General features: G+C 45.0%; 1 protein-coding gene and 1 long non-coding RNA gene across 5 annotated transcripts; one reads left to right on the top strand and one right to left on the bottom strand.

Moving 5' to 3' along the window:
- Window positions 1-47,939: 47,939 nt before the first annotated feature.
- Window positions 47,940-141,788, bottom strand: WIZ (WIZ zinc finger). Of its 4 annotated transcripts, XM_073588768.1 has the most exons (13): window positions 141,635-141,788; window positions 125,666-126,004; window positions 125,493-125,550; window positions 122,467-123,992; window positions 109,152-109,385; window positions 69,914-70,039; window positions 63,995-64,258; window positions 62,867-63,616; window positions 59,252-59,605; window positions 57,537-58,367; window positions 57,071-57,427; window positions 56,564-56,753; window positions 47,940-52,634 (listed from the first exon to the last, which is right to left on the bottom strand). In XM_073588768.1, the coding sequence occupies exons 2-13, from the start codon at window positions 125,892-125,894 to the stop codon at window positions 52,475-52,477; spliced, it is 5,079 nt and encodes a 1,692-aa protein (XP_073444869.1). In that variant the 5' UTR covers window positions 125,895-126,004; window positions 141,635-141,788; the 3' UTR covers window positions 47,940-52,474. The 4 variants fall into 4 exon arrangements, with proteins under 4 accessions (XP_073444869.1, XP_073444871.1, XP_073444870.1 ...); XM_073588770.1 differs by lacking the exon at window positions 59,252-59,605; XM_073588769.1 differs by lacking the exon at window positions 109,152-109,385.
- LOC141100351 (uncharacterized) lies at window positions 81,180-127,839 on the top strand. The gene is made up of 3 exons (XR_012234680.1): window positions 81,180-81,271; window positions 85,328-85,384; window positions 125,694-127,839. It is a non-coding gene; the product is annotated as an uncharacterized lncRNA (long non-coding RNA).
- Window positions 141,789-144,179: the final 2,391 nt, after the last annotated feature.

The following is a 144,179-nucleotide window of genomic DNA, read 5'->3' as shown; positions in this document are numbered from 1 at the left end:
TAAACATCATAAACCATGACCAGCAATATATAAACGGCATAGCATCCATGACAGAGCTTCACTCTGTTAGCAATGTTCAATATGCAGGCTTTTCAGCCTCCCAGTTATATCTCACCCCGTCAGCGTTCTCTCATGGCTGCTTCTCCATACTGCAGACATTAATTCCCTCCAGGGAACTCTCAGGCACTTGCAGCCATTAAACACAGCGTCCACACATCCTGTCAGGCAGGAAGCCCCATCTCAGCGGGACCTTCCACACTGGACCATCCAGGTCCCAGCATTCACCCCATGTGACCTACCCTGGCCACATTATATGGTCCATAGCCATGCCCACCGGGTCACATGACTATGACCTCATCACAGGTCCTTCACACACACATATACACTTTACAATAGCATTATTAAACACACCCCCTGGGTGGGTTTGTAGGTAACTAGTCCCTGACACATTGAACCAGCACCTCAGCAGTATCACTGCTGATTAACACACACATAAATCTCCATCTCAAGGCCACCCACCTTGAGATACATAACGGTCATTCAGTATCTTGCCATTCATCCACTCTCCTGGGACATCCATCCATACAGCGCCCCCTAGTGGACACAGTGGTCACTACACCACATACTTCCCCCCTCTGTTCAAACTTGTGGGGTTCAACACACAACCTTACATCAGGCTCTCGAGACCAGGCACTCATTACACCTTGCCCCACAGGTCGAGAGAACCGTCTCCTTCTATCATACGGCCTCATCTCTACGTTAGGCCTCCCCCGCCCCCAGCGGTCAGAATATCGGCCCTGATCTTTGGTCCTCCAGTTACAGTCTGTCTGCGTCATCAGACACTGTCTAGTCACCACATTCCTCTCCCTGTTTCTTCCGTTCCCTAACCAGCTCCCCCGGTTGGTATGGTCATCAGTCTTAGTTGGGCCTACTGTCTGGCCTGAGTGTGACCCATTCAGCGTCTCACAGGAACTAATGTCTCTCAGCCTCGTACGGCCCGTTGAACTGCCACTTGCTGACATTCTTTGGCCACCTGCCATGTCATTACTTGGAGGAACCCTTCGGGTCCTTACATCTTGGGTTGGAGGCGGCCGCCACTTGGTGTTCCAAACCTCTTTATTGATTCGTCGACGGTCCAGCCTCAACTGCTCAATCTCTTGCAGGTACCCCACTCGATACTCCAAGAGCATCCGAAAGTTTCTCAGGCTTTCCACGGAGCCAACCACCAGGACGGGAATCCGACCCTCTTCACTGAATACCTGATCTTCATCATCAGGAGGGATCCTCACCCTCACCACACCAGAGCTATTTACAAGGTCTTGCATTACCTTCCCGAATCTTCCAATGATTCTCCCAATCAGACCTTTGGGAACCGGAACTACCTCTTTCCGCAAACCCAACCGATCCATAGCCTCTCTTGCTAACCCTAGGCGTCAAGCAGCTTTCATATTACTCCGCCTAACCAACTGTTTGACATGGAGACACTGCAGATGCATGTTTTTCAGGACAGCCACCCGCTCTGCTGAGTCTTCCGTGGCTGACATTATCAACAACTGCTGAGCCTCAGGCGCCCAGTGCACCTTACACACTTTGACTGCCTCTTTGAAAGCCTCATGCACACCTTCCTCAGCGCAGGCCTCTTGCATGTCTTTTGGTACATCAATCACAAACTTGAAGGTCGTGGCCTTGCTCTCTTTGTGGCCAGGAGGCTCTGGCTTTACCACAGACACTTCCCTCACTACAGTTGACCCGACCGGGTGACTGTCTTCAGTTCTTAGCTCCCCAACTTCACGAGATTTCATCTCTTCATGACCGTCTGCCAAGACGGGCACTAGCAGCTCCGTTCCACCACCAGTCGGACCTGGCCGCTGTTCATCACTGTCAAAGTTCTCCTGCAGAAGACCACTTACAATTTTTTTGAGCTCCAAGACTTCTTTCTCGAGCTCCTCAACCCTGTGCTCGGCTATTTGTCTCAGGACTCTTTCTTGTTCGAGATGTCCTTCTACTGTCTCCTTTATCAGCTTTATCTCACGATCTTGTTCTCTTTTGGCCAGCATGTGTCTCACCACTACCTCGTTAATTATATTGTCAAAGGGTACCACTGGGTCAGTCCCACCAGTCGAGTGAACCGTCCTGTTACCGTTTAACCGTGTTTTCCGCCCAGTTGTCTCATCTCCCAGCCCACCATCCGTCATATCACGAGACGTCAGGTCCGTAAGTTGGGCAGATGTACTTCTTTTTCCAGTCAGTTCTACCTTTGACCTGTCCACGTCAGGAGCCGTCACTGTCTCAGTGTCTGCTGGCTCCACAGTCGAAACGTCTCCATTGTTCGACCATACATCATCAAACAAAACAAAGTCCCGGCCCCTCTCCAAGGCATAGACTAAGTCCCGTGGTATCCCACCCCCTTGGCACTCACCACCTTTGGTCCCCTCAAACATTACTCGGTCTACTGCATAGCTCACCATGACCCCATGTTTACAGCGAACCCTGGCGTTTTTCTCGGTCAGAGATAAAACGAGCGGAGTTCCTGTCAGAGTTACCTGACTCTCTAAGTCCAGTCTACCAGAGACTCCTTTCCGATGCAGCATCACAGTACACACCTGTGGCCCATCATTATCCGGAAAATACATGCCGCACTCCTAAAAACTCATACAGACACACTGCGGCTCCCCAGACATACCCACTGAGGCAACCAGTGCTGTCGTTTCCTGAACCACCCCAATTTGGGTCACTGCCCCCTCCCGGGACTCCACCCCTTTTTGGGTTACCACCCCAATTTTGGTCACCGCCCCCTTCTGGGACTCCACCCCCTTTTGGGTTACCACCCCAATTTTGGTCACCACCCCCTTTTGGGCTACCACCCCGATTTGGGTCACTGCCCCCTTTGGGACTCCACCCCCTTTTGGGTTATCACCCCGATTTGGGCCACCGCCCCTTTTCGGGATTTCCCCATGTCTGTTCTGCAGAACTTCTTATGCCACAGTTCACATAGTACAGTTTATGTTTCTTACGATACCACACAGGTCCTTGCTGGCACCACCACAGCTCCTGTCACCGATCACCACCACCACCGGTTGCTGTTCACACACAGAGGCTGGTGTCCTCTTCGTAACCCCGCCGAGTTACAGGAAGCCGCTTGTCCCCTTCGTAACCCCGACGAGTTACCGGATGCTGCTTGTCCCCTTCGCAACCCCGCCGAGTTACAGGAAGCCGCTTGACTCCCACTGAGCCACCGCAGGTTGAGTTGAGAAAAGAAGAAAGAAAAAAAAACACACCACAAAAAACTCACGTGTCCTGTCTGTGTGCTATTCAGGACGTACCGTCACCGCCTGAGACCGTCCAACACACAGGGTGCACCGGGTGCTATTCAGGGAGCGACCCTCCTCCCAGGGTTTCCCAAGACACCGGCCTCACCAGGTCCAGGGGCTCGGCGGGTGCTATTAAGGACATCCGTCTCCACCCGAGACTGCCTGACACTCACGCCTCACCAGGTCCAAGGTCATACCATGTGCTCCAGGGAGTCGCTTCTTCTCCTAGAATCTCCCAACACTGACCCTCCAGGACCTTGCTCACTGAACCATCCAGGTACACAGTCTTTATCACTGACCCCGGTCAGTACAACACGAACTCCTGTCCGCCACACAGGTTCTCGGATACCTCTTATCCGCAGAGGCACCCTAGCACAATTCACCGTCTCTTTCTCATTGACCCCGGTCAGGACAACACGGTTGTCACGACCGTCACCTGCTGGCCGTGCAGGTTCTTGGACCCCTTTACCGCAGAGGTATCCTATAAGTCTCTTTCTCATGGGGAAACGGCCGCACTGGGCTCACCGATCCGGACAATGCCTTACTCACTAGGCCGCCCCACGGTTCCAGAACCACAGCCGGGCAGTGGCTTCCCAAACCGTCAGCCCTCGTGGCTCAGCATTGCCCTTAGCAACCGACTTTGCAGTCCTTTTCCGTTGCTCCCAGCAACAAGGCTACAATACTGCCCATAGCCTTCTCCACCAAATGTGAGGTAGCGCTGTCATTTAAGTAGGGGATCACTCGCTTGGCAGCCACAAAATGAGATCTGGCATAGGTTTTTCAATAACCATAACAATCCATGCTGTTTATTAAACATCATAAACCATGACCAGCAATATATAAATGGCATAGCGTCCATGACAGAGCTTCACTCTGTTAGCAATGTCCAATACGCAGGCTTTTCAGCCTCCCAGTTATATCTCACCCCGTCAGGATTCTCTCATGGCTGCTTCTCCATACTGCAGACATTCATTCCCTCCAGGAAACGCTCAGGCACTTGCAGCCATTAAACACAGCGTCCACACGTGCTGTCAGGCAGGAAGCCCCATCTCAGCGGGACCTTCCACACTGGACCAACCAGGTCCCAGCATTCACCCCATGTGACCTACCCTGGCCACATTATATGGAGTGGCCTAGCCAGTCTCCAGATCTCAACCCTATAGAAAACCTTTGGAGGGAGTTGAAAGTCCGTGTTGCCAAGCGAAAAGCCAAAAACATCACTGCTCTAGAGGAGATCTGCATGGAGGAATGGGCCAACATACCAACAACAGTGTGTGGCAACCTTGTGAAGACTTACAGAAAACGTTTGACCTCTGTCATTGCTAACAAAGGATATATCACAAAGTATTGAGATTAAATTTTGTTTCTGACCAAATACTTATTTTCCACCATAATATGCAAATAAAATGAAAAAAAAACCAGACAATGTGAATTTCTGGATTTTTTTTTCTCAGTTTGTCTCCCATAGTTGAGGTCTACCTATGATGTAAATTACAGAGGCCTCTCATCTTTTTAAGTGGTGGAACTTGCACTATTGCACTATTGCTGACTGACTAAATACTTTTTTCCCCACTGTATATATATATATATATATACAGTGTGTGTATGTGTTTATATATATATATATATATATATATAATATATTGTAGTGCAGCTGGGTTGGTGCAGTGGTGCAGTGTGATAGACCGGCAGTGATGCAACAAAGTTCAAATCAAAATGTATTTAATGTCCAAACTCATAGAAATAAAAAGCACACAGTAACCTCCGGATCGCAGCCGGGAAACAAGACAGCCCACATCTGAGACTTGTTGCCGTGGGCGACTGCACCACTGTGCTAAGCTGAGGGGTGCCAGGCCTTCTGGCTCCATATTACATCACACAGGCTGAGCTCTGCAGAGCGTCCTGCTCTGCACGCTTGCAAACCAAAAACTTACACACCCAACCCTCTGCTGCAGGGTTATTACAAGGAACCTGTGGCCATAGGCCACTTGGAAGACCTGGCCGGGAGGAAGCGGACCACTACACTACCATCCTGTAGTTCGCTTCAAAATTAAAAGCCCATGACAGGTTTTCTTAAATCTGCATTGGGCAAATAGCTTGCACAAGACCAACACTTACTTTTATTTTTCACTCCAATCACAGCTATGCCTATGACTGGAATGCACTGCCGCAGCCTCAATGCGCTTCTGTGTGCATTCTGGGGAACACATAGCGACCCTCACATATAACACTGGTCACTGCCTCACATATACCCCCCTGTTCAAACTTGTGGGGTTGAACATTTGTCACGATACAGGAGGCCCGTGACAGGGCATCTGCATTTCCCTGTGACTTCCCCGCCCGATGTTCCACTGAAAAACTGAAGTTTTGTAGGGACAGGAACCATCTGGTGATGCCAGCATTCCATTCCTTTGCGTTTCTCATCCAGACGAGGGGTGAATGGTCCGTTCGTTACTAAACGAAACTGAAGCCCGAGCAAATAGTAGCGTAGGGACTTAATCGCCAAGCATTCCTTCTCCACTACGCTATAATTTTTCTCTGCCAGGGTCAGGTTCCTGCTCAAGTAGGTGAATGGATGCTCATCCGCGTTCATCTCTTGTGACAGCACCGCTCCTAGGCCTACTTCTGAGGCATCTGTTTGGACGATGAAGGTTTTCTTGAAGTTGGCTGTGCCAGCAGTGGGCCCCCCGCTCATCATCGCAGGGTCAGCTGTATCGGCATCGGCGAGCGCTCCTTCTCCCATCATCCCCCTCTCAGCATCTGACAGCGGGAGCACTGACGTCACTACTCGGCGCCCGCTGTCAGACGTTGAGCGGGAGCAGTGAGCAGCGCAGGAGCCAGGTGGAAGAGAGATGAGTATTGGATTTATTATTTTTGTAATGGGGGTGCATTATAATACAGAGGCTGCCTATGGGGGTGCATTATAATATACAGGCTGCCTATGGGGGTGCCTTATAATACAGAGGCTGTCTATGGGGGTGCCTTATAATACAGAGGCTGCCTATGGGGATGCATTATAATACAGAGGCTGCCTATGGGGGTGCATTATAATGCAGAGGCTGCCTATGGGGGTGCATTATAATATACAGGCTGCCTATGGGGGTAAATTATAATACAGAGGCTGTCTATGGGGGTGCATTATAATATAGAGGCTGTCTATGGGGGTGCATTATAATATAGAGGCTGCCTATGGGGGTGCATTATAATGCAGAGGCTGCCTATGGGGGTGCATTATAATATACAGGCTGCCTATGGGGGTAAATTATAATACAGAGGCTGTCTATGGGGGTGCATTATAATATAGAGGCTGTCTATGGGGGTGCCTTATAATACAGAGGCTGCCTATGGGGGTGCATTATAATATAGAGGCTGCCTATGGGGGTGCATTATAATACAGAGGCTGTCTATGGGGGTGCATTATAATACAGAGGCTGTCTATGGGGGTGCATTATAATACAGAGGCTGTCTGTGGGGGTGCATTATAATATAGAGGCTGTCTATGGGGGTGCATTATAATATAGAGGCTGCCTATGGGGGTGCATTATAATATAGAGGCTGCCTATGGGGGTGCATTATAATATAGAGGCTGCCTATGGGGGTGCATTATAATACAGAGGCTGCCTATGGGGGTGCATTATAATATACAGGCTGCCTATGGGGGTAAATTATAATACAGAGGCTGTCTATGGGGGTGCATTATAATATAGAGGCTGTCTATGGGGGTGCCTTATAATACAGAGGCTGCCTATGGGGGTGCATTATAATATAGAGGCTGCCTATGGGGGTGCATTATAATACAGAGGCTGTCTATGGGGGTGCATTATAATACAGAGGCTGCCTCTGGGGGTGCATTATAATACAGAGGCTGTCTGTGGGGGTGCATTATAATACAGAGGCTGTCTATGGGGGTGCATTATAATATAGAGGCTGCCTATGGGGGTAAATTATAATACAGAGGCTGTCTATGGGGGTGCATTATAATATAGAGGCTGTCTATGGGGGTGCCTTATAATACAGAGGCTGCCTATGGGGGTGCATTATAATATAGAGGCTGCCTATGGGGGTGCATTATAATACAGAGGCTGTCTATGGGGGTGCATTATAATACAGAGGCTGCCTCTGGGGGTGCATTATAATACAGAGGCTGTCTGTGGGGGTGCATTATAATACAGAGGCTGTCTATGGGGGTGCATTATAATATAGAGGCTGCCTATGGGGGTGCATTATAATATAGAGGCTGTCTATGGGGGTGCATTATAATATAGAGGCTGCCTATGGGGGTGCATTATAATACAGAGGCTGTCTATGGGGGTGCATTATAATACAGAGGCTGCCTCTGGGGGTGCATTATAATACAGAGGCTGTCTGTGGGGGTGCATTATAATACAGAGGCTGTCTATGGGGGTGCATTATAATACAGAGGCTGCCTATGGGGGTGCATTATAATATAGAGGCTGTCTATGGGGGTGCATTATAATATAGAGGCTGCCTATGGGGGCGCATTATAATATAGAGGCTGCCTATGGGGGTGCATTATAATATACAGGCTGCCTATGGGGGAGCATTATAATACAGAGGCTATCTATGGGGGTGCATTATAATACAGAGGCGCCCGCTGTCAGACGTTGAGCGGGAGCAGTGAGCAGCGCAGGAGCCAGGTGGAAGAGAGATGAGTATTGGATTTATTATTTTTGTAATGGGGGTGCATTATAATACAGAGGCTGCCTATGGGGGTGCATTATAATATACAGGCTGCCTATGGGGGTAAATTATAATACAGAGGCTGTCTATGGGGGTGCCTTATAATACAGAGGCTGCCTATGGGGGTGCATTATAATGCAGAGGCTGCCTATGGGGGTGCATTATAATATACAGGCTGCCTATGGGGGTAAATTATAATACAGAGGCTGTCTATGGGGGTGCATTATAATATAGAGGCTGTCTATGGGGGTGCATTATAATATAGAGGCTGTCTATGGGGGTGCCTTATAATACAGAGGCTGCCTATGGGGGTGCATTATAATATAGAGGCTGCCTATGGGGGTGCATTATAATACAGAGGCTGTCTATGGGGGTGCATTATAATACAGAGGCTGTCTATGGGGGTGCATTATAATACAGAGGCTGTCTGTGGGGGTGCATTATAATATAGAGGCTGTCTATGGGGGTGCATTATAATATAGAGGCTGCCTATGGGGGTGCATTATAATATAGAGGCTGCCTATGGGGGTGCATTATAATATAGAGGCTGCCTATGGGGGTGCATTATAATACAGAGGCTGCCTATGGGGGTGCATTATAATATACAGGCTGCCTATGGGGGGTAAATTATAATACAGAGGCTGTCTATGGGGGTGCATTATAATATAGAGGCTGTCTATGGGGGTGCCTTATAATACAGAGGCTGCCTATGGGGGTGCATTATAATATAGAGGCTGCCTATGGGGGTGCATTATAATACAGAGGCTGTCTATGGGGGTGCATTATAATACAGAGGCTGCCTCTGGGGGTGCATTATAATACAGAGGCTGTCTGTGGGGGTGCATTATAATACAGAGGCTGTCTATGGGGGTGCATTATAATATAGAGGCTGTCTATGGGGGTGCATTATAATACAGAGGCTGCCTATGGGGGTGCATTATAATATAGAGGCTGTCTATGGGGGTGCATTATAATATAGAGGCTGCCTATGGGGGTGCATTATAATATAGAGGCTGCCTATGGGGGTGCATTATAATATAGAGGCTGCCTATGGGGGTGCATTATAATATACAGGCTGCCTATGGGGGAGCATTATAATACAGAGGCTATCTATGGGGGTGCATTATAATACAGAGGCTGTCTATGGGGGTGCATTATAATATACAGGCTGCCTATGGGGGAGCATTATAATACAGAGGCTATCTATGGGGGTACATTATAATACAGAGGCTGTCTATGGGGGTGCATTATAATACAGAGGCTGTCTGTGGGGGTGCATTATAATATAGAGGCTGTCTATGGGGGTGCATTTTAATATAGAGGCTGCCTATGGGGGTGCATTATAATATAGAGGCTGCCTATGGGGATGCATTATAATATAGAGGCTGCCTATGGGGGTGCATTATAATACAGAGGCTGCCTATGGGGGTGCATTATAATATAGAGGCTGCCTATGGGGGTGCATTATAATACAGAGGCTGTCTATGGGGGTGCATTATAATACAGAGGCTGCCTATGGGGGTGCATTATAATATAGAGGCTGCCTATGGGGGTGCATTATAATACAGAGGCTGTCTGTCGGGGTGCATTATAATATAGAGGCTGTCTATGGGGGTGCATTATAATATAGAGGCTGCCTATGGGGGTGCATTATAATATAGAGGCTGCCTATGGGGGTGCATTATAATACAGAGGCTGTCTATGGGGGTGCATTATAATACAGAGGCTGCCTCTGGGGGTGCATTATAATACAGAGGCTGTCTGTGGGGGTGCATTATAATACAGAGGCTGTCTATGGGGGTGCATTATAATATAGAGGCTGCCTATGGGGGTGCATTATAATATAGAGGCTGTCTATGGGGGTGCATTATAATATAGAGGCTGCCTATGGGGGTGCATTATAATACAGAGGCTGTCTATGGGGGTGCATTATAATACAGAGGCTGCCTCTGGGGGTGCATTATAATACAGAGGCTGTCTGTGGGGGTGCATTATAATACAGAGGCTGTCTATGGGGGTGCATTATAATACAGAGGCTGCCTATGGGGGTGCATTATAATATAGAGGCTGTCTATGGGGGTGCATTATAATATAGAGGCTGCCTATGGGGGTGCATTATAATATAGAGGCTGCCTATGGGGGTGCATTATAATATACAGGCTGCCTATGGGGGAGCATTATAATACAGAGGCTATCTATGGGGGTGCATTATAATACAGAGGCGCCCGCTGTCAGACGTTGAGCGGGAGCAGTGAGCAGCGCAGGAGCCAGGTGGAAGAGAGATGAGTATTGGATTTATTATTTTTGTAATGGGGGTGCATTATAATACAGAGGCTGCCTATGGGGGTGCATTATAATATACAGGCTGCCTATGGGGGTGCCTTATAATACAGAGGCTGTCTATGGGGGTGCCTTATAATACAGAGGCTGCCTATGGGGATGCATTATAATACAGAGGCTGCCTATGGGGGTGCATTATAATGCAGAGGCTGCCTATGGGGGTGCATTATAATATACAGGCTGCCTATGGGGGTAAATTATAATACAGAGGCTGTCTATGGGGGTGCATTATAATATAGAGGCTGTCTATGGGGGTGCATTATAATATAGAGGCTGCCTATGGGGGTGCATTATAATGCAGAGGCTGCCTATGGGGGTGCATTATAATATACAGGCTGCCTATGGGGGTAAATTATAATACAGAGGCTGTCTATGGGGGTGCATTATAATATAGAGGCTGTCTATGGGGGTGCCTTATAATACAGAGGCTGCCTATGGGGGTGCATTATAATATAGAGGCTGCCTATGGGGGTGCATTATAATACAGAGGCTGTCTATGGGGGTGCATTATAATACAGAGGCTGTCTATGGGGGTGCATTATAATACAGAGGCTGTCTGTGGGGGTGCATTATAATATAGAGGCTGTCTATGGGGGTGCATTATAATATAGAGGCTGCCTATGGGGGTGCATTATAATATAGAGGCTGCCTATGGGGGTGCATTATAATATAGAGGCTGCCTATGGGGGTGCATTATAATACAGAGGCTGCCTATGGGGGTGCATTATAATATACAGGCTGCCTATGGGGGTAAATTATAATACAGAGGCTGTCTATGGGGGTGCATTATAATATAGAGGCTGTCTATGGGGGTGCCTTATAATACAGAGGCTGCCTATGGGGGTGCATTATAATATAGAGGCTGCCTATGGGGGTGCATTATAATACAGAGGCTGTCTATGGGGGTGCATTATAATACAGAGGCTGCCTCTGGGGGTGCATTATAATACAGAGGCTGTCTGTGGGGGTGCATTATAATACAGAGGCTGTCTATGGGGGTGCATTATAATATAGAGGCTGTCTATGGGGGGTGCATTATAATACAGAGGCTGCCTATGGGGGTGCATTATAATATAGAGGCTGTCTATGGGGGTGCATTATAATATAGAGGCTGCCTATGGGGGTGCATTATAATATAGAGGCTGCCTATGGGGGTGCATTATAATATACAGGCTGCCTATGGGGGTAAATTATAATACAGAGGCTGTCTATGGGGGTGCATTATAATATAGAGGCTGTCTATGGGGGTGCCTTATAATACAGAGGCTGCCTATGGGGGTGCATTATAATATAGAGGCTGCCTATGGGGGTGCATTATAATACAGAGGCTGTCTATGGGGGTGCATTATAATACAGAGGCTGCCTCTGGGGGTGCATTATAATACAGAGGCTGTCTGTGGGGGTGCATTATAATACAGAGGCTGTCTATGGGGGTGCATTATAATATAGAGGCTGCCTATGGGGGTGCATTATAATATAGAGGCTGTCTATGGGGGTGCATTATAATATAGAGGCTGCCTATGGGGGTGCATTATAATACAGAGGCTGTCTATGGGGGTGCATTATAATACAGAGGCTGCCTCTGGGGGTGCATTATAATACAGAGGCTGTCTGTGGGGGTGCATTATAATACAGAGGCTGTCTATGGGGGTGCATTATAATACAGAGGCTGCCTATGGGGGTGCATTATAATATAGAGGCTGTCTATGGGGGTGCATTATAATATAGAGGCTGCCTATGGGGGCGCATTATAATATAGAGGCTGCCTATGGGGGTGCATTATAATATACAGGCTGCCTATGGGGGAGCATTATAATACAGAGGCTATCTATGGGGGTGCATTATAATACAGAGGCGCCCGCTGTCAGACGTTGAGCGGGAGCAGTGAGCAGCGCAGGAGCCAGGTGGAAGAGAGATGAGTATTGGATTTATTATTTTTGTAATGGGGGTGCATTATAATACAGAGGCTGCCTATGGGGGTGCATTATAATATACAGGCTGCCTATGGGGGTAAATTATAATACAGAGGCTGTCTATGGGGGTGCCTTATAATACAGAGGCTGCCTATGGGGGTGCATTATAATGCAGAGGCTGCCTATGGGGGTGCATTATAATATACAGGCTGCCTATGGGGGTAAATTATAATACAGAGGCTGTCTATGGGGGTGCATTATAATATAGAGGCTGTCTATGGGGGTGCATTATAATATAGAGGCTGTCTATGGGGGTGCCTTATAATACAGAGGCTGCCTATGGGGGTGCATTATAATATAGAGGCTGCCTATGGGGGTGCATTATAATACAGAGGCTGTCTATGGGGGTGCATTATAATACAGAGGCTGTCTATGGGGGTGCATTATAATACAGAGGCTGTCTGTGGGGGTGCATTATAATATAGAGGCTGTCTATGGGGGTGCATTATAATATAGAGGCTGCCTATGGGGGTGCATTATAATATAGAGGCTGCCTATGGGGGTGCATTATAATATAGAGGCTGCCTATGGGGGTGCATTATAATACAGAGGCTGCCTATGGGGGTGCATTATAATATACAGGCTGCCTATGGGGGGTAAATTATAATACAGAGGCTGTCTATGGGGGTGCATTATAATATAGAGGCTGTCTATGGGGGTGCCTTATAATACAGAGGCTGCCTATGGGGGTGCATTATAATATAGAGGCTGCCTATGGGGGTGCATTATAATACAGAGGCTGTCTATGGGGGTGCATTATAATACAGAGGCTGCCTCTGGGGGTGCATTATAATACAGAGGCTGTCTGTGGGGGTGCATTATAATACAGAGGCTGTCTATGGGGGTGCATTATAATATAGAGGCTGTCTATGGGGGTGCATTATAATACAGAGGCTGCCTATGGGGGTGCATTATAATATAGAGGCTGTCTATGGGGGTGCATTATAATATAGAGGCTGCCTATGGGGGTGCATTATAATATAGAGGCTGCCTATGGGGGTGCATTATAATATAGAGGCTGCCTATGGGGGTGCATTATAATATACAGGCTGCCTATGGGGGAGCATTATAATACAGAGGCTATCTATGGGGGTGCATTATAATACAGAGGCTGTCTATGGGGGTGCATTATAATATACAGGCTGCCTATGGGGGAGCATTATAATACAGAGGCTATCTATGGGGGTACATTATAATACAGAGGCTGTCTATGGGGGTGCATTATAATACAGAGGCTGTCTGTGGGGGTGCATTATAATATAGAGGCTGTCTATGGGGGTGCATTTTAATATAGAGGCTGCCTATGGGGGTGCATTATAATATAGAGGCTGCCTATGGGGATGCATTATAATATAGAGGCTGCCTATGGGGGTGCATTATAATACAGAGGCTGCCTATGGGGGTGCATTATAATATAGAGGCTGCCTATGGGGGTGCATTATAATACAGAGGCTGTCTATGGGGGTGCATTATAATACAGAGGCTGCCTATGGGGGTGCATTATAATATAGAGGCTGCCTATGGGGGTGCATTATAATACAGAGGCTGTCTGTCGGGGTGCATTATAATATAGAGGCTGTCTATGGGGGTGCATTATAATATAGAGGCTGCCTATGGGGGTGCATTATAATATAGAGGCTGCCTATGGGGGTGCATTATAATACAGAGGCTGTCTATGGGGGTGCATTATAATACAGAGGCTGCCTCTGGGGGTGCATTATAATACAGAGGCTGTCTGTGGGGGTGCATTATAATACAGAGGCTGTCTATGGGGGTGCATTATAATATAGAGGCTGCCTATGGGGGTGCATTATAATATAGAGGCTGTCTATGGGGGTGCATTATAATATAGAGGCTGCCTATGGGGGTGCATTATAATACAGAGGCTGTCTATGGGGGTGCATTATAATACAGAGGCTGCCTCTGGGGGTGCATTATAATACAGAGGCTGTCTGTGGGGGTGCATTATAATACAGAGGCTGTCTATGGGGGTGCATTATAATACAGAGGCTGCCTATGGGGGTGCATTATAATATAGAGGCTGTCTATGGGGGTGCATTATAATATAGAGGCTGCCTATGGGGGTGCATTATAATATAGAGGCTGCCTATGGGGGTGCATTATAATATACAGGCTGCCTATGGGGGAGCATTATAATACAGAGGCTATCTATGGGGGTGCATTATAATACAGAGGCGCCCGCTGTCAGACGTTGAGCGGGAGCAGTGAGCAGCGCAGGAGCCAGGTGGAAGAGAGATGAGTATTGGATTTATTATTTTTGTAATGGGGGTGCATTATAATACAGAGGCTGCCTATGGGGGTGCATTATAATATACAGGCTGCCTATGGGGGTAAATTATAATACAGAGGCTGTCTATGGGGGTGCCTTATAATACAGAGGCTGCCTATGGGGGTGCATTATAATGCAGAGGCTGCCTATGGGGGTGCATTATAATATACAGGCTGCCTATGGGGGTAAATTATAATACAGAGGCTGTCTATGGGGGTGCATTATAATATAGAGGCTGTCTATGGGGGTGCATTATAATATAGAGGCTGTCTATGGGGGTGCCTTATAATACAGAGGCTGCCTATGGGGGTGCATTATAATATAGAGGCTGCCTATGGGGGTGCATTATAATACAGAGGCTGTCTATGGGGGTGCATTATAATACAGAGGCTGTCTGTGGGGGTGCATTATAATACAGAGGCTGTCTGTGGGGGTGCATTATAATATAGAGGCTGTCTATGGGGGTGCATTATAATATAGAGGCTGCCTATGGGGGTGCATTATAATATAGAGGCTGCCTATGGGGGTGCATTATAATATAGAGGCTGCCTATGGGGGTGCATTATAATACAGAGGCTGCCTATGGGGGTGCATTATAATATACAGGCTGCCTATGGGGGGTAAATTATAATACAGAGGCTGTCTATGGGGGTGCATTATAATATAGAGGCTGTCTATGGGGGTGCCTTATAATACAGAGGCTGCCTATGGGGGTGCATTATAATATAGAGGCTGCCTATGGGGGTGCATTATAATACAGAGGCTGTCTATGGGGGTGCATTATAATACAGAGGCTGCCTCTGGGGGTGCATTATAATACAGAGGCTGTCTGTGGGGGTGCATTATAATACAGAGGCTGTCTATGGGGGTGCATTATAATATAGAGGCTGTCTATGGGGGTGCATTATAATACAGAGGCTGCCTATGGGGGTGCATTATAATATAGAGGCTGTCTATGGGGGTGCATTATAATATAGAGGCTGCCTATGGGGGTGCATTATAATATAGAGGCTGCCTATGGGGGTGCATTATAATATAGAGGCTGCCTATGGGGGTGCATTATAATATACAGGCTGCCTATGGGGGAGCATTATAATACAGAGGCTATCTATGGGGGTGCATTATAATACAGAGGCTGTCTATGGGGGTGCATTATAATACAGAGGCTGCCTATGGGGGAGCATTATAATACAGAGGCTATCTATGGGGGTACATTATAATACAGAGGCTGTCTATGGGGGTGCATTATAATACAGAGGCTGTCTGTGGGGGTGCATTATAATATAGAGGCTGTCTATGGGGGTGCATTTTAATATAGAGGCTGCCTATGGGGGTGCATTATAATATAGAGGCTGCCTATGGGGATGCATTATAATATAGAGGCTGCCTATGGGGGTGCATTATAATACAGAGGCTGCCTATGGGGGTGCATTATAATATAGAGGCTGCCTATGGGGGTGCATTATAATACAGAGGCTGTCTATGGGGGTGCATTATAATACAGAGGCTGCCTATGGGGGTGCATTATAATATAGAGGCTGCCTATGGGGGTGCATTATAATACAGAGGCTGTCTGTCGGGGTGCATTATAATATAGAGGCTGTCTATGGGGGTGCATTATAATATAGAGGCTGCCTATGGGGGTGCATTATAATATAGAGGCTGCCTATGGGGGTGCATTATAATATAGAGGCTGTCTGTGGGGGTGCATTATAATATAGAGGCTGTCTATGGGGGTGCATTATAATATAGAGGCTGCCTATGGGGGTGCATTATAATAGAGAGGCTGCCTATGGGGGTGCATTATAATATAGAGGCTGCCTATGGGGGTGCATTATAATACAGAGGCTGTCTATGGGGGTGCATTATAATACAGAGGCTGTCTATGGGGGTGCATTATAATACAGAGGCTGTCTGTGGGGGTGCATTATAATATAGAGGCTGTCTATGGGGGTGCATTATAATATAGAGGCTGCCTATGGGGGTGCATTATAATATAGAGGCTGCCTATGGGGGTGCATTATAATACAGAGGCTGTCTATGGGGGTGCATTATAATACAGAGGCTGTCTATGGGGGTGCATTATAATACAGAGGCTGTCTGTGGGGGTGCATTATAATATAGAGGCTGTCTATGGGGGTGCATTATAATATAGAGGCTGCCTATGGGGGTGCATTATAATATAGAGGCTGCCTATGGGGGTGCATTATAATACAGAGGCTGTCTATGGGGGTGCATTATAATACAGAGGCTGTCTGTGGGGGTGCATTATAATATAGAGGCTGTCTATGGGGGTGCATTATAATAGAGAGGCTGCCTATGGGGGTGCATTATAATATAGAGGCTGCCTATGGGGGTGCATTATAATACAGAGGCTGTGTATGGGGGTGCATTATAATACAGAGGCTGTCTATGGGGGTGCATTATAATACAGAGGCTGTCTGTGGGGGTGCATTATAATATAGAGGCTGTCTATGGGGGTGCATTATAATATAGAGGCTGCCTATGGGGGTGCATTATAATATAGAGGCTGCCTATGGGGGTGCATTATAATATAGAGGCTGCCTATGGGGGTGCATTATAATACAGAGGCTGCCTATGGGGGTGCATTATAATATAGAGGCTGCCTATGGGGGTGCATTATAATACAGAGGCTGTCTATGGGGGTGCATTATAATACAGAGGCTGTCTGTGGGAGTGCATTATAATATAGAGGCTGTCTATGGGGGTGCATTATAATATAGAGGCTGTCTATGGGGGTGCATTATAATACAGAGGCTGTCTATGGGGGTGCATTATAATATAGAGGCTGCCTATGGGGGTGCATTATAATACAGAGGCTGCCTATGGGGGGTGCATTATAATACAGAGGCTGTCTGTGGGAGTGCATTATAATATAGAGGCTGCCTATGGGGGTGCATTATAATACAGAGGCTGTCTGTGGGAGTGCATTATAATATAGAGGCTGTCTATGGGGGTGCATTATAATACAGAGGCTGTCTATGGGGGTGCATTATAATATAGAGGCTGCCTATGGGGGTGCATTATAATACAGAGGCTGTCTATGGGGGTGCATTATAATACAGAGGCTGCCTATGGGGGTGCATTATAATACAGAGGCTGTCTGTGGGAGTGCATTATAATATAGAGGCTGCCTATGGGGGTGCATTATAATACAGAGGCTGTCTATGGGGGTGCATTATAATACAGAGGCTGTCTATGGGGGTGCATTATAATACAGAGGCTGTCTGTGGGGGTGCATTATAATACAGAGGCTGTCTATGGGGGTGCATTATAATACAGAGGCTGACTATGGGGGTGCATTATAATACAGAGGCTGTCTATGGGGGTGCATTATAATATAGAGGCTGCCTATGGGGGTGCATTATAATGCAGAGGCTGCCTATGGGGGTGTATTATAATACAGAGGCTGCCTATGGGGGTGCAATATAATATAGAGGCTGCCTATGGGGATGCATTATAATATAGAGGCTGTCTATGGGGGTGCATTATAATACAGAGGCTGTCTATGGGGGTGCATTATAATATAGAGGCTGTCTATGGGGGTGCATTATAATATAGAGGCTGCCTATGGGGGTGCATTATAATGCAGAGGCTGCCTATGGGGGTGCATTATAATATAGAGGCTGCCTATGGGGGTGCATTATAATATAGAGGCTGCCTATGGGGGTGCATTATAATATAGAGGCTGCCTATGGGGGTGCATTATAATACAAAGGCTGCCTAAAGGGGTGCAATATAATATAGAGGCTGCCTATGGGGATGCATTATAATATAGAGGCTGCCTATGGGGGTGCATTATAATACAGAGGCTGCCTATGGGGATGCATTATAATGCAGAGGCTGCCTATGGCGGTGCATTATAATACAGAGGCTGCCTATGGGGATGCATTATAATATAGAGGCTGTCTATGGGGGTGCATTATAATATAGAGGCTGCCTATGGGGGTGCATTATAATATAGAGGCTGCCTATGGGGGTGCATTATACTATATTGAGGACTATCTGGTGTATTATGCTATATCAGGGGTCCCCAGCCTGTAGCTCGGGAGCCACATGTGGCTCATGGTCCCATGAATTGTGGCTCGCGACTGTCAGCCAGCATGGTGCATTAGGTCCAGGTCTACCAAACAGGTATGAAGAGTACATCTCAAAATAGTGACTTTTGTGAGTAGCCCTGCACAGAAGAGCAGATCTGGTTGCACATATACTGGTCTTAGGGGTTTAGAGATGTTTTAGGTATAGTACGCTGGAGGATGGTACTACCTGCTAGAGGAGGTGCTGAAAAGCTCAAAGCTGGATGTGACAGTGTGTTGGGAGTCCTTGATAGGAGAATACTGAATGGGGGATTGTGGGAATCCCTGGATCTCAGTGTACTGCTTTGGAGTGATTTCTGTGGAAAAGCTTGGGTTATCATTATACCTGTAATGGGGGCTTTGGTTGACACGACTTTGAAGGAGATGGGAGCTGAATGTGACTCGCGACCCTCTCTCTAAGCCAAGGGTCTCAAACACGCGGCCCCTGAGGCAGGCATCTGCGGCCCACGGTGCACCACATGTCTCACTCCCTGAGGCAGGGAGAAGGCACGCATTCAGGAGCGGCGATGGCATTGGCTGTTCTGTGTGCACACACTGCACAGGACCTGTGATGAGGTCACAGGAGGGGGAGGAGTCATGGGTCACATGATCAGGGGCCTCAGTGTGTGCAGGACGGACTCTGCTGACAGTGTGCTGGTTGTCATGGTACTGGATGAAGGTAAGTTTCTGTGTGGGGTCAGGAGGGGTTTACAGGGTGGATGGAGCAGAGCCCTGTGTATTCGAGGTGTATGGAGCGGAGCCCTGTGTGTACGAGGTGTGCGGAGCGGAGCCATGTGTGTACGAGGTGTATGAAGTCCTGTGTGCATGAGGTGTACGGAGCGGAGCCCAGTGTGAACGAGGTGTAAGGAGCGGAGCCCTGTGTGTACAAGGTGTATGGAGCGGAGCCATGTGTGTACGAGGTGTACAGAGCCCTGTGTGCATGAGGTGTACGGAGCGGAGCCCTGTATGTACGAGGTGTATGGAGCGGAGCCGAGTGTGTATGAGGTGTAAGGAGCGGAGCCCTGTGTGTACGAGGTGTATGGAGCAGAGCCATGTGTGTACGAGGTGTATGGAGCCCTGTGTGCATGATGTGTACGGAGCGGAGCCCTGTGTGTACGAGGTGTATGGAGCTGAGCCGTGTGTGTACGAGGTGTATGGAGTGGAGCCATGTGTGTACGAGGTGTACAGAGGCCTGTGTGTATGAGGTGTACGGAGCGGAACCCTGTGTGTACGAGGTGTATGGAGCGGAGCCGTGTGTGCACGAGGTGTACGGAGCCCTGTGTGTATGAGGTGTACAGAGTGGAGCCCTGTGTGTTCGAGGTGTACGGAGCGGAGCAAGGTGTGTACAAGGTGTACGGAGCAGAGCCCTGTGTGTACGAGGTGTACGGAGCGGAGCTGCGTGTGTACGAGGTGTACGGGATGTATTAAGTTTGAAAGGAATGCGGCCCCCCAGCTCAAATTTTTTTTATGTGCGGCCCATTTACTCTGCCGAGTTTGAGACCCATGCTCTAAGCTGAATGTGGCTCTCAAGGTCAGAAAGGTTGGAGACCACTGTGCTATATGGATGCTATCTAGGGGGTCATCATACAGTGTGGGGATTATAGTGACGGGGCCATCATACAGTGTTGGAGCCATTAAATAGTTTGGGGATATTAAGGGGTCAGTATATATACAGCGAGGGGGCATTATACTGTGTATAGAGGAGCTGTACAGGGGGGGGAGACTTGGAACATTATTAAATGTAAAGTGGGCACTTATTGTTGTAGGGGAACTTGGATTACTGTGACTGTCAAAGGGGCACACACAGGGCAATATTACATTCTAGGGGACAAAATGTGGGCACTGTTTTCTAGGGCACTTGCACCCGGCATTACTATATTCTAGAGAGTTGCTTTAGAATTTAGAGGTCACACAGAATCCCATAGTAGGTGCAGTAATAGGGACACATACGGCAGCAGCATCTCAGTATTGAGGTATCAGGTGCAGTAATAGGGACACATACGGCAGCAGTGGCTCAGCATTGGGGTATCAGCAGGATGAGCAGTTTGTGCAGGTTAAGAATATCCAATTGGTAACAGTGCTGAAAATATGAGAAGTGAAATGTGTCTTTGTTGTATTCTCTGCAGCCGAGTTCTGAGTGGAGGAGTCGTCATGTCGGTTTGGGCCAGATGGAAAAGACGTGAAAAGTGAACGATTCCATCAGAAAGAACATCAGCGGATAGGCCTGTTTCACACATCCGTCTTTCAGATCAGTTGTTAACCGCCAAAATGGCGGAAAATGGATCCGTCGGCGGACTGACAGGAACGTGTGGCACCGGACCGTTGTTCAGACGGATCCGGCGAAGGATGAATTTTAAATGAAAGGAACCCATGTCCGGAAAAAAGGGGGAGAGAGAGATCTGGCCACTAAAAAAACGTTTCATTGTCCATCCTGTCCTGTCAGCAGACGCCAAAATTTTGGCGGATCCGTAAAAAACGGATCCAACGGATGACCATCCGTCAAGATCCGCCAATAATGCAAGTCAAAGGGGAAAAACAGCGGATTTTGACTGATGGAGACAAACAGATGTGTGAAAGAGGCCTAAGGCTATGTGCACACGTAGCAGAAAATTTCTGCTTAAAAACCTGACTCCCTTCCCAGAAACCGCCGGTTTTTTTCTGCGCGTTTTCCGTGTGTGTTTTGCACGGTTTTTGCGCAAAAAACGCACGGTTTTTATGCGTTTTTTTCCGTGCGGTTCCTGAAACATAGAACGAGCCAGAAATGCGGAAAAATCCGCGAAATTAATGAGCATGCTGCGTTTTTTACTGCGAAGCGTTTTTTCGCGGTAAAACCCGCATCAATATGCACAGAAATTGCAAAATGCATAGAAATGAATGGGAAGCTTATTTTTAGCGTTTTTACTGGCAAATCCGCTAAATAAAATGCCAAAAAAACGCTGTGTGTGCACACAGCCTAAGTCATTATCTGTAACTCTGCTATAATCTATTATATGTTCTGTAGGACTGGTATTATTTACCACTGAACATATGGTGGTGATATCAATATTGGTCTTTTTATATATAGATTATTTTTGGCAACAGCGCGGGCATCTACTGAGGTTCTTTGGTTAGGGGCCCACTCAGAAATTTCACCCCCTGAACCAAAACCCTAGCTACGCCTCTGGGCCCCATGACTTGGTTTGTAGGGCAAGCAGGGGTTAAAATGAATATGGTTAGAAGTGCAGGATCAGAGGGGTCAAAAGTTTAGAGGGGTTGGAGCAGGGTTGTTGAAGTGTGGGGTTGATACAGAAGGGGAAGGAAGCATCTACAATACCGCAGTCATGTCTATGGTACACAACAAACATCTTCCAGGAACAGCAGTGGCTGAAGCATGCACCAATTGCTGCTGTTTTAACCATACCTCCCAATTTTTGAAGAAGGGAAAGAGGGACAATGGTTGCGGCGCGTACAGCATTCTGCGGCAAATTTTAGGCCACACCCCGACCACACCCATTTCGCAACTAGTCACAGCCATGTCCACACCCCAACAACACCCATTTAGCACTGCTGATCACACTGGTACTGAGGGCACAGTGGCTGGCATTATGGGCACAGTGGCTGGTACTGTGTGCACACTGACTGGTACTGAGGAAAAGAAAGAACAGAGAGAGAGAAAAAAAACAGAGAGAGAGAAAGGAGAGAGAGAATGAACAGAGAGAGAAAAAAGGGGAACAAAGAAAGAACACAGAAAGAAAGAACAGAGAGAGAAAGAAAGAGAAGAAAGAAAGAACTGAGAGAGAAAAAGAAAGAGGGGAAAGAAAGAAAGAACAGACAGAAAGAGAAAAAGAAAGGAGAGACAAAAAGAAAGAAACAGAAAGAGAAAGAACAGAGAGAGAGAAAAAAAGAGGGGTCAGAAAAAAAGAACAGAGAGAGAAAAAAGAAAGAGGGAAAAGAAAGAAAGAACAGAGAGGGAGAGAGATAGAAAGAAAGAAAGAGGGGAAAGAAAGAGCAGAGAGAGAAAGAAAGAGAAAGAAAGAACAGAGAGATAGAGAGAAAGAAAGAGGGGACAGAAAAAAAGAACATAGAGAGAGAAAAAAAGAGAGGAAAGAACGAACAGAGAAGGAGAGTGCAAGAAAGAGGGGAAAGAAAGAGAAAGAAAGAAAGAAAAAACAGAAAGAAAGAGGGGAAAGAAAGAACAGAAAGCGAAAGAAAGATGGGAAGGAAAGAACAGAGAGAGAGAACAGAGAGAGAAAGAAAGAACAGAGAGAGAGAAATAAAGAAAGAGGGGAAAGAAAGAGTACAGAGAGAAAGAAATAAAGAGGGGAAAGAAAAAGAACAGCGAGAAAGAAATAACAGAGAGAGAAAGAAAGATTAGAGACAGAAAGAAAGAGGGGAAAGAAAGAGAAAGAAAGAACAGAGTGAAAGAGAAAGAAAGAGGGGAAAGAAAGAATAGAGAGAAAGAAAGAAAGAAAGAAAGAGGGGAAAAAGAAAGAACAGAGAGAAATAAAGGAGAAAGAAAAAGAACAGAGAGAAAGAAAGAGCGGACAGAAAAAAAGAACAGAGAGAGAGAAAAAAAGAAAGAGGAGAAATAAAGAAAGAACAGAGGGGGAGAGAGAAAGAAAGAGGGGAAAGAACAGACAGAAAGAAAGGGGAAAGAAAGAAAGAACAGAGAGAGAAAGAAAGAGGGGAAAGAAAGAACAGAGAGAGAAGGAAAGATTGGAAAGAAAGAACAGAGAGAGAAAGAGAGAAAGAAAGAACAGAGAGAAAGAAAGAACAGAGAGAAAGAAAGAACAGAGAGAAAGAAAGAAAGAGGGGAAAAAAGAACAGAGAAAGAAAGAACAGAGAGAAAGGAAGAACAGAGAGAGAAAGATTAGAGAGAGAAAGAGGGGAAAGAAAGAAAGAACAGTGAAAGAAAGTACGGAGAGAGAAAGGAAGAGGGGAAAGAAAGAACAGAGAAAGAAAGAGGAAAGAAAGAACAGAGAGAGAGAAAGGAAAAAAGAAAGATTAGAGAGAGAAAGAAAGGAAGAAAAGAAAGGGAGAAAGAAACAGAGAAAGAAATAGAATCTTTATAGAATCTTTATAGAATCTAAAGATACTATAGTCGGAGGAAGACACGGTTATGGATCTGAAGCATTCCCTGAAGTGCCTCCATGGTTCTGTCACAATCTCCTCCCGAAATGACCTCATTTCCGGTTAGCTTCTAGCACGTCACTTCCAGTGGAACGCCACGCGCGAATTTTAAAGTGCTCCTCGGGGCTCTGCCATGTACTCCTGTGTCCGAGGGAAAAGTAAGCTCCCGGCTGGGGTAGTGGGGCAGACTTTCTTTCAAAATTCGGACTGTCTTTCTGGATCTGGGACGGTTTGGAGGTATGAATGCTCCCCACCATACACCTTGTACACGCATCGCTCCGCACACCTCATACACACACGGTTCCGCTTTGTATGCCTCATACACACACGGCTCCGCTCCATACACCTCGCACACACATGGCCCCACTCAGTACACACATGGCTTCACTCCGTAAACCTCGTACACATGCATTTCAGCTCTGTACACCTTGTACACACGCAGCCATGCTCTGTACACCTTTTACACACATGGCTCCACGCCATAAACCTTGTACACATGCGGCTTTGCTCCATTCTCCTCATACACATGTGGTTCCACTCTGTACACCTCGTACACACGTGGCTCTGCTCTGTACACCTTGTACACACGCAGCTCCGCTCCATACACCTCGTACACACACACGGCTCCACTTCCGCACACCTCATATACATGTGGCTCCGCTCTGTACACCTCGTACACACACATCTCCGCTCCGTACACCTCGTACACACATACGGCTCCGTTTCATACACCTCATACACACACATCCCCGCTCCGTACACCTTGTACACACACACGGCTGCGCAAACGTACACAGGCGGTTCCGCTCCGTTCACCTTGTACACACATGGCTCCGCTCCATGCACCTCATACACATGTGGCTCCGCTCTGTACACCTCGTACACACACATCTCCGCTCCGCACACCTCGTACACACACGGCTGCGCTCCATACACTTCGTACACACACGGCTCCACTCCATACACCTCATACACACGGCTCTCCTACATCCACCCTGTAAACCCCTCCTGACCCCACACATAAACTTCCCCCATCCAGCACCATGACGACCAGCAAAGCAGAGTCCTGCATACACCGAGGCTTCTTATCATGTGACCCCTGACTCCTCCCCTCCTGTGACCTCATCACAGGTCCTGTGCACACAGAGAACAGCCTAGTGATGTCATTGCAGGCTGTGAGTGGCTGCAGTGGGTCTCTGGGAAGGTGAGGATGGGGTCGGTGCATGGGGGGGCGTGTGGCTTATCAGTGCAGTGTGGGAAAAATAAGCTCCAGCCAGGGACAGCGGGACAGGCAGTCAAAAACGGGACTGTCCCGCCAGATCCGGCACGGTTGGGAGCTATGGTTTTAACCATTTATATACCTTTATGAATCGTTGCAAGTGGCAGTTAAATAGTGCAGTTGCTAATGTCTATAAAACAATCCAGCTCACCGATCATGACATCATGAAGCTCGGCGCACGGAACCGCCGTGTCTTGGCGTATAGAATTCCAATGAAGAGATTATCCAGCTCAATGATGAAGTGAAAAAACAATTCTTTATTTACTCAGATTTTAGCAAAAATAGAGGATAAAATTCAGCATAGTAGGACAAGAAGTTTACATGTTTGTTTTTTTTAAAGTGTGAGCAGAGGCGCCGGCTGACGAGGGACTATTTCTCCCATCAGCTGCTCCTGCTATCATTGTTATAAGTGACGGCAGACCTAGCCTGATGGGAGTCGTCTCATCAGTCCACGCCTGCTAACCTGCGGTAAACTTTTTACTGCAGGTCACCGCTGCGGGTCACAGTATCTCTAATGGGTCACACTGACATCTGCCAGCGTGACCCCGCAGTATCCTGATGGTGATAGCGATCTTACTGGTGGTAACATTACCGCCTATCAGTACCGCTGCGCTACTATTTTTCACGCTATCACACAGATGACAGCGTGGGAAACACCATGGAAAGTCCATAAAAATGCAAACAAAAACTCAGGAATTTAACTGCGGATTTAACTGACTCACTTGAAGTCAACGTGTGGAAAACATTAAAAACCCACACAAAGAATTGACAGAAAACAATTTACTGATCATATGCACAACACTTCAGGACCAACTTCTCCAGCCTGAGATTGCCTGCACAGCCTCTTCAATCTGCGGTCTACTACAGGGCCTGAATCCTCCTGTGCGGTTATACAACAGGGGAATTCCCCCATCTGCTGCAGAATCACTGAGCAGCCTGGGGCCTAAGGGACACTGCAGATTTCCTCTACTGTAGCCTGAGCAGTGCTGTTGCCTCTCCCCAATAGTGGCCAGAGGAGCTTGTTAAGAAACACCAATAACTGTGACTGAGTGAGGGGTTTTGAGAGGATCCAGACACTGGCCTATTATCTGGGGCACTGGGTACCTTTGGTGGGGGCAGTTACTGGGTCAGAACTTTCTTGACTCCCCACACCCCCCCTCCCCCCCAAGAGGACACATAAAAAGCAGGAGACTATCTATTCCAAAAGCCACCTGATCCCTGATTTACTATTTCATCCTACATATCAGTTAAGTTGAAGCTCTGCTGCCATCTACTGCTCAAAACTAAACGCACTGATATGGGCTGCAATAAACTACCACTCCAGATACCACTGCTGAGTAGCACTCAGTGCTCTCTTTTATACACAGATGCCTCTTTTAAGGGCTCATCTTCTAAACTGCTGTGGATACCGGCCCAACTGGGGACCCTTTTCTGACTGTTTACCTTTATGATCTTCTGAGTGGTCCGTATCCCTTAAACCATCTTGGATCATTTCCTCAGGACCAATTCTCCGTGATGTCCTAACTAAACTAATTATGTAGGCTCTTACACTTAAATCTCGACTGAGATGTCTCCCCTCTCCTTACAAGTGCATTTCTAGTCATTTTCTATTTCTCTCCATCTACAAGGAAAAAATTGTAAATCCCATTAGCTCCAAGGCTACTAAAACCAGGGTACAGGCCCCAAAATCTTCTCCTAAATCACCAGATTCTAACTCTGTCACGTCTAAAGAATCCCTACTAACCATTGCTGACTCTATCACAAAGCAACTTATTAGAAATATAGATGCAAGACTTCTTTCGTTTCAGTCCTCATTGGACTCGATCACATCCCAGTTGTCCGACCATTCCACCAAAATTTTGGCAGCAGAACAGTTTGGAGGACACTGTACAATCCTATGCTGCTCAGCTTAAATATAAGGACCATGTGATAGAGCAGCTCCAAGACAAATTCGATGATCTGGAAAACCGGAGCCGCCGAAACAATCTCCGCATCATCGGCGTTGCCGAGTCGGTAATGGATCTCCACCACTTTACTTTCTCCTGGCTCCCACAAGAACTTAGTTTGCCTGACCGACCTGGCTCCATGATAGTCGAACGAGCCCACAGACTTGGACCTCCAACTCCAGAATCTAATGCCCGTCCTCGCCCTGTTATTTTTAAGTTACTTAATTTTCAGGACAAAATGCTAATATTTCGGGCTCTGTCTGCTGTGAAATATGAGGGACACTCTCTTCTTATGTTTCAAGATTATTCTGCCGTGGTGGCGGCCAAGTGCCGCGCCTTTGCCCCAGTTTGTAAACTGCATGACAGAGGCTCCCGTTTTGCCCTTCTCTACCCGCACATCTGAGGGTGGAACTCCGAGGAAAGGCTATGTTTTTTGTTGACCCTAATGAAGCCATGGAGGAAGTGAAGCGCTTCTCCGGCCACTTGATTTCAATTTAATGGTTTTTGTCATTTTTTTCTAGTTGATAGCCATGTTACATCTCTGTTTATATATACCTGCATGACTAATCTTTTGGTTTCTACTTAATGCACGTTGTTTGCTATTTTTTACTGCATTATGATTAAGGGAGGTCTTAGTCGATATACTGTTATATAATGTTTATTGTAGTTTCTCTATTGCTTGTGGGTTTGTTGGGGGGTGGGGGGTGGGCTCTTCCTCCCTAGGCACAATTTTTTTTTTTTTTTCTGGATGTTAGGGTTTGCTTGCTGGGACAGACCTTTGCCCAGTTGTTTCTTGTCTGATATTACTCTTTCATGGCTTCAAAGTGGCATAGGCTAATATGGCTAACTTTAATACTGTAGCTCCTCACATTACTGTAGACTCTCTCAAATTGTTATCTTGGAACATGGCTGGGCTCAATACTCTGGTGAAGCGCAGGAAAGTTTTAGACCATGTTACCCGTACATGCCCACACATTGTGTTTTTGCAGGAAACTCACTGGATTCATGGAAAAAATCCTCCGCTCCGTAACAAGCATTACCCGGACTGCATAGAGGCTTCTTTTTCAAGGAAGAATTGTGGGGTTGCTGTCCTGTTCCATAAAGACCTTGAATACTCCATTCAAGATGTGGTAGGAGACAAGGCGGGACGATATTTGCTGATTAGGATCCTTGCTGAGCAGAGGGAATACTGCCTTATTAATGTTTACGCACCTAATTCAGCTAGCCCTTACTTTTTTCTAAGCTTGTAGAAGACATCCATAGCTGGCATCCTACTAATATTTTATTAGGACACAAAAACAGAACACAGTATGACAAACGTGCATAAATACTCTGCTGTAAAACATATGTAACTGTAAGTAGCAAGTGCTAGTAAAAGATGTTAACAAAACCAGGGTATTTTGTTGGTATCAACAAAATACCCTGGTTTTGTTAACATCTTTTACTAGCACTTGCTACTTACAGTTACATATGTTTTACAGCAGAGTATTTATGCACGTTTGTCATACTGTGTTCTGTTTTTGTGTCTTAGTTCTTGGGTGGTGTGAACAGGGTCTTATGACCCGTTCAGTTTTTGTGCATGTGTCATGTGTTCTGATAATATTTTATTAGGTGGGGATTTAAATGCTCTTCATGATCTCTTTTTAGATAGGTCTACCTCACCGGTTGGAATGATTCGTCTCGTACCGCCCAATCTCACTTTTAAAAGTAGATTTCAAATTGCTCACCAAAAATATGGCCAACAGATTACAATCTATACTTCCTAATATCCTCACCACGTCCCAAACGGGCTTTGTCCATGGCCGATCCATCACCTACAATATTAGAACAGCATTAGCCGCTGTTATTCATAGTCATCAAACCAAAGCTAAACGAAACATCTTGGTAAGTCTTGACGCCGATAAGGCTTTTGACCGGGTATCTTGGTCCCTCCTCGTCCGAACTCTTAAATACAGAATGCTTGGATTTTCCTTTTTCAATTTCATCCGGATGATTTACACCACTCCTCAGTCCTCAATTTGGCTGCATGGTATTCAGTCATCCCCTTTCTCAATTTTCAGAGGTACGAGGCAGGGATGTCCTTTATCCCCTTTTTTGTTTAATATTGCCCTAGACCCTTTACTTAGATATCTGGAGATGATTCCTTCCTTAGAGGGAATTGGGATAGGCCACCTTACACTCAAGTCCTTGGCATCCGCCAACGACATACTACTCATGATAGCCAATCCTAAGGAGTCCATTTCTTTCATAATGGAGGCTTTCCATGAGTTTGGAGAAATCTCGGGATTCTGCATAAATTTTAACAAATCCAAGGCTTTAGCGATCTTCAGTGACGCTCGACAAAGGTGGCCCTTCCCTTTTCCATTTCAGTGGGGGCATGGTTCTTTACGATATCTTGGTATTCTTCTACCCTCCAACCCACATACTATTTACCAACTTAATATCCGACCCTTAATATCTGCCATTACTCGGGAAATACAGTCTTGGACGTCTTTTAAATTATCTCTCGCGGGTAAAGCTCACCTTATTAAAATGGTTTCCTTTCCTAAAATACTCTTCCCTTTACAAACGCTACCTATTCTATTATCTAAAGCTAACGATCAACCCCTAACTAAGATTTTTCGACAATTTATATGGGGCTCGAGGGAGAGATCTAGGATCAGTATTTTTAAATTGCAACAGGCTAAATCTTTGGGGGACCTCAATTTTCCAAATTTAAGATTGTATGGCGTTGCAGCCATTGTCAGACATTTTCTTGATTGGATTTGGGGATAGAGTTCCCACTGCAATCAGGGATAATCCTCTGCTATGGTCCGTGGTATTGGCATGGCGTCATGCTAGAAGGATCAGCGGACTAGACCCTTACCCCTCAGTTTTCCTTCTGTTTCAAGGTAACCCTTTCTTTTTAGAAGGCAGACCACACCCAATTTACCGATTGCTGGGGGAGAGAGGGTGCAGACTGGTCTGCGATCTTCTGACAACTGCTCAATGTCCTCTTTCTCTGGAGGGTATTTTCTCCAAATACTCAATCTTAGTGGCTAATATTTTTATTACTATTCAGATTAAGCATTATGTGGACTCAGTCTTCCGAGGCATACCAGACAGTATTAGAACCGGTCCTCTCCATCTGATCTCCCTTGGCGCTCGTGCAGGACTTTATTCGCTAAGTCTTATCTATAAATCAATCGGGACTGACTGTTATACTGAATAACCCAGTCTTCTTTTGAACCTTTCAAGCAACACTTTCTGGATATTGTTATGTCCTTCTTTGTCTTTATATGCTATGTATGTTACTGATTCTTATCTTGTTTGCAGACGGTTATAAATAAAAAAACAAAACCAAAAAAGCGCATCAAAAACGCAGTGTGCACATAACCTTAAGGTATAAATCTTATAGAATATATACCTATTGAGCACAAATATACTGAATATAATAATAATAATCTTTATTTATATAGCGCCAACATATTCTGCAGCGCTTTACAAGTTTAACAGTTTCAAAACACAAGTCATAAGTAACAACGCTAACAATTCAATAATTAAAGCAAAATAAAACGACCCTGCTCGTGAGAGCTTACAATCTACAATGAGGTGGGGGAGATACAAAGTACAGGTGTGTATTTACAATGATGCATTTACAATGATGGTCCAGCCATCTTGAGGGAGTGAGGGATGGATGGAGATAGTGAATGGGCTACACACGCACATTTACACATAAAATGACTTTGATTAGTGAACGTGATAGGCCGCTCTGAACAAATGCGGTTTGAGGGAGCACCTAAAACAGTGCAAATTGTGGATAGTCCTAATTTCTTGGGGTAGAGCATTCCAGAGGATTGGCGCAGCGCGGGAGAAGTCTTGGAGTCGGGAGTGGGAGGTGCGGATTAGTGCAGAGGTTAGTCGAAAGTCGTTTGCAGAGCGCAGCGGTCGGTTAGGCAGATAGAAATGAGGGAGGAGATGTAGGGGGGTGCTGCACTGTGGAGAGCTTTGTGGGTGAGAACAAGTGCTTTGAATTGGATCCTATAATGAATGGGCAGCCAGTGTAACGATTGACGAAGAGCGGACGTGTCCGAGTACCGATTAGCCAGATGGATGATCCTGGCTGCTGAATTAAGTATGGACTGGAAAGGGGAACGTCAAGTAACGGGGAGGCCAATTAATAGAGTGTTACAGTAGTCCAGGCTGGAGTGGATCAGGGCGACAGTGAGGGTTTTTGTTGTTTCCATGGTGAGAAAAGGGCGGATTCTAGAGATGTTCTTTAGGTGTAAGCAGCAAGAGTGGGCAAGAGATTGTATGTGGGATGTGAAAGATAGATTGGTGTCAAACATAACACCCAGACAGCACGCCTGCTGCCGGGGTGTTATTATGGTGAGACCCACGGAGAGGGAAATGTCAGATTTAGGGAGGATAGTAGACGGCGGGAGCAGAAGTTCAGTTTTTGAGAGGTTAAGTTTCAGAAAGAGAGCGGACATGATGTTGGAGACTGAGGACAGACAGTCACTGGCGTTCTGTAGTACAGCGGGGGTAAGGTCAGGGGATGACGTATACTGTATAGTTGTGTGTCATCAGCATAAAGATGGTACTGAAAGCCAAATCTGCTAATGGTCTGTCCAATTGGGGCTGTGTAGAGAGAGTAGAGAAGGGGGCCAAGGACTGAGCCCTGAGGTACCCCGACAGCAAGAGGAAGAGGAGATGACGTGGAGCGAGAGAACAAAACACTGAAGGAGCGGTCAGAAAGGTAGGAAGAGAACCAGGAGAGAGCAGTGTCCTTAACGCCTAGTGACGCACAAATGTCTGTGATAGGGGCTTGTGCTTTTGGCCTGAGGAGGGAGTGAAAAGTATCAAAAAGTTTCTTGGGGTTGTTGGCTAGTGAGATCAGGGTGGAGAAGTAGGTCTGTATGGTGAGGTGAAGGGCAGAGTTATAGGTTCTTAACATAAATTTGAAGTGGATCAAGTCTTTTGGTGTGCAGGTTTTTCTCCATCGGCGGTCAGCACTCCTAGAGCATCGCTGGAGAAGTCAAGTTTGCGATCTGAGCCAGGGCTGTTTTACTCTGTGTTTGGAGGTTCTGAGGGTGAGGAGCGCTACTTGGTCAATGGTGCTTCTGAGAGTGTCGTTATAGTGATGAACAGCCAGATAAGGCAGAAAAAAGAGGAGATTGGGGACAGGAATGATTGTAGGGAGTCTGAAAGTGTCTGAGGGTTAATGGCTTGTAGATTTCTGAATATTCTCATGCACATCTCATAAACCTCCCTGTGTTAATCATTTTATGGTTACTTGCTGAACGTACTGATTGACATTCTTGTTTTGTCATAAATCTCCCGGACATGGACACAGTGACCAGAAGAACATTGTGAGCAAATACGGTACTTAGGTAAGTTTCTTTGTTCTTTTTCCAACGTATTCTGTTGAAAAGATTTATCATTGGTTTGATACATGCAAGCAGTTACTAGATGTAGTGATATATATACAGTTGTGGCCAAAAGTATTGACACCCCTGCAATTCTGTCAGATAATACTCAGTTTCTTCCTGAAAATGATTGCAAACACAAATTCTTTGCTATTATTATCTTCATTTAATTTGTCTTAAATGAAAAAACACAAAAAGAATTGTCCTAAAGCCAAATTGGATATAATTCCACACCAAACATAAAAAAGAGGGTGGACAAAAGTATTGGCACTGTTCGAAAAATCATGTGATGCTTCTCTAATTTGTGTAATTAACAGCACCTTTAACTTACCTGCGGCACCTAACAGGTGTTGGCAATAACTAAATCACACTTGCAGCCAGGTCACATGGATTAAAGTTGACTCAACCTCTGTCCTGTGTCCTTGTGTGTACCACATTGAGCATGGAGAAAAGAAAGAAGACCAAAGAACTGTCTGAGGACTTGAGAAACCAAATTGTGAGGAAGCATGAGCAATCTCAAGGCTACAAGTCCATCTCCAAAGACCTGAATGTTCCTGTGTCTACCGTGCGCAGTGTCATCAAGAAGTTTAAAGCCCATGGCACTGTGGCTAACCTCCCTAGATGTGGACAGAAAAGAAAAATTGACAAGAGATTTCAACGCAAGATTGTGCGGACGTTGGATAAAGAACCTCGACTAACATCCAAACAAGTTCAAGCTGCCCTGCAGTCTGAGGGTACAACAGTGTCAACCCGTACTATCCGTCGGCGTCTGAATGAAAAGGGACTGTATGGTAGGAGACCCAGGAAGACCCCACTTCTTACCCCGAGACATAAAAAAGCCAGGCTGGAGTTTGCCAAAACTTACCTGAAAAAGCCTAAAACGTTTTGGAAGAATGTTCTCTGGTCAGATGATACAAAAGTAGAGCTTTTTGGGCAAAGGCATCAACATAGAGTTTAGAGGAGAAAAAAAGAGGCATTCAAAGAAAAGAACACGGTCCCTACAGTCAAACATCAAACATGGCGGAGGTTCCCTGATGTTTTGGGGTTGCTTTGCTGCCTCTGGCACTGGACTGCTTGACCATGTGCATGGCATTATGAAGTCTGAAGACTACCAACAAATTTTGCAGCATAATGTAGGGCCCAGTGTGAGAAAGCTGGGTCTTCCTCAGAGGTCATGGGTCTTCCAGCAGGACAATGACCCAAAACACACTTCAAAAAGCATTAGAAAATGGTTTGAGAGAAAGCACTGGAGACTTCTAAGGTGGCCAGCAATGAGTCCAGGCCTGAATCCCATAGAACACTTGTGGAGAGATCTAAAAATGGCAGTTTGGAGAAGGCACCCTTCAAATATCAGTTTGCCAAAGAAGAATGGTCTAAAATTCCAGCAGAGCATTGTAAGAAACTCATTGATGGTTACGAGAAGCGGTTGGTCGCAGTTATTTTGGCTAAAGGTTGTGCAACCAAGTATTAGTCTGAGGGTGCCAATACTTTTGTCTGGCCCATTTTTGGAGTTGTGTGTGAAATGATCAATGTTTTGCTTTTTGCTTCATTCTCTTTTGTGTTTTTTCATTTAAGACAAATTAAATGAAGATAATAATACCAAAGAATTTGTGTTTGCAATCATTTTCAGGAAGAAACTGAGTATTATCTGACAGAATTGCAGGGGTGTCAATACTTTTGGCCACAACTGTGTATATATATATATACACACATACAAGCACACTGCTCAGAAAAAATAAAGGGAACACAAACATACCACATCCTAGATATCACAGAATGAAATATTCCAGTTGCAAATCTTTATTCATTACATAGTGAAATGCAATGAGATCAATACAACAAAAAAATAATCAATGTACAGTAAATTAAAATTAATATCCCAAGGACGTCTGGATTTTGAATGATACTCAAAATCAAAATGGAAGATCAAATTACAGGCTGAGCCAACGTCAGTGAAAATGCCTCAAGACAAGGAAATGATGCTCAGTAGTGTGTGTGGCACTCACGTGCCTGTATGACCTCCCTCAATGCCTGGGCATGCTTCTGATGAGGCGGTGATTGTTTTCCTGAAGGATCTCCTCCTAGACCTGGATTAAAGCATAAGTCAACTCATGGACAGTGTGGGGTGCAAAGTGGCATTGGTGGATGGAACAGACATGTCCCAGATGTACTTGATTGAATTCAGGTCTCGGGAATGGGCAGGCCAGTCCAGTCCATAGCATCATTGACTTCATCATTCAGAAACTGCTGACACACTTCAGCCACATGATGCATCACATTGTCATGCATCAGAAGGAACCCAGGGTCCACTGTAACTTCATATGGTATCACAATGGGTCTGAGGATCTTATCCTGGTACTTAATGGCAGTCAGGCTACCTCTGGCGAACACATGGAGGGCTGTGCGGCACTCCAAAGAAATGCCTCCCCACACAATTACTGATCAACTGCCAAACCGGTCATGCTGGAGGATATTGCAGGCAGCAAAAAGTTCTCCACAGCGTCTCCAGACTCTGTTATGGCTGTCACATGTGCTCAATGCGAACCTCCTTTCATTCTTCAAAAGCACAGGACGCCAATGTCGAATCTGCTAATCTTGGTATTTTCTGGCAAATGCCAATCGCCCTGCACGGTGTTGAGCTGTTAGCATAACACCCACTTGTGGATGTAGGGCCCTCATACCACCCTCAGGGAGTCTGTTTTTGACAGTTTGACCAGACACATGGATGTTAGTGGCCTGCTGGAGGTCATTTTGCAGGACTCTGGCACTGCTCTTCTTTGCACAAAGGAGGAAGTAGTGGTTCTACTGCTGGGTTGTTGCTTTCCTACGGCCCCCTCCACGTCTCCTGGTGTACTGGCCTGTCTCCTGGTATCTGCTCCTTACTCTGGACAATGTGCTGACAGACAAAGCTACCCTTCTTACCACAGCTCGCATTGAAGTGCCATCCTGGATGAGCTGCACTACCTGAGAAACATCTGTGGGTTGTAGACACCATGTCATGATACTGTACAGTACCTCTAGGGGTGAGAACAATGACAAAATGCAAAAGTGACCAAAACAACAGCCAAAAAGGATGACAACAGAGAAATGGTCTGTGGTCACACCCTGCAGAACTTCTTCTTTATAAGGGTTGTCTTGCTAATTGCCTATACTTTCTACTGTACTTGTCTGTTCCATTTGCACAACAGCAAGAGAAATTGATTCACAATCAGTTTTGCTTCATAACTGAACAGGTTGATGTCACAGAAGTGTGATTGACTTGGAGTTACATTGTGTTGTTTAAGTGTTCCCTTTATTTTTTTGAGCAGTGTATACAGTTGTCTCCTTCTCATCCTGTGTTTTACTTATGGTTTTGCAGCCCATTCCAGCTTTGTAACATAGTAACATAGCAAGGCTGAATAAAGACATTTGTCCATCCAGTTCGGCCTATATTCCATCAGAATAAATCCACAGTTTTACGTCCTTCTAAAGAACCTAATAACTGTATGATACAATATTGTTACGCTCCAGGAAGACATCCAGGCCTCTCTTGAACCCCTTGACTGAGTTTGCTATCACCACATCCTCAGGCAAGGAATTCCTGATTTGTGCAGGCTATGATCTTGTCCCTGACATTCTTATAAAGCTCTTTGGTTTTGCCCATGTTGTAGAGGTTAGAGTCTGACTGATTAATTGAGTCTATGGACAGGAGTCTTTTATAAAGGTGACTATGTAAGACAGCTGTCTTTATTGCATGCAACGAGTTGATTAGGAGCGTCTATCTGGTCTGTAGGAGCCAGAACTCTTAAGGGTTGGTAGGGGAGCTAATATTTATTTCTCCCTGCAAAATACAAACACATTTACAGTATATAATTTATACAACGTGATTTTCTGGATTTTATTTTTGATATTCTCTCTCTCAATGTTAAAATTAACCTACCATTAAAATTATAGACTATTCTTGTCTTTGTCAGTGGGCAAACGTACCAAATCAGCAAGGGATCAAATACTTATTTCCCCCCACTGTATATACACTGCTAAAAATATATATATATTTTTTTATACCACAAACATCCAAGCAAGCTCGAACTGGCCGCAAGAGAACAGTAGGATCCCCCGGTGGGCCCCATTGAAGGATGGTCTCTGCTCAACACTTTTATAAGTAGTAACGACGCACAAAAATTGAGCTTGGGTTTAGGTTGGTATACATGCAGCACATAAACACATATTCACACTGGGCAATAAACAGACAAAACCTACAAGAAACAAAATTATCACATACCCTGCTGTAACTAAGTAAGTAGAAAAGCAAAAGTGCATTTATACAGTTGTGCTCAAAAGTTTACACACCCCGGCAGAATTTTTGCTTTCTTGGCCTTTTTTTTAAGAGAATATGAATGATAACACCAAAACTTTTTCTCCACTCATGGTTAGTGGTTGGGTGAAGCCATTTATTGTCAAACTACTGTGTTTTCTCTTTTTAAATCATAAAGACAACCCAAAATATCCAAATGACCCTGATCAAAAGTTCACATACCCTGGTGATTTTGGCCTGATAACATGCACAGAAGTTGACACAAATGGGTTTAAATGGCTTCTAAAGGTAACATCCTCACCTGTGACAAATGCAAGGAAAATTGCTCAGGATGCAAAGAAAAACCCACAAATAACATCAGCTGAAATACAGGACTCTCTGAAAACTAGCGGTGTGGCTATTTTAAGATGCACAATAAGGAGGCACGTGAAGAAAAATGTCCTGCATGGTCGAGCCGCCAGAAGAAAGCCATTACTGCACAAATGTCACAAAGTATCTTGCCTATAATATGCAAAACAGCACAGAGACAATCCTCAACACTTCTGAAACAAGGTAATTTGGAGTAATGAGACCAAAGTTGAACTTCTTGGCCACAACCATAAACGCTACATTTGGAAAGAGGTCAACAAGGCCTATGATGAAAGGAACACCATTCCTACTGTAAAGCACGGAGGTGGATCGCTGATGTTTTGGGGATGTGTGAGCTACAAAGGCACAGGAAACTTGGTCAAAGTTGAAAGAAAGATGAATGCAGCACGTTATCAGCAAATACTGGAGGGAAATTTGCAATCATCAGCCCGGAAGCTGCGCATGGGACGTGCTTAGACGTTCCAACATGACAATGATCCAAAACACAAGGCCAAGTCGACCTGTCATTGACTACAGCAGAACAAAGTGAATGTTCTGGAGTGGCCATCTCAGTCTCCTGACCTCAATATCATTGAGCCACTCTGGGGAGATCTCAAGCGCGCAGTTCATGCTAGACAGCCCAGGATTTTACAGGAAATGGAGGTTTTTTGCCAAGAAGAGTGGGTAGCTTTACCATCTGAGAAAATAAAGAACCTCATCCACAACTGCCACAAAAGACTTCAAGCTGTCATTGATGTTAGAGGGGGCAATACACGGTAATAAGAAATGGGGTATGTGAACTTTTTATCAAGGTCATTTGGCTTTCTTCTGGCGACTCGACCATGCTGCCCATTTTTCTTCAAGTACCTTCTTATTGTGCATCTTGAAACAGCCACACCGCTAGTTTTCAGAGAGTCCAGTATTTCAGCTGATGTTATTTGTGTTTCTTTTTTTTTTGCATCCCAAACAATACGACCTCCCCAAAGAATTCTAGTTAGGGAAACCAAATTCAGAGACTCTTCTATCAGTCCAAACTTTGTTACAGGACTCTATGATTAAATGTAGGATGCAATTGACCAGAGAGGCTTTGTGATAAGCCCAAAAATCCCTTCCCCCAAGATCTGGAGCTTGTCAAAACCGAATAGGAAAGCCTAGGTCTCGAGGTACCCCATATGAACTTGGAAGAGAGTGTTTTAAGTTTATGAAGAAATGGCTTCGGGAGTTTAGATGGAATAATTTGGAACAAGTAAAGAATCCTTGAGAGGATATCTATCTTTAAAATATTAATCCTACCACACCATGAAATCGAGAGCCCCGACCACTTCACTAAATCCCTTTTAATAGTACGGAGTAAAGGCAAGAAGTTAAGGGAGTACAACTGAAAAGTGTTAAATGGGATCGTAATCCCTAAATATTTGATATGATCATTTCTCCACTTGAAAAGGAATAGTGAGCTAAGATGTAAGGCCTCCGGCCCCCTTTGTTGATATTAAGAAATTCCGATTTAGAAAAATTCTCTTTAAATTAAACAAAAGTTAAAAACATTTAAATTTATCCAAGACCACTGGTATAGAGACTCTTGGGGAGGTGATATAAAGCAAGAGGTCGTACGCAAAATCTGACATTCTATGTGTCCTTATACCTTATGTAATTCCCTTAATGCAAGGATTAAATCTAATAGTGTTAGCCAACGCCTCCATAACCAGAATGTAAAAAATGGGAGACAGGGTGCACCCTTAAAGTGCCATTATGTATATTAAAAGTTTTAGAGAGACCCCCATTAATCCTAACCTGTGCCATGGGATAATTACAGTGGGTACGGAAAGTATTCAGACCCCTTTAAATTTTTCACTCTTTGTTTCTGTTACGGTTGCTGTAGCGGGAAGGCACGTAGAGGCAACCCGGAAGTGGACGGCTCCAGAGCCCCCGAGGGCGAGCGCCCAGGTGAGGACCACCCCCTATACAGGGAGTGTTAGGGGCAGACCCCCAGGGGATGGAACCGCGACAGCCGGAACCAAAGGGACGACTGGGGCTAGGCAGGAGTGGAGGCACAGGCGTATCCATAGAGTGAGCACAGGGGAGCACAGAGAGCGTGGAGATCGGGCAGAGCGCAGGACCGGAGCATAGCGGGTGGCAATGGCTGGAGGCTGCAAAAGAAGAAGCACGGATAACACAAAGCGGAATGATGTAAGAAGCAGGACAGGGAAGGAGGAGGAGCAACTGAGGGCACCGTATAGCAGGAGAGCAGAGGGAGAACTGACGGAGGCAGCGCAGGCGGAGGCAAGGGGAGAGGGAGCCGAAGATACAGCACAAAGCAAAGGCAGAGGCAAGAATAGGGGTGCAAGGACTAGGAACACAGCACAAACAGAGGCAGGGTAGAAGGGCCTGGAACACGGAGAGTGCTGCAATGAGACAGCGTCACCGAATTAGAAGAACAGGCGTCTTACCTGTCCAGACGCCGGCCATAAGTAGCGCTGGGCGTCGCCATGTTGGAGGCGGGGCCAGTGCGTCATATTACCCAGGGGGCTGCGCGCCAGGAGGGAGGCAGTGCGCAGGCGCCTGACACCGGGGGAGCCGGAGGCCGGGCGCGGGGGCGCGCCGGAGAGCAGGAGCGCGCCGGGAAGTGCGCGCCGCAGGGTAAGTGGAGCCCGGGGGCGTAACAGTACCCCCCTTTACGTCCCCCTCTCCTCACGCTGGAGAGAAATCGTCTCATAATGCGAGGAGCATCAATATTCTCCTGGGGTTCCCATGATCTCTCCTCAGGACCGAAACCCTTCCAATCCACCAGAAACAGGGTCTTTCCCTTAACTGTCTTCATAGCCAATATATCCCAATCCTCAAAAGTGTTATCCGAGCTACAAGGTTGGGAGATTTGGGAAGGCGCAGAGTGGTATTGGTTAAATACTGCAGGTTTGAGGAGAGATACATGAAAGGTATTGGGAATCCTTAGTAAGGCGGGCAATTTCAATTTGTAGGCCACGTCATTGATGCGACTTAAGACCTCAAAGGGGCCAATGTAACGAGGACCTAATTTTCTAGGAGGGAATCTTCAACCTGACATGCCGAGAAGATAACCAAACTCTATCCCCTGGGCGATACGGAGGTGCGTCTAGCCGACTTTTGTCAGCATACCTCTTCATCCTGAGGCTGGCACCCTCGAGGGATACTTTGGTCTCCCTCCAAATCTGAGAGAAGTCCACAGACAAGGAGTCCGCTGCCGGTATACCCGAGGTAGGGGACACAGGAAGGGGAATGCCGGGGTGCTGACCAAAAACCACAAAAAAGGGGGATTTAGAGGAGGCTTCACTTGGATGGTTGTTATACGCAAACTCAGCCCAAGGAAGAAGTGAAACCCAGTCATCTTGGTGCGCATTGGAAAAATGCCGGAGATAGGCTGTTAGTGCCTGGTTGACTCGCTCGACTTGACCATTAGACTGGGGGTGGTAGGCAGAGGAAAAATCCAAAGTGATCTTCAGCAACCCGCAGAGGGCTCGCCAAAAATGGGAGGTAAACTGGACTCCTCAATCCGAGACAATATGCTGAGGAAAGCTATGGAGGCGAAAGACATGGAGCAGGAAGATCCTTGCTAACTCAGAAGCGGTAGGAAGACCAGGAAGAGCGATAAATTGAGCCAATTTGGAAAATTGGTCCACGACTACCAAAATAACCGTACATTTAGAAGAAGGAGGCAAATCGGTGATGAAATCCATCGCAATATGAGTCCATGGATTGGTAGGTACAGATAACGGATGTAGGAGTCCCGAAGGATGATGTCAAATACCTGGGAATACAGTAAATATCCCCCAAAACAGTAAACTTGATTTACAACTCAGTATTCTCCCGCTGTTGGAACTTGTCAAGCTCAAATTCGCTATTTGGAGCAAATTACCATTATCTGTCTCTGGACGTATTAACTTAATTACAATGATCCTACTGCCAAAGCTTAATTATTCCCTCCAATATAGTGCAGTATTGATCCCTAAATCCTTTTTCTCAGGTCTAAATTCATTGACCTCATCCTTTATATGGGGAAAGACCAGACCCAAATTCAAACTGTCCACTTTACATAGGTTTTTTAGACAGATGGGGGGGAACGGCGCTGCCAGATTTCTTTTTATATGTATTTGGCTGGGCAGATCAGAGCCTTGAGTAAATAGATGCCCAATACTTATCTACCTAACTCGGAGAGCCATTTGGCCCATGCTGCATGGACTTTGTTCTTCGTCAAGCTTTCCAGCATGCATTGAAACAAGATAGGGTACAATTACTCATCCCAAGAACACATGCAGCACCTGGGTATATAATATCACCCCATTGGTTACAACTTTTGACAATGGGGCTGGCCAAATCAAGAATGTTCTATACAAACATTGGGACATCCTACGTATGGATAATGATATTAGAAAAATGATAGGCAATGTCCCCTCTTTTATATACAGCAAAAACAAATTGATTGGAGACTGGAGATAGAATAGTTCGCAGTCCTTTATCGATTTCATCCACAGGGTGCAAATGGCTAACCATGAGACCGAATGGCTGCTATAAATGCCATGGTTGTGAAGAATGTCCATTAGTAAAGGAAGGGAAGACCTTCCAAAGCGGGGCTACACAAGAAAACCTCATCTTGAGGGATTTCATCAACTGTAGGAAGAAGGGAATTGTATATAAAGCGGCTTGCACATACGGCAAGGATTATGTGGGGAAAAACTCTGCAGGAGTTCAGAAGAGTGAAGAAACATCTAGGAGACATTAACAACAACCGAGACAGAACTATTGCTAAACATGTTAATGTGAAGCATGGCGGAGACACCACTGTTCAAAAATTTACAGGAAATGACCTGGTGAGACCCCCCCCCCCCCAAAAGGGGGTGGTGGGTTAATTTTGACAAAATGTTGCTCTAGAGGGAGATGAAATGGATCTATAGATTGAAAGCATATAGTCCTTTTGGATTTAATGAACAACTTGATTTCAGCTGTTTTGTTTAGTCTCCTGCTTACCCCCCACTCTTCCCCCATGATGCCAGGTCAACATAGGAATATCTCCATCATTCATTGTCAGAATCTGGTCGTCATGATTCTTTTTAAACAGCCCATAATGTCGCTAGCCAGGGTTACCTGGTATTTATCTCCACTGATTATGCAGTGACTTGTCAACATCTATGGGATATTCGGGATCCTGTTCCAATTGTGGCGTAAACACAGGATCCTTTGCATTTGATGTTGTGATTTGAGTGAACCATATTTAATAGCAGTCTCCCTTTATTATATGTGAAGGAGAAATATTGACTGTTTATTTGCCTTAAATTCCAGGGATGAGGTTCATTTCATAATGGTGGAACTATTTGGTTACATCAACATCAGGGTTTCTTAGAATGAACACAGTAGAAAGGGTTGGCATCTCATTGATAGTGATTAAAGACATCCCCCTAATAGGTTTATATGCCACTCTCTGGCGATATTATTTTTTTGAACTCTAGCCATACCTCCGGAGACGCCTCTTTGATGGCACATTGCGTCACTTTGACTCGCCACCTTGAATGGGTCGCTGGAAGAGGTGGCCGGATACGCCTTTGATGACGAGGATTGCGTCATCAGGCGTGTATTTGATCGGTGCTTAGACACGGCCCGATGACGCTCTCTGGAACCTTATCTACATTTCCGGGGACACGTCTGTGCCGCTTATCGCCTCACTCTTACTCACCGCCCTAAATGGGTGGTTGAGGGAGGTGTTCGGGCATGTCTTTGATGTTGTGGATGGCGTCACCTGGGGTAGATGTGAAAGGCACTTAGCCGCACCCTGAGTGTCGCATCATCACACATCTCCATTGCAAATGTCTTCAAACCTTAATGGAGAGCCATTGAGATATTTAGAAAAAAAAAACACCAATGTCCTACAGTCAACCTGGAGAAGACCTCACGTCCTGTTGGTTGTCACCTCGGTGGCTGGACTGCTTCTCAATCTGTCCGTGGGATCGATGGTGATTGGGTAGAGAGAGTTGGGCAATCTGGCTAGTTCAAAGGCGGACAAGAAACCAGGAAGGTCCCCAATAGTCTTAAATATGACAGAACAGCCATCTTTTTTGCTGTTAGCTGGAAAGGGAACCTTCAGCGGTATGGAATATCTTTATTTTTTTTTATTTATTTTTTTTATTTTGGCTATTTTAACTACTTTATTTACTTGTTTTACAAACATTTGTAACTTGTGCCTGATTGAAGTGGAAAACTGAAAATTGTTACATAATGCAAAAAAATTTACAAAATGAGCAGAATGTTGTTACTTATTGACATTTTGCCTTCATACCTGCTTGACACTTTTCACTTGGGGTACAAAAACCCTTTTCTGTCCTTTTTTTTTTTTAAACCAGTTATTTTTATTTAGGTTTCAAAAGATTTTAAACAATTAACAGTGGATATCAATATACATGTAACAATTCACATATCTTGTAGTAATACAATCAAAGCCATCCCCCCCTCCCCCTCCCCCAATACTCCTTGTGCCGGGTATACTTGAGAGTCTTAGCAATCATATCACCGCCATCCAGGCGGACCATATTTTTTCGAAAGTTCTTTCACCATGCCTTCGCCTGTAAATGCTTTCCTCTAAATGCATTACCGTACGTGTCTGAGCAATAAATTCCCTCCTAGTGGGGGGTTCCGAATCCTTCCATTTTCGTGCTATTAGTTTGCGTGCCACATACAGCAACCTCGCTATTGCCACTTTGTAATGTTCTGAGACAGGTATCCCATCCACCTCCCCCAAAACACACGGCACTGGATTCCTGTCGAGCGTACATGCATAAGCTCTCTCAATTTTGTTGATCACGACCAGCCAGTATGCCACCAGCCGCGGACACGACCATAGCATGTGTAACAGTCCGGCCTGGTCTGTGCCACATCTAGGGCAGCTAGAGTCTCCCCTCAAGCCCGCCTTGAATAGGACCAGCAGTGTTTTGTATGTTCTATTACATATAATTGGGAGAGCCGTGCCTGCTCGCTTAGAGAGATCTTCGGGACATATTCAAGAATAGCCTCCCATTGTTCTGTTGTGAGGGTACCCACCTCCCTTTCCCATTTACTCTTTGCAGTGAGGTGATTGTCCCCCAGATAGGAGTGTAGTAGATCATGATATATGCTCGATATAACTCCCCTCGTCCCTCCCTTCATACACACAAAGTCTAGTATAATGTCGCCCTGAACTGTCATGGCTCCCAATCTACACTGTGCCCTCCAAGCATGTCGAAGCATATAGTATTGAAACCCCCATACCGAAGGCAAATCAAATTCCTCTCTCAATGTCTCAAAGGTCTTCAGGTCCGTTCCACTCTGCAGCTGGCACACATATCTCACTCCTTTCGCCTTCCAATTGCCCATTTGACGCAGCGTATTAAGTTCCGGCAGATGTATGGAATATCTTGATGACACAGTTGTTAAGTGAGTGGTCTTAGGGCTACGTGAAGCTGGAGTGCATGTCTAGCTAGATCTGGAAGGCTCAAGATGTCACGTCCCTTTATTTGTATATTCCTTTGGGGCCTTGCTGCTTGCAGTATAGCCTCCTTTTTAAAAAGTGGATTCGACAAATAATATTCTGCGGTCTTGAGGACATAGGGGGCTTAGGGCCGAGTGCTTTATGGATCCTATCCATTTCAATAATATAAACCTCTTTCGCCCCAAGAAGTCCACAGAATAAAGTATTAACTGTTTCTTCCAATTGTTGAGTGGGAATTTCTTCAGAAAGGCCAAGATTGCGCCAGTTGTTTTGTCTATGACAGTTTTCTACATCTGTGTCAGGTCTGAAATCTGCATGGTATGTTCAGACAAAACAAGGTGATGTTCTTTCATTTTCTGATATAAAGATGATGTGTCCAACTCTAAATCATCCACTGTTACCTACTTATGGTGATGTCTTGTTTCACACTATCAATAGCGTGGCCTGGTTTTCTTCTAGCCTCCAGGTCCTGTTTCGTGGGTATGGACTGTAGGTGCTCTCTCCAGTTCCACTCAATACCCATGTCCTGAGGTAGGGAGTCCGCTGATGTCAGAGCCGGTCAAGCGACTGAATGCGGAGATCGCTGCTATCTCCGCACCAGGGTCAGACAGCAGTGACGTTGCTATTTTCTGGCGTGGGCGCCATGTTTGATGGTGTCTCCTGCTGTGACAGAGACAGTCTTTGCTGTAAATAGCGGGAAATACCTGCCTCCGAAGATGACAGACTGTGGACATCCTTAGGAATGTTGGGAAAGGCATCAGATAACAGAGGTTTCCAGAGGAGCTCGACACAAGCGCATCCTTATCCCATCAGCAGGCCCCGCAAAAGTGCATTTAAATAACATAGGATTCTGCTTTTGTTCAAAAAAGCATGAAAGCTGGTGTCCAGGGTTTGGGATTCGGTTCTTTGCCTGCCCTTATAAACATTGAAGTCAACTCTGACACGAGGTAAGACAGTGTAGGACCATCCCGAACAGGGTCACCTTGCTGATGGTGGGATGGCTTTTAAAGGGAATCTGTCACCCATATTTAGTGATATCTTTACATGATATCACTAAATTGTGCGTCCCATAAGGATTCTATTCGGGCTTTTGACTCCCCCCGACCCCGCACCTTTGAGGCATAAATACCTTTAGTAGCTTGTTGGTGATGCATGCAAATCGCCGCGGTCTGGTCCGATGGGCGTGGCTTAGTGGTCTTCTCCCCCCCCCCCACCTCAGCTTGCTTCACGTAATCTTCGTCTGTGAATACCACAGACGCCGTTGGTTTCCGCACCTGCGCAGTATGCTTTGCCCAACTGTGGGCGAAGCATAAAATCGCTACTGAGCAAGCGCCGGTATTTTCCAGCGCGGTCTATGCCCCGGAAGTCTTCATATGCAGGACACACTTCCGGGGCATGTGAAGACTTCCAAGGCACAGACCGCGCTGGAAAATACCGGCGCTTGCTCAGTAGCGATTTTATGCTTCGCCCACAGTTGGGCAAAGCATACTGCGCAGGCGCCGGGGGCCTTTACATTGCGCAAGCGCGGAAACCAACGGTGTCTGTGGTATTCACAGATGAAGATTACGTGAAGCAAGCCGAGGAGGTGTGGTGGGGGGGGGGGGGGGGGGGGGGGAGACCACTAAGCCACGCCCATCAGACAGGACCACGGCGATTTGTATGCATCACCAACAAGCTAAAAAAGATATTCATGCCTCAAAGATGCGGGGTCGGGGGGAGTCAAAAGCCCGAATAGAATCCTTATGGGACGCACAATTTAGTGATATCTTTACATGATATCACTAAATATGGGTGACAGATTCCCTTTAAAAGCTTTTTTGTTCAAAAGCAGTGTTTGCTAAGAATCCTATGTTATTTAAATGCACTTTTGCTTTTGTTTACTCATTTAGTTACAGCAGGGTATATGACCATTTTGTTTTTTTTGTAGGTTTTTTTTTTTATATGAGCAGTAGTTGGCACAATACATGTTTCACAATATACAGACAAGGGCATCATCTCAACATTTATTTAACAAACTCCCCGGTTTATTATATAAAAATGTAGGTAAATTTGTGAGTGAGGGTAATGTGATATTTGCATGTAGTTGAACACTGGCTCACCAGACTCCGTTACTGGTGGCCCCTGGGCACCGCAGTCCAGCACTGCATCCAAGCATGCTGCATCCACACTCGTCTGAGGTGGGTTTTAAAAAAAAGGAACCCGACAGCCGATCCACGGGCAGCACATATCAGATACTGGCGGCAAGGTTTCAGCCAAGCATGTTTGTCTCTGAACTGCCGAGCTACACAGGAGACTTGTCAGAAAGTGAAAGGTCACTCTCACCTGCACAAAAATATAAAATCGACAAGTGTGAAAGGGGTTAGTCTGATCTCTGCCCTGGGCCAACACGTATATGGACAATCTTTGTGGACTAAGGCTGCAAGACGTACCTCAATCTGTACTGCAGGGGATCTAGAACCTTTTCTTGAAGGTGCTCTGTGCGGTCTCTAGCATATCTCAGGGGTGAACCGGATTCATAGCTTGATAGCCTCCTATGAAGCTGCAGAATTCAGGTCCGGAGACTCACGGTCGGTCATTGCAACACAGCCGTACTCAAGACTTTGAAGCACACGTGTGAATCTTGCCTTAAGAGTTGGGGACATGGATTCTTTGGACTCTTATTTTGCTGCCAAATGGTGCAATTAGGTGAATACAGATACTTTTGGTTTAAAGGGGTTGTCCAGACGTCACGTCTACAGAGCGGAGACTTCTTTTCCGCTCCGTAAAAGTGGCAAAACTTACGTCATTCTGATTGACAGTCGAATCCTTGCTGAATAACTGGGGGAGCAGGCTGTCAATCAGACTGACCTCGGAAGTCACACCCTGTTGAGGCAGCAGTGGGAACTGAATCCCCAGCAGCAGCGGTCAGTGGCCGCTCAGTACTGGGAAAGAACGTCATCAGGCACACCGGGCCGGTAAGTTGCAATTACTTGCCTGTTAGGGCTTAGAAACATTTTTTGAAAAGTCCTGGATACCTCCTTTAGGTGGCTCCATCATGACTAGAGCACTTACCACCTCATTTGTATGTAAATAAAAACACTAATCTCTCAGGAATGCAGCAACAGATAGAAGATATAAAAGGTGTTGATTTTTTTTTTTTACATTTAAAAGACCTGTGTACCCATATAAGTGGCTGGCTTGGGGGGGGGGGGGGGGGGGTTAGGGTTAGGGTATGATCTTACCAATCTTACCAACAGATTTCCTTTAAAAGTAAAGTACATTTTCACGTCAATGCAGAGTATGTATTGTGAGCAAACCCATATCTACCTGCAAAATCTATGTATTTAGGTTAAGTTAAAAATAACCAGACGGCTCATGGAGGGTAAAAACTGATTGCTTTACTTGAAATTCTAAACATTAACATAGTAAATTAAAGTGAACTGAATCTGGAAATTAAAACAGCAGGTTACCAAAGAATGTCATACAGTACAGGTACGGGAGGCGATAAATGGCTTCACATCCGTCGTCTTCAGCTCCAAATAGGGTAAAGAAAACAAAACAAAAAAAATAATATATATAAAAATGTATGAAAAGCCCCATTTTATGGGGTGGAAAGGAGAACAAATCCTATATATAGTAACTACATCATAAGGTGGGTGCGTAGGCATCCCGCTATAAGACAATATACACAATGGCGGGAAATAGGACGTCCCTCCTGTAGTCACGAGAAGGAAATGTTCTGTAACAGCTTCCAGTGATTAGGAACAGTGGAAGACAAACGATAGAAAGCAGGAGTGAAATTATATACCGTATATACCCCCAAAAGACTAGGGACCCGGGGAGGAGGGAACGATGTCATGGTGATACAGCCCCAATAAATAACAGCCCTCCACATTCACGAGGAGGAGAATTACAATACACCCCCAACTACATATTGGGGTACGTGAAAAAAAAAAAAAAAGTTTTGTGAAAGTTGTGAACACATTCAGATATGAAGGGGAAGTTATAATAGTCCTTGGATAGAAAAAGATCAACGGATTTTGGATGTCGATTGTGTAAAATACAGAATAACTAGAATCGCAAGAAGTGATGCCCCAAATAAGGGGGGGGGGGGGGGGGGTAGTGACAAGATATACATCCACAATATTACAACGTATATATTATATACATAGGCTCCTTGCCATGCCACCCTGTAACTATCCCCATAGGTTGTAGGACACATGCCCCAATGTGTACAACCGAACGATCGCCGGTAATGGCTTCCCACACGGCTTCTCCGATATTGCCGTCTGCCCCCAAGGAAAAAAAATCTGGGCTTGTTAGACAGGATTCTGCCCCATTATACAGGCCTGGAAAATACAATCATTTTAATTGGAGTTTTGTTACCCACTGCTAGGTAAAACGAATGTTATGGGTTTACAAATGGATTTTTTTTGCTTAAAGTAATTGTCATAAATGGGCACAATAATAAAGCGTTTGTTATAAAAAAAAAAAAAAAATAATAAACAAGCAATTTTGCAAGTCTCCTCTTATTAAACACCCACTCTATTCTCAAGAACGGAAGGATTCTTAATTTTACAGTCTACAGGCCACCTCTGTGGTTTATCAGAGGTGGCCTGTATTCAAGACAATGGTCACTGGACCCCGGTCAGTTTCTGAGCCCCTGCGCTCCTCTACAGAAAAAAAAAATCATTGAAAAGTAGCTCGGGCCAACGGTTCAGCCATGCCACCAGCATGACCTGTCAAAAATTCAGGAGCGCTGGGAGGAAGGGGAGCGGTGCGCTCCTGAAGACAGCGGGAGAACAAACATGCTGCCTCCAGTATTAGCCAGATTACAACTCTGAGGCCCACCCCAATATTACTGCAGGATCAGAGTAGCAATACACAGACATGCGGTCACCTGCAAGTCACCAGTAAATCGCAGCATTGACATAAAGCACAGATTATTTCAATGCCACAATTTTGCAGCGACGGGTGGATAACCATATCATGTAGTCTAACCTCAGCGCAATTCCAAAAGAGGCTCTCTACCTAAATGTTTAGGTAAAGAAAAACAAAACAAGGAAGACATGAGGAGTGACAAGGCAAGTACTAACGCAATTACTCCCATCACTGCCAGCAGCGACAATGTTACCTCTGTCAGCAGGGTCACTACTCAACCACATGTTGTCACTGAAGCCATCAGGCTGCATCTCACTGGCAACAAGTCTGATTCAGATTACTATGGCTTATCTTATAATGTCTCTCTAATCCCAACCACCGGGCCTGGAAAGAGGCAAGTGCCCATGGGCAGGAGAGGCGCCCACGCAATAACAGGAGAGTACTGTGCATGACTCTCGGGGGGGGTGCGCAACTCTGGGCAGCCGCACCACTGTGTGCATTTTCTGCTATTCAGCACCTTGGTTTTTGGTCAGTAAAACATTTCCCCTGAGGCTAGTGAGTCGACCATGTGTGTTCGCTAAAGGGACAAACCAAGAATAATTTATGCACTTTTATATTTAACAGTTTGGTTTCTTATTAACTTTTTCTTAGAAACAAAAAAATGAATGTAGTGGAACGGATGGTTCTGGGGTTGTGCATTAAGAGCGACATAGCTGCAATCTGGTGTTGCTTGCACGTTGCCATCTATGACTGTTCAGTAGCCATAGTGAGACGTTGTAGGGCACGGTACATCACTGGGGACGTGGCACCATCCACAGCAGTCCCTGGTAGAGTTGATGGATTAATTCAATACTTATATGCGCAGTTTTTCCACCATCTTTCAATTGTTACTACTATTAAATCCAATATTGTGTACACAGCTCCTATGCAGACCCATCTCTTAGTGATTCCCAGGACATAATAGGTATGGTCTGATCCAGCACTGTATACGATGGCCGACAGCTGAATGAGCGCAGCCACCTCTCCACATACATCAGCATTCACTCAGCTGAGGGCTCCGGAGAAACCGCTGCCAAACTCTAGTCTGGCTGTGTCCCCTGACAACAGAAGGGTCAGCATCGCTGTTTCTTCTCATTGGTGGAGGAGAGATGCCGAGCTTTATGAGCGGATCAGCTCAATCCTGAGCAAAAGCAGTCTAGTCATCGGGGACGCTAGACAGAACGGTCCAGGTGTGGCGGAGGCCGTTGTTCTAGGTCACACAGAGTCCGACTGCATTAACCCACCAACAGCCAGAGCAAAGCTTAGGAAAGCAGCAAATAGTTGTGACACCTCCATAAAATCTTCTCTCACCCTTCCATTATTCCTCAGCTCTAAAGTTATCTGGTCCTCCTCCTGAGTGTAAGAGGGTTATCGTTTCGCTTACCACCTGCATCCAGATGGTTTTTCCTAGTCCATCACCTGTCCCCCTTCTATATCTTTTTCTCTTTTGCTCCCTGCCCTTAATAAATGCCTGTCATCTCCCTGTGCCCTTCCCCTATGTTATTAAACAGTCCTAAAAAAAAAAAAGATTAATTTTTCAGCAAAATTGTCAAGCCCTACCCAATATCATCTGTTAGGGGAACAGGCTGACTTTGGCATAATATGTCTTCTCTATAACCTTACGTAGTTGGTAGAGGTCGCAGACTGCAGGATCAGACTATACATTACACATTGCGTGCTGTCACGTTGCGTTCTGGCACACAGTCCTTGGACTCGTTGAGGCTTACATCCAAACAAGCTGCAAAACGGGATTCAGACAGTTGCGCCAATGGGGGCCACAGCCCGTAGTGGTGCCGGCAGAGCGAGTGTGTGCTGTAGTGCATCATTTTCAGGAGTGTACACCTACTGGAGGCGGACACTCAGATGCAGTAGACTTGGGGCACGGACACTCAGAAGCAGTCTACTACTGTAGGCGCACACTCCAAAAAAAATTATGCACGGCAGAGCACACATTCGCTCTGCCAACACCATTACAGTCCATGGCTCCGTTGGCGCAGAAGTCTGAACGTAGGCCCTGATGGGGCCACTGATCTGGTGCCTACATGCAATGTGAAAGCACCCTAACATACTCAGAGTCACACAGGTCTGAATAGGAGCTGTATATGCAAAACAGCACGAGACTGCTTTACAAAGTTTGCTTTTTTTCCCCAGACACATTAAGACAACAAAAATAGCAAAATATTTTGGAAAAAAAAAAAAAAAAGTATGCAATATCTCTAAAATGTGCACACATTGCCGCCTTGGTGAGCATGACAGGAGTGCGAAGCAGATTTGTATAAAAGTAGCACTGACGCAAGCTCTATCCTTTTCCAGCGATAGCATGGAGCAGGGTTGGGGGCCATACACAATACCTAACTGTAGTCACAGACCCAGCCCTTCAGTTACATCATGAGCAAACCTTATAGAAAGCAGCCACGTTACTCCAGGATCTGTAATCTCCATTCCACAATTGGCAGAGATACAATTTACTTCAAGATCAGGGTCAGAAAACAAAAAGTGAACTGCTGCGGTAAAAACGGAAAATGGAGCCTCAAGTGACGGATGATCAAATGAGCCTGTGGAGTGGAGCTTTCCAAGGGACAGTAACCACCTGTCTATCATAGACGTCACCCAGATCACATCTTTATTCTTCCACCTTGTAATGAATATAAAACATTATTCACTGCCTGCGGCCAAGGAGTGGGAGTTTTATGACTTACCAGCAATATATATATAAAAAAAAAAACAAAAAAACAATGTACTGTCCAACAAAACTTTCATTCTCCAATGACAGAGAGAGTCCCATAGCTAGGATCACTTCTCCACCCCTCTCTGTACATACTGCAAAACCACAAAAGGTGCTTCTGTATTCTTTACATACAGCCCAGACCATTCCTCCTATTCTTTCCCTTCCTTTACAAGGTTCATTGGGTCGTACTATTCACATCAGAGTTGTTAAGAATTGCACGCCGCCATTGCCCGCTGGATATGTATGCAACGTGGATGGCTCAGAGTTACTGAGCTTTGGCAGACTCGGGTTGTGGCTCCGGTGGTGAAAGAGCGTGTGGTGGGCTGGAGGCTTTAGAGAAGTTCATTTCCAGAATGTGATGCTGGAGGTGACGGACCCACTGCTCCTGGATGGAAAGTGGACCTTGAAACTGGATATCACAGAACCTGAAGGGATGGAGAGGAAAGAAAATGTTAGTGTTCACCAATATTGACTGAGCAGTTCTACAGATAAAGACTCCATACAGACGGGACTGAGGGGGAACACCACAGTTTGGGCAACGTGCATTGGTGCCTTTTAAGTCCCATCAGCAAAACTCAGCTGTATAGCATTGCTTGTTAACCCCTTTGCGACACGCACCTGCATCTCCCCCTTTGAAGTGGGCTCTGGCGGTGAGCCCACCTCATAGCAGGGACATGTCAGCTGTTTTTAACAGCTGACATGTGCCCGCAATAGTCGCAGGCGGAATCGAGATCCGCCTGCGGCTATTAACTAGTTAAATGCCGTTGTCAAACAGACAGCAGCATTTAACAAGCGCTTCCGGCCGTCGTGTCGGAAATACGCGCAACGCTGACCCCCGTCACATGACCGGGGGTCATCGATGCATCGGCATAACAACCAGAGGTCTCCTTGAGACCTCTATCGTTGTTGATGCCGGATTGCTATGAGCACCACCCTGTGGTCAGAGCTCATAGCAATGCTGTCATTCTGCTACATAGAGGCGATCTGAGCATCACCTCTATGTGGCAGAGCTGATCTGATTATGGCAGCTTCTAGCCTCCCATGGAGGCTATTGAAGCATGCCAAAAGAAGAAAAAAAAAAAAAAGTTTTTTTTTTTTTTTTTTATAAAAAAGAAAACCAAAAGCTCAAATCACCCCATCTATCTGTGTGTGTGTGTGTGTGTGTGTGTGTGTGTGTGTGTGTGTGTGTGTGTGTGTGTGTGTGTGTGTGTGTATCACCAACCAATCACAAAGCATCTTTCATTTTACCAGAGTTGTTTAAAAGAGGCTGAGCTGCGATTGGTTGCTATGAGCAACAGTTTTCCTACTGGACAACACCTCAGCAGACACTGACACGGTGGGTGAAATCTAGCATCCCTGGGAACATAAGTTCCCAGCCATTGTCTACCCCCCCCCCCCCCCCCAGAAAGCAGCAGAAAGCACGACAGAAATGAATCACCCCCTCCCGTGCCCATATACCCATCACACATCCTCCATCCCCATAGGCACATCTTCTCTCTTAAAGGGATCTCCGGTATGGAAGTCAGGGCAAATCCCTCAGCGCTCTGATTCTGACCCCAGGCTTCTATTAAAGGGATCCCCCATATGGAAGTCAGGGCAATTGCCTTCAAATGCTCTGGTACTGACCCCAGGCTCTCTTAAAGGGATCCCCGGTATGGAAGTGAAGGCAAATTCACTCAGCGCTCTGGTTCTGACACCAGGCCTCTCTTAAAGGGATCCCCAGTGTGAAAGTTAGGACCATTCCACTCAGCGCTCTAGTTATGACCCCAGACTGACGGGATGATGTGGGATATTTGTGGTAGTAGTCTGGTGGCTCTGGCTGACGGGATGATGTGGGATATTAGTGGTAGTAGTCCGGTGGCTCTGGCTGACGGGATGATGTGGGATATTTGTGGTAGTAGTCCGGTGGCTGTGGCTGACGGGATGATGTTGGATATTAGGGGTAATAGTCCGGTGGCTCTGGCTGACGGGATGATGTGGGATATTAGGGGTAATAGTCCGGTGGCTCTGGCTGACGGGATGATGTGGGATATTAGGGGTAATAGTCCGGTGGCTCTGGCTGACGGGATGATGTGGGATATTAGGGGTAATAGTCCGGTGGCTCTGGCTGACGGGATGATGTGGGATATTAGGGGTAATAGTCCGGTGGTTCTGGCTGACGGGATGATGTGGGATATTAGGGGTAATAGTCCGGTGGTTCTGGCTGACGGGATGATGTGGGATATTAGTGGTAGTAGTCCGGTGGCTCTGGCTGACGGGATGATGTGGGATATTTGTGGTAGTAGTCCGGTGGCTGTGGCTGACGGGATGATGTTGGATATTAGGGGTAATAGTCCGGTGGCTCTGGCTGACGGGATGATGTGGGATATTAGGGGTAATAGTCCGGTGGTTCTGGCTGACGGGATGATGTGGGATATTACGGGTAATAGTCCGGTGGTTCTGGCTGACGGGATGATGTGGGATATTAGTGGTAGTAGTCCGGTGGCTCTGGCTGACGGGATGATGTGGGATATTAGTGGTAGTAGTCCGGTGGCTCTGGCTGACGGGATGATGTGGGATATTTGTGGTAGTAGTCCGGTGGCTCTGGCTGACGGGATGATGTTGGATATTAGGGGTAATAGTCCGGTGGTTCTGGCTGACGGGATGATGTGGGATATTAGGGGGTAGTAGTCTGGCGGCTGTGACGGGATGATGGGGAATATTAGTGGTAATTGTCCGGTGGCTCTGGCTGACGGGATGATGTGGGATATTATAATCATTGTGGCTATGCGGAGTGGGCGGGGCTATACACTCAGATTATATATATATATATATATATATATATATATATATATATATATATATATATATATATAGATTATAATTTGTTATAACTAACCGTAGTTAGTTACTATGCCCGGGCAGCACCAGCTCTTCAGCTAGTTCAAAGTAAAACAATAAAAATATCAAACATACACATATTTGGTATCGCCGCGTTCAGTATCGCCCGATCACAAAAAAAGGATTAACCTGATCGCTAAAAGGTGTAGCGAGAGAAAAAATTCAAAACGCCAGAATTACGTTTCTTTGGTCACCTCAACATTGCGCTAAAATGCAATAACGGGCGACCAAAAGATCGTATCTGCACCAAAATGGAATCATTAAAAATGTCAGCTTTGAGCGCAAAAAATAATCACTCACCCAACCAGAGATCATGAAAAATGGATACGCTACGGGTCTCGGAAAATGGCGCAATTTTTTTTTTTTTAACAAAGTTTTGAATTTTTTTCACCACTTCGATAAAAAAAAAGACCCTAGACATGTTTGGTGTCTATGAACTAGTAATGACCTGGAGAATCATAATGGCAGGTCAGTTTTAGCATTTAGTGAACATAGTGAAAAGAAAATCCAAAAAATAAGTGTGGGATTGCACTTTTTTTTTTTTTTTTACAATTTCACCGCACTTGGAATTTTTTTTCCATTTTTGAGTACACAATATGGTAAAAGCAATGGTATCGTTCAAAAGTACAACTTGTTCTGCAAAAAAACAAGCCGTCACATGGCCATATTGACTGAAAAATGAAAAAGTTATGACTCTGGGAAGAAGGGGAGTGAAAAACAAATGCATAAACGAAAATGGGCTACGGCGCAAAGGAGTTAATGTCCAGGTAGTACAGGGCTTGATTAAGGGGAAACAAATTTGCCTAGCATGATTGGGATAGACCATGGCTGAAAAATTTGTGGTAGGAACAATGTTTAACAATAGGAAAGGATGAGAGACAAAGCCTGGAAGACACACGAATCCAACAACAGATATTCGATGAGGGTCTACGGGACCACTAAAAAATAGATTCCAGTGGATGCAGCTGTGCCTATAGATAAGCTTTACAAGACACTGTATAAATCCAACTAATGACGTTCCCTATATATCACACATTAGTGAGGAGGAGCAGCCAGTTTGAAGGACGGGTGAAGTCGCGATGTGGATAAATGAATGTTGACACGTCTCCTTAATAAGACATCTTCACCTTTCAGCAGCCTGTAGTTTCCCTGTCCCTGCGCGCGTGCTTTTGGAAACAATCAGGCACCTCTCCTCAGTCCCTCACACAACTGTCTTATACAGTTTCCAGATGCTGGAGGAGGGAGAGGAGGGGTGCGCAGCTGCAGCTTCTCATTATGTGAAGGAGCACTCAGCAAGTATTGGGCAGAGGACAGGAAATCCGTGTAGATCTCACATAACATTCTGCCTTCTCTACCTATAATGTAGGTTCACATGCCGAAGGGAAGAATTTTACACATAGGAGAGATATTCATTACATCAAAGACACCAAAAGCAGCAAGCAGTATACGCATGGCAGACAGTCCGACCCCTCACCTGCATTTTAACGTGTAAATATTCCCCACGAACTTGACCAAGGACGTCTGTGGGGGTCTTGGCACCAGAGACGGCACAGGACGAGCTCTTACGGGTGGTCGTGACTCCTCAGTTTTGGAAGGATGTTCAGAGACTATGTCCTCTCGTGCAGGTGGGATCTCAGCAGGCTTAGGATTACGTTTCTCGATTTCTGGTGGAAGCAGGAACAGGTTAGTACTTTACTAGACCGCCCAGTTTATTCATCTCTTTAACCTCTGGCCAACAACGTTTTTTACTTTCGTTCTTTATAAACAGTTTGGACCAAGAGTTTTCTGACTCTGATCCTGCAGACTTGTTTTTTATCACTTATTCGCCCCTAATGTGTTTATGTTAGAGAAAATGGAAAAAGCACAACTGCACACAGCTTGTTACTATGGAGTCATATAGGTCAGCATAGGAGCTCTATAGAGAAGTGTAGGATATTTAAAAAAACAAAAAGTTGCAAGGAGCACGTATATTTGCACTTACTGTGGCTATGTGCATCTGACGGCTTTTCAACTGCAATTCCTTGTGCGCTGACAGTCCGTTCTGCTTCCACCATCTTCCCAGGGATGACAGCTGGACTCTCCCTCTCAGATAATACAGGTTTTGGTGATTGCAAAGCACGCTTAAACTTTTTGGTGTAGGGACGCCCTCCTTGTATATAGCTGAGATAAGCCCCGGCCTTTTGGGGCCGCTGCTTCATCCATTCACGTAGTGTTTCTATTGGGGATCCATTGACACACCACTCGGTGACTCCAAACTGACGAAGGTGAGCTCGGGCATGGCTAGCGAGCGCCTTCCGGTTTTCAAAGAAGAGCCCGCATAGTTCACAGCATGCTTCCACTGCAGTAGGAAAAGCAGGGAAAGGCCATGGGTTGGTAAAAAATGGAAATTACGAAGAGGACAACATTACACAAAACAGAGAACCAAGTTCATAAAATGTTCTACTTACACGATGTCACTGTCTTCTCTGGAGATGCTTTCACCTTCACCTTGAATGGAAGCTCCGTCTGGATGTATGCTTTTGGTTTGCCATCTGGTGAATAAACCTTGGGCTTGCCATCAACATGTATGAAGTGTTTGGGCTTTCCATCCCCAAGATAAGGCTTAGGTCTACCTTCACCTTGCAAAAAAGCCTTCGGTTTGTGCTCTCCATGAACAAAGGCCTTGGGTCCGTGATCTCCTGTCAAGAAGCCCTTTGGTCTTCCCTCGTGAATGAAAGTCTTTGGCTGCCCCTCAGCACTTTGCAAAAAAGTTTTGGGTCTCCCATCACTTTGAATGTACGTCTTGGGCCTACCGTCTTCTTGAATGTAAGTTTTTGGCCTAGGTTCTCCCTGCATGTAAGACTTAGCCTGACTGCAAGGTTTTGGCTCTATACTCACATAGCCCCTTGGATCGGGCTGTCTTGGTCCATGGGACAATGGCCTTTTAGCTGGCATTGGAGACAAGAAGTTGTTAGGAGGACGCGCATGAGAGGAAACTGACAGATCTCGAGGCATTCCTTGAGAGCCAATCCCAAGGGGAGATAGTCTTTGTGAAGGACTGGGTGGTTCATCATCTCCTCGAGGTTCCTTTTTAATGGTAAGTTGCCGCTGTTGCGGCACCAGGTGCCGTTTGCGTATAATTTCCCGCAAAGTGTCAATAGGTGAACCGTTCACGTGCCATTCAGTGACGCCCATTTGGCGTAGATGGGAGCGGGCATGGCTAGACAGTCCCTTGCGATTCTCAAAAAATTCATTGCAGAACTCACAGCGGATGTCACGGGTGGGGTCTGCCCGAGAAGCTGGAGAGCAGAAAAAGGATGAAAATTTAGGAAGTGATGATGGAATAATAAAAAAAAAAAAAAAAAAAAAAGTGAAGCAGGAAGCTAGAAAAACAGTTCAATAATGGAAAAGCAAATGAGAAGGATCACACTGAAAAAGGGAAAAATTACACGGAGCAATAGCCAAATAGCTCCACTATTCACACAAAGCAGGCAGATTGCCACACACGCACACACACATGCACCCCAAAACGTATTCATCCATCAGAGGGAGTATAAAAAAAAAGGGAAATAAATGGAAAAAAAATTGCTTCAATGGAAAGACAGAACCTTTCCCTAAACACTGTACAACCTTATTGATGCTACTAATGGGGATATGTGGGTAAATAAAGTCCAGCAGAGACATTTTTTGCAAATTAATAAACTTTCTGCTAAAGTCAAAAAGTTTGGCATCAGTCAATATCAAATTTTTGGTGGGTTGCCACGATGCAAGGACTTTTCTGCTTCCCTCTCCCTGACTGATTGCTCCGATAGGGTCAACCAACACCCTAAAATTGGCATTATAGACCACAACTATCTTCAACAGTACCCCAAAAGACAATCTATATAAATCAGAAGCCACTTCAGCTGCACAGTACACAAAGCCTGCCCATCTTCAAAAGAAAAAAAAAGAACTAAGAAAAAGGACTTCTAACTTTCAAAGCATAATAAGAACACAAAAAAAACTTAAAACTTTTCACCTATAAAAATCTCTAAACTGGTGGTAATAAACCAAAATCATGAGCTTGAACCCAAAAGAGAGGAAGGGACCTGGACTAAAAGATGAATGCAACAGACAATATGGGAAGCGATGAAGATGACGAAGCAATGTACATGTAGAGCTTGCAGATCACCGGCCCACTTACACAAATTCAGAGGTGACAGATCGGCAGGCCACTCGCTGGCCGTGAAGGTGGGATGCTGAGGCTTGCGTTGCATTGTTGGAGACAACCCACTGAACGGGTGGGGTCTGGAAGGGGAAGAGGGAGGACGATGCGAGAGGAGCTTGTCCGAGGAGTTGGGGCTTCCAATTCTGTTGGCCGATCTGGGGCAGTTCCCTGTGGCCAAGATCTCCCTCAGGGTGTCGATGGGTGAGCCGTTGACATGCCACTCCGTGACGCCCATCTGGCGCAGGTGGGAGCGTGCGTGGCTAGACAGGCCCTTTCGGTTCTCAAAGAACTCGCCGCAGAACTCGCAGCGGACTTCTTCCGAACTTGGGGCTGAGGAAGGAGGGGATGACAAATAAATGATTGCCATAAAAAAAATAAAAATAAAAAAGGGGGGCATGGGATAAGTAATAGGATTTCCACATTCTCAGACGGCTTAGCCTATGCTGATTAAAACATGATGTCCACAATAATTTACACATTTCTATTAGTTGGGTTCCCATGATAAGAGGGGTGTGAAGTGCCCACATCACCCACAGCCACCTGTATGAAGCAGAGGTGTGCACCACACAAGACACCACAAGCACAAAGATTCATTAGTCAGTAGCAAAGCAAAGCGTCAAGTCTCCTCTCCGGCATCAGTACCATAGAAAACAGAGAAAGCCATGCAGGCACTGAAGGGTAAAACCAAGGTAATCGCTTAAGCCATGCAAGACAGGGTGCAAGAACGAGAAAAAAAAAAAAAATATTACTGCAAAATCTAATGCTTGTACTGACGACTTCCACACTATATTATAGAGCATCTTAAATAGCTTGTCCCAAAAAGTTGGTATGGCCCAATTTCAGGGGTCAATACAACCTCGTGTCCATCTTGGCGATCGATTGATTGCCTCCAGGTAGTCAGTCACTGAATGGGAAGTGTATTATAACACTTAATATAAATAGTCAAGTAAAGTAGGAGCTGCTCTATGGCTTGGAAAGTAAAGTGACCTTCGAGCGATTGATCCCTTCTATTAGGTCTATAGATCCGAACCATCAGACAGACCCACGATTACAAAGAGTAGAAGACGTTCATAATGATTTGCTTTGGGGGCTGGTTAGCACCTTGGGGGTGGAGATGATTAAAACGGCTTGCTGTATTGCCAACTGCAATGCCTCCAGGGCGAATTGATGCGGTGGCAGCAATCATGTGTTGAGGAGACCCTAAACCTAAGAACATCTTATGGAGGTTCATTAAGACTTGTGACAAGTGTCGGTGACATTTATGAATCCAATGACAGCCCACACTCTTGGCAGGGATCTGTCTAAGGCTAGTTTCACACTAGCGTTTTTTTGCCAGCAGTGCCCGCCGCTAAGCCCCACCCGCCTCCTCCGGTCATCTCCGCCTAGTATCGCACACGGCTGCATGCGATCTCACACCCTATCTTTAGCATAGGGTGCGCAGACCGTGCGCTAGTACAATTTAGTGTGCGCTACGCCCTTTTGACGGTGCTCAGAGCGCGCCAAAATGCAACATGGTGCGTTCGGCGCACCATCAAAAGGGCGCAGCGCACGCTAAATTCTACTAGCGCACCCTATGCTAAAGATAGGGTGTGCAGATCGCATAAAGCCGTGTGCGATACTAGGCGGAGATGACCGGAGGAGGCGGGCAGGGGGCGGGGCTTAGCGGCAGCATGTGCTGCTGGCAAAAAACGCTAGTGTGAAACTAGCCTAAGCCTACCCTGCCTTCCGGGATAGCCATTAATGCTAAAAAGAGCAGGGTCCGTGTTCCTGAGAACAAAATCGGGAGCTTTCCCAACAGTACGGAGACTTTGGGGTGGACGGGTTACAAGCCAAAACATTACACAGGCAATACAATTAGTTGCAGAAACAAGAAAGTCAGTGTAAGCAGCACACATTATATAAAGCCCATACAGTACAGGAGCATAAATCATTGCAAAAGCTCCAAAAGCAAAAATCATGCGGCAAAGAGGAAAAATACTACAGATTAATAATCACACGGCAACCATGTGGTGACACAAATTCAGGAGGGTCCAGGACTGCGCTATGTACAGAAAATGGTGTATTCAGTGCTGGCTCAGAGGAGATACATACAGAGTACCTATGATAATGGAGTAATATAACTATTGACACTATTCAATGGTGCAAAATTCCAAAATCATCATTACTTACCACCATGTGACGATCCAGCGTTACCTTTCTGACAGGTTTTTGTGGACGGGGTTGCACGTGACGTCAAGTCGACAGCAAATGACCATGGAGGCCAGCGGTAAAGGCAATTCAGACGGCGCGAGGTTGCGGAGTCATGAGTTGTCGACATAACGCCACCACTGCAGTTGGGTCCACATAAAACCGACAGTAGCAGAGGCACTGGAATGGCGGGGGTAAGTGAAAATGATTTTGGTATCTTTATATAAATCATGGCTTTGCACAATTGAGAGTAGCACCCCTTTCATCTATATACAATGGTGAGGTCTCCTGTTACTTTATATCCAATGCATGAAACCTACCGATTACTACGTCACTGACTTAAGGTCTCCACCATAAGGGTGCCTGGATTTCTGCATATTAAATGGGACCGTTGCTAAAACTTCTGTTACTTATAAATATATTCTATTGATGGCAATTCAAGGTTACAGAACAACCCTGTTGTCTACAGATATTTAGTATGTCACCTTCTATGTCTTTGTGCCTTTCTACTATAAAGCATGGCCATCACTTACTACCCCCGCGCAGTGACAATGTTAATACCCAATAGCAATATGGAGAGAAGCCCCAACTTCCTTACTGGTGAGGGTCCAACTGTAGAAACCCCTGAGTTTTTGGCCATACACAACATATAAACCTATAAATGCCCCACTAATGAGAAGTAAGCCATATGATGAAAGCCTAAACTTCAGTTCCTTCAGCTAGAACGACCCATCACTGTACAATGTTCTCTACATAAGGCAAGTTACGCCAAAACGTTGTTCACCATGCTGCACAATGGGTGCAAGATTTTGAAACCAAAGTTGCGCGGCCATTGGGCGTCACAGTGAGCACAGGTTCGGACACATAAGCCCAAACACAGAGTGTGGGATCACCCTAAGATGCATCATATACTCAAGGACTAGTGTTGAGCGAACATGCTCGAATAAGGTGCTACCCAAGCATGCTTGGGTGCTAACCGCGTGCCTTCGGCGTGCTCGAAAATTATGTTCGAATTTCCGCGGCTGCATGTCTTTCGGCTGTTAAACAGCTGCAACACATGCAGCAGTTGCCTGCATGTTTTGAGACTGTCGAGCAGCCACGAGACATGAACATATTTTTCGAGCACGCTTAAAACACTGTTACCACTCAAGCATGCTCGGATAACGTGTTATCAGAGCACGTTCGCTCATCACTGTCAAGTGCTGAAATATTACCCAGACAGTAAGCAACATGTGGATGTGCTCCTTTCGCCTCCCAGTTGCCCCCCCCCCCACAAACAAGATACCTATAAACTAGACTCATGCACAAAAGAACTCACACCCTTCCCAATCACCCCCCAAGACTAAATCTGACACAATTTTTGGTGTCTTTCCTGGTGTAGTAGACAGACAGTGTTATACTTACATAAATTAAGTGGAGTAGAAACATTTTTTGGTGACCAGAAAACCTCCATGCTGGGTGGAGGAGACATCTTCAGCTTTTTGGTCGGTGGGGTATGAGATGGAGATGGCCTTGGATGAGCGAGCCCCATTATTGAGGGCTTGGATTGGTGAGATGACCCCATCTTGCGCACCAGATCTGGCTTCCCATGAGAGCCTTTAATTTCCACTAGTTTGGTACGTGGACCAACATGAGACGACAGAATATGGGGGGCACCGGCTTCTACGATTTTAATATGGGTGCTGTTTCCTGACCCACTGGGACATTTGAAGCGTGCTGAGGTCTCTATCGGTCCCGAGCCGTCAGATAATTTCAGGCTGCTCTCTGCCAGCACGGACCGAGGAATGCCATTCGACACCTCGTAAGAATCATCATCATTGCCTTTGTCGGCTCCTTCATCCCTCTTGGCGAGCATGCTGGCTTCTTGCTCTTTAGAGGGGCTTTGCTCTGTGCCAGGTTCTTTGGATGTGTCATCAGCAAGAGCTTTGGTAGGACCATCGTCATCAGCTGGCACGTGTGCGGACAGCCTCTTCTTGAACTCTTCGCTTTTGACTAGAGAGTTGAGAGCCGCAATTGCGGAGCCTTTGGCATCCAGGTCGTTCACTCCCAATTGGCGCAAGTGAGCACGGGCATGGCTGGATAACCCCTTCCGAGTCTCAAACCAAGCACCACAAAACTGACAGTCATTTTCTCTGTTGGTTTCACCTTCTACAGCTGTGAAATGAAGGAATGACACAGGAACGAAGGAGAAAAAAAAAAAAAAAATCACAGACAACAAAAACGAAATGAGGAAATGGGTGAGTGATGAAAGACGATGCATGGAAAACGTATATACACACAAAATTAAAAAAATATATATAATAAAGTGTTTATGGACATAAGGAGGAAGGAAATAATCCGAGGAGAAAACATGCAACAGGAGTGATGATGAGAGAGGATGGAAACAAGGAAAGAAGAAAGGAATGAAGTAAGAAAGGGACAAGATAGGTTGTATAGTACAAGAGGTGCCTGCATCAACCCACCCAAAAGCCATGAAAATAAAAGGCCGACGTCCCTTCCCTTGTAGCCAAAGTGGCCCCCAACACCACTCACTCAGATTCAGAGGCCCGTCCTCCTCCCCCCACTGGGCCTTGGGGGATCCCGGATGGGGGTTGGCCACCTTCTTGGCCCCCAATAAACTTTCGTCTTTCGGCTGCTTGCCCTGTTTAGCCAGCTCGTTCAGCAGGTCAATGGGCGCCCCACTGCTCTCCGAATCTGGCACCCCCAAGTGCCGCAGGTGGGAGCGTGCGTGGCTGGATAGGCCCTTCCGGGTCTCGAAGCATGCTCCACATAACTCGCATGTAGTGGAACCTGGGCCTGGCAGGGGTACCAATCACAAACTGAATTACTAAAGTGGCCATGAATTAGGAAAAAAAGACCCAAGAGTATTATGGCTATGAAGCAAATGAGATTTCTGAGCGATCCTGTGACTAGTGCAAGACACTACGCCAGGGTTTCCCCAACTCCAGTCCTCAAGGCCCACCAACAGATCATGTTTTCAGGATTTCCTTTGTATTGCACAGGTGAATAAATTATCATCTAAGCAATACTAAGGAAATCCTGAAAACATGATCTGTTGGTGGGCCTTGAGGACTGGAGTTGGGGAACCCTGCACTACGCTACAAACCATGCACACAGCGACCCACAATGTGATCACGTCTGATCAGCAATAAATGCACCGTGCATCAGAGCACTCATCTCCTCCGAACACTGCGCATGATAAATTCACTGCTGTATGACAGGATTACATGGTGGGCAACTTGTTCTCACACTGATGGGGTCTGAGTGCCCCTCATCTACCAGGAGTTAGGAACAGAAGTCCTTGCTTACTCTGCAGTTTATTAACTCATGAAAGGACTTCTTATGGGTTATCAAAGTCATTCTACAAGGAAACCCCAGCCGACCATACACAATAGATGGCGATCAGCTGAACGACTGCATCCCCCATTATGATATTCCTAGGTTACTATCCAAGTCATTGAGGCCTTACACACTGACCGTACAAGAAAAGAAGCTGGCATGTGTGAACACAACCTTGTATATGAAGAGAATTGGCATATGCTACATTATAAATATCAACTGTAAATAACCCATTTGTAAAGTCATAAAAGTTAAAAGCCGCAAGCAGCAGATGGTACACCCACCCATGACGATCATTTATCTCGGCTGCGCTGCTGGAGCACAGTCTGGCCCTATACCGGGGGCAAAAGGGTTGCAATTTGCCTGTCAAACAGTCACTTGACTTTCCAAGAGAATAACGTTTCGCCCCTGTTTCCCCCTCAAAAAATAATGTGCAGCCGACTTTAATAGCAGCAAAGAACACTCGTTCCTCCGTAAAAATCAAGTGATTGCTTGTTAAACAATCATAAAACCGCAGCCGTGATTTTGTGGTCTCCTTATCTTAAAGACAACTACAGAGTTATTGGGAGCTGGGATGTGAAGCCATGCACCCGGTTATGTCCCCGGTAGTGATGAGCGAACACGCACTAACCGAGTGATTTCAGCATGCTCGAAAAATATATTCAGAATCCCAGCGGCTGCATGTCTCGCGTCTGTTAGGCAGTCCCTGCATGTGTTGCGGCTGTCGAACAGCCGCGAGAAATGCAGCCGTGGGGACGCGAACATATTTTTCGAGCATGCAGAAGACACTGTTAGCACCAGAGCGTGCTCAGATAACACTATCACACCACGTTCGCTCATCACTAGTCTCCGTCTTTGTGAGATGAGCGACAGTCCATTAGGAGATCTATTTTGTTTAAGTGCAAAGTGACGACATGAAGGGAAATGAAGTCTACAGAATGTGCAAGTGCATATACCTTAGACACCAGACTAAACTATACTGGTCATTCTTACATGCACCATAAAAAAACAACGATATGTATAGTCTCTTTACATTTCTTACACATTTACGCCATTTATCACTTCTTGTTGGAAACCCGCAAACGACCTCAACCCATACAATGGGACATACAGAAAATTAATTATGCACTTATCAAAACTGGGGGAAAAAATTACAATGACCCTTGCGATCAGCAAGGGTCTCCTCACTTAGCGCCCACCCATGCCCCCAATTGACCAAAACTTCAGACGAGTCACCGTGACATTCCTAAAGTTTTCTGAAAGTCTTACTACTTTAACGGTACGACTGATCTCACTCCCCATTAGAGATGGAAAAGTTACCAATTATTTGTAATGCTAAAAGTGGAATGGTCAGTAAGACATTAGCACTATATGTGGGGATTAAAAACAGGCCACATAAATAAGAAACAAGATATTATCTTAACCCTTTCACGCCACAGCCCTTTTTCGTTTTTGCGTTTGTTTTTCGCTCCCCTTCTTCCCAGAGCCATAACTTTTTTTTATTTTTCCGTCAATATGTCCATGTGAGGGCTTGTTATTTGAGGGACAATTTGTACTTTTGAACGACACCATCGCTTTTCCCATGTCGTGTATTTGAAAGCGGGAAAAAACTTCCAAGTGCGGGGAAATTGCAAAAAAAAGTGCAATTCCACAACTGTTTTTTGTATTTTTTTCTTACCACGTACACCAAATGTTAAAACTGACCTGCCATTACGATTCTCCAGGTCATTAACGATTTCATAGACACCAAACTTGTCTAGGTTGTTTTTTTTTTTTTTTTTATTTAAAATGGTGAGAGAAAAAAATCCAAAGTTTGTTTAAAAAAAAAAAAAAAATAGCGCCATTTTCCGAGACCCGTAGCGTCTCCATTTTTAGTGATCTGAGGCTTGGCTAGGGCTTATTTTTTCCGTACCGAGCCGACGTTTTTAAGTATACCATTTTGGTACAGATACGATCTTGATCGCCCATTATTGTATTTTAATATAATTTTGCGGAAACCGTAATTCTGGCGTTTTGACTTTTTCGCTATGCCGTTTACTGATCGGATTAAGGCTATGTGCACACGTTGCAGATTTGCATGCAAAATTTTCTGCACGGAATCTGCATCTCTTAGCAGAAAACGCAGGTAAAAATCAGCGCTTTTTTTTTTTGCAGATTTTGTGCATATTCTTTGCAGATTGGCATGCGTTTTTAGCCCTGCGGATTTCATTAATGGAATGGGTGTAAGAACGCATGGTGATCTGCAAAAAGAATTGAAATGCTGCGGAAAATAAACCGCTGTGGATTCCGTGCGGAATGTTCCGCAGCATGTGCACAGCTTTTTTTTTCCTATTGAATTACTTTGGTTGGTCACACACTTGCCGATCCGCAGCAAATCTGCAATGTGTGCAAATACCCCAATTCTTTTTATATCTTGATATATTGGGCGATTCTGAACACGGCGCTACCAAATACGAGTATATTTTATTTTTTTAAATTGTTTTATTTTGAATGGGGCGACTTGAACTTTTAGATTTTAATATTTTTAAAAACATTTTTTGTTAATACTTTTTGAAGGCTTCAATAGTCTCCATGGGAGATTAGAAGCTGCAGTTGTCCAATCGGCTCTGCTACATACAGGCGATCATCAGATCGCCTGTATGTATCAGAAATGCTCACTTGCTATGAGCAGCGACCACTGGGTGGCGCTCATAGCAATCCGGCAAATTACAACCATAGAGGTCTGCTGGAGACCTCTGGTTGTCATACCGACCCATCAGTGACGTGCGATCACGTGAAGGTGTCACCGATGGGTGGGATTAGTGACGTGCTTCCAGGGCGATCACATTAAATGCAGCTGTCAGCGAATGACAGCGGCATTTAAAAGGTTAACAGCTGCGAATGGATCATGAATCCACCCGTGGCTGTTAGGGGCACATGTCAGCTGTTCAAAACAGCTGGCATGTGACGGGAAAAATGTGGGTTCAGCGCCGGAGCCCACATCAAAAAGGAGGGACACGACATACTAGTACGGCGCATGTCGTGAAGGGGTTAAAGGGGTTGTATCAAGCTTGTATGTTATACCTTATCCTTACGATAGGGCTTAATATCCTGACTGCTGGGACTCCCACCTACTGATCCCAAGAAGCAGTTGTGAATGGAGCAGAGGTCAATCATGTGCTCTACCCCTCCATTCATGCCTAACAGGGACTCCCATTAGAATGAGTACAGCAGCAGCGCACTATTCACCTCCGTTCCATTTATATGAGGCTCTTCAGAGCCCCAGTTTTTGGGATGTGAGAAGGTTCCAACGGTCGAACCCCCAGCGATCAGAATGTTATCCCATTTATAGGGAATAACTTCCAAACTTGAAAATACCCCATTAACTAATGTTATATATGGTAACTAGGAAGAAAGACAAAGACTGTTGCCTTCTGCTTATCCTTTGTTCCCAGCACATCTATAACATTTATTAGTGGATAAGTGTCTGCTCATACAGGTCTACACAATCTGATTAATGCTACAAGCCTCATGGGTCACACTTGGGTCTGCAAACTTCTGCTGTTGTGGGTCATAGGCTGATCTAACTCAACATCAGCTCTCAGGGACAAGTCTTATGACTACAAGAAATGATCAAGAACACGTCAGACATCCATAGTGCAGGTCTAGTATAACCGCAGGTCTCTCCACCTAAACTCAACAACCTCGTATATGCCAACCTGTCATTGGGATTGGGTGAGGAGTTCAGTGTCTCCTCCGGATGTCACGGTTCGTACACTGACCTCATGTGAAAGTGCTCTTAAAGGGACTGTCAGCACAGAATGACTGTTCATATCAAGCACAGGTGCTCGGTGCTTCATGGCAGGGCCAATCATTTATATACACCTTCTCACCTGCTTGGTTTCCATCCATCTCCTCTCCGGTTCTAAGAAACCAGAGCTGTCAATCAAATAAGGGTTGGGTGGAGACTGGGGTTAGCCAAGTAGGTGGGAAGCTGTATATAAATGATTGGCCCCGCCGTGAAACACCGGGCACCTGTTCTTGGTTTCAACAGTCGCTCTGTACCGACCGAGTCCCTTTAAAGGTCCTGCTCATACAAGCGTCTCCATGCTGTAGTACAATTCTGGATTTAAAGACAGTCTCCCCCCCAAAAAAATATCATTAAATATGGACAATATGGCAGGAAGATTGAACGCTCTATCAACCCAAGATATTTCTGAAATATTCATTTGGACCTTCCATAATTGTCTAAATGAAGATGGAACATACCAATTTGTTTTGTGGCATCATGTGATGAATCACATGACTACTCTCAGCCAGTCAGCAGCTTAGAAAACAAAACCCACACATCTGATGTAGTTTTGTGCAATTTTGACTCCAGTCTCTAAATCAGAGCTGCCAATTGGCTGAAGAATCATGCGAAACACCAGAGGACTCTGCTACTCACCGTATTTTTCAGACTATAAAAGACGGGAGATCTGCTACTGGAGGGCCACAAGTTGTGCAACGCTCTTATATGGGGACAGCAGTTTTGCACAACCTCTGTGGCTCTACAGCTGTTGCCAAATTACAGTCCCCATCGCCCCAACCTGTCCAAGCATGCTGAGAGTTGTAGTTTTGCAACAGCAGCAGGACCACGTTGACAGGTGGCCCTGCAGTGGAAGTTAAAAAAAAAAAAAAAAAAAAAGAAGAAGAGGCTCATAAAATCGTGATTACAGAACCTTCCATCACGATTTGTATGAGCCTTCTCTTCTTTTAATATTTTGCATTAGCGCCGCCCTTCGACAAATTTATGTCTCGGCATTCTACAGCAAAATGGTGCAGGGGGTGGTACATGCTCAGATTAACCTCTGGAGGTCTCCAGTAAAATGGCAGCTGTGCATGTGCAGAATGGGATCTTGACTCAATGACGAGCTGAGATTTTGATCTGCACATGTGCAGCTGAAGCCGAGACCCTGCAGAAGCGGGTCTAAAAAAAAATAAAAAAAAAAAAAATGAGCATTTATTTTTTTACATCCAATTATGCCTTCGGTTCAAAGTTTGCATAAAAAATACAAATATAAATCGAGTCTTAGGCATAGAAGCAGCGGAGCTACTCGGGCTTTCTATATAAATCACACAGAGGCCACGTACCTTTAGACTCTTCCGTTTTGTCTCCGCTCTGATCCGACGCCATTTTCTCAACCCTGCCCTGATTTGGTTTTGAGATTTGCGGTCGTCCCAGATCTAATGGTGTGCTGTCATCCTCGTCTGATAATGCTGAGGAAGGTGTGAAAAGAAGGATGGGGTGAGGAGAAAAACAAAAACACAGAAAATCCAATTATCGTCAGCAGTTAGGAATAGTCAGGTAACAAAGGAGCAAGAATCAATGGCGGAGAAGGGTGGGGGAGGGGGAAGGGTTAGCGATTGGCTTTCCGCAATTCTTGACGCTCATAAAAAATAAAAAAAACACACTATGAAAATTGTGAATGGCAAGTGACAGACGGTAGATAACTCATGGCCCCCCCACATGGTGCTTTTTCCCTTACACAACATAAGACAATGACATGCAAGCAGTGCAGCTCCAGTATGGCACAAGCGGGAATGGAGAGGTCTGAGAAGCTCAGGGGTGTAGCCGACAGGTACAGTGAGTAAACTATCTGTAAACTGTTGGTTTACAGTAAGGCCCTCCAGGACATATTAAAGTTAGGCTGAACCCGACTATATGGATAAGTAGTTGAATAGAAGGAGGCTTCCCGAAGCTCTTTGACAAACGTTGATCCGACACGGCTAACACTTTTTCTACGGGAGAAAAGCCACCACCAAGAGGAGTCTGGAAACATCTGACACAGCAGAGCGTGTCCAAGAGCCATGTGATGTGGGGGGAGCTTTAGGCAAGATTTATCACCTATTCATGGGGGGGACACAACAATCTGTGAAGAGGACGCTTTGTCTGAGCTACATCCCCTTTATTCAAGAAATCGTTGGGGTACCCAGAAGAGGTTGAGATCCTTTTGGCTCGGGTGGACTGTGAAGACTACAGTGGTCACGTGATGATAGTCAGTAGAAGATTATGGATTTTTATTTTTCATATCGCCCTTGGCTCAAGTGGGGAGAATAGGGGATGAAAGCTAGAATGGAGGGTTGCCTACTTATTCAAGTCTTTGAAAAAAAAAAAAAAAAATGTGTGAACGAGGATTATGGTGCGTTTAGACAAGTAGCTGATTGTGACTGATCGTTCCTACACTTCACCAATTATCTGCTGATGTAAAGTTGCCGGCCATTACACTAGGAACAAGCAAAATGCATGTCCATTGGGTGAAGAGTACGCTCTCAGGACAATAATCCCTGGTATTTGGCAGCACATCGGCCGTGTACAGAGGGGGGCAGCTGATATCGATATTGGGACAGAATAAGCACATTAGCAATCGCTCTGTCCCCCGATCTGTGTGAACAGGCCAGTAAAGAAGCGCTGAACTACTAGTTATATGGTCAATTGGGGCTTGTTAACGTGAATTGATGGACCAAAAACTGCAATGCTAAATGAACCATAGTCCGGTCGGCATATAAATAACACCCTGACGGGGGGGAATTACAGCTCCTTTATAAATATAGCATGTGTGCCAGGTGCCAAATCATAGAATCGTACAGTTGGAAGGGACCTCCTGGGCCATCTGGTCCAACCCCCTGCTCAAAGCAGGATTCGCTAAATCATCCCAGTCAGATGTCTGTCCAGCCTCTGTTTGAAGACTTCCATTGAAGGAGAACTCACCACTTCTCGTGGCAGCTTGTTCCACTCATTGATCACTCTAACTGTCAAAAAGTTTTTTCTAATATCTAATCTGTGTCTCCTCCCATTCAGTTTCATCCCATTGCTTCTAGTCTTTCCTTGTGCAAATGAGAATAAAGTTGATCCTTCTGCAATGTGACAGCCCTTTAGATATTTGTAGACAGCTATTAAGTCTCCTCTCAGTCTTCTCTTTTGCAAACTAAACATTCCCAAATCCTGCAACCTTTCCTCATAAGACAGGGTTTGCAGTCCGGTCACCATTCTGGTCGCTCTTTTCTGAACTTGCTCCAGTTTGTTGATGTCTTTTTTAAAATGTGGTGCCCAAAACTGGACACAATATTCCAGATGAGGTCTGACCAAAGAGGAGTAGAGGGCAATAATGACTTCACGTAATCTAGACTGTATGCTTCTGTTAATACATCCTAGAATTGCATTTGCCTTTTTTGCTGCTGCATCACACTGTTGACTCATATTCAGTCTGTGATCTATTAGTATACCCAAGTCTTTTTCACATGTGCTGTCACTTAGCCCTATTCCTCCCATTCTATATCTGCTTTTTTCATTTTTATTGCCCAGATGTAGTACTTTGCATTTCTCCCTGTTAAAAACCATTCTGTTAGTTGCTGCCCACTTCTCCAGTTTAATTATATCTTTTTGAATCCTCTCTCTCTCTTCTCTAGTATTAGCTATCCCTCCTAGCTTTGTGTCATCAGCAAATTTAATCAGTTTACCCTCAATTCCTTCATCTAAATCGTTGATAAAGATGTTGAACAATACAGGGCCCAGGACAGAGCCCTGTGGTACCCCACTTGAGACATTCTTCCAACTGGATGTGCAGCCATTTACGACCACTCTTTGGGTCCGATCACTAAGTTTGATCTGTCCAATTTCTTCATTATGGTCAATTCTTTCCGTACACTACAAATCAATAACCTGTGGCTGCTGGAGAGCAACAGGTTGGAAACCAAAGAGACATTACACACACCTCGCTGCCGCAGATTTCGTCTTCTTCGCCAGTGGCAGGGTCACCTTGATTTACCCCCTACAATGGAGCTCGCCTCCTCCCCCATTGTGCAACCAGTTTTCACAGTGAGATCTTATCACTGGTGTAACATTGGATCCAGGTGTCACCACTGTACATAGGTCACCGCCACAAAGGACATTATTGTACTACACAGTCCCGGCTTACATCACATATGTGAATAGGCAGCGACAACCCCAGCAAACGAAAACTAGAGAGAACCTGTCAGAAAGACACAAACTTAAAGGGTCTTCTGGTGAAAGCAAGCGATCTATCCAATGTATAGGTGACAACTGGTGGGGGATCTAACCACTGAGACCAGCACCAAGTTTTTTTTTACCCTTCTATAGAATAGAGCAAACGGTCAGACGCCCGAACGTCACTCCATTCATTCTCTGTGGGGCTGCTGAAAAAAACCTGGGTCAGAGCTCATCGGCCCCATAGGCAACGAATGGAGCAGCGATGAAGCATGTCAATCCATTCTAACAGGGATCAAAGCTCCATCATTGATCAATAAAATATTGCAGGTAGGCGATAACGTGTTTTAACCAGACACCCCCTTTAAAGTGGATCTTTCACCAGTTTGAGCACGTTAAATCGGCCACATCATGACATCTATGGTAACGTCCTGGTGGGCCGATCATAAATTAAAGCCTAAAATTTAAAAGCCAATACCTCTGCAATGAAGAGGAGAAACAATGTGAGAAACTCGGAGGAGTCTCTCGCATCAATACCCGGCGCTACCACCAGCACTCGTGACCGGAGTGTGCGGCTGCATAGAAACACATGTCCGGTCCGAGTGCCAGCAGCAGTGCCGGGTATTGATGTGAGAGACTCGTAAGAGCTTCTCGCATCACACTCAAGTGTGACCCCGGCCTAATGAGGATTGTCTAATCAGGATACAATTGTAACAAACTTTCAGCTGTGAGACGTTTCCAGACAGGATAGGGTTTCAAGCTCTGGATGAGGTTGGGGAAAGGGGTTCCCATTCACCGACAGGACACAAATCTTCAAAATGGTGATTCATAGACTGTAAAGTGTAAACACATTCAATAGACACATATCATGGTAACTAGTACCAGGGGGCAAACCATGATACCACAAGGACCCATCCTCACCTGTGCAGTCAGCTAGGACATAGCACAGTCATTTCAGACATCAATTATAGGAAACATGTTGGTCCACAACAAGCTCCAGAACCTTACACTAAGCACAACACAATTTTCTCCACTGCTCAAATGTGAAAAAAAAAAAAAGAACCCAAAAGCTGTTACTGTCAGAAAAGTGGGAAAAAAAAAAAAAGACTTTAGGAAAAATCACCTTGTGTGTAAATAATGTGACATGTAGATTATACTTTCCACACAGATGTAGACAAGTTTTGAGAGACATTTTGGTTTTCAGAGTTTGCTCCTCCTTTTTTAGATCTTTTAGTCGGATGTTTCTGCAGTTACCGACGTACAAATATCAGCATTTCACAAGTTGTTACACTTTTATTGATAAATATATCAAGTTTATGTAAAGTCTCAGTCCACAATTCGTGAAGATCGGCATTGTTCTTGATGAGGGGGCGCGGAAGAGTCAGAGGCATAATTAATACATCGGGTGCGTCTTAAAAAGTGGTAGTGCGACTCGCCACACATCTTACTCCAAAGATAGGAAAAAGATTTGTGGCATCAAGTATGACCCAGTAACTCATCAGGAATTAGAGGAGACGGCGTCACCACGCTCGGGCCATTTTGGCAGAGCCAGACAAAATAGGAGTATAAACACAAAGTCACAACATTTTGGGGCAACATGAGGTTTCCAAAGTGTTTTACACACATTTCTAACATAGAACACCTTTGATGAATCGGGGCATTAATATTTCTCGTGATTTCTGCCCTTCGCCCCACAGCTGGATATCAGCTTCTGGGCCAAATCCTGAGTGACAACCCATTCTTGTCTCATCAGTGCTTGGGGTTTGTCACAATTTTACAGGTTCTCAGTGACAAGTTTCCAGCCCATGGACCCAAAATGTCAATATTTTGCTCACCGAGCCACTTAGTCATCACTTCTGCCTTGTGACATGGACTCCATCATGCTGGACAAAGCATTGATCATTGGAAGAAGTTGCTCTTGGAGGAAGTTTAGATCTCGCCTTTTTTTTTTTCTCTGGACAATCATTCTTTCAGATTTTTCCAATTGTCTGAAGAGGCTTCATCAGAGAAAGTAACTTGGCAGGTAGTGCAGGGATTGGACCGCAGAGAAAAAGTTCTGTACTCTGATGATGCGGCCTTCAGACTTTTTGGGACATCTGAAAGACTGAAAGATGAGCGCCATCATAGGACCATTCGTGTGTGGGGGATTTTCATCCATGGAGGGGGCTTTTCATCCATGGAGGGGGCTCACTCACAATTTTGATTAAGCACAATGCCATAAATAAAGAATGGGCTCTAACCATCCTCCAAGAGCAACTTGTGCCAATGATACAGGAGCAATTTACCGATGAACAATGCTTTCTCCTGATGGTGGAAGCCATATCACAAGGAAAAAGTGATAACCGAGTTGCTCAAGGAACAAAACACTGAAATTTGGGTCCATGTCCAAAAAACTCCCCAGATCTCAGTCCCATTGAGAACCTGTGGTCAATCCTCAAGAAGTAGATGGACAAACAAAACCACAGAAATTGCAACACACAGTCAGGAATCTGATATCCAGCTGCCGGGGCGAAGGGCAGAAGTAGGGAAAAACAGAAGATCAACGCTGGAAATATCGAGACTTTACATAATAAATTTGATGGATTTGTTAATAAAAATGTAAAAACTTAGAGAATGCTGAAAATTGTACGTCACTAACCACAGAAACACCCAACTAAAAGGTCGAAAAACACTGAAGGCGCAAATTGTGAAAACTAAAATTTGTGTCAGCCTCAAAACCTTTGGCCACAACTGTACAATAACAAGAGGACAGGAATATTATACTATGAACATATCGCATTAAAAAACATTGTGACATCACCATGCAGTGTATATAGTATAGACGACGGTGTGACGTCACCGGGCCGCGTATATAGTATAGAGGACGGTATGTGACGTCACCGGGTCGTGTATATAGTATAGAGGACGGTATGTGATGTCACCGGGGCACGTATATAGTATAGAGGACGGTATGTGACGTCACCAGGCCACGTATATAGTATAGAGGACGGTACGTGACGTCACCGGGCCACGTATATAGTATAGAAGACGGTACGTGACGTCACCGGGCCGCATATATAGTTTAGAGGACGGTACGTGACGTCACCGGGTCGCGTATGTAGTATAGAGGACGGTACGTGACGTCACCAGGCCGTGTATATAGTATAGAGGACGGTATGTGACGTCACAGAGTCGTGTATAGAGTATAGAGGACGGTATGTGACATCACCGGGTCGTGTATATAGTATAGAGGACGGTATGTGACGTCACCAGGCCGTGTATATAGTATAGAGGACGGTATGTGACGTCACCAGGCCGTGTATATAGTATAGAGGACGGTATGTGACGTCACCAGGCCGTGTATATAGTATAGAGGACGGTATGTGACGTCACCGGGTAGTGTATATAGTATAGAGGACGGTATGTGACATCACCGGGTCGTGTATATAGTACAGAGGACGGTATATGATGTCACCGGGCCGTGTATATAGTATAGAGGACGGTATGTGATGTCACCGGGCCGTGTATATAGTACAGAGGACAGTATGTGATGTCACCAGGCCGTGTATATAGTACAGAGGACGGTATGTGATGTCACCAGGCCGTGTATATAGTATAGAGGACGGTATGTGATGTCACTGGGCCATGTATATAGTATAGAGGACGGTATGTGATGTCACTGGGCCGTGTATATAGTATACAGGACAGTGGGTGATGTCACAGGGCCGTGTATATAGTATACAGGACGGTATGTGACGTCACCGGGTCGTGTATATACTATAGAGGACGGTATGTGATGTCACCGGGCCGTGTATATACTATAGAGGACAGTATGTGATGTCACCGGGCTGTGTATATAGTATACAGGACGGTATGTGACGTCACCAGGCCGTGTATATAGTAGAAAGGGCGGTATGTGATGTCACCGGGCTGTGTATATAGTATACAGGACGGTATGTGACGTCACCAGGCCGTGTATATAGTATACAGGACAGTATGTGATGTCACCGGGCCGTGTATATAGTATACAGGACGGTATGTGATGTCACCGGGTCGTGTATATAGTATACAGGACGGTATGTGACGTCTCCGGGTCGTGTATATACTATAGAGGACGGTATGTGACGTCACCGGGCCGTGTATATAGTATACAGGACAGTGTGTGATGTCACCGGGCCGTGTATATACTATAGAGGACGGAATGTGACGTCACCAGGCTGTGTATATAGTATACAGGACAGTGTGTGATGTCACCGGGCCGTGAATATACTATAGAGGACGGAATGTGACGTCACCAGGCTGTGTATATAGTATACAGGACGGTATGTGACGTCTCCGGGTCGTGTATATACTATAGAGGACGGTATGTGACGTCACCGGGCCGTGTATATAGTATACAGGACAGTGTGTGATGTCACCGGGCCGTGTATATACTATAGAGGACGGAATGTGACGTCACCAGGCTGTGTATATAGTATACAGGACAGTGTGTGATGTCACCGGGCCGTGTATATACTATAGAGGACGGTATGTGATGTCACCGGGCCATGTATATAGTATACAGGACAGTGTGCGATGTCACCGGGCCGTGTATATAGTATACAGGACGGTATGTGACGTCACCAGGCCGTGTATATAGTATACAGGACAGTATGTGATGTCACCGGGCCGTGTATATAGTATACAGGACGGTATGTGATGTCACCGGGCCGTGTATATAGTATAAAGTAAACTGGGTAGTTAGCGTGCACTCTAGTCAAATATAGATGAGGTGCAGGTGCAACGGACCAGTAGGTCCTAATGACAAGTTAATTAAATTCACCGCACACTCAAACAGACTTTATGCAAATAGGTGTTCATTTTATTACATGTGGGAGCCAAACAGGAATATAGCACACAGTGGAAGCGCTTCCTTCTCTCAGCACACATCAGCCATTTATCTTGGTATTTCTTCTTGAGAGATTCTCCTCTCCTTCTGCACCCTTTACAAACCTCCAATATTGGAATAAGCGATAATATGATAAAGGCTCGGGCTGAGCCGAAACGTCTTTTATTTATATCGCTTCCACTGTGTGCTATATTCCAGTTTGGCTCCCTCATGTAATAAAATGAACACCTATTTGCATAAAGTCTGTTTGAGTGTGCGGTGAATTTAATTAACTTATATAGTATACAGGACAGTGTGTGACGTCACCGGGCCGTGTATATAGTATAAAGGACGGTATGTGACATCACCGGGCCGTGTATATAGTATAAAGGACGGTATGTGACGTCACCGGGTCGTATATATAGTATACAGGACGGTATGTGACGTCACCGGGCCGTGTATATAGTATACAGGACGGTATGTGATGTCACCGGGCCGTGTATATAGCATAAAGGACAGTGTGTGATGTCACCAGGCCGTGTATATAGTATACAGGACAGTGTGTGACGTCACCAGGCCGTGTATATAGTATACAGGACGGTATGTGACGTCACCAGGCCGTGTATATAGTATAAAGGACGGTATGTGACGTCACCGGGCCGTGTATATAGTATAAAGGACGGTATGTGACGTCACCGGGTCGTGTATATAGTATACAGGACGGTATGTGATGTCACCGGGTCGTGTATATAGTATACAGGACGGTATGTGATGTCACCGGGCCGTGTATATAGTATACAGGACGGTATGTGACGTCACCGGGCCGTGTATATAGTATACAGGACAGTGTGTGGGGTCACCGGGCCATGTATATAGTATAGAGGACGGTATGTGACGTCACCGGGCCGTGTATATAGTATAGAGGACAGTGTGTGGGGTCACCGGGCCGTGTATATAGTATAGAGGACGGTATGTGACGTCACCGGGCCGTGTATATAGTATAGAGGACGGTGTGTGGGGTCACCGGGCCGTGTATATAGTATACAGGACGGTATGTGATGTCACCGGGCCGTGTATATAGTATACAGGACGGTATGTGACGTCACCGGGCCGTGTATATAGTATACAGGACGGTATGTGACGTCACCGGGCCGTGTATATAGTATACAGGACGGTATGTGATGTCACCGGGCCGTGTATATAGTATACAGGACAGTATGTGACGTCACCGGGCCGTGTATGTAGTATACAGGACAGTATGTGACGTCACCGGGCCGTGTATATAGTATACAGGACAGTGTGTGGGGTCACCGGGCCGTGTATATAGTATACAGGACAGTGTGTGGGGTCACCGGGCCGTGTATATAGTATACAGGACAGTGTGTGATGTCACCGGGCCATGTATATAGTATACAGGACAGTGTGTGAGGTCACCGGGCCGTGTATATAGTATACAGGACAGTATGTGATGTCACCGGGCCATGTACCGTATATAGTATACAGGACAGTGTGTGATGTCACCGGGCCGTGTATATAGTATACAGGACAGTATGTGACGTCACCGGGCCATGTATGTAGTATACAGGACAGTATGTGACGTCACCGGGCCGTGTATATAGTATACAGGACAGTGTGTGGGGTCACCGGGCCGTGTATATAGTATACAGGACAGTGTGTGGGGTCACCGGGCCATGTATATAGTATACAGGACAGTGTGTGAGGTCACCGGGCCGTGTATATAGTATACAGGACAGTATGTGATGTCACCGGGCCATGTATATAGTATACAGGACGGTATGTGATGTCACCGGGCCGTGTATATAGTATACAGGACAGTATGTGACGTCACCGGGCCGTGTATGTAGTATACAGGACAGTATGTGACGTCACCAGGCCGTGTATATAGTATACAGGACAGTGTGTGGGGTCACCGGGCCGTGTATATAGTATACAGGACAGTGTGTGGGGTCACCGGGCCGTGTATATAGTATACAGGACAGTGTGTGGGGTCACCGGGCCATGTATATAGTATACAGGACAGTGTGTGAGGTCACCGGGCCGTGTATATAGTATACAGGACAGTGTGTGAGGTCACCGGGCCGTGTATATAGTATACAGGACAGTATGTGATGTCACCGGGCCATGTATATAGTATACAGGACAGTGTGTGAGGTCACCGGGTCGTGTATATAGTATACAGGACAGTGTGTGAGGTCACCGGGTCGTGTATATAGTATACAGGACAGTATGTGATGTCACCGGGCCGTGTATATAGTATACAGGACAGTGTGTGAGGTCACCGGGCCGTGTATATAGTATACAGGACAGTATGTGATGTCACCGGGCCATGTATATAGTATACAGGACAGTGTGTGAGGTCACCGGGTCGTGTATATAGTATACAGGACAGTGTGTGAGGTCACCGGGTCGTGTATATAGTATACAGGACAGTATGTGATGTCACCGGGCCGTGTATATAGTATACAGGACAGTGTGTGAGGTCACCGGGCCGTGTATATAGTATACAGGACAGTATGTGAGGTCACCGGGCCGTGTATATAGTATACAGGACAGTGTGTGAGGTCACCGGGTCGTGTATATAGTATACAGGACAGTGTGTGAGGTCACCGGGTCGTGTATATAGTATACAGGACAGTGTGTGAGGTCACCGGGTCGTGTATATAGTATACAGGACAGTGTGTGAGGTCACCGGGTCGTGTATATAGTATACAGGACAGTGTGTGAGGTCACCGGGTCGTGTATATAGTATACAGGACAGTGTGTGAGGTCACCGGGTCGTGTATATAGTATACAGGACAGTATGTGATGTCACCGGGCCGTGTATATAGTATACAGGACAGTGTGTGAGGTCACCGGGCCGTGTATATAGTATACAGGACGGTATGTGATGTCACCGGGCCGTGTATATAGTATACAGGACAGTGTGTGAGGTCACCGGGTCGTGTATATAGTATACAGGACAGTGTGTGAGGTCACCGGGTCGTGTATATAGTATACAGGACAGTATGTGATGTCACCGGGCCGTGTATATAGTATACAGGACAGTGTGTGAGGTCACCGGGTCGTGTATATAGTATACAGGACAGTGTGTGATGTCACCGGGCCGTGTATATAGTATACAGGACAGTGTGTGAGGTCACCGGGTCGTGTATATAGTATACAGGACAGTGTGTGAGGTCACCGGGCCGTGTATATAGTATACAGGACGGTATGTGATGTCACCGGGCCGTGTATATAGTATACAGGACGGTATGTGACGTCACCAGGCTCTGTATATAGGCCAGTGTGTGACGTCACCAGGCTGTGTATATAACACGTGCACCCCCCAGGCTGTGAGGATAGGACCCATTATTCCTGGTTACGACCGCTCCTACACTTGGGACATCCGCCCTCCACGGAGTCTCACCGTCATCCCCGGAGGCCTCTTCCGCGTCTCCCCACAGCACAGGCCTCGCTTCCTCCCGCCGCTGCCACGGACGGCCGCCTCTTCCCGCCGCGCTCTGCTCTTCCTCCTCTTGGCCCCTCCTTTCCGGCGGTGTCCCAAGCTCTCCTGACCCGCTGGCGCGCAGGGCCGCGCTCTTTGCTGACTGGCCCGTCCCGGCCTCCTTTGTCCGCTCGCAGGGCGCAGACATGACGGGTAATACAGAGAGGGGGCGGGAACGCACGGGGACGAGGACAGGCCGCCGCAATGGAGCGCCGAGAATCGGGGAGTAGCCAATCAGGGGAAAGGGCGCAGGATGCATAGATAAGACAGTGAAGCAGGGGGAACAATGGAGCACAGAGCAATCGTTCACACATCAATGTTCGGGTAGGAAACTACAGCTCCCAACATGCCTTCCCGGGAGTAGCACGTCATTCTACAGACTTGTACACACTGGCAGGCCGTCTCTCCGGGTTAGTCTGGTCACAGTCCCTACACAAATTTCACTAAAGTACCATGCATGTCACTCTCCACAAGGAGAAACCTTACCCTTTAGACCTCAGTCCAGAGCCTCACCTAGCTAAATCAGTTCTCATACTTTACACTGCCGAGAGCCAATAGCCCAAAACACCGTGTCTGCAAATCGAGATTCTGATTTGGCTTTTATCCTAAGTCATATTGCAAGACCCGTTAAAGGGTCGATTGTGACTTGTAGGATCGCTACTACCAACAGGTGGCACTATAGAGTTCAACTCTTCCTCTCTGAAGAAGCAATTTGCATATTATTTTCCCAGAGGAGCACTGCATGGGGAATAAGCCTCCTCACCTTGACAAGCCAGCGCTGGTATGTCACTCTCCACAAGGAGAAACCTTACCCCTTAGACTAAAGTACCATGAAATCACTGCCCACTGCGTAGCTTCAGTACAGCCAGACCCCCCCCCCACTGTGCAGCCTCGGCCCAGCCAGGACCCCCGCCCCCCACTGTGCAGCTTCGGCCCAGCCAGGACCCCCGTCCCCCACTGTGCAGCTTCGGCCCAGCCAGGACCCCCGTCCCCCACTGTGCAGCTTCGGCCCAGCCAGACCCCCCCCCCCCACTGCGCTACTTCGGCATAGCCAGGACCCCCCCCCAATGTGCAGCTTCGGCCCAGCCAGGAAACCCCCCCTCACTGTGCAGCTTCGGCCCAATCAGACCCCCCCCCACTGTGCAGCTTCGGCCCAGTCAGACCCCCCCATTGTGCAGCTTCGGCCCAGCCAGGAAACCCCCCCCCAATGTGCAGCTTCGGCCCAGCCAGGAACCCCCCTTATTGTGCAGCTTTGGCCCAGCCAGGAACCCCCCACCCCCCAATGTGCAGCTTCGGCCCAGCCAGGAAACCCCCTTATTGTGCAGCTTCGGCACAGCCTTGTGTTAGAGTTGGGAGGATCGATACACAGGACTGCGGTCCATCAGCCAGGTCAGTAGTCTCTGGCCACAAGGTTCGCAGATCTCTTACCTTCTAGGATCCCTCCCCCCACGTGACTATTGATTATTTGGGCTGGTGCAACGTCATCAACAGAGCGAGACGCACAGATAGTTTCAGCTAATTAAAGCCACGCGAGGAAACCGAGGAGACAAGAGACGGGCAAGCCTCTCATCCAACGGTCATAGAGCTGTGACCTGGCTGATCCCAAAAATCGATCCACCCGACTCTCGGCTCTATGCTTAGTCTACGGTAGGGTGCGATATTAAATACAGAGAGGCACAACGAGCCGTCCCATTCCTCTCAACCATGCTACGTCCAGTAGGATGTGCTCGGATTTGGGAAGACGTGACGCTTTCCAACAAGAGCTGCACTATGTCCTGATTTGAAGAGAATGGCGACTCCCTGCTCCTCCATTTATATAACTAATAGCGATGAGCGAACATGCTTGGACAACGTGTTTTCCTAGCGTGCGCAAGTGGTATCAAATTATCTTGGTCGTGCTCGAATAATAGGTCCGAGTCCCTGCTGCATGTCTCACAGCTCATAAGACAGCTGCAATTCACGTGGGGATTGCCTATTTGTTATACCGCTGTAACACATGAGGGGATTGCCTATTTGTTAGGCAACTCCCCCCATGCGTTGCAGCTGTCTTAAGAGCTGCAAAACATGCAGCCGCAGGGACTCAAACATATTACCCGAGCACGCCCAAGATACTCGGATAATACTCCAGCACGCTAGGATAGCACGTTCGCTCATCACTAATAACTAAAGCTGCACCCTATAACGCTATATTCAACGTTTACATATATGAAATTGGAATGGCATTACTGCTGTCGAAAACGTTAAAAAGTGAAGATACTTGGCGCATAAATTGTCCAATTCATGCGAGCCCAACAGCCAGAGACAAGGTGTACCCCTTTGTTGGGACCCTGAATACAGATTGCTCCTACCTGCCCATATAACTGTAGGCTTTTAGCCCAGGAGAGGCATCATGTTTGGTTTAGGGTCCCAACAAAAGCGGTACACCTTGTCGCTTGCTCTTGGGCTCACGCGAATTGGCCAATGTATGCGCCGAGTACCTTCACTTTTTAACATGTTTTCTACGGCAGTAAAGCCGTTATAATTTTCATATATTCAATGTCTACAGATTATAGCGCTTCAGAGTGCAGCTTTAATTAGCTATATACAATGGTTCTCTTAGCTTGCACCCGTTCACACTAGTCTTTTTCTGTTTGAAAGTGCCGGTCAGTTTTGTTTTTTTTTATATTTGTGCCACCATTTAGCCAGTACGATGACGTTACTAGATCGCACACAGCACAGTTTTTCTAAGAGGTGGAGAGAAGAAAAAAAAAAAAGTTTCTCCACCTTTTCCATTATGTTTTATTTTCTGTCCTGCTAAAAAAAAAAAAAAAAAGAAGTAGGGCAGACTACACTTTTTGATCCAGCTTAACATAAAAACACAGATGACTTCAGCTGGAAAGGAGGCAAACTGAAGACATTGCAATGACATTTCCGTTCCCAGTAAAGTGGATGGTGCCTGTACTGAAACGTTATGTCTTTTTTATGACCCTCAAGTCAGATTAAAAATAAGTTACCGGCCATGTGAACAGAGACTTAATGCCAGATTAATGCAAGGCCCCTTGTATTAAAGCTGAAGGTGAACATGTCAAGCGCATGAATGACCACATCCATTGTACTTATCCAAAAAAAAGATGAATTACCGTATGTCAATTGTGTCACCGTCCAAAAACTTCTGAACCAAACTGTATCTGGCCAGGTCTGGACAACAGTTTAAGGGGTTTTCCATTTTAAGAAAAGTGGATAACAAGAAGGGAGTGCTCACCTTACCCAGGTCCAGCACTAGCGCCAGTCTTAAGGCTAGTATCACATTAGCGTTTTTTTTGCGCAGCGCATCGTGCGCAATACAAACGCATGCAAAAAATGCATCATGCGTTTTTTTTAGGCGCATTCGTTCTCTAAGGGTTAAAACCAGTGTCTACACATATTTACGCCAAAAACGCTTGCGCATGAAAACGCAGATGAACGCATTTACATGCGTTCCCATAGACTGTAATGCGTTATTTTGTCGCATTCCGTGCGCATGCGTTTTTTTTACGCCTTTCGGTGGACCCAAAACTGCAACAGGTTGCGTCTTGCGCGCCTAGGCACACACGACGAAAAAACCGCATGCGCATGAAAACGCATACGAACGCGTGCAAACGCAAGACCATGCGCCCCCATGTTAAACATAGATACGCATGACGCATGGACGTGCACGATGCGCTGCGCAAAAAAACGCTAATGTGAAACCAGCCTAAAGTCTTAACCGCAGCACTGACTCCATCGCTGTTGTCAATCACGAAGCTCAATGGTTATACCAATAAAGAGGTCAATAGCTGCTGAGCTCAGTGGTTGGCTGCAGCACTCATGAGCACTGTTTGTGCGCCATCACCTCTGCAGCCAACCACAGAGCCCGAAGCAGAAAACCAGCAATGGACCTGGGGTGGGTTAATACATTCTCTGGTTATTACGCTGCATGTATAAAAGCAGTTGGGGGGGTCCAATTTGTTAAGCTGAAAAACCCCTTTAACGCTCTGTTCACATCTTCATTGTGGTTTAGACTGGAGGCAGGAGCTGAAAACAGCCGATGGGTGTGAGTGCTGGAAGTTGGATGCCCCTTTAAAGGTTTATCCCTATATTTTTTTTTTTTCTATAAATGGGTATTGTTGGAGAGTACTTGCACAATTATACATACAAGCAATTTTGCAATCAGCCATTCTTTAGATATTAACATTTTTCTTTCATTTACAGCTCGTTGCCTTGGAGACCGAACACCGATCATGTACAATGCTGATAAGCTAATTTCTGGTGAGTCTGTAACCACTGTTTTGAAGCTGTTGACTTCTAATCCTGGCCAGCTTCAGCACAGTATTTACAAGATAGACAGCAGCAAGCAGTTGTAAATAAAAGAAAAAAAAGTGTTCACATCTCAAAAACAGCTGCAAATTTTAACAAGCAGTAAATAGCAAAAGTGCTTATTTTTACAAGCTCTGTCCGACAATATCCTTCTATTAAGATGGGAACAACCATTTACGTCCCCTCCATAGCCAGTATAACAAGATCCCACAATCCTGGGTTCTTCACGTTCTACCACTTCACTACTGTTTGCTTGTTCCCCTTTTATTTTTTTTCCCATAAATCAATAGTACATGCGAAAATAATAAACATTATAATATACAGTTGTGCTCAAAAGTTTACACACCCCGGCAGAATGTTTGCTTTCTTGGCCTTTTTTCAGAGAATGTGAATGAAAACACCAAAACTTTTTCTCCACTCATGGTCAGTGGTGTTGGGTGAAGCCATTTATTGTTAAAACTACTGTGTTTTCTCTTTTTAAATCATAATGACAACCCAAAACATCCAAATGACCCTGATCAAAAGTTCACATACCCTGGTGATTTTGGTCTGATAACATGCACAGAAGTTGACACAAATGGGTGTGTATGGCTACTAAAGGTAACATCCTCACCTGTGACCTGTTTGCTTGTAATCAGTGTGTGCATATAAGCTGAGTGAGCTTATGGTATCCAGACAGACTCTTGCATCTTTCATCCAGCCACTGGCATTTCTGGATTGTGAGTCATGGGGAAAGCAAAAGAATTGTTAACGGATCTATGGAAAAAGGTAGTTGAACTGTATAAAACAGGAAAGGGATACAAAAAGATATCCAATGAATTGATGATGCCAGTCAGCAGCGTTCAAACTGTGATTGACAAATGGAAAATCAGGGGCTCTGTAAAAACAAAACCACGGTCAGGTAGACCAAACAGGAATGTCATCCACAACTGCCAGGAAAATTGTTCGGGATGCAAAGAAAAACCCACAAATAACATCAGCTGAAATACTGGACTTGTCTGAAAACTAGCGGTGTGGCTGTTTCAAGATGCACAATAAGGAGGCACTTGAAGAAAAATGGGCTGCATGGTTGAGTCGCCAGAAGAAAGGCATTACTGCGCAAATGCCACAAAGTATCTCGCATACAATACGCAAAACAGCACAGAGACAAGCCTCAAAACTTCTGGAATAAGGTAATTTGGAGTGATGGGACCAAAATTTAACTTTTTGGCCACAACCATAAACGCTACATTTGGAGAGAGGTCAACAAGGCCTATGATGAAAGGAACACCATTCCTACTGTAAAGCACGGCGGTAGATTGCTGATGTTTTGGAGATGTGTGAGCTACAAAGGCACAGGAAACTTGGTCAAAGTTGAAGGAAACATGAAGGCAGCACGTTATCAGCAAATACTGGAGGCAAATTTGCAATCATGAGCCTGGAAGCTGCGCATGGGACGTACTTAGACATTCCAACATGACAACGATCCAAAATACAAGGCCAAGTCGACCTGTCATTGGCTACAGCAGAACAAAGTGAAGGTTCTGGAGTGTCCATCTCAGTCTCCTGACCTCAATATCATTGAGCCACACTGGGGAGATATCAAGCGCGCAGTTCATGCTAGACAGCCCAGGAATTTACAGGAACTGGAGGCTTTTTGCCAATCAGAGTGGGCACCTTTACCATCTGAGAAAATAAAGAACCTCATCCACAACTACGACAAAAGACTTCAAGCTGTCATTGATGTTAGAAGGGGCAATACATGGTATTAAGAAATGGGGTATGTGAACTTTTGATCAGGGTTATTTCGGTGTTTTGGGTTGTCATTATGATTAAAAAAGAGAAAACACAGTAGTTTGACAATAAATGGCTTCACCCAACCACTAATCATGAGTGGAGAAAAAGTTTTGGTGTTATCATTCATATTCTCTGAAAAAAAGCCAAGAAAGCAAAAATTCTGCCGAGGAATGTAAACTTTTGAGCACAACTGTATCATCAGAGAAATCTGCTTCTTTCAGCTCCTGGACTGAACGTTCATTGTCAATTCATGGGTAAAATTTGTTGAATCTGTATTCAGTGAGTACAGACATTTCCATTACTGAGAGAAGAGATGACAGTTGGTGCTTAAAAAGTTCTATGGAGAAATGTAACTGTCACTTTAGGAGAACTTACAAGTAGAATGTCTGTGTTGGTCTCTAGCTCCTCTCCCTGCTTCTTCATAGAAGTTTATGAGCACCAACTGTCTTCTATGTCAGTAATGGCTATAAACTGCCAAAGTCCTGACCATCGTCCAGTTTCTGAGCCCGACCATAGCGAGAACGGCACGTTTCAGTGCAGAATAGTAAAACCGTTCATACATGAGACTCAATTGTCCCTGCAAGACCTGTTAGACCACCATGAAGCCTATGACAATTAAAGAATGGGGCTCTCCCTTCTTATATTTAATGTCCATCAAAACAAGAACTGCATTATAGGTCTAAAATGAGGTGTAAAGGAGCATTTATTGGGAAAAAAAGATGGATAAAACGAAAAAAGTTACACCCGAATAGTAAATTTAGACATTTCAGATGGTGGGGGGAAGGCCCCATCATACACAAGAGACAATCTCCACCAAACTTCAGCAGTATTGTTCACTGTGTATGGGGGCATCGATGGCTGATTGACGGCAGAGGAAAGAAGGATCAGACTTTTTGGATTTTAACATGAAAGGTCTATGAGCTGCTAATATACAATCGCAGCAGTCCTAAGAGAATGAATGGAACTGTGGATCTAGACAGAATAATCAAGAATTTCTAACTTTATTCATAAAATAAGATTGCACACTTAAGAGAATGAACAGGTCCAGTCAAATCATAACCAGACCTGAGGAGGAGAACAGTCCATTCTTAAAATGTGTAGTCCTATGAATAAAGTGAAAAATTCTTCATCTGAATGTCTATCTCCGAGGTGGCACTCTGCTGAGATCCTGTCTCTACTCTGCATGTACCTTGACTGACACAGACCCGGAACTGCACTGCTCTGCGGGTGATCAAGAGCAGCCGGGAGCTCAAGAGCTTACAAGAGGTCCCCATACACAACAGGCTAACGTCGGCTGAGGATATTGAAGGATTCGGCCAACAGTCTAATGCAGTGTTTCTCAACTCCAGTCCTCAAGACCCACCAAAAGGTCATGTTTTCAGGATTTCCTTGGTATTGCACAGGTGATGGAATTAATGCTTGAGCGGGTGTTGAAATCACCTGTGCAATGCTAAGGATATCCTGAAGACTTGACCTGTTGGTGGGTCTTGAGGACTGGAGTTGAGAAACACTGGTCTAATGCGTAGGGGGACCGCCCGACTCTCCCCCGACAGATGATGTCAGGCGCAATGTGGATCCGGCATGTCCGATTCTGCACTGCCGATCCTTTTGCTTGATAAGGTAAGGCGTGGCTAGAGAGAGATGTCTCTCTGATAAAGCACAGGAGCTCCAGTTTGGTTGATGGTCTATTAATGCCGAATACAGTTATTACAAGTCAAGAACCTCAAGACCAAAAATGTTCTGAGATCAATGATCCGGTCCACCCCAGACTTCAATGGACATATTTGAAAGTACGTGGATGTGAAGATACAGAAAATGCTTAGCCTACCAATGCTCACGTGATCTCTATGGAGAGGGTGCAGTAAGCACTTATCTGCCTGTAGGGAATGGGGAGCGTGCAAAAAAAAAAAAAATTATATATATTATTTGATAAATATATTATATCTATATATATATCTCTATCTCCAGATATAAAAAAAAAGTAAAAAAATAGGCAGCACTCAAATTAAATGTGAAAAAAAGTGGATACTTTACTGATCCTCAAGTGGCAACGTTTCAACGGTGACCCGTCTTTATCAAGCAATGTGCTCATAGTCAGTACAAACTTAAATAGTAGTAACACGTGTATACAATTTCAACAATTAATCTGTTTTACATATTCAAAATGGCCATTGCCATAGTAACATTTACAAGTGCTCCATACAACATATGTGCATATGTCCGAAGATCTAGATTACAAAGTGCAACAGTGCATATACAGTGCTTAAAAAGACTCAGCTTGTCAATAAAATGATCATGACACAACTTATGAAGGTACTAAGGCTTATATAGTTAAAAAAATTGGTATACTTTACTCATATCCATGCAGCTCTCTGTCACTGCTGGCAATTAGCTGTGGTCAGGGTTGTTTGTCGCTGCCCAGCTCCAACATGTGATTCATCACTGCAAGGCCGATCATTGCAGGATGCCTGAGCATGCTCACTAGACATACTGTTCAGAACTGCCATTTTACTTCAGGGCGCCACAGCCCTTTTGCTGATTCCATGTAAATACATGTATTAGTGCCTGGGGTTGCGGATTTACACCTGGAATGGTCACAAACCCTAGAGGCACCCACCAAGGTGACAATATGGTTGTGTTGCTGTTTTTACAAGAGATAACGACCTCACACAGTCTCTCTTTACAGCATTACCCAATCCTGAATACCCTTTCACCACCAGAGGTCACTCTCTATGCAGTTCCCATTCACTCTATTTCACACATACCAGGCATTAGTATACTGCAGTGAAAAGGCCATAAAACTCATTCTATAGAAAAATGAAAAAATATATATTTTTACATAACGCCTTTTATTAAGTACCCTTCATAATCTTGTAGTCACTATCTTCACAGCATCATAGAACTGGAAAACAAATAAAAAGGATATAATTATAAACATATCCATATATATTAAAATATCAATAGCACATACATCACACAGAAGTCAGGTTACATGGAAAGTTATAGCCAAAAAAGGTAAGTTTCTCAAAACATATGTACCTTAAAATCAACGTTTAATCCTGCCGGTTTTAATGTCCCCAATTCGTATATCCATCTCATTTCCAATTTTTTTAAAACTTCCGTACAGTTCCCTCCTCGTCTATGTACCGGTACATAATCTATAATTCTAAATCTCACATCTTTCTCTGTATGTCCTTGTTCATTAAAGTGCTTAGGGACAGGCAGATCTTTGCGTTTTTTCCGTATGTCGCACCTATGCTGATTTAACCGTGTCTTCAGATCACATGTTGTTTCTCCAATATAATAAAGTGGACATGGACATTGTAACATGTGTATTACATAATCTGTATTGTACGTTAAAAAATGTCTGATGTTTTAACGTATGTCCTGTACGAGGATTTTGGAATGTGGAGCCTTTAAGCATTAATGGGCAGTTTACACAAGATAAACAGGGAAAACAACCCTTCCGCTGAGTATTTGTTAGAGTCAACTGCTTAGTTTGCTTTAATGACCCAATGTCTGCTTTAATCAATCTGTCACCCAGACTTCTACTCTTTCTATATGCAAGAATTGGGGGTTTTTTAAATTCCTCTATTTGTGGACACCCCTTATTCAGAATCGGCCAATGGTTCATTATAATTTTAGATATTTGTGGACTTTCTTCACAGAAATTACTTACAAAAGGAATTCTCATATTATCCCGTTTTTCTCCTCAAACACATCTCTCCTTTCCACCTCATCCAGTCTCCTTTTCTGTTTAGCCAATATACTTTTGGGGTACCCTCTCTGTACGAATTTTTTACTCATATTGTCGACTGTCTCTGTTAGTTTTTCATCTTTGCTAACTATTCTCTTAGCACGTAGATATTGACTATATGGAATAGCATCCAGCATTTTTTGTGGGTGATGGCTAGAATAATGGAGGAGGTTGTTTCGATCCGTCTTCTTGCAAAAAAGTTCAGTATCCAACCTCTCTCCATCCTTCCTTATCAACACATCCAAAAAGTTCAACTCTACTCTGGAACATTCCATTGTAGGAGGATGGAGAGAGGTTGGATACTGAACTTTTTTGCAAGAAGACGGATCGAAACAACCTCCTCCATTATTCTAGCCATCACCCACAAAAAATGCTGGATGCTATTCCATATAGTCAATATCTACGTGCTAAGAGAATAGTTAGCAAAGATGAAAAACTAACAGAGACAGTCGACAATATGAGTAAAAAATTCGTACAGAGGGGGTACCCCAAAAGTATATTGGCTAAACAGAAAAGGAGACTGGATGAGGTGGAAAGGAGAGATTTGTTTGAGGAGAAAAAACAGGATAATATGAGTAGAATTCCTTTTGTAAGGCTGGTTTCACATTTGCGCTTTTGTGCGCAGCGCATCGTGCGCACCCGTGCGCATGCGCACTGTGCACCTATGTTTAACATGACGTGCGCATGGTCTTGCGCACACTTGCGTTTTCGTGCGCATGCGTTTTTTTGTCTTTTGCGCCAGGCGCGCAAGACGCAACATGTTGCATTTTTTGGTGCACCCTGTCTCGCCAAAAAAACGCATGCGCACGCTTGTGCACGGAATGCGCAAAAACAACACATTGAAGTCTGTGGGAACGCATGCGTGCGCATGGTCTTGCACACGGTTGCGTTTTTTTGCGCATGCGTTTTTGAATGAAACAAGTCTAGAATGTTCTCTAGACAATGGAAAAAATGTCACACCTAAAAACGCATGTGCATAAAAAAACGCAAACGCATGCAAAAACGCATGTAAAACGCAAGCAACGCTGCGTTTTTTTGACGCATCAGTGTGCGCATGACGTTAAAAAAAGCGCGTTTGTTTTGCGTTTTTCTTTGCGTTTTTTATGCGCACGATGCGCTGCGCAAAAAAACGCTAATGTGAAACTAGCCTAAGTAATTTCTGTGAAGAAAGTCCACAAATATCTAAAATTATAATGAACCATTGGCCGATTCTGAATAAGGGGTGTCCACAAATAGAGGAATTTAAAAACCCCCCAATTCTTGCATATAGAAAGAGTAGAAGTCTGGGTGACAGATTGATTAAAGCAGACATTGGGTCATTAAAACAAACTAAGCAGTTGACTCTAACAAATACTCAGCGGAAGGGTTGTTTTCCCTGTTTATCTTGTGTAAACTGCCCATTAATGCTTAAAGGCTCCACATTCCAAAATCCTCGTACAGGACATACGTTAAACATCAGACGTTTTTTAACGTGCAATACAGATTATGTAATACACATGTTACAATGTCCATGTCCACTTTATTATATTGGAGAAACAACATGTGATCTGAAGACACGGTTAAATCAGCATAGGTGCGACATACGGAAAAAACGCAAAGATCTGCCTGTCCCTAAGCACTTTAATGAACAAGGACATACAGAGAAAGATGTGAGATTTAGAATTATAGATTATGTACCGGTACATAGACGAGGAGGGAACCGTACGGAAGTTTTAAAAAAATTGGAAATGAGATGGATATACGAATTGGGGACATTAAAACCGGCAGGATTAAACATTGATTTTAAGGTACATATTTTTTGAGAAACTTACCTTTTTTGGCTATAACTTTCCATGTAACCTGACTTCTGTGTGATGTATGTGCTATTGATATTTTAATATATATGGATATGTTTATAATTATATCCTTTTTATTTGTTTTCCAGTTCTATGATGCTGTGAAGATAGTGACTACAAGATTATGAAGGGTACTTAATAAAAGGCGTTATGTAAAAATATATATTTTTTCATTTTTCTATCGAATGAGTTTTATTGCCATTTCACTGCAGTATACTAATGCCTGGTATGTGTGAAATAGAGTGAATGGGAACTGCATAGAGAGTGACCTCTGGTGGTGAAAGGGTATTCAGGATTGGGTAATGCTGTAAAGAGAGACTGTGTGAGGTCGTTATCTCTTGTAAAAACAGCAACACAACCATATTGTCACCTTGGTGGGTGCCTCTAGGGTTTGTGACCATTCCAGGTGTAAATCCGCAACCCCAGGCACTAATACATGTATTTACATGGAATCAGCAAAAGGGCTGTGGCGCCCTGAAGTAAAATGGCAGTTCTGAACAGTATGTTTAGTGAGCATGCTCAGGCATCCTGCAATGATCGGCCTTGCAGTGATGAATCACATGTTGGAGCTGGGCAGCGACAAACAACACTGACCACAGCTAATTGCCAGCAGTGACAGAGAGCTGCATGGATATGAGTAAAGTATACCAATTTTTTTAACTATATAAGCCTTAGTACCTTCATAAGTTGTGTCATGATCATTTTATTGACAAGCTGAGTCTTTTTAAGCACTGTATATGCACTGTCGCACTTTGTAATCTAGATCTTCGGACATATGCACATATGTTGTATGGAGCACTTGTAAATGTTACTATGGCAATGGCCATTTTGAATATGTAAAACAGATTAATTATTGAAATTGTATACACATGTGTTACTACTATTTAAGTTTGTACTGACTATGAGCACATTGCTTGATAAAGACGGGTCACCGTTGAAACGTTGCCACTTGAGGATCAGTAAAGTATCCACTTTTTTTCACATTTAATTTGAGTGCTGCCTATTTTTTTACTTTTGTTAATTTGGCTGTTTGGACACTGCTGAATAGGTTTTGCACCAACTATTTAATTTTGGTAGTGCTGCCCTTTTTTTGATTTATTTATCTCCAGATATAGCTGTTGAGGGAGAATGAGGGCCCTCCAGATAAAAAGCCCGACTTATCAAAAAAGATGTATATATTTAAAGTGTAAAAAAAAAAACAGTTAAATATATTAAAAAAAGAGCAATCTCCCAAAAAGAATGGAGGCTGTAATAGTGAGACAAGGGAGCATGAAACTCATTTTTTTTTCCTGGTGCTGAAAAATAAATAACTTATTGACCATTTGGACTGGAAATGAACTAACCCCCTTGGGGGTCTCAGACATCTGCACATTATATAGAATGTAGTAGTGTAAAGCCCCTGTCACACACAGCGATCTCGCTAGCGGAATCATAGAATCGTAGAGTTGGAAGGGACCTCCTGGGCCATCTGGTCCAACCCCCTGCTCAAAGCAGGATTCGCTAAATCATCCCAGTCAGATGTCTGTCCAGCCTCTGTTTGAAGACTTCCATTGAAGGAGAACTCACCACTTCTCGTGGCAGCCTGTTCCACTCATTGATCACTCTAACTGTCAAAAAGTTTTTTCTAATATCTAATCTGTGTCTCTTCCCATTCAGTTTCATCCCATTGCTTCTAGTCTTTCCTTGTGCAAATGAGAATAAAGTTGATCCTTCTACAATGTGACAGCCCTTTAGATATTTGTAGACAGCTATTAAGTCTCCTCTCAGTCTTCTCTTTTGCAAACTAAACATTCCCAAATCCTGCAACCTTTCCTCATAAGACAGGGTTTGCAGACCGGTCACCATTCTGGTCGCTCTTTTCTGAACTTGCTCCAGTTTGTTGATGTCTTTTTTAAAATGTGGTGCCCAAAACTGGACACAATATTCCAGATGAGGTCTGACCAAAGAGGAGTAGAGGGAAATAATGACTTCACGTGATCTAGACTGTATGCTTCTGTTAATACATCCTAGAATTGCATTTGCCTTTTTTGCTGCTGCATCACACTGTTGACTCATATTCAGTCTGTGATCTATTAGTATACCCAAGTCTTTTTCACATGTGCTGTCACTTAGCCCTATTCCTCCCATTCTATATATGCTTTTTTCATTTTTATTGCCCAGATGTAGTACTTTGCATTTCTCCCTGTTAAAAACCATTCTGTTAAGTTGCTGCCCACTTCTCCAGTTTATTTAAATTTTTTTGAATCCTCTCTCTCTCTTCTCTAGTATTAGCTATCCCTCCTAGCTTTGTGTCATCAGCAAATTTAATCAGTTTACCCTCAATTCCTTCATCTAAATCGTTGATAAAGATGTTGAACAATACAGGGCCCAGGACAGAGCCCTGTGGTACCCCACTTGAGACATTCTTCCAACTGGATGTGCAGCCATTTACGACCACTCTTTGGGTCCGATCACTAAGCCAGTTATGAATCCACCTAACAGTTGCCTTGTCCATTCCATACTTAGTCATTTTTTCAATAAGGATTGTATGAGAGACTTTGTCAAATGCTTTGCTGAAGTCAAGATATACTATATCTACAGCATTTCCTTGATCCACCCAATCAGTGATACCGTCATAGAAGGAAATTAAGTTAGTCTGACATGACTTATTAGTTACAAACCCATGCTGACTCTGTTTAATCACTTCATTCTTATCCAGGTATTGACATACATGTTGTTTAATAATTTGTTCAAAGATCTTTCCTGGTATAGAAGTCAGACTCACCGGCCTATAGTTGCCTGGGTCCACCTTCTTACCCTTTTTGAAGATAGGAACAACATTTGCTCTTCTCCAGTCTTCTGGCACTTCTCCTGTTCTCCAAGAATTTTCAAAGATTATGGAGAGGGGTTCAAAAATTTCTTCTGCTATCTCCTTCAGTACTCTGGGGTGTAATTCATCTGGACCTGGAGACTTGAATTCATTTAGGTTAGCTAAGTGTTTCCTCACTATCTTTCTGTTTATAGATATCCTGGATTCTTCTATTCCCTTAATAGGACAGTGAATAACAGTTGATGTTGCATTTCCTTTCTGAGAGAAAACAGATGCAAAATAGGAATTTAAAAGTTCAGCCTTCTCAACATCCTGTCTTACCATTTCATCATTTTCATCCTGTAAAAATCCTATAGCATCTTTGAGTTTTCTTTTACTTTTGACATATCCCCAAAATCCTTTATTATTGCTTTTGACATCTCTTGCAAGCCTCAGTTCATTTTCAGCTTTAGCTAATCTGATTTGTGCCCTGCAGGTTCTGCAGACAGCATTATATTCTTCTTTAGATATGCCTCCCTCTTTCCATTTTATAAACATTTTTTTCTTCCTTTTTAGCATGTGCTTAAGTTCTGTGTTCATCCATCCTGGTTTCCTTAAATGCTTCCTATTCTTCCCTCTTTTTGGAATTGTTAACAACTGTGCTTTGAGAATTTCATTTTTCAAGATTTCCCATCCTTCCTGGACATTTTTGTCTTTAAGGATATCCAGCCATTGGATCCCTCCAATTCTCTTTCTGAATCCCTTAAAATCTGCCTTTCTGAAATCTAACCTTGACGTCTGAGTCTTCACAGGTCTTCCACCTCTAGTAATCCAAAATTCTAAAATAGCATGGTCACTACCTCCTAGGGTCCCAGCCACTTTTACCTCCTCAACCATTTCCTCCCTGTTTATAAGGATTAGATCCAAGGTAGCAGTTCCCCTTGTTTTCTCCCTTACCTTTTGGAAGATAAAGTTGTCAGCAAGAGAGGATAAGAATTTCCTTGACCTGTTAGTTTTGCCTGAGAGAGATTCCCAACAAATGTCTGGATAGTTGAAATCTCCCATGACAACTATGTCATATTTTTTGGAGAACTTGGCCATCTGATGCATAAAGAGTTCATCTATATATTCGGCTTGCACAGGCGGCCTGTAGTAAATGCCTACAATGGTGTCCTTTCCATTGTTCTGTCCTTGTATTCTTACCCAAACAGTTTCCACAGAACTCCCAGTCTCTGAAGCTTCAATCTCTGTGCAGATATACGCGTTTCGAACATACAATGCGACACCCCCTCCTCGTTTATCAAGTCTGTTTCTTGCAAATAAGTTGTATCCTTCTAGTCTTGTATTCCAATCATGTGTATTGTCCCACCAAGTTTCAGTGATTCCAATTACATCATATTTCTGTTCCTGTGTTAGTAGTTCCAATTCTCCTTGTTTGTTGCCCATGCTTTGTGCATTAGTATAGAAACATTTTAGTTTGTGATTGGTTTCTCTTTCTCCAATATTTTTATTAATTAGATTCTTTCGTCTTTGTTCTTCCTTTCCACTTCTAATAGCAGAGTTCTCAATAGCATTTGTCAGGTGTATGGCTTTTTCTGGTCTTTTGCTTCCCTTCCCATGTTGTTCTAGTTTAAAGCTCTCCTTACAAGTGTAGCAAGGCGACTTCCAAATACATGCTTTCCAGTCTTCGTAAGGTGCACCCCATCTCTAGCAAGTAGTCCATCGTATAAGTAGTTCACTCCGTGATCCAGAAATCCAAATCGTTGCTGACGGCACCATCGACGTAGCCAGTTGTTCACCTGCAGAATCTTATTCCACCTCCTTGTTCCATGGCCATCCACTGGGAGGATGGAAGAGAAGACCACCTGCGCTCCCAGTTCTTTCACTTTCTTGCCTAAGTCTTCAAAGTCTCTGCAGATGATTTCCAGGTCGTTTCTTGCGGTGTCATTTGTCCCCACATGTAGTAGCAGGAATGGGTAGTCATCTGTAGGTCTGAAGAGTCCTGATATCCTGTCAGACACATCTTTAATTTTTGCACCTGGAAGACAGCACATTTCTCTTGTAGTTATATCCGGTCTGCAGATAGCGGCCTCTGTTCCTCTCAGCAGGGAATCCCCCATGACCACCACTCTCCGTTTCTTCTTCACAACATTTTTCTTTCTCCATCCAGGAGGACTCTGAAGGCGTACAAGGTTGCTGTTTGTTGGCAAAGTCTTATCCTGATGTATTTCTTCATCGTTTTCCTGCGTGAGAGCCTGGTACTGGTTTCTGAGCAGTATGGGTGCTGACTGCCTCCTGATCCTCCTGCTTCTCTGGGTCACATGTCTCCATTCCTCTGTTTCTTCAGGTGCACTTCGAATTTCTTCTCTTTCTGTAACATGAAGAGATAATTCTGCTCTGTCCAAGAACTCTTCACCTTCCTTAATGATCTTCAACGTAGCTAACCTCTCTTCGAGATTTTGCAACTTTTCCTCCAACAGGGACACAAGCTTGCATTTGTGGCATGTGAAGTTTGGCTTTTCCACTGGTAAATCTGTGAACATGTAGCAAGAAATGCAGCTCACCAAATGGCTCCTGGCCTCTTCCATCTTGAGATTTCTTAAAAACGATGAAAGATGAGCTATCGGCGCGCGGTTTTTCCGATTTCCTCTTTTGAGCTGCAACCGCCAAAACCCAGTGATCGTTGAGCTCGCGGAGACTCTTCACTTATCCCAGAAGGCACTGGGAATATGCAAATGATCTCCTCAAGACTCTTCCCCTGGTTTTCCTATTTCCTCTTTTGAGCTGCAACCGCCAAAACCCAGTGATCGTTGAGCTCGCGGAGACTCTTCACTTATCCCAGAAGGCACTGGGAATATGCAAATGATCTCCTCAAGACTCTTCCCCCAAAAGCTTTGTGACGCAACAGCGATCTCACCAGCGAGATCGCTGTGTGTGATACCTATCAGCGACCGGCCCCTGTTGTGAGTTCATTTTCCCCTTCATTACTGAGGCCCGAGGAACTCCCTCTTCTGGTAAAGAAAGGTAGTGAGCCTGATTGTCAAACACCTGAGGCTGATGATTGTGACTGGCTGAGTGGAGTTACGGACTGGATATAATGCTGCCGACGCCCTTCTGCCCTGCGGGTGATTTCTCTGTGGGATCCTTGGAGACCAGTCTGAATTCCTGCTCCTCCAAAGCTAAGTTTGCTGCTCGGCCTTTTGCTTTTGTGCTTTGACTTTGTTTTTGCTTTGTTTTTCTGGATTTCTGCCATTCCCTGCTGGGGTGTGCTGAATTCATTTAGCTTTGTCTTCTGAAAATACCTGAGTGCTGATTCAGTTTTTGAAGCCTAGCTGCTTCAGGGCCTTTTTCATATCAGCTGGTTGGCTTATGTCTTTGATAGGGTTTTGGCAGATTGCAGACAGCAGCCTTCCTGTCCTTTCCTGTCTAGGTAGTTTTGGGGCCCCGTCTTTGCTCAGTCTATCTTTCTGTCTGTGTTAGTATTTTCATCTTGCTTCACCGTCATTATATGTTGGGGGCTGCCTATTGCTTTGGGGTCTGCTCTGGGGCAGTTTAGATTTCCCCTTTCTTTCTTTAGGCCTATGTATTTCTCAGGCTGTGATCGAGGGGTCTAGGGCATCGTAGGAACCCCCCACGGCTACTGCTAGTTGTGTTGATAGGTTCAGGGGTCTGCAATCTGATAGTTGCCAACTTCTCTGGTTTTCTGGACTTAGCTTGTATTTCTGCTTTTGCCTCCTACGGTGACTCATTCATAACAATCACCCGCCCTACCGCAGATTCTAGGGTACTCAATAGCAGGAAAGAATTGTAAAAAAAAAAAAAAAAAAAAAATGTATATTTTTTCCTCTAGATCTCTGAGGCCGTAGGGGGAATTTTTTTTTCTCTCTCAACGGAGATGAAGCAATTGTCTGATCGTGTGGAGCAGCTCGCTGCGGAAGTGCGGGGAATTTCCACCTACCTTGCTCATTCACATGCTGCTGAACCAAAGATTCCTACACCTGATGTATTTTTTGGGGATCGGTCAAAATTTTTGAATTTCAAAAATAATTGTAAATTATTTTTTGCCTTGAAGCCTAACTCGTCAGGGAGCTCCGCACAGCAGGTTAAAATTGTCATCTCTTCGCTGCGTGGCGATCCCCAGGATTGGGCGTTTTCTTTGAAACCAGATGATCATATTCTGACTAATGTGAACGCATTCTTTCAAGCTTTGGGGTTGTTGTATGACGAACCTAATGCCATTGATCAGGCTGAAAAGACCCTGCTGGCATTGAGACAGGGTCGTGATTCTGCAGAATTGTACTGTCAAAAATTCCGAAAGTGGGCAGTACTTACTACCTGGAATGATAATGCCTTGGCTGCTCTCTTTCAGAAGGGGTTGTCAGAAGCCGTAAAAGATACTATGGTGGGATTTCCTGTTCCCTCTGGTCTTGACGATTCTATGTCATTAGCCATTCAGGTTGATCGGCGTTTGCACGAGAGGTGTTGCCACCTGTTGAACAAATGTCTGAACCTATGCAATGTGATAAGAGTTTTTTTCCAGAGAGCAGCGTCAGGAGTTCAGAAGGCATAATAAGTTGTGTTTTTTCTGTGGAGATGCCTCGCATATTATTTCTGTCTGTCCCAAACGAGAGAAACGCTTTGCACACACGTTTTCTGTTGGGGGTGTTCAACCTAAGTTTCTTCTGGCTATTACTCTGATCTGCTCCCTGTCCACATTTTCCGCCAAGGCGTTTGTGGATTCGGGAGCAGCCCTAAACCTAATGGACTTGGATTTTGCTAAACGTTGTGGGTTTCCGATGACACCTCTGCAGACGCCTATCCCTTTGAGGGGAATTGATGCTACTCCTTTGGCTAAAAATAAACCCCAGTTTTGGACCCAGGTGGTAATGCGGGTCGCCCCAGACCATCAAGAAAATTGCAGATTTCTGGTGTTGCATAATCTGCATGATACTGTTGTTCTGGGGTTTCCCTGGTTACAGATTCATAATCCAGTTTTGGATTGGAAATCTGTCTGTGGTGAGTTGGGGTTGTCGGTGTGCCTTTAGTGAGGCTCCGGTGTTTTCCACCTCTCCTCAGTCGCATGATGTTCCTGATTATTTGGCGGACTTTTATGATGTATTTAGTGAGAATGAGTCTGCGTCTCTGCCTCCTCATAGGAGTTATGACTGTGCAATTGAACTGAGCCCGGGGTGTAAATTTCCCAAGGGTCGGCTCTTCAATTTATCTGTACCCGAGCACGAGGCTATGCGATCCTATATTAAGGAGGCGTTAGAGAAGGGTCATATTAGACCATCCTCGTCACCCTTGGGTGCCGGTTTTTTTTTTTGTAGCCAAAAAGGATGGATCATTAAGACCTTGTATTGATTATCGTGCCCTCAACAAAATTACTGTTAAATATCAGTATCCGTTACCCCTGATTTCTGATCTATTCTCCAGAGTTAAAGGTGCTTGCTGGTTTACCAAGCTTGACCTCAGGGGGATGTATAATCTTATTCGCATTAAGCATGGGGATGAATGGAAGATGGCGTTTAATACTCCGGAGGGACATTTTGAGTACCTGGTGATGCCTTTTGGGCTCACTAATGCCCCTTCTGTCTTCCAGTGCTTCATGAACGATGTTTTCCGAGATTTTGTCGACAAATTTTTGATTATCTATCTGGATGATATTTTGATCTTCTCCAAGGATTGGGATTCTCATGTGGAACATATTCGGACTGTGTTCCGGATCTTGAGGGAGAATTCCCTGTATGTCAAGGGATCTAAATGCCTTTTTGGAGTACAGAGGATTTCTTTTTTGGGATTTATTTTGTCCCCGTCAACTATTGAAATGGACCCGGCCAAGGTACAGGCCATTCACGATTGGGTTCAGCCCACTTCTTTGAAGGCCCTCCAGAAGTTTTTGGGTTTTGCTAATTTTTATCGGAAATTTATAGCAAAATTTTCTAGTATTGCCAAGCCATTGACTGATTTGACTAAAAAGGGTGCTGATGTGTTAAATTGGTCTCCGGAGGCTGTTTCTTCCTTTCAGGAGTTGAAGCGAAGATTCACCTCCGCCCCGGTTTTGCGGCAACCTGATGTCTCACTTCCATTCCAGGTAGAGGTGGATGCTTCGGAGATTGGTGCAGGAGCTGTTTTGTCCCAAAATGATCCTGTAACATCTAAAATGAATCCCTGTGCTTTCTTTTCCCGAAAGTTCTCTCCATCTGAACGTAACTATGATGTGGGGAATAGGGAACTGTTGGCCATGAAATGGGCATTTGAGGAGTGGAGACATTGGTTGGAGGGAGCTAAGCATCAAGTCGTGGTCCTCACTGACCACAAGAATTTGATTTACCTAGAGTCGGCTAAGCGCTTGAACCCTAGACAGGCTAGGTGGGCCTTGTTTTTTACACGTTTTGATTTTGTGGTTTCTTTTCTTCCTGGAACAAAGAATGTCAAGGCAGACGCCCTCTCTAGGAGCTTCCTTGCTGATTCTCCGGTGGTGACCAAGCCTGCTACCATCTTAGGCGAAGGGGTAGTTCTTTCTGCCATCTCGCCCGATTTGAGACGTGCTCTGGAAGAGTTCCAGGAGGACAAACCTGAGCGTTGTCCCAGTGGAAAATTGTATGTTCCTGACCAGTGGAAGAAGAGAGTGATGTCTGAAGTTCATTGCTCTGCTTTGGCTGGTCATCGAGGTATTTTTGGTACTAGAGATCTGGTGAGTCGTTTTTTTTGGTGGCCCTCCTTGTCTCGTGATGTCAGGAATTTTGTGCAGTCCTGTGGGACGTGCTCCCGGTCTAAATCGTGTTCTCGCTCTAGTGGGTTGTTGATGCCTTTGCCTGTCCCCAAGAGGCCATGGACCCATATTTCAATGGATTTCATCTCTGATATGCCTGTCTCTCAGAGGATGACTGTTATTTGGGTGATTTGTGATAGGTTCTCTAAGATGGTTCATCTTTTACCACTCCCTAAGTTGCCGTCTTCCTCTGAGTTGGTGCCCCTGTTTTTACAACAGGTGGTTCGTTTGCACGGGATTCCTGAGAACATTGTATCTGACAGAGGAGTGCAGTTTGTGTCTAGATTTTGGAGAACTTTCTGTTCCAGGCGGGGAATTCAGTTGTCCTTCTCCTCTGCTTTTCACCCTCAGACCAATGGGCAGACAGAGAGAACAAACCAGACCTTGGAGTCATATTTGAGATGTTTTATTTCTGCTGATCAGGATGATTGGGTTTCATTTTTGCCCTTGGCCGAATTTGCTTTGAATAATAGAGCTAGTTCTGCCACTTTGATGTCACCTTTTTTTTGTAACTTTGGGTTTCATCCTCGATTTTCTTCAGGGCAGGTGGAGCCCTCTGCCTGCCCAGGTGTTGACACTGTGGTGGAGAGAATGCACCAGATCTGGGACCAAGTGGTGGATAAGTTATCTCTCTCTCCTAGGAGAAGGCCCAGCGGTTTTCCAACCGACATAGGACCATTGGTCCCCAGTTTAAGGTTGGTGATATGGTGTGGTTATCATCAAAAAATATTGCTATGAAGGTGGCTTCTCCTAAGTTTAAGCCTAGATTTATTGGACCTTACAAGATTGTGGAGATTATTAATCCGGTCTCTTTTCGTTTGGCTCTTCCTGTCACATTTAAAATCCATAATGTGTTCCATAAATCTTTGTTGAAGAGGTTTGTTGAACCTGTTGTTCCGGGGGTGGCACCTCCAGACCCTGTATTGGTTGAAGGTAACATGGAATATGAGGTAGAGAAAGTACTGGATTCCCGTCTGGCTAGACGGAGACTCCAGTATTTGGTTAAGTGGAAGGGTTATGGTCAGGAGGATAATTCCTGGGTCTCTGCCTCTGATATTCATGCCAAACGATTGATGCGTGCCTTTCATTGGGCTCACCCTGATCGCCCTGGTGGCATAGTTGAGGGTTCGGTGACCCCTCCTCAAGGGGGAGGTACTGTTGTGAGTTCATTTTCCCCTTCATTACTGAGGCCCGAGGAACTCCCTCTTCTGGTAAAGAAAGGTAGTGAGCCTGATTGTCAAACACCTGAGGCTGATGATTGTGACTGGCTGAGTGGAGTTACAGACTGGATATAATGCTGCCGACGCCCTTCTGCCCTGCAGCCTTGCTGTCCTTTCCTGTCTAGGTAGTTTTGGGGCCCCGTCTTTGCTCAGTCTATCTTTCTGTCTGTGTTAGTATTTTCATCTTGCTTCACCGTCATTATATGTTGGGAGCTGCCTATTGCTTTGGGGTCTGCTCTGGGGCAGTTTAGATTTCCCCTTTCTTTCTTTAGGCCTATGTATTTCTCCAGCTGTGATCGAGGGGTCTAGGGCATCGTAGGAACCCCCCACGGCTACTGCTAGTTGTGTTGATAGGTTCAGGGGTCTGCAATCTGATAGTTGCCAACTTCTCTGGTTTTCTGGACTTAGCTTGTATTTCTGCTTTTGCCTCCTACGGTGACTCATTCATAACAGGCCCCCCTGCCGGATATTGCTGATTGTTGTGGAAAGCCCTGGACATTTTTTTGATCGTTGGTCTCCCGCTGGCCAGCACGCATCGCTGCGTGTGGCAGCCGGGACAGCAACAATCAGCGAGCTGGAGCTTGTAACCAAGGTAAACAGCGGGTTTCTAAGGCCTGTTTCACACATCAGTTTTTTCCAATCAGTCAAGATCCGCCAATTTTTTTAAAAAATAGATCCGCCAAAAAAGGGGCGGATCCGTTTTTTACACCCATAAACTTACATCATTGGCGGATCCTGACTGACGGTCATCCGTCACACCTGTTATTGTACGGATCCGCCAAGATTTTAGCGGCTCCCGGGTGGATGAGACGGACCCTGCAACGTTTTTTTACAGTGATGGTCCGCTATTTTCACTCTGGGAAACATTTTAAACCTTAACTACCGCTCGCGAGCCGCTAAAATCTCTCTCTCTTGCGATAATCGTGATCGCGCACCAACTCCCGCGATGATCGGGCGGGATCGCGCTCCAACTCCCGCGATGATCGGGCGGGATCGCGCTCCAACTCCCGCGATGATCGGGCGGGATCGCGCTCCAACTCCCGCGATGATCGGGCGGGATCGCGCTCCAACTCCCGCGATGATCGGGCGGGATCGCGCTCCAACTCCCGCGATGATCGGGCGGGATCGCGCTCCAACTCCCGCGATGATCGGGCGGGATCGCGCTCCAACTCCCGCGATGATCGGGCGGGATCGCGCTCCAACTCCCGCGATGATCGGGCGGGATCGCGCTCCAACTCCCGCGATGATCGGGCGGGATCGCGCTCCAACTCCCGCGATGATCGGGCGGGATCGCGCTCCAACTCCCGCGATGATCGGGCGGGATCGCGCTCCAACTCCCGCGATGATCGGGCGGGATCGCGCTCCAACTCCCGCGATGATCGGGCGGGATCGCGCTCCTACTCCCGCGATGATCGGGCGGGATCGCGCTCCAACTCCCGCGATGATCGGGCGGGATCGCGCTCCAACTCCCGCGATGATCGGGCGGGATCGCGCTCCAACTCCCGCGATGATCGGGCGGGATCGCGCTCCAACTCCCGGCCGCGATCTACATCCAAATCGCGATCACCGGATCATGCCGGCGAGTTCCCCGCTCTCTTTTCGTGGCCCCGCTACAACGCCGGTAAATTTTTACAGGACCTCGGTTCCTTTAACGCTCCTAGATCGGCAGATCCTGTCACACCAACGGTCCGGTGGCTCCCGTTGGTGTTTCGACGGTCAACTGACTGCAGAAACGTAAGTGTGAAACAGACCTAAGCGCCGCGCGGCTCTTAGAAACCTGCTGTTTACCAGCTCCCTGCATCAGCGTGCTGGTAACTAACGTACACAGCAATGCGTCCACTCAGCGTCGCTGGTGCTGATCGCTGGTGAAGCTGCCTGTCTGACAGCTCACCAGCGATCATGTAGCGACTCATCAGCGATCCTGACAAGGTAATATCGTTGTCGGGATCGCTGATGCGTCGCTATGTGTGACGGGGCCCTAAGACTCTTGTAGCAACAGAAACGGCGCAGACACACAATAGAGCTGCTATCAAAACTTGTGGCTTCAGTGTATACGACCACAAAACCTCCTGGGCTGAAAAAGAGAAGGGTAGAGTGACTCACTGGCCAGCATTGGGTTAACATACAGTGCCTTGAAAAAGTATTCATACCCTGTGAACTATTTCACATTTTTCTAATGTTACAAGCTACAAATTAAATGTTAAGTAACAAGTATTTGTGAAGTGTAAAGGAAATGATACATGGGTTTCCAATTATTTTAAAAATATAAATCTGAAAATTGTGACTCGCATTTGTATTCAGCCCCCTGAGTTAATACTTTGTAGGACCACCTTTTGCTGTAATTACTGCTGCAGTCTTTTGGGGTCTGTCTCGACCAGCTTTGCACATCTGGAGGTGATATTTTTGCCCATTCTTCTTTGCACTCTCGATCAGTGAGATTGAATGGAGGCGTCTGAGAGCAGCGATTTACAAGTCTAACCACAGATTCCCAATGGGATTAAGGTCTGGACTGTGAATTGGCCATGCACACACATGAACATGGAACCTACGCCCCAGTCTTACAAACAAAAGTGAATTTTAATCAGTAGACCTTGGAATAATAATAATTTCCACAATTGGATGTGCTTAACTAAAATGTTCCTGTGCAGAAGTAATCTTATAAATGTGTCCCTCCTGTGTATTGTAATAGTCACGTGTGACTGTATAGGGACAATGTCTGATCATTTCCTCCTGTATTTAGCTCCATCCATCTTCCCAGCAACTCTGACCACTTTCCCTGTCCCTGTTGAAACAAGCCGCCCCACAGCATGCTGCTGTCACCACCATGTTTGACAGTGGGGATGGTGTTTTCAGGGAGATGTTTTTCCAAAACATATAGCGTTCCGCATTTAGACAAAAAAAGTTCTACTTTGGTCTCATCTGACCAGAGCCTTTTCTTCCACATGTTCGCTGTGTCTACTACATCGCTTTTTGCAAACTGTAAATGGGACATCTTACGGCTTTCAACTTGCCACACTTTTATTAAATGCAAAATATGTGAGGTATAAGACTAAAGGCTGGAGTCACACAAGTGTATAACACGGCTGAGTGCCATGTGATAAAACATCGCCCAGCACTCCAACAAGCATTATTCTATGGGGCAGATCAGATCTGCGATTATAATCTAAAATCGAATCATACGCACCCCTACAAGCCTATGGGTGCATGTGAAACATCGGACTGCACTCGAATGTTATCAGAGTGCAGTGCGATTACCGCGGATGTCAGCAATGGAGGAGAAATTACTTTCTCTGTCTTCTCATCTGTGATTTGATTCTCTCATGCAAGATGATAGGAGCACAGTGCACTGACACTCGGATCAGGCTCCCAGTAGAATATGAGCTGAGTGTCATTAGCATATCGCATCAGATGCCATATGCTAATGTGATCCAGAATAGTTCTCCTGTGGATAGATTCTCCCACCTGAGCTGTGGGCCTCTTTTGCTCTTTCAGAGTGACCATGGGCCTCTTGGCTGCGTCTCTGATTAGTGCTCTCCTTGCTTGGGATGTCAGTTTAGGTGGACGGCCATGTCTTTGTAGATTTGCAGTTGTGTCAAACTCCTTCCATTTTTGGATGATGGATTGAACAGTTCTCCATGAGATGTTCAGAGCTTGAGTTATTTTTTTTTATAACCTAACCCTGCTTTACTCCTCTCCACACCTTTATCCCTGACCTGTCTGGTGTGCTCCTTGGTTTCTATGATGCTGTTTGATCCTTAATGTTCTCACACAAACCTTTGAGGCCTTCACAGAACAGCAGTAGTTATACTGAGAATAAATGACACACAGGTGGGCTCAATTTACTAATTACCATATGTGACTTCTGGAGGCAATTGGTCGCTCTGGATTTTATTTAAGGCGAATCAGACTGTAGGGGGGCTGAATACAAATGCACAGCACAATTTTCAGATCTCTTATTTTTAAAATATTTAGTAAATCCTGTATAGTTTCCTTTACACTCCATAAATACTTACTACTTTGCGTTGTTAGATCACATAAAACGCCAACGAAATACATTTACGGTAAGTTTCTGGGTGTAATATGGAAAGGTTAACAGGGTGTGAATACCTTTTCAAGGTACTGTATGTAGGTAAAGTTATATGTAAGACGTAGAAGAGATATCATGTCAATGTAGTAGCTTTTTTTTTGGACAGCTGACATTAATGGGCATGAAAAGGGTTGTATAACACAGGCTAGGTGATAAATGTACGATCAATGGTGGTCACCCATGGTGTAGTATTATATCCAGAAAATCAGCTGTGTATCTTCAGTCAGGACATGACTGATAACAGCCCCCCACCCGGGAGAGCAGGATGTGTTTTATCTAGGGCCTCTACCAATACAATGAAGCGGTCATTAATTCTCCCACCCTCTGCTGATTCTGTCCCAGTCTACACAGCAAAGGTATCCTAGGAACGCTCGGTTTATCATAATCGTTATATAATAATCGTGTATTCAAAACAGGCTGCAGGTCACCGGACACAAACGAGCAAAACTTTCATTTAGTGTGAGATATAACCTTTTTGTTTGTACCAAGATCATCGTTCTTGGCAGCGCATCATCCTTTGTAAACAAAATTAGCCTGGCGCAACCCCTGATCAGCCTCTCCCAGCACCGCTCCAGTTGATTGACAGGTTTCTCCCTTGTGTGTACATAGACCTGTTCAGGGAGACGAGAGGGGCGGGGAGACGAGAGGGGCGGGGAGACGAGAGGGGCGGGGAGACGAGAGGGGCGGGGAGACGAGAGGGGCGGGCTGGACTAGTCAGGTCACTCCCTACGGGCCCCGGCCGGCTTTTCAAACTATGTTTTTTCTGAAATGTTGCAGTGACAAGTACAACACACTTTGCTGCATTAGTACTGCCAATTTTTTTTTATATAGTCTCAAAAAAAAAAAAGTGCCGTGATTTCCTAATGACTTCAAAAACAAAAAATACCAAAAAAATAAAAGAAAAAAAATAATACTGTCCCTAATCACATTCCAAAAAAGTGTCATTGGAATCACCTATATCAAGAAGATTTAGTTAGCTCTAAATGGTCAAAATAAGTGGTAAAAACACTCAGGACAAGTCCAGAACTAACAAAGCTTTTTTTCCCATAAACCCTAAGCAAAGTCCCCATGGAATCTGCCATAAAATCTATCTGAAAACGTTCTGCAGGACAGGGCTTTTTGTGGGATGTAGAACTCCATATCCACTTTTAATCACTGTCACGACTTCATAAAATGCTTATGATTTCCAATACTGCCTCTAATTTTTAATCTGTACAGCATTTCTATTTCTGTGCACCAGGGATAGAGCAGGAGGACGGCCGTGTGATGATGCCACCAGCAGCTTAATGCCCGGTGACATTATCACTGCAAGTGAGGATCAAGGGTAGAAGGAGGAAATGCAGAGCCACACACGTAAGGTTGTTAGAGAAAGGCAAAAGGAGAAAATAGCCAGGATACACACTTGGGTCTGATTGCAGGCTGGTGATGATGCAATATGATGTCATCAGTGATGTCATAACACAGGCACAAAGGCTTCTTACCGTCTGTATCGGTGTCCTGGTGCCAAGGTGGAAAGGGCGGCAGTGGACGACCGGGTGAGCGGGCTAGCAGTCGAGTAAGGACATGGATGGGAGACACTGTGAGCTCCCAGTTGGTGATACCAAAGTCTCGCAGATGGGCACGGGCGTGACTGGAGAGGCCAGCACGAGTGTCAAAACCAGCACCACAGAACTCGCATCGCATCAGGCTGAAGGTACTGGGGTCGAAGTTCGCCACTGCAGAGGGACAGATGAGATCACCTGGCATCTCAATCTTGCTCACCCGGCCTCCTCTGCAACTAAACCCTACTCACCTTATCTGAGCTAACCAATGAGGCAACCAGACTCCTTTACAAACTAGGGCCACCTTCCCCCTGTGCTGTTCTATTAGCTTACTATGCCCATTCATCCTGCAAACTTCAAATTATGTCCCCAATTCTCCTTAGTTCAGACTAACTCCACCATGTGCGCCCCCTCCACCGTCCCAACCAGCGACGCCCCCGCCGCCGTCCCAACCAGGGACGCCCCCTCCGCCGTCCCAACCAGCGACGCCCCCTCCGCCGTCCCAACTAGAGACGCCCCCTCCGCCGTCCCAACCAGAGACGCCCCCTCCGCCGTCCCAACCAGCGACGCCCCCTCCGCCGTCCCAACCAGCGACGCCCCCTCCGCCGTCCCAACCAGCGTACCCACTCTTCTGCCCAGGATACATTTTTAGCTGTTCTAATTAAGCACTGAGCTTGATGTAAAAGAACCGCTCCTCCCAGGCCTGTACCCCATACCCCCACCTACACATGAGGAGTTAGTCAACTACCCCAATAGACTGTCTTTCTCAACATAGCATGTCCTACTACCACCTTGAGAGAATCTTCCCTCCACTGTCCCTACCAGCGACGCTCCTCGGCCGGCCCTCCCAGCGATGCCCCCCGCCGTCCCCCCAAGCGACGCCCCTCCGCCATCCCAACCAGCGACGCCCCCTCCACCGTCCCAACCAGCAACGCCCCCTCCGCCATCCCAAACATTGTACCCACTCCACCGTCCAAACCAACGTAGCCACTCTTCTGCCCAGGATACATTTTTAGCTTTTCTAAATAAGCACTGAGCTTGATGTAAAAGAACCGCTCCTCCTAGGCCTGTACCCCATACCCCCACCTACACATGAGGAGTTAGTCGTCTACCCCAATAGACTGTCTTTCTCAACATAGCATGTCCTACTACCACCTTGAGAGAATCTTCCCTCCACCGTCCCTACCAGCGACGCTCCTCGGCCGGCCCTCCCAGCAATGCCCCCCGCCGTCCCCCCAAGCGACGCCCTCTCCGTCGTCCCAACCAGCGACGCCCCCTCCGTTGTCCCAACCAGCAACGCCCCCTCCACCGTCCCAACCAGCGACGCCCCCTCCACCGTCCCAACCAGCGACGCCCCCTCCACCGTCCCAACCAGCGACGCCCCCTCCGCCATGCCAACCAGCAACGCCCCCGCCGTCATCCCAACCAGTGTACCCACTCCACCGTCCAAACCAACGTACCCACTCTTCTGCCCAGTATACATTTTTAGCTTTTCTAAATAAGCACTGAGCTTGATGTAAAAGAACCTCTCCTCCCAGGCAAGTACCCCATACCCCCACCTACACGAGGCATTAGTCATCTACCCCAATAGACTGTCTTTTTCAGTGTGAGACCATGGAAGATTAGTTGCAGAAATTTCTGAGAGGCAGAGGTCCCATGAAGCTGATGGCGCCTCCTAAAAGTCACAGTGTCTTTCAGCTGCATGGCCATAAATTAATCGCAAACTGCTTACTTTTGTTAATGGCCGCTCACTTTCTGCACCACTGTGTGGCTATTAAGAAAAAGTCATTTGCAATGTGCGAAAGCTCTACACCGTCCACTTTACCTTACCCCTGCCTGCCCCATATATCTGAATAGAGCTCACAGAAAACCATGCCAAAAAAAAAAACAAAACAAAACCTTATTCAGATTATCAAAAAATCACAGAAATTTCTGAAACAAATCTGTTGACTGAGAGTTTATCCCTTAGGCCTGTTTCACACTTCAGTTTTTCTGTCAGTTAAAATCCACCAAAATAGCGGAAAACGGATCCGCAGGCGGACTGACAGAAACGGGGGATAGTGGATCGGCGGATGTACAGATCCGCTGAAGGTAAAAATTTAAAGAAACCGCGCCTGGGGAAAGAGAGAGAGAGAGAGAGAAAGAAAAAAAGAGAGAGAGAGAGAAAGAAAGAGAAAGAGAATTTTCTTCCAGCAGCCAGAAAAGATTCAGGGTTAAAAAGGGAAAATGCGGATCCGCAGGGCAAAAAAACCTTACAGGCTCCGTTTGATGATCTCAGCAGATGGCAAAAATTTGGAGGATCCGCAAAAAAACGGATCCAACGGATGGCCATCCGTCAAGATCCGCCGGTAATGCAACTCAATGGGAAAAAAAACGGATCCGCCAAGCAAAATGGCGGATCCGTTTTTTTTGCAAAACGGCGGATTTTGACTGATGGTGACAAACGGAAGTGTGAAACAGGCCTTAGGGTGAATGTACATGTAGCGGAATTGATGCAGATATTTTTGTACCTTATCTGCAGCAAAGACGCATGAGTTTTTATTTTAAGCCAATTTCACAGTCTGCATGGATGAATTTGCAATGAAAGGTCTCAGATAGATTTGACAATCTATGTGGAAGAGATAATTTTCTGCTATTGAAGATTTTCTACATGCAAAAACTGGACAGAAAATCTGCACCAAAACCTCACTGTCTGCATTTACAGCGGCATGTAAAAGTCTGAGCAGCCCTGGTCAAAATTAGTGTTATTGTGAACAGTTAAGCAAGTTGAACATGAAATGATCTCTAAAAGGCCTAAAGTTAAAAAGGTGACACATTTCCTTTATATTTTAAGCAAAAAAAATTATATACCGTATTTTTCGGACTATAAGACGCACCGGACCATAAGACGCACCACAATTTTCAGTAGGAAAATAGGGGAAAAAAAATAATGTGTCAAATGGGGGTCCGTCTTACAGTCCGAATTCAGCTTACCTGGGAAGGGATGCGGCACAGGTGGAGAAGTAGTCACAGGGATCATTCAGTGGTCCAGGCTCGTGCGGTGGCGGCTCTGTGCTGGGGCAGCTGCGCTGAGGCTGGGGCAGCTGCGCTGAGGCTGGGGCGGCTGCGCTGAGGCAGGGGCGGCAGCGCTGAGGCAGGGGCGGCAGCGCTGAGGCAGGGGCGGCAGCGCTGAGGCAGGGGCGGCAGCGCTAGGGCAGGGGCAGCAGTGCTGGGGCAGCTGTGCTGAGGCAAGGGCAGCTGTGCTGGGGCAGGGGCAGCTGTGCTGGGGCAGGGGCAGCTGTGCTGGGGCAGAGGCAGCAGTGCTGGGGCAGGGGCAGCAGTGCTGGGGCAGGGGCAGCAGTGCTGGGGCAGGGGCAGGTGGGCTCTGCGGTGGTGGCAGCAGGCGGCGCTCTGCGGTGTGGTGGTGGCAGTGGGCTATGCTCCGATGCAGGGGCGGCGGGTCCGCCGGCACTTCTTCGCAGCCCGGAGGCCTCCGCACTTCCCTTGCTGGCCGCCGCCATGTTGCGGTGGCCTCCGGGAGCATGGACGCCGGAAAGATGGCCGCCGGTCCGGGGACAGCGCATGCGCGGGATCAGATCTCGTCCCGAGATCTCGGGGGACTAGATTCAAATCTCGGCAACGAGATCTCGTCCCCCGAGATCTCGGGACGAGATCTGAAGCTGCGCATGCGCCGTCCCTGACCAGCGGCCATCTTCCCGGCGTCCACGCTCCCGGAGGCCACCGCAACATGGCAGCGGCCAGCAAGGGAAGTGCGGAGGCCTCCGGGCTGCGAAGAAATGCCGGTGGACCCGTCGCCCCTGCACCGGAGCACAGCCCGCTGCCACCACCGCACCACAGAGCGCCGCCCGCTGCCACCACCGCACCGCAGAGCCCCGCCCGCTGCCACCAGCCAGAAGGTTAGGTACCGTGTATTGCGACCATAACACGCACCCCCCACTTTCCCCCAAAATTTTGGGGGAAAAAAGTGCGTCTTATGGTCGGAAAAATACGGTATATTCATCTTTTATATTTTAAACGCTTAATGTCGCAGCCCTTTTTTCGTTTTGGTGTTTCTGTTTTTTGCTCCCCTCATTCCCAGATCCATAACTTTTTTATTTTTCTGTCAATATGGCCGTGTGAGGGCTTGTTTTTTTTTGTGGGACGGGTTGTACTTTCGAAAGACACCATTGGTTTTACCAGTTCGGGTATTAGAAAACAAGAAAAAAATTCCAAGTGCTGGGAATTGGGAAATAGCAAAAAAGTACAATTCTACAACTGTTTTTTTGGATTTTTTTTTTTTTTTTACCATGCTCAACAAATGCTAAAACCATTATGATTCTCGAGGTCATTACGAGTTCGCAGACACCAAACATGTCTAGGTTGTTTTGTTATTTAAATGGTGAAAAAAAAAAAGTTTGTTTACATTTTTTTTTTTTTTTTAAATAGCGGCATTTTCCGAGACCTGGGGTTGAGTGAGGGCTTATTTTTTGCGCGCCAAGATGACTTTTTATTGATACCATTTTGGTGTAGATACGATCTTTTGATCGCCCTTTATTGCATTTTAATGCACTGTTGCAGCGACCAAAAAACCTTAATTCTGGCAGTTTGACTTTTTTCCACTACACCGGATTAATTCTTTTTATAGCTTGATAGAGTGGGCGATTCTGAACGCGTCGATACCAAATGTGTATTTTTATTTATTATTGTTTTATTTTGAACAGGGCGAATGGGGGGGGGGTTAGAACTTTTATATATTTTTTTTTATTTTTTAACATTTTAAAGCTGCAGTTGTCTGATCGCCTCTGCTACACAAAGGCTATGATCAGATCGCCTGTGTGTTGCAGAAATGCTCACTTGCTATGAGCACCGACCACTGCGCGGCACACATAGCAATCCGACAATGACAACCACAGGGGTCTCCTGCAGACCCCAAGTTGTCATGCCAACCCATCGGCGACCCGCGGTCATGTTATACGAGTGCCAATAGGCGGGATTAGTGGTGCGCTTACAGCGCTGTTAACGGGTTAACAGCAATGGCTGGATTGAGATTCCACCCATGGCTGTTAGGGGCATATGTTCAAAACAGTGCCGTAGCACACATCACAGGGAGGGACACGATATGCAGAGTACATGTACGGCACATGACATGAAGGGGTTAAAAATTAAAAAAAGGAAAATGAGCCGATGGAAAAGTTTGGGCACACTGCATGTTTAGTACATAGTAGCACCCACTTTTGAAAGCATCACAGCTTGTAAACTTCTTTTGCAGGCAGACAAGATTCTTTCAATTTCTCTTTTAGGGATTTTCATCTATTCTTCCTTGGAAAATTCTTCCAGTTCTGTGAGTTTCCTGAGCCGTCTTGCATCCTCTGCTATTCTGAGGTCTAGCCACAGATTTTCAATGATGTTCAGATCAGGGGACTGTGAGGGCCATTGTAAAACCTTCAGCTTGCGCCTTTTGAGGTAGTCTATTGTGGATTTAGATGTGTGTTTAGGATCATTATCCATTTGTAGAAGCCATCCTCTTTTCTACTTCTGTTTTTTACAGATTGTGTTATGTTTGCATCAAGAATTTGCTGAAATTTCATTGAATCCATTCTTCCCTCTACCTGTGAAATCTTCCCTGTGCCATTGGTTGCAACACAACCCCGAAGATTGATTGATCCACCCCCATGCTTAATGGTTGGAAAGATGTTCTTTTCCTGAAATTCTGAGCCCTTTTTTCACCACACATACATTTGATCATTGTGGCCAAAGAGCACTATTTTAACCTGACACTGAATTCTTCTGGTGACTCTTCCATGAAGGCCATATTTGTGCAGGTGTCTCTGAACAGTAGAACAATGTACCACAAGTCCAGAGTCAGCTAAATCTTTCTGCAGTCAAATGAGGGTTCTGATTTGCCTCTAGCCATCCTACAAGCAGCTCTCACTGAAATTTTGCTTGGTCTTCCAGACCTTATCTTGACCCCCACTGTTCCTGTTAACTGCCATTTCTAAATTACATTTAAAACTGAGGAAAGGGCAATTTGAAAACACTTTGCCATCTTCTTATAGCCTTCTGCTTTGCAGGCCTCGACCTTTTTTTTTTTTTTTTTTTTTAAGAGTTGAAGGCAGCTGCTTACAAGAACCCATGGCTGCTGTTTTTTTTTGGCATAAGGTTAGAGGAGGCTGGTGGGTTTTTATAAAGACGGGAAATTTGCATCACCTGGCCTTTACTAGCGATGATAGTGAACAAGCTACAACCCTATTAGGCTAATTAAGTTCTGAAATCTTGGCCAAAGTAATCCGAGCATACAAATCTCCAAGGGTGCCCAAACATTTGCAATGATCAATTTTCTTTTTTGTAATTTTTAAAATGTAAAACATTACTTTTTTTTTCCTAAATACAAAATGAAATGTGTCATCTTTAACTTTAGGCCTTTTAGAGATCATTTCATTTTCAACTTGCTATTCACAATAACAGTCATTTTCACCAGGGGTGCCTAAACATTTACATGCCACTGTACCCTAAGTTATCGCTCTCGGTCATCCCTCTCATTCTACAGGCGGCTGGTCTACTCTCTCCGATCCTGACCAAATGGCTCCCTCTATTTCTATCTGTCTACACGCCTATAACATGTATTTTGGTATTCAATGCATTACATGACAAAATGATCATCAGCAATCTGCAATAAAGATGACATTTTTCTTTAATATCTGTTATCTCTAAGTATTATACCTATTAAATTATAATATTTCAATACAAAAAGACAAACTACACTCAAAACAAACGGCAAAGTACAACCACAAAATACCATGAAACTGGCTCTGTAAGACTATTCATAGTCAATATTAATTGGCAATGCAACTTCCAACACTTGGACCACAAACATTTTTCACCTCCCACAGGATAGATAACTGTATTAGTCACGGAAACCCCTACCAATCCTGAGAATGGGGTTAGAAAGTCCCCTGTGGAAACGGAGCAGTACTGAGCATGTGTGACCACCACTACTTTAGAAAGAGAATGGAGCCCATGGTCATACATGCTCACAAACTCTCCATTCTCGTCAATGGCGAGAGTCACAACGATCACACGGTTTAACCCCTTTCCGACATTGGGCGTAATAGTACACCGATGTCGGACTTCCCTTGTTTGGTGCGGGCTCCGGTGCTAAGCCCGCATCTTTCCAGGCAAATGTCAGCTGATATATACGGCTGACATGTGCCCGCAACAGCCGCGGGTGGAATCACGATCCACCCGCAGCTGTTAACTAGCTAAATGCCACTGTCAATTTTTGACAGCGGCACTTTTCTCGCGCCTCTGGCAAGCGCGCCGAAAATCCTGCCAATCGGTGACCCCGTGACGTGATTGCGGGTCACCGTTGGGTTGGCATGATAACCGGGCAGCGTTCATAGCAAGTGAGCAATTCTGCTACATACAGGCGATCTGATATCACCTGTATGTATAACATTACAGCAAAGGTATAAAACAGCGCCCTAAAAAAAAAATAATACGAAGGAGCCTCGCTCCGAAACGCGCGTCGGGGAGACGCGCCGCCAGCTCGCTCTATCCACCAGTGCCCGCTCAGGTAACCTTGAGGATGTTCCTCCTTTGCTCTTCTCCCTTCCTCACTCGGTATGTGCTGTGAGAGCTCACTGTACTCTCGTTTGTGTGGGGGTGTTTGCTCTTGTCGCATGTGATTGTGCACTCCTGCCTGTGGCTGTTTAGTGACACTATGGCTAGTGATCCTTAAACCCTGTGCAATATAAATATAATATTTGGTTTCCCCAATTTAAGGTACTACTGAATTATATTAGGCACACAAAGGGTTAACTATATGTTATATTCTAGGTGGTCAGTTTAAACCCTGTGCAATATAAAATAAATACCTTGTCACCTCAATTTGAGGTGCTATTCTACTTTAATAGGCACATAAAGGGTTTACACCAGGTTACACCCTATGCAGGTTGATTTGATCCTCTAGAGCTCACATTATGGTTACATCATGTAAATGAATATGTAAATGTGGAGAGTATTATAAATCATTCTAATGTGGCACTTGTTATGTAACCCCACAACTATTGTATATTTATTGCTACTTTATTGATATTGTTCTATGTTAGAGTTGTTGGGTCAGGCGCGTCTTTTCAGCACTGTTGCACTTTATCTCCCCTGCACATGTTCCCCCACTTCCCTGTTCTGTCCATGTTTTCCAATAAAGGGATTTTTTGCTAATAATTCGGATCTGAATGTCGTATTTGTGTGGTTTCCACACCCCCCTTCTCCATCACCTGTATGTAGCAGAGCCAATTGGATTATGGCAGCTTCTAGTCTCGTCTCCCATGGAGACTAATGAAGCATGCCAAAAGTAAAAAAAAAAAAAGTTTTTAAAAAATAATAAAAAAAAAAATCTAAAAGTTCAAATCACCCCCCTTTCAAAATAAAATAAATAAATAAATAAAAACATTACCAAATTTGGTATCTCCGCGTTCAGAATCGCCCGATCAATAAAAAAAAAAAAAAAAAAAAAAAGATTTAACCGATCGTTAAACGGCGTAGCAGGAAAAAAAGTCAATATGCCAGAATTACGTTTTTTGGTCACCGCAACATTGCACTAAAATGTTAAATAACGGGCGATCAAAAGATCGTGTCTGCACCAAAATGGTATCACTAAAAAGTCAGCTCAGCACACAAAAAATAAGCCCTCACCCGATCCAAGATCACGAAAAATGGCGCAATTTTTTAAGAAACTTTGGATTTTTTTTCACCATTTAGATAAAAAAGAACCTAGACATGTTTGGTGTCTATGAACTCGTAATAACCCGGAGAATCATAATGGCAGGTCAGTTGTAGTAGTTAGTGAACACAGTAAAAAAAACCAAAAAAAAAACCAACCTGTGGGATTGCACTTTCTTTGCAATTTCACCGCCCTTGGAATTTTTTTCCCTTTTACAGTACACAATATAATAAAACCAATGGGGTCGTTCAAAAACTACAACTCGTCCTGAAACGACAAGCCCTCACATGACCATTTTGACCAAAAATTAGAAAACGTTATGGCTCTGGGAAGAAAGGGAGCAAAAAACGAAAACGCAAAAACGGAAAATGGCCCAGAGGTTAAAGGGAACCTATCAGGTTGTACATGTAGTACAATCTGTGGACAGCACGGTATGGAAAAGGAGAAGCTGAGCGGGATGATATGTGTTTGCTGGAAAAGATTCAGTATAACTTGTATTTTATTAATTGAAATCCTTGGTGTTTGTATTTAGGAGTTCAGTGGGCGGATCTACTAGTGACTGACAGGCATCTGTGCATGCAGTCATACAGGACAATCAATCACTTAGTAGGACAGCCCACTGGATTTATGAATACAAAAAAGTGCTTTGCCCACAAAGAACACTCCAGTAAGAAATCAGAAGCCTCTTCAAAGACGAAAAAGAAGCACTGTCGTTAAGAAGAAAGGAGAGTGGTGGTCAAGGGGGATTCCCTACGGAGAGGATCAGAAGTCACTAACTGCCAACCGGACATCACCCCACGAGATGTGTGCTGTCTTCCAGGTGCCCAAGTATCAAGACTCTTCAGTGCTACAGATGACTATCCACATCTACTAATACACGTAGGAACAAATGACACTGCACAAAAGGACCTGGAGGCTTTATGCAGAGTGTTACCTAGGCAGGAAAGTAAAGGAACCGGGAGCGCAGGTCATGTTCTCATCCATCCTCCAAGTGGATGGACATGGATTAAGGAGATTGAACAGGATTCTACAGGTGATCAACTGGTTACGTCGATGGTGACGTGAGCAACGTTTTGGGTTTTTTAGACCATGGAGTGAATTACCTGTATGATGGACTCCTTGCTAGAGATGGGTTGCATATTACGAAAACAGGAAAACACATATTTGGTAGATGCCTTGCTATACTCATCAGGAGAGCTTTAAACTTGAGCCATATGGGATGAAAAATATACTGCCAGAAAAAAATATGCAGTGAATTAATTCTTTTGAGAACCCTGATATTAGAAGTGGACATAAGGAACTACAGGACTACAGATTAAAATGTGTCTATACAAATGCACAGAGCATGGGAAACAAACAAGGAGAATTGGAGCTGCTAACACAGGAAGAGAGGTATGAAGTCATAGGCATCACTGAAACCTGGTGGGATTATACACATGATTGGAATACAAACATTGAAGATTGCAACTTATTTAAAAAGAGGGGAGGATGTGTTGCATTGTATGTTAGGAAAACATATCTCCACTGAAATCCAAGCTTCAGAGAACGGTAGCTCTGCAGAAACTGTTTGGTTAAGTATTCAAGGAGAGAAAAACAGAAAGGACACTATTGTAGGTTTTTACTATAGGCCACCTGGACAGACTGAAGATATGGATGAACTCTTACTTCGGGTGTCTCTGTTCTCAAAAAAAAAAAAAAACACAAGTAAAAAAAGTATGACATAGTGATCATGGGAGATTTTAACTATCCAGATATTTGTTCGGAAATATCTCTCAGGCAGAAGTAATGGGTCCATAAAATTCTTATCTTCTCTTGCTGACAACTTTATCTTTCAAAAGGTAGAAGAGGGAACAAGAGGATCAGCAATCTTGGACCCAATACTTACCAACAGGGAGGATATGGCTGAGGAAGTAAAGGTGGCTGGGAATTTAGGAGGTTATCTATCATCAAATTTTGGATTACAAGAGGAGGAAAACAAGCGAGGACTCAGACTTTAAGGTTGGACTACAGAAAGGGAGATTTTGATGAACTCCGAAAGAGGGTAGGAAAGGTCAAATGGCTGGATGTTCTAAAGAACAGAAATGTCCAAGAAGGATGGAAGATCTGACTTCATTTCGGGATTGTTACTGATTGTGCAGTGAGAATTTCATTCAGCAAAAGCTGGAAGCATTTAAAATAGACCAAGATGGATGAAGAAAGAACTTAATCACTTTTTAAAAAGGAAAAAAAAGAAATGTATATTAAATTGAAAGAGGGGGGCATAGCTAAAGAAAAATAAAATGCTGTTTGCTGAGAATACAGGGCAAGATTAGAAGAGTTAAAGCCACTAATGAAATAAGGCTTGCAAGGGAGACCAAAAGCAGTAAAAAAATGATTTTGGGGGTATGTCAAATGCAAAATAAAAGTCAAAGATGATATAGAATTTTTACAGGATGAAAAGGGTGAAGTGGTCAAAAATTATGTTGAAGGCCGAACTTTTAAATTCCTATTTCACATCTGTGTTCTCTAAGAAAACAAATGTATCATCAACTGATCTTCACTGTGTTATCGAAGGAATAAAAGAATCCACACTATAGATGGCGAGGGAACACTTAGCTAATTTAAATCTTGCTCCAGATGAATTACATCCTAGGGTACTGAAAGAGGAAATTGCAGAACCACTAGCCAAGAATCTTTGAAAAATCATGTTAAACAGGAGAAGTCTCAGAAGATTGGAGAAGGGTGAATGCTTTCCCTATCCTGAAAAAAGAAAAAGATGGAGCCAGGAAATTACAGGCCAGTGAGTCTTATTTCTATGCTAGGAAAACTCTTTGAGCAAATTATTAAACAGCATGTATGTAAGTACTTGGATAAGAATACAGTACTTAATCAGAGGCAGAATGTGTTTGCAGCAAACAAATCATCCCAGACTAATCTAATTTCCTTCCTTGATGGAATCGCTGACTGAGTGGATCAGGGAAATAAGGAAGATATAGAATACTGCTCAAAAAATAAAGGGAACCCAATGTTACATCCCAATGTAACTGCAAGTCAGTCACACTTCAGTGAAATCAACCTGTCTGGTTATGAAGCAAAACGATTGTGAATCAATCTCTCCTGCCATTGTGCAAGTGGAACAAACAACAGGTAGAAATGATAGACAATTAGCAAGACAAAGGGGTTCTGCAGGGGTGACCATAGAACATTTCTCTGTTCTCATACTTTTTTGCCGGTTTGGTTACTTTTGCATTTTGTCATTGCTTTCACCCCTAGAGATACAGGAGCATGAGGCAGTGCATACTGTGCAACTCACAGAAGTTGCTCAGGTAGTACAGCTCATCCAGGATGGCACCCTCGTCCTGCACATTTTAAAGGACTGGTGGTCACACATGTGCACCGTCGCTTTACTCGATCTCTAAGAGACTGATCAGCAAATACAGCGCTTAGTCCTTTAGACAATAAAAGGAGCCATGGGGATTTTATGGCTATGGGGGTCCATAAGATCATACACATCACCTACATAGTGGAAGGGTGATAAATGTTGGTTATGGTCCAATTCCTTTAAATCCATTGACAAATTCTCCTGATTGCCCAAAGAAAGTTGGAAGTTGATCTCAGTTCTACCATCAGACATATGTGAAATGCTCCTTTAATAGAGGACCTGTTCCTTGCCATAACTATGTCATCTTTTATCCTGAGTAAATGCCGCTGTTTTCCCTGAATCCGATGTACTTTCTTTTGTTCCTGTACCCACCTGTTCCCATGATATGGCCCCCTTCTTCCCTGTATATAAAGCTAGTATTTTTAGTCATATGGGTGTGGTACTCATGACACCTCCATAGAGGAGGGCTTATCACCAAATCCACTTGGCTAACAAGATAAGCCTTACATACAGGAAAAGGAAGCCGTATCTCAGGAACGGAGAGGAATGTGAGCAAAAGAAAAACGATGCGGGATTCAGGAGAACAGAGGTATTTACACCAGGTATAAAAAAAAAATTACAATTTCATGGCAAGAGACTGGTGCTATGACTTGACTTCAGAGATTGGCACAAGAGAAATGTTTCCTTCTATAAATACAGCCACTTGACAAAAATGGAGATGAAATACCCGAAACATCCGACAGTCAAGAATGGCATCGTATTTGGAAAGTGACCATATTTTATCTCACCAAGCCCTTATAATGAGGACTTGCAAGTTCTTTTGTTACATATTTTAGAGTGTATTTTCACAAAACTTTGCATTTTGCTGTTCTTCTGTTATTTGTCCTGGGAATACATAAACAAACTTACAACTGGGAGTTACCATTCCAGATTATGGCCCAATCATATGCTGGCCTGACTGTGTCGGGATGTTTTAGAACACACCCCCAGTGCCAAGGAGAATAGAAAAACCCAGATGGGAAAGTATTCATGAATTTTCAGGAATAATAACAGGGGAACACCACCACGCAGAATGTATAGTTTTATAGAGCCAGCCCATTTCTTTAATAGTTGACTTTGACACGATCAATCGGCATCAACATACTGATATCTTTAAAGACCCGTGAGTCAGGTAACTGACCAGCATGTCTTACCTTTCTTGCGTTTCTTCTGAAACGAGTAGTTTTGTTCAATGGCCTTAACCTCTTCTGCGGATATGAAGTGGCGTACGTTATAGCTAACTCCAACTCGGTTCAAGTGGCCCCTGACATGGTTGGCGAGACCTATCCCATTGTGGAAGCGATCTGGACAATATGGACATTCTCTCTCCTCGCTCCTCAGCCCAAGCGCTTCAAGCTGACTTGCGTATTTAGGATCCATTAAGAGGGCATCTAAAGGTACATCCTCTTCCACCTCTCCCCAGTCGTCTCTGGGTAGACAGCGTTCATAGCTTGACAGCAGACCTTTGTTGGCTGCAGCTGAAAGTTTTTTTCCAATACGCGAAGGCGGATGTCCTTTTGTTGTCCTCTTCTTGGCGCCAATGTCCTTAAGAACCAAGACAGCAACCTGATCTCTCAACTGTTGCCTCTGCTCTTCTTCCCATCCCACACCTGATCGGAGGACCTCTCGAAACCTCTTCTTTAACTTTACTGCAGCTTCTGGAAGTTGGAAAGCCTTTCTGGACTTACTATTTTCTTCCTTGGTAGAAAGACTCTCATGCATAGAATTTTCCGAATCTTCTCTAGTCAAAATCTTTCTTTTTATCTTACTGGGTCCCTGCATGGCGGCTTGGTGTACATCAGATCTCCATCCCTGTTCAATTGTAGTTTCGCCATCTGAACTCTTCCACATTACGTCAGTTGCCACATGAGAGGTTTTGCCTCCTTCAAGAATTTCAGAAGATGCTCTGAAAGAAGTTGGGTTTCCTCGAGTGTCTCCACTCACCTTCCTCACGTGGGTCTTTGCGTGTTGAACAAAAACTTTGGAAGAATTTGTACCAAAAAGGCATTTGGGACACTGAAGACGGGCATCACGTCCTTCGTCTGCTAAATTCTCTAATTTACTAATTTCTTCTATTATTTTCTGTCTGGACTCCTGATGAAGTTGACGATGAGATTCCAGACTCTCCTCATCTCCAAATCCCTTTCCACATTCCCCACAGGTGTGAGATCCTTCACTAGCCTGCTGCCCCTCTCCTTCTGCTTCCTGAGAGTGCTGGAACATGTGCTCCAAAAGGTGGGCTTTCTTCTTAAAATAAATGTTGCACTCAATACAAGTGTAAACTGATCCCTCTTCCTCCTCTTCCTCTTCTTCCACTTCTACATGCGCATCCTCTTCGGAGTAGTTTCCTCCTTGCCAGGCCTCATGGGCTCTTCCCAGTTGAAGGGCTCTTCTGAAGGCTGGCATGTTAATGGGTGTTGGGTCTGATCGTAGCATCATTAATTGCGAATGTTCTTCTACATTATCCAAACCAGAAGACCACTCGTACCTTCTGTTCTGCAAGTACTGATCTTCTGAAGTCATTCCATCAGTCAATTCACCATCCTGATGAACATCTGAAGATGAATACTCCCAAGGACTGGAGTGGGCACCTGTCTGGGTTGACCCACGAAGATGTAAGGTCCGATGGTCGGATGATGGAAGAGTATATTTAGAAGATGAATGGCGGTCTTGATCTGGGCTGTAAAATATTAGGCAGGCAAGATAAGCTATGTAAAGATTGGGTGTGATTTGAGCAGGACCTCATGCTAACCTTCCCAACTATGATGTGTGTATTTCCTGTAGACCAGATGCTAAACTGTAACTTATAAAAAGGGCTAACTAGGTATTCCTATCTCTAAGATATTATTCTAATATGTATTAGGTGTAATAATAATAATAATAATAATAATAATAATAATAATAATAACAAATAACTCCAATTAGAAATGTAGCATAGTTCTTCTGATTCGCCCCATGCACAGGGCATTGCAGTAGCTTAGGTATCCATGGTTACGACTTCTGTCACTATACGAATGGTAGTAACCATTGGTACCTAAGCTACTGCAATGCCCTGCACATGGGATAAGCGACATAGCGAATCAGAAGAACTAGACTACCTTTCTAATTGGAAGCATTTGCTAATATTATACCTACACCGTATTTGGATAGGATCTTGGAAATGGGAATACCCCTTTAAATTCTTTTTGGCAAAGTGATGGCATATAGCTAGTTTATGATTGGTGGGAGCCCAACCCTCAAATGTGGGAGCCTTAAAGGGAAAGATAAGAATAAATCAGAGCCTTTATTCTTAGGATTGGTTGGAGTCCTCTAAGTCAGACCACCAGGTCATTGTGATGGCATATCTTAGCAATATGCAGCCACTTTACACAATGGAAAATGCCCTTTACCTCCATTTTTTTTTTTTTTTAAAGACCTTGCCTTGGCCACATAATGTCCTGTTCTTATTATTAACATGACCGCACCCATGATAGATTCCTTGAGTAAATACATAGGAGATGAAGTCTCAGGCTGCCAATACAGCAGTGATAGCGGCCACTAGCGATGAGTGCACATGCTGGGATAAGGTGTTCTCCGAGCAAGCTCGGGTGCTAACCGACTGACTTTGACGTGTTTGAAAAAAAATATGTTTGAATCCCCGCAACTGCATGTCTTGCTGCTGCTCGATAGCCGCAAAACATGCAGGGATGGCCTGTTTGTTAGGTCATCCCCCTGCATGTAATGCGGCTCTTGAACAGCCGCGAGACATGCAGCCATGGGGACTTGAACAATTTTTTTCGAGTACGCCGAAGACACTCAGTTACGACTCGTAATGGGCAGAAATATTTCATCTCACTGTCAAAGACAGAAAATACAAGAAAGTTGGAGGAAGGCACAGGTTTACTTTATAGAGGGCCCACAATGTATCTAAAAATTGCATTAGGCCTGTTTCACACATTCGTGAAATACAGACCTCGCCCAGATCGGAAGGTCAGGACCGGCCGGTGGGGTCTCCCGACCTTAGCGGATTACTCATAAGCATACCTAAAGCAGCTAGGTCAACTCAGAAGACCCAAAGGTCGGAATTGGCTTCCAATCCGAGCACAATCTGCATTTAACAGACGTATGTAACTGGCTTTACCTTGATATATTTCACATTATAGCCTTCACACAAGTGATGAAGCTGCACACTAGTCCTTACCGCCCCATAATGCCACAGTTGATTCCATCCGAATCCCTTGAGTGGGTCATTCTGATGCCTAAAGTGTAAAAGAAACCACTGTGTAGCAAAATAACATCAAACAAGGAGCAAAAATTGTAAAACAATAAGGGAAAGCGAATACATACGTTTCCCAAATCACATACACAGCTCACCTTCTTTGTTGTCTTCTCTATATCCCAGGTGCGGGTAGGATGTGAGGACACCACCTTCTTCAGGATAGGCTCCAACATTGGCTTCTCCACCTCCCACCAGGACAATCTCCACACCTCCTGGACATGCCATTGGGGCACAAGCTTCATTCTGGCCGATGGATGGCAGTGCGTACTGTAAGTGATGCACATCATCCTGTCCAGAAAGGTATGTGGAGGGAACGTCCTCCATGAGGAGGAAGGTTTAGCAAAGGAAGACCAGATGGAGTAAACGGTGGACAACAAAACGGAGATGGGGCCCTTCAGTACTGCGGTGAAATCAAGGACAAGAATGTGGCAGACCTAAAAGATGGTCGAGTTGGATGATGATGGAGAAAGAATGAGAGAAAAAAAAAGGGGGTGAAAAATACCAAGTTAGTCTTTGAGGTTTAAAAAGTGTATTATTTTTGAATATTTCTAAACTTTGCACTCCAGATTCAAAATGTTCTCCTTTTGGGAGCCTTGTGAAAATTCACCAAATTTCATTATCATTTTAGCAAAATATTCTGAAAATAGACAAACAATTAGAAAAGGTCTTGCCTTGTCGCAACAAATAACCACCATATATGACTAGGACAAGACAAACGCAACTTATAGGAAACATGCCATGCACATTGAACCACTTCATGAGCGACTGCTTGGCCAAGCCAACTGGAGATGAAAAGTATTGGCTCAGAGTCCCTGCATTACATTGTACTTTAAAAGTTTTAAAACTATCAGTTTTGGAAAAATTTCTAAAAAATGGCTGAAGAGTTGATAGTTCCATGTGATATTGGAGCATGAAATTCCCCCATAAATTCAACCCAAGTTCTTCACCGAGCCCCAAGACTGGTCATTCTTAAAAATAATCAAAGAACAGAAATATATCCCTATTGTCTTCACACAGGCAATTTCATGCTTCCCGTGACTGATTTGACCTGTACTCTTCCCAAAAAAAAAAACAAACAAAAAAAAAAACTTTCCTGTTCTTCCCTTAAGGGTACGTGCACACGCTGCGGAATCCGCTGCGGATTAATCCGCACGGATTTTGCAAAAACCGCAGATAATCCGCAGGTCCAAAGACCTGCGGATTATCTGCGGTTTTGCCTGCGGTTTGGTCCTGCGGATTCACTATCTCCACAATGGTGGAGATAGTAACCCGCAGCGGTTTCCGCAGAAAGAATTGACATGCAATTCTTTCTGCGGATTCAAAACCGCAGCAAATCCGCGCGGTTTTTTTCCGCAGCGTCGGCACAGCGTTTTTTTTTTCCCATTCAAATGAATGGTACTGTACACCGCAGCTAAAACTGCTGCGTGTCCGCAGCGGCCAAAACCGCTGCGGAAATGCAGCGGAATCCGCAGCGTGTGCACACAGCCTAAGTATTTCTGCAGAAGTATGCAGGGCACTTGAGTCAAGTTCCAGTTGGAATGCAGCACGAGTAGTTTCTATAAAGGACTAGTCTAGACAAGATGTTCTTAGAAAAGGACAAACCCCCAAGCCAACCGGGTAGATTAACTTTGGGTTCATTGTTTAGAAGTGTTGCACTACAATTGGATTGGTGATGACGAGAAGGTACCAGAAGTAAACGGGAGTGCTAGATAAACTCTGAAGGGGCATTTATACTGCAAGTTTATCATGAATGAGTTTTTCCAGGAACGCTCCTTTACCGGTAGTTGTTTAGTCTAAACTGGTATAATGTATGATTTAAACTATTTTATATTTTGATCGATTGGACATGACCGATGTTAAATTTTTTTTCTTTATTACTATTATTATTATACTTTTGAACAGGGAAAAGTGGGTTGATTTACGCTTTTATACACATATTAATTTTTACCTTATTTATTTAGTCGTCTTATGGGTCTTGAACCAGAGATCCTTTCATTGCTAGTACAGTATACTATAATACCACGGTATTGCAGAAAATAGTATAAATGATGGTCTGCTATGAACCTCAGCCTGTGGCTACATTGAACAAAATAAGTACAAAGATGACAGCCATCGGAGCTTTCAGCAAGACGCCAGCAGCCATGTTAACCCACTGGTTGCAACTGATCAGGACATGGAAGTTCGACAGGACGGGGAGCATAAGTGCTCTAACATTTGCATATTTTTTACAAATTAAAACCAGACAATACGTTTGTCTTTTTTCATTTTCTGATGGTAGCGTTTTTCATTATACTTTGTGTCTAGGATTACACTTTACAGTCACCCCATAGACCACTAATCTGGAGAGGTTCATTAACTTGGGTGGGAGAGTTGTACGTTTTCTTTGTGGTCTGTGCAAATGTCATTGTGCAGGGAGGGGGCAGAGGTGACCTGTGACCTCACCTTTTATCAATATACACACTTCTATATGGGTTATTTTCTGATGACACGTTCCCTTTAAAGCAGGGGTCTCAAACTCGCGACCCTCGGGACAATAGTTTGCGGCCCTCTCCTCATGGGCCCTCGGGACAATAGTTTGCAGCCCTCACCTCGGCCAGGATCACACATGCGAGAAACACGGCCGAGTCTCGCATGTGAAATCCCAGTCACACGTAGTACCGAACATTCTCTACAAAACTTATGTTATGGAACGCCCAGCTTTCTCAGACAAACTTTTGCCATTTCCCATCATGCAAGGCACTCATGGAAGCAGGCACACCATTCAGTGGTGAGGAGTATATGGATGTCATTTTGAAGCTACAGAAGGAATATGATCACAGATTTGCAGACTTCAAGACGCACAGAGCCACATTTCAAATTTTTGCAGACCCCTTCTCCTTTGATGTGCAAGATGCCCCTCCTGTGAGCTTCAAATGGAGCTCATTGACCTGCAGTGTAACTCTGAACTCAAAGCCAAGTTCAGGGAGGTGAGTGGAAAAGCAGACAAGCTCCGGCAGTTTTTGAGAGAATTGCCCCCCAGCTTCCCTGAGCTTTCCCGAATGTTCAAGCGGACCATGTGTCTTTTTGGGAGCACATACTTGTGCGAAAAGCTCTTCTCTACCTTGAACTTCAATAAGTCCAAGTACAGGTCTTACTGATGAGCATCTTCAAGCCCTACTGAGGGTCTCAACTGCTTCCTCCCTTCAGCCAAATGTGGCTCGGCTATGCGAGAGTAAGCGCTGCCAGATCTCTAGCAGCAAGAAGTAGGCAGAAGAACCCATGTTCAAAACAGTTTATGTCCAATGTTCCATTCATGTTCAGAAAGTTAAATGTTAAAGAACTGTTAATAGAGACATCTGAATAATAATAATTACATTTCTCTAGTCAGCAACTATATGTGGTTTCTTCAGTCTTCTATAGCTGCTGTATTATCATTTTCATTTTATTTATTACTGATTGATTTATTTTTTCTTATGATTTTAATTTATTTTTATTTTTTAACACAAAATAAGATGAAAAAATAAAGACATTTGATAACATTGGAATGTTTTTGTAAGAGCTTTTCTTGTGGAAAACCTGATGCGGCCCAGCCTCACCCAGATTCTACCTCCAGCAGCCCCCGGGTAAATTGAGTTTGAGACCCCTGCTTTAAAACATTGAACTGGAGCCATCTTTGAAGAACAATGGCCCACATCAAACATTCATCTTCCAAAGAACTCTAGATCCTGAAAACCACAGAACTCTAGATCCAGAAAACTACAAGACTACTAGAACAAAGGAGCCTTCTCTTTAGTGGTTGGGGGTGGGTCCCAGTCCTATTTAAGGCACCTTACAAGGAGTCTTAAAAAAAACGCTGGCCTATAGGCTTATCTAGACTAGGAATGAGGAAAAAACTGCTAGTGTTGTTTGATTCTTGGGTCATGCCAGGAATGCTATCCCCACACATTAGCTATTGAAACGCATTTCACAGAAGCAGTCATGCATACGGTATGCAGTCCATTAATTTCTGAAGTGGCAATCTCATGGATGAACCCTGATGGCCCTCACGAAAGATCAGCGAAGACATCCTGTGCTTTAAGTGCAGATCATTTCCATCCGTCAGCTCCTTTCCATTTGATATAAATAGAAGCCGTCCACAGAAGGAAGATGAAGAACCGAATGCACTAAACTCAAGAATAATGGGAATTCTGAATAGAACATTCTTACTACAACGAATACACTGCCGGGTCTATTATAGGGACGGTTCATGACACGGGCTCAAAAAACACCAAAGAAAAACCACTCTCCAATACTTTGCTCTAAAGTTGGCTGTACACATTAAATATATTTTGGCTGGACCTGCCAATTTTGACCAACCATCTAATCCGTATGATGTTGTTCTAAATCCACATTGGAGGAAAGAAGGGTCCGACAAGTTAAATCGAAAAGGTGCAAGACTAGAGTGCTATTAGATAGGGAGCATACGTGTGACTAGCAGCACTCCATTCCCTACTACGGGACTGCTCAATCCAAACCCATGTTCTTCATCACTTCTCCTATCGATAACCTCTTTAAAAGGTTTTTTAAAGAAAAAAAAGATTACTAAAGGTGGGAAGGTGGGAAAATTAGGAATAACTTATTTTCAACTTGTAATTCCTCCAACATTTCTCCACCATTGCTCCGGTGGTCCCACAGACTCATCCTGCATTAATGACATTCCATCCATGTGCACGTGACCACTGCAGTTAATCATTGGCCTGAGCAATGATGCTTGTATGTGTTGCAGAAGACCACCGAGGACAAGGATTGGCTTTAGCAAGTCGTCACTGCAGAACAAGTCAACAAAACCAATTGAAGGAAAATAAAAATTTCTTTAAATTTTGGACAATACTTAAGTGAGATACCATCACAAGAGGTCTCTCGAAGTGGCATATTCTCATTTTCTTTTTGAAAATAAAGCCAAATGTGCGAGTGTATGGAGAATCGGGAGACACAGCTGTCATTCAATCTTCATCTAACGTGTATGGCCAGCAAAATTGGTAAAGCTAGTTACAGGTCGTTAATGTTCCCGGTTAGCTCAGGTCAGGAGACCTTGTGGTCAGGCCGGATATTCTGATCTTGGCATGGTCCATGAGCACAGGATTGTGTGAAACCAGCTTTACCTGTTTTAGGCCTCTCTACAACTGCTCGTTATTTGCCCCCAAGCTACTGTTTCAAAATATACAGTGTTCCTCGCTAAGCGCAGAAATTCAAAAAGGGTCATCCAGTCAAATATCATGGACTATGTACCCGTGGTATTACACAAGTCTTGTTAATTAATAAACCTATACTATTAAGCTGTTTTCACATGGGGCAAAAAAAGAAATCCATCCAAAATGAGGGAGCACAGGAATATTTCTTTCTATGACGCTCCTGTATCTTATTCTTCTAGAATCCATTCCCATTATTGGTGGAATGATCATTTTTGCAGATGACTAAACCAATGAAGTGCTGCAAGGAAATCAATTAGGTTGATGGACTGAACCAAGGGTGGTCAACCTCAGGCCTGTGGGATGTTTACGGCTCTCTTTGACCTTTTGTCCAGCCCCGGGGCAGATTCCCGGGGACCGCAGTGCTAGGGCCGGCAGCTGTATTTTGCCGGCCAAAGGCCCATTAATTTCCTCTTGCTCTGTGAGCATGTGCACACAATGTTCACTACTGAATGCTAAGACGCGTGTAATGAAAGATTACGTCCTGACACCAGTGCCAGCGTTGAGACATACTTAGTGGGCGAAGTTAACACATAATTTGCAGGGTCCCCTTAAAGATGGTATAAATATCCAAAATGGCTCTTGGCAGAAGAAAGATTCCCCACCCCTGGACTAAACGATGGTCTATTTTAGGCAAAATTCAGGCATCTCTGAAAAACAGTCTGCATACGAACCAGCCACAGGTCACCTGACAGCCTCATAGGCATACAGTTAGGTCCATATATATTTGGACAGAGACAACATTTTTCTAATTTTGGGTCTAGACATTACCACAATGAATTTTAAACAAAACAATTCAGATGCAGTTGAAGTTCAGACTTTCAGCTTTCATTTGAGGGTATCCACAATAAAATTGGATGAAGGGTTTAGGAGTTTGAGCCCCTTAACATGTGCCACCCTGTTTTTAAAGGGACCAAAAGTAATTGGACAATTGACTCCAAGGCTATTTCATGGATAGGTGTGGGCAATCCCTTCGTTATTTCATTCTCAATTATGCAGATAAAAGGCCTGGAGTTGATTTGAGGTGTGATGCTTGCATTTGGAAGGTTTTGCTGTGAAGGAAACATGCGGTCAAAGGAGCAGGTGAAACAAGCCATCCTTAAGATGCAAAAACAGAAAAAACTCATCCGTGAAATTGCAACAACATTCGGAGTGGCAAAATCTACAGTTTGGTACATCCTGAGAAAGAAAGAAAGCAAGCACTGGTGAACTCATCAATGCAAAAAGACCTGGGTGCCCACAAAGACAACAGTGGTGGATGATCGCAGAATAATCTCCATGGTGAAGAGAAACCCCTTCACAACAGCCAACCAAGTGAACAACACTCTCCAGGAGGTAGGCGTATCAATATCCAAATCTACCATAAAGAGAAGACTGCATGAAAGTAAATACAGAGGGTTCACTGCATGGTGCAAGCCACTAAAAAGCATCAAGAATAAAAAGGCTAGACTGGACTTTGCTAAAAAAAATCTAAAAAAGCCAGCACAGGTCTGGAAGAACATTCTTTGGACAGATGAAACCAAGATCAACCTCTACCAGAATGATGGAAAGAGAAAAGTATGGCGAAGGCGTGGTACAGCTCATGATCCAAAGCCTACCACATCATCTGTAAAACACGGCGGAGGCAGTGTGATGGCTTGGGCATGCATGGCTGCCAGTGGCACTGGGTCACTAGTGTTTATTGATGATGTGACACAGGACAGAAGCAGCCGAATGAATTCTGAGGTATTCAGAGCCATACTGTGTGCTCAGATCCAGCCAAATGCAGCCAAACTGATTGGTCGTTGTTTCATACTACAGATGGACAATGACCCAAAACATAAAGCCAAAGCAACCCAGGAGTTTATTAAAGCAAAGAAGTGGAATATTCTTGAATGGCCAAGTCAGTCACCTGATCTCAACCCAAATGAGCATGCTTTCACTTGTTAAAGACTAAACTTCAGACCGAAAGGCCCATAAACAAACAGCTACTGAAAACCACCGCAGTGAAGGCCTGGCAGAGCATCAAAAAGGAGGAAACATAGCGTCTGGTGATGTCCATGAGTTCAAGACTTCAGGCAGTCATTGCCAACAGAGGGTTTTCATCCAAGTACTAGAAATGAACATTTTATTTACAATTATTTAATCTGTCCAATTACTTTTGGTCCCTTTAAAAACAGGGTGGCACATGATAAGGAGCTGAAACTCCTAACCCTTCATCCAATTTTAATGTGGATACCCTCAAATGAAAGCTGAAAGTCTGAACTTCAACTGCATCTGAATTGTTTTGTTTAAAATTCATTGTGGTAATGTCTAGAACCAAAATTAGAAAAATGTTGTCTCTGTCCAAATATATATGGACCTAACTGTATATGATACTATTGTGTTCGGGTGACTCGCGCCCGGTCCGTGCATCGCGGTCCACAGGCAGAAATTTGAATGAGGCACTATACATGGTCTTCCAAAATTGAAAGTCAAGATGACTAATTTATGACCATTTTGCCAACCACAATTTATCGTCCATATCACGACTGCATGATCTGTGACCCCTATGGTCCTACTGAATAAGGGTGCAGTCAGATAACCGTACAAATGGGACTGGCCGTGGCTCTCCTCACCCGAGGGTGATGGATGCATAGAAATATATGAAGTGCTCATGCTCGGGGGTCAGAACAGTAGCGGGCCAGTCCGCGTATTGCAATCCGATCTTGGCCTAATTTATACGGCCGCCTGACTGCGCCCATTAACTGTGATGTCCTAACTATGGATGTAAAACTGTGTGGGGGTCTCAGTCCTGTTTATGTCATACAGACCCTGTAACTAGGAGAGACATCTAGAGTGACCTTAAAAGCTAATAAAGTCTATAGAAAACAGTTTACCCGGCAGCGGTGCAAGTGTCGGCTATCCAGGAAATAAACACATCGCGCAGTTTTGAAAATTACCTCAGTGAAAAACCTGTCTATATTGCCCATAGCAACCAATCACAGAACAGCTTTCAATTTATCAGAGCAGTTTAAAAAATGAAAGCTATGCTGTGATTGGTTGCTATGGGCAACAGCCAAGTTTCAGAAGTCTGGCCTACCAGACCTTCATTGATCGAAGCTGTCTAAGGTCGGGGTCACACATGCAGCCGCACGCTCTGCTCCCAAGTGCCGGCGGCAGTGCCAGGTATTGACGTGCGAGACTCGTCCGAGTTTCTCGAAGTGTGACCCGGGCCTAATAGTGAAAACTGCCTTTGTTGTCCACAGCAGCCAATCAGATCTCAGCTTTCATATTTTTCAGACCAGCTTTACAAATAATACCTGAGTTTTGATTGGTTGATTCTTTAAAAAAAAAAAAAAAAAACTTTTTTGCTTGCGAGTTTTGATAAACGAGGCCTAAATGATAAATTAATCCATGATGATAGACATACTATATCTTATAAACCCAATTGATAATAAAAGGGCTCACCAAATGTCTCTTAAAGGGGTTGCCCTGTGAAAACAAGTCATCGCCTATCAATATCTATAGGATCGGTGGGTGTCGAACTGATGGAACGCGCAGTGACTGACAGATTGGAGATTTTAAAAATTCCCAAAGGGAAGCTTGAATGAATAGAGGGGCGTTGCAGCATGGGCACTGCTGCTAAATGCTTACAGGGATAGAAGGTTCCCCGTTTTGTCGACTGGTTAGGGTCCCAATGAACGGCCCCCCCACCAATCAACAAGTTATCACTTATCTTGTGGATAGGGAAGACTTGTCTTCACTGGACGACCCCTTTAAGTAAAATTAGTACTCTTTATTAGCGGTCCATGTACACATCGCACAACTATCACAAAGCGACAGTGCCTCATGCCACCACATGCCAGACAACCCCTTTAAGAATAGTTGTCCTCACACATAAATACAAAGTACGCATTCAAACTTTGGTATTAAATTAGAACAATTGCTTTTTTTTCCCCAAAAAAACCTCATTACCTCTTCAGTTCAGTGGTGTAACTTGGAAGTTTCTGTGCGCCAATCCAAAAAAAATAAAAAATGGCACCCAACTTTCATGGGTCTTTAATAATGCTCCAAAGCCCTGGTGCAACTATATCCCCTCCACTCATTAGGGTTACGTCTCTAGCTCAGTCCTATTCACTTACATTGCGCCTATCTCCAATACCAGACACAAGCTATTGACAAGAGTGGCGCCGTTTGCACACACTTCGCCTTTGCAAACGCTATATAGCAACGATGTGTGGCCAGAGACCAGGAAGATGGAAAGGCATACTGAAAAGTGTGGTAGAAAGTATTTAGAGGGGTCTCAGTGAATAAAATGATTGGATTGTTCATGCAGTCACTAAAATAGTTATTCTCGGCAGCACATGTCCTGTGAACAATTGTATTAAAAGGATTTTCAGGACTCTTGTCAAAGCTCTATATGACTGCAGATTGCTGACTCTTGACAGTGTGCAAGTCCTGCGAGCGCCGTCGTTTGACTGCAAGTACGGGGTTGCAAAGTTGCGGTGACGTGCCGACTAGATTCTCATCTGCTTCTCTCAGTGTCCTGTTGATAGAATGAGTGAGAATCTAGTCGGCACATGACCGTAACCATGCAAACTGCATACTTGGGAAAGCCCGCACTGGGAATACAGGGGAAATCATGACAGTGTGCACATTGCACACCGTCAGTCAGCAATCTACAGGCTTATAGAGTGAAAGCAGAGATTTGTCAAGAGTGTGGAAAAACCCTTTAACAGAATTGTGGTTGGCCTGTCTAAACAGACCATTAAACGACTTTTATATCGCGGGTCGGCGGTCAGTTAATGGCTACGGTCAGTAGATGGAACTGAAAACGCACTTATTCACTGACCGTATGTTAGAAAGAAACAAAACTTTGCATTATACATTGTAAAGCTTAACGGGAACCTGACACCTGATACACGCTGCTCGCTGCACAGGCAGCACGTATCAAGCAGTGGCTGGATGATCTCAGGCAGGCATGTTTAACTCTGTAATGCCGCAGTGATTTAGAGTGAGACTTACTTTAAAGAGCTGTCGGGGACTGAGCCACGCAGGAGACTAGTCAGACAGACGGGACCCTGGCTGTTTTTCCCCGCTTGCTATCCTATTAAAGCCTATGGAAAGGGGTGGGGAGAATAGCGTGCAAGACAGAGAGAGACACAGACAGATGATGCTGTTGCTTTCTAACAAAAGTTGCTCCCTATACACTAACACAGGAGCAGACCTGTCAGTCACTGGTAGGGGGCAAGGAGAAGCCACAGGGGACCCCGCCTGTCCAATCCGTCTCCAGCGGCTTTTAAAGTATGTTTTTTTCTGAAACGCTGCTGCGTTTCAGAGTTAAACATGCAAGGCCGAGATCATAAATGGTCAGGATGGATCTGCTGTCAGGTTCCCTTTAATTTACAGAAAACCCTTTTAAGCTGATTACACGGGATTACGACGTTTTTCATTTGGCGTTTTCCAGTGTGCTGCAGCCAGATGACTTTGTTTCCCTCCCCCAATTTCTACAGTAAAATATTCTAAAAGTCTCTATGCAATTGCTTTGGTTTTTTTTTGTCTGTAGCATTTTCGGAAAGTATTGTATATTTTCCGGCATTTTTTTTCCATAGATTTCTATATAGGGCTACAAAAATCCACGCGCATATACATATATCAATAATCGTTCCAAGAAAATATATCCCATCAGAGGAAATCATTTTCTCCACTGAAGCTTATTTTCTCCACTTTTTCTCCTCCCTCGCCTCCTGAACACATCACTCAAAAAAAAAAAATAAATAAAGTTTAAGGGCTCATTCAGACCTCTCTTTTTTCATGTACCAGAAAAACAGGCGTAGTTTAATCAGTGATTTTCTGCACTCGACCATGAGAAACAAGAAAAAAAAAGTTTCTATATCTTCTCCTATGTAGCACTCTTGTGAAAAATGTTATTTTCATGGACCTGCATTGCCGATTTCGATCCAACACTTGCCTCTGGGATTTTGCACTCGGTCCGCAAAAAAAAAAAAAAAAACCATTGGCCATATGAACAGGCCCATCCTGTCTGTGAAATACAAGGATAGAACTCGTACACGAACACTGGACGTCTGAATGAACCTGCAGTCTAAACAATACAGGTGTAAGCTCGTTGAGGGATCAGATTACAGCTGCCTATTGAAGTCTATGGAAAGGAGTGGGGGAGAATAGAGTGAAAGAGACACAGACAGATTATGCTGTTGCTTTCTAGTAAAATTTTCTTAACCCAGTGCTGGATTCACATCTACACTGCTCAGTACTGCTGTAGAAATGTCCTACATACTGCTGCTGCTTAACTTGCTACAAAGGCAGGAGTCCTTCATGTCTGTTTGTGCTGCGTATGGAAGACACCATAGTAGCTAGTCTCCACCCACCAGCTCAGGGACAACTGAAACATTAACACTAGAGCCCACAAAGGTAAAAACACACGACAGCATATTCTGAAAAGTCATCTACACTTTTGAGTATTTCCATGACATATTAATGCTTTGGTCTCCTATGTCAAGCTCCTATATAGCTCTGTGAGTCTCCATGGTAACAGACTACAAACAAGTCTTGTGTAGTCATATCCTGTAGTCACACTCCCTTTCATCAGTTCTCAATGTCAGCAAAAGGTGAAACTTCATCTGAGTAAAGGCCATTTACACTATGTCATTATCACTTTAAAAGGATTTTCCCGTTTCAGCGAATAAAACAAGTATCTATATGGCCAACATATAATCAGGACAGATATGGCCACACATTAGGGTTTATTTTAAAGAAAGTACACCTAGATGACCAACGGGTTTGGATTGTCCGCCTTTGTGAACATTATTCTTTCCTTACGAGTATTTTTGGATAACATTCATTTTCTTAATAGGGTTTCAATAAAAATGTTGCTCCTAAGCCTTCTCTAGCCTCTGTGCTGTACTGTATTACTGCAGAATGAATTAACTCCATCAGTGAGCTCATTCTGACAAATGGGAGAGTTTCTCTCTTATTTTTCTGATTTATGACCACAGACCACATAAGGGTTAAAAGTGCAAGGAAACAAAAAGTCTGTAGAAGCCAAACGGTGCAAAACTTTCAATCAACCTGCACTGCGTAAATGATTTCTAGCCCACAATATATGCATTTAAGTAAAAAAAAATAAAAATGCACCACCCCCATTGCAAATTAGGTTTAGTATTAATTACAAACGTGCTGACGCTTGTCATAAACCAATGAATCAAGAACAAGGTAAAAAGCTCAACACAATAAATATAAAAAGTAGGTTCTCTGGTGTTCAGGGAAAAAGGCCAATTTAACTGACTACTGCTGTCTCAGAATTATTTTTTATCCCATCATGACCTGCGTCTGTAGCACTTAGTAGAGCACCTCTGGGTGTTGTGACCCGCTGCAAATGTGATGCATAAACAGACACCAGCTTCTAGCAGCATTCCAGAGGAATCTTAGACCATTCCTCATGGGCATTGGCCTCCAAGTTACTAATATTCTTGGATATCACCGAGCCGCCGCCGTGCTTCACTGTAGGCATCACCGAGCCGCCGCCGTGCTTCACTAAGCTGCCGCCGTGCTTCACTGTAGGCATCACAGAGCCGCCGCCGTGCTTCACTGTAGGCATCACAGAGCCGCCGCCGTGCTTCACTGTAGGCATCACAGAGCCGCCGCCGTGCTTCACTGTAGGCATCACAGAGCCGCCGCCGTGCTTCACTGTAGGCATCACAGAGCCGCCGCCGTGCTTCACTGTAGGCATCACAGAGCCGCCGCCGTGCTTCACTGTAGGCATTACAGAGCCGCCGCCGTGCTTCACTGTAGGCATTACAGAGCCGCCGCCGTGCTTCACTGTAGGCATTACAGAGCCGCCGCCGTGCTTCACTGTAGGCATCACAGAGCCGCCGCCGTGCTTCACTGTAGGCATCACAGAGCCGCTGCCGTGCTTCACTGTAGGCATCACCGAGTCCCTGCCGTGCTTCACGTCAGGCATCAACGAACCGCTGCTGTGCTTCACTGTAGGAGAAACGAGCCGCCGCGCTTCACTTTAGGAATGCTTCACTGAACCACAGCCATGCATCACTGTCGGCAGGAATTTTTTTTTTTTTTTTTTTCAGCATTTGATGCATTTTTCCTCCTCCACTTATACTGCTGATCTATAGACTCAGAAAGTTCCATGCTTGTTTCATTGCTCCTCAGAATAAAACCCTAAGGCCGGGGGTCACACATCAATACCTGGCACAGCCACCGGCGATTCTGACAGGAGCATTAAGCTGCATAGAAATACATGCAGCCGCCGCACACTCCGGTCCCGAGTGCCGGGTATTGTGGCGAGAGTTTCTCGCATTGCACTCGCAAGTGTGACCCCGTCCTAAAGGTATTTGCACACTGCATCTTTTTCCACCATTTTTTAACAGGTTTGCTTTAAAAAGAAAAAATAAATAAAAAGAGGTGAAAGCTCTAAAAAAGTGATCAAAAGAATGGTGCTGTCAACTTGTATGGGAAAACGAGATGCCGTTCATACTTTTGTGTTCAGGGCTTTAAAAGAAGTAAAGGTACAGTTTTTTTTTTGTGTTTTCCCAATGTTTTTGGTTCAACATACTCCAGTGCTTTCTTGACTTATTAAAGTGGTGTCCAGGTTTGGCATAATTAGTCAGCAATCACGCTAGGCAGACTTGTGAATGCACACAGTGCGCACTGTCAGGATTCTCTGTTGCCGGGTGCGTGTGGTCATGTGACTGCACGCATGTGATGTACGTACTTCCGGCCACATTCCAACTAGACGTGTCCGGCCTCGCTCCTTTCACTTGTATTGAGCGTCTATTCGGAATGTGGCTGGGAGTATGCATGTTGCATACTTGTGGTAACCCGATAGCCCGCTCCCAGACTATCCTGACAGAGCGCGCCGTGAGGATCCACAAGCCTGCAGTCACTCTCCGTGCCAAACCCGGACGATCCCTTTTAATGAATTTAAAAGATGTGCAGAAAATGCCTGTTAAAAGATGCCACAAAAATGTTCAGAAAGAAAAAAGGCCAAAACGCCAGAGGGAAGGAAGGAAATTTACAAAGTGCTCACAAAACTACCTAAAAACTGCTGAAAAAAAAAAAAAACGCTTCAGGTGTACAAAATTCCAGAGAACTTTCTACTTGGAAAATGGAAGTTTTTGGCAGCCGGATGCAGCTTGAAAGGTCTGTGGCTGATTTATAGGACTTTTCTTGCGCTTTTGGGTCAGTAGAGAAGATATCTTAGGCCACATTGAACATTTGATGCGTTTTTTACCTCAGTATTTGTCAGCCAAAAACCAGGAGAGGAACAATCTGAGGAAAAGTAGAATAGAAACCCGTCCCCACTTCTGTATTTAGCACCCGCTCCTGGTTTTGGCTTACAGATACTGAGGTAAAAAAACTCACCAAATCCTAAATGTCTGAACGTGGACTTACAGTTCGGACATGGAGCCCTTTAGGGTTTAGGATTTCTCCTCGCTGCAAACTGCCACCAGATCCTTCTGCCGGTTCTTTTGCAGTCACTCGAGGGTTATTGACCACCTGCCTCCTCAGGATTTTGGTGGCAGCTTCCTCTTTCTGTCACGTCCAGGTAGTAGTGTAGCCGGAGTTCCCATATCTTTATTTTGTGAACTCTGCTTCCAGCTGTATCTCTAGGGACATCTTTTTCTTCTTTGTATAAAGCAATGAAGTCTTCTCAACTTTTTGGACCACTTTGTTGACAACCCAAAAAATATTAATGACCCTAGAGGTCACTACTAGTGATGAGCGAGTGTGCTGGGATAAGGTGTTACCATGCTCGGGTGCTAAGCAAGTGACTTCGGGGTGCTCGAAAAATATGTTCGAGTCCCCGCAGCTGTTGGACAGCCGCAACACATGCAGGGCTTACCTAACAAACACCCACGAGACATGCAGCTGCGGGCACATTTTTCGAGCACCCCGAAGACGCTCTGTTAACACCCGAGCATGAGATAGCACGTTATCCCAACACGTTCGCTCATCACTAGTCACTACCCATAAGCAATGGACTAAGATTCCTCAGTAAACTGCTGTCTGGCTATGCTTCACATTTGCAGCAGGTTATAACAGCCAGATGGGGCTATACTAAGCACGAAAGACGCTTGCCATGAAGAATTGTGAGACTGCAGTAGTCAGTAATTGGGGCATTTTGGTCTGAATTTGGAGAAACCTCATTTTATTAGTTGTGACTCACTAGTGACATTTCAACAAACCAATGAAAGAAGAACAAAACAGCAGAAAGTTGGTGAATTTTGCACCCGATCAGTAACGGGAGGGGGATGAATAATTTTGGTGGCACTACATGGAGGCGTTATAGTCGCATCTGTAATTAGACAGTAGGACACCGGGGATCCCAGATGCTTTTACTGCATTGGTTGTAGATCACAACAGGTCTCCATGATCCGGTAGAACTACAGGTATCAGCATCCTGATAGACCATACTACGCACCCCATTACGGGGCCGCATGAACCTATCTTGCCACATGGGGCCACTGACAATAAACTTTGCAGAAGTACAACTGTCAAAATAATTGCTGTTTTTTTTTTTTCTAAATAATTTTTTTGTTTTAACAAAATTTCCATTTTTTGCCCCCAAAACTACCGGCAGCGTCCCTGCACTGATGATGGGCACGAGCGCTCGCACGGACACAACTATCACCCTCATCATCACCCCACATTATTAATAAGTGCCAGGCTCAGGACCACTGGCCACTCTGCACATCTGCCCCCTGTACCAGTGAGTGCACACATGCAGGCAGCTCAGGGTATACACTTGCCCTGGCTGCCCCGCACAATTCCTTCCCCCTCCCCCCTAGTGACAGCTGTTAAAGTAGCAGTTTTTTCCCCTTCTTGTACCTCCTCCCGCTCTACAACCCAGCATCTTACCCCCCCGGCCGGGTGTCGGGGCTCGATCTCGCTGCATTGCCCCTTTAAGAGCGGCTCCGGTACAAGACGATCCGTCCGAAGACAGGAGACAAGGGGGGGGAAGCTGGAGAATACAGACTGGGCGCAAGAAAGTGACGTCACCGGCGACGCCGACCTGGGCGCATCGCCATGTTGAAGGAGGCAGGCAGTGGGCGTGGCTACCGTGCAATGTGCCAGAGGCTTCAGTCAGTCACAGTTGGGTCTTCGTTCTTACATTAATGGCGCTGATTAGTCGCTTATGTGACTTTACACCACGGAGGTGTGAATGTGAAGCGGCCCAATGTGCCAAACATGGCACCTGCAGCATTAGTTACACCTTTTCTGTAAAAATGGACCATTTTCCCATCCTAAAATAAAACCTCCCTATAAAATACTACTTGTGAGCCAAAGTTATGTTCACACGTTGCGTTTTTTTTTTTGGAGGGGAGGGGTCTGCAGGCAAAGCTTGGAAGCTGCTACTTTTACAAATAGCAGGTTTGCTGTGTACTTGCTGCGTTTTTGTTGTCTCTTTTGCACGCTTATAAAGTTTAATGGCCCCACAAAAAATCATGATGCAACTGTGGGAGAGGACAAGGATGGTAGTCGTGGCTGCCAACTTTTGCATTAGTGCACCCTGACCTCCCGACACGTAAAGACACTGTCTATCAGACTGCGTACTTGTAGCTTCTTTCTCTGCACCATCAGGGTCCTCACTACGTTTCTGGAAGATTCCTTGGTCCGCCTGGGTACAAAATGAGCCACAGTCCGGTTCAGCTTTTAACTTGAGTAATTTGTACACAGCATTCATATTCTTTCCAGCATCATCATCAGGTTTCAAAACATACAGCTTTTCCTCTGTCCCTCTCCTCTCTGTCACTCCGGGACGGACCGTGCCATTCGATGCCTCAGCAACCTCGGTGCCCAGCCTTACTCCGATTGGGGGTTCCCTCAGCCGTTTCGCCCCGGTTTTGAGGGCATCGGCCCACCCAATAAGCTGCCACATGATGAGTGACCTGCCCATACTGCTTAGTCTTCCCTAGCAACTGCAGTCCCACTAATACTGCACTGCTGCTGTAGATCCTTCTGATGTAATCCTGGTCACGGATACTGAATGGCTGGGCCTGAAGTTTATCCAAACGTTGTTCCCTGTCTACAATGCCCCCATCTAGTGGCCAGTCTAGGAGATTCAATTTCCCTATGCCCAATATAATCTAAAATATATGTACATTACACACAATTATTTATACATATAGCAGCTTCAAATGAGTATAAATGCAGTAACATTGGGACGAAACCAAAGAAAGGGGTTGGGGAGATACCAACATTGCAACCCCTTACACAACTTCCTTAAGGGTTTTGCCCCAAAAGCTAATAATTGCATTCTTGCTGCATTTTTGCACCTACCCATTGTTTCCTATGGGTGAAAAAACACTGCAGAAAAAACGCCAATACAAGTGACATGCTGTAGTTTTCCATCCAGTCAGGAAAATAAAACCAATGTGTGCGCAGGAGATTTCTGAAATCTCATAGATTTGCTGGTGCTGTAAAATACAGCTGAAAATTTGCATGGAAAAAAAAACCGCAACGTGTGAACGTATCCTAATAAATCACTTTTTTTCTGCCTCCAGTTTTCATCGTTTGACCTGATTTTTATAAATTTTTGGACCGTGCATCCCCTTTTACCATCAGGGTTTTCATTTATGCAAAAAATATAAAAAAAAAAAATCTCTGTTCTACTCATTGGGCTAAGTTCACATTAGTGTATAAACAAAACTAGTGTCCATTTTTTGTCCAGAAAGAAAACTGCTGATTTTTTATATGTTGTCCGTATGGCATCAACTTTTATACATCAGCAGAGAAGAAAATTTACAAGATCAAATACAGTTTTCTGAATTGATAATTGCGACGTATCGATAAAAATCGGATCCTATGTGGATGATCTGTAGTTAATCAGATTTTTAAATTTTTGCACACCCATAAACAAGGATAGGCGAGTGTCATCTGGAAATACAGAGCAGACTGGTGCTCGCTGCCATTTATTTCACATGGTTATCTGAACAGCCCCATTATTATTATTATTTATTTATTTATATAGCACCATTGATTCCATGGTGCTGTACACGAGAAGGGGTTACATACAAATTACAGATATCACTTACAGTAAACAAACTAACAATGACAGACTGATACAGAGGGGAGAGGACCCTGCCCTTGCGGGCTTACATGCTACAGGATGGTGGGGAAGGAGACAGTAGGTTGGTGGGTTGCAGCAGTTCCGGTGTTGGTTGAGGTGATATCACCGGTAGTGGTAAGAGAGAAGGAGGTAGCGGGGTCATAGAATCATAGAATCATAGAATCGTAGAGTTGGAAGGGACCTCCTGGGCCATCTGGTCCAACCCCCTGCTCAAAGCAGGATTCGCTAAATCATCCCAGTTAGATGTCTGTCCAGCCTCTGTTTGAAGACTTCCATTGAAGGAGAACTCACAACTTCTCGTGGCAGCCTGTTCCACTCATTGATCACTCTAAC

The sequence above is a fragment of the Dendrobates tinctorius genome, unplaced genomic scaffold (assembly GCF_039654945.1).
Source record: "Dendrobates tinctorius isolate UK_male_01 unplaced genomic scaffold, ASM3965494v1 ptg000104l, whole genome shotgun sequence".
NCBI classification, from domain to species: Eukaryota; Metazoa; Chordata; class Amphibia; order Anura; family Dendrobatidae; genus Dendrobates; species Dendrobates tinctorius.
The sequence above is the reverse complement of the archived record's forward strand: the minus strand, read 5'-3'. Positions and strand labels throughout refer to the sequence as shown.

Coding starts and splice junctions, on each gene's coding strand:
- WIZ (XM_073588768.1), bottom strand. CDS start 125,894: ATGGAGGACGTTCCCTCCACATACCTTTCTGGACAGGATGATGTGCAT. Junction 63,617..63,994: donor GGACGGGCCTCTGAATCTGA/GTGAGTGGTGTT, acceptor TTCATTTCACAG/CTGTAGAAGGTGAAACCAAC. Junction 59,606..62,866: donor TTCTACTCCACTTAATTTAT/GTAAGTATAACA, acceptor CTCCTTCCTCAG/CCCCAAGTTCGGAAGAAGTC.